The sequence below is a fragment of the Corvus cornix genome, chromosome 3, assembly GCF_000738735.6.
Source record: "Corvus cornix cornix isolate S_Up_H32 chromosome 3, ASM73873v5, whole genome shotgun sequence".
In the NCBI taxonomy this organism is placed as follows: Eukaryota; Metazoa; Chordata; class Aves; order Passeriformes; family Corvidae; genus Corvus; species Corvus cornix.
In genome coordinates this window covers 98,465,526-98,609,704 of record NC_047056.1, presented here as the reverse complement: position 1 = coordinate 98,609,704, position 144,179 = coordinate 98,465,526, and the positions used below count along the sequence as shown (strand labels likewise).

Genomic DNA, 144,179 nt, shown 5'->3' with positions numbered 1-144,179 from the left:
GAAAAAACCAGCTTGCCTAAGGAAATTACAAATTAAGTGTCAAAGTAAACGAAGAAAAAACCGGGAGAAGACAAAATTGTAAAATTCAAAAAAAGGACAGTACATCCCTGCTAAAAACAGTGTTTCATTAGGACTGGTGAGAGTTTTGGGGAACCTGAAGAGTGTCAATGACACAAAGATGACATATTATGTTAAATTAAAGACGTTAAAAAATTGCATTAAGCATAGAAGAAAAACAGCAATTTGAAAAAATACAGTCACCGAAACAAGACAGAGAGCAGGTACAGGAGCAGTTGCTTTTGAAAACTGAGATAATGCTGCCATTTTATCAGATTCTGAGAAATTCAGGCTAACTCCTATTCCCTTTCTCCTCCTGAGTGGAAAACCAGAAATCTGATAGGACAGGCATGAGAAAAGTGAGGTGGTATCAGAAATTTTACTTAGAATGCAAATGTATTTGAGAGAGGAGGAATTAGACTGAGGATGTGGTAACACTCTAAAGTTAAAAAAAAAACAAAACAGCAACTATTTCTGGAGTTAAAATTCCATTTTTTCCCCTGCTCCCTATGAATAACATTTAGCAATAGGTATTCTGGTCCTTTGGCCAACTTTATTCTGAGTACACTGATAGCTCTGCAGTAACCAAAGATTTTAAAATCTTTGTCAGACTTAAACAGAAGAAAATATACTAATTTTGATCATGAAAGAAAACATGACAGCAGGAAAAAAGCAGGAGAGTTTACTGCACCTTGTTCTGGAAAATCTATCATACCATGGGCATAACTCTGATTTGCTACAGAAAAATAGTCACACAGCAAGGTGGAAAATAAGCCTTGCTACTTTCCTACCCTTCATTTTGCAATCTCTCCACATCTTTCTCTATTATCACATCTCCAGCATTTAGAGGATGGATGAAAGACCTGTGAGGAATTTTTAGAAACTGAGATTTTAAGAACCTCTTAAAGTAGTCTGCTGAGTTTACTGGCTGAAATAATAATAGTCCTAATTTTATGCCACATTGCAGTAGTTTTCAGAAGATTTTCTTGAATAAGCCTGTTCAATTTTTTTTTTATATCAACAAATAAGTTACACCTGATTCACAGGTGGCTCTTCTTTGAAAGGGCTTTTCTTTTAAAGTATTTTATATGTTGACATAATATGAAAATATAATAGCAGTTGATTAACTATCAGTTTGCTCTGGGTAGAATTGAAATTAGTGTAAAATATCCCAGTACCATTAACCCCAATGGCTTAAGTCACACTCAGTTGCAGCTTTCCTTTAGATTTCTTTTCATGTCCCCTGCCAAAAACTATTGACCTTGTCTTGTTTAGTTTGAGTCTTAAAAGTGTGAACACAGGATTTTCAGAAGAACAAGCAGGGAGTTTTGGTGCTCCTCTGGAGGTACTGCTGGGGGGATGCTGCTGAGCTCAGTGGAGAAGTCAGTCCCAGAAATAAATGGGGCCCTGGTCAACCCATTGTACTTCAGCACAGAGGTTTAGTCCAGACTGTTGGTCTGGTCTTAACTTGTGGCTAAGAGGCAGCAATTGTGAGGGTCAGCACTGCAGAAATGCTGATTAGTAAAATGTGACTAAAAACCTCTTCAGAACATGAGCTGATGGGCTACCACGTTTTGATTCAAATTTGAGTTTCAGTTTTGAAATATTAAATCAGGGACTTACGTAGAAGCCCCCTTTCCCATAGAAAGCTTGGGATCACTTAAACAGCAACAGATGGCAGAAAGAGAGAACTTTGTAAGGAAATTGGAATAAACCAAGAGTTTACAGGCTATGGAAAAGAAGGTAATAAGGCCAGGTGATTTCTCCCTGCTAGAGGTGTCTCAGCAGCCAATGCTTCCTCCACCTGCCCTCAGCAGAGCTATGACCAGACTAGGATCCCAATGTACATGTTTTTATCTGGATCACAGTCTGGATTTTCAGGGTATGTGGTTTATAGCAGAATCCAGAGAGCCAGGAAGTGCGATTTCCTAGAAATCAAATGGAAGAATTACAGGAAGAGAGGGTGGGCTGAGAAGTATGAGGGAAAGCAAAAACTTCATAGATGTACTAGACATGGAGACTCCAAGAACAAAAAAGCTGAGGTCTGCAGAAGCCTCAGCAAAAGAAAAGGAACACATTTCTCCACAGGGAGAAAGTTGGCTGTGACCTACTATTGCTGGCAGATGGAGCTTCAGCCTCAGCTGGCAATCTATTAGGCTTTAAAAAAAAGTAGTAAACTGTCTTGGCAGTGAGAGGTAAACCAACTGCATTGCTGAAGGAAGAAAAACCACATGGTCTGAAGGCCTAGTGGTTCATGACCCCTGCTCTCAAAAGAAAACGAAAGGTGGCAGTGGTTGGTGAGTCACTTCTCTGGGTAACAGAGACATCTGTTTGTTGCTATGACCTAATGCTTATGGAGAGGCTTAGCCCAAACCAGAGCTATTGCACAAGTTTGCCAAGGCTCGTTCAGCCCTCTGACACCTCCTCCATGTGGCTCAGTCACTTCAGAGCTAATGCCACTGCTCTAGGAACAAGCAAGGGAAAACCATAAGGAACAGCAGGGATCCTGAAGTGATGGTGAGAAAATTGGAGCCTCAGCTGGTGTTCTTATCAATCCCACCAGAGAGGGTAAAAGCCCAAGCAAGGACAGACACATCCTGGAGATAAATATATGGCTGTACAGATGGTGAGGCTTAGAGTACTTGGGTTTCCTGAAGGGGGAGGCAGTATTCATAATAGGGTCGGTCATAAGAGGGATGAGAAGGAAATGACTGAATCGGTTGTAGATATGTGTAAAGTGTTTTGCCTTGTATGATGCAGGATGCACATGTTCACTCTGAGATCTGGAATCTGGAGGGAGACAGACCTGTTGAAATTCTCCAGGGTAATAACAAAAGAAGGACAGGACATCTTTGGAAAAGAAATAAAACAGGATGCAGAGAATGCAACCCGGGGTGTGTTTAAATTCATTATAGATTTTCATAGTTAGGTATCTAATTTAAACTAGTCATGTGGGCTCATATTGCAATCAGACCCTTTCACCTGTCCTAGACTGCTATTTTATGATGGGAAAAACTGCCTCTGAAGGAGTTTGTTTCTCTTCATGGACTCTGAAGGAAACCTAGATAACTAAGTGCCTAAGATAGCAAAAAATTCAGAATAAAATATTATCTCTTTCACAGATCTGAGTGGAAATCCAATCTGGTCTTGACTTGATTCTGATCAAAAAGAAAAACATGACTGAAAATAAGGAGGGGCAGGTAAATTAAGGGAGAATAAGCAGTGAAGTGGTAGAATTGACACATCTTGGAAATGGAGGAGGAGAGAACACTGGAAAAACAGGACAGTGGGCTTCAAGAAAAGAGATTTTCATAACTCAGTGAACTGAACAATAAGACCCATTAGGAAACACAACTATAGTAAAGAGTGAGAGAGTTGCAGTTGGCAGTTTCTTAAATAAGGCAAAGAAAGATGAATGGCAAAGTAAGTATAAGGAGGAGCGGCCATTGCCAGGCTTGGTATAACTTTTTTGTCAGCAGCATTGCAAACAGAACAGAAGTGAAATCTTTCACTCCCTCACAAGTTCCTTTCTCCCTCAACTCTTAATTTTCCCTTAGCTGTAATGAAAAATAATATTGCTTTTAAGTTCCACCTCAGATTCTCCTTGAAAGCAAATGAATGAACATAATAGAGAGATGCTTTAGCTACCTCTTCAGTATTTCACTCTCAAGAAATGAATATAAAATACAAACTGGCCAAATTCTTAATGACAAGCATGACAAATGACATAAATGTGAAGAGTCAATGCCAGAAAGAACGAACACAAGATAATTTCAATACAGTTGTCACAAAAAAAGGAGCAACATTAAAGCATTCTGCGGTTTTTTAAAGTAGTAAGATATACTCTTCTGCTTAATGGAAAGGCAAGGCTAATGACAGATGTTGCTGATGGATCTGAGAAGTTTCATGGGTTTCTGGCTTTAGTCTTCACCAACTGTGATTAGATAGCTAACACAATTAGCATCAATGTCAAAGGATATGAAGTCCACTGGCATAGAAAAAGAGCATCTTGGAGGCTATCTAAATAAGCTAACTGCTTTCAAATAATTTGATACTCTCTTAAAATTCTCCTCAGAGAAATCAGGGCACTGTCTGGGGCAATGCCAGAAAATGTAGTCTTTATTGAGGATGGCTGGGCTACAGAAGACAGAAGAGATAAAACACAGTGTAATGTGTATAAAAAGAAGAAAAGTAGTCCTCAGTCATTTACAAACCAGTGGAACTTCATTTCAGCTGTGTGATGACACTGGAATAAATATATATAAAGAAAAAGGCTATAAGTATTTGACACATAGACTAGTAAAGAAAAAGCACAAATCCATTGAAAGACCTTTGATGACAGAATAAAGGGGTACGTGGATAGGAAAGAAGGAATAACCAAGTATGACATAGTTGTGTTTCTTTAAGATTTGACTGTCTTCTATCCCAATTCTATAAGCAGGTTAGGAATATATGGTTAACAAAAATAAATGCAACATCAAGATGGGAAGATGCATAAAGATGGGATCTACAAGGTTTTGTTGTTGGTCTGGTAGTCTCCAGACTAACATTTAAATTATTTAGACATTAAAGAATATGGACAGGAGAACAGAAATAAGTTTTTGAATTCTGAGGTTGTACAATCTTGTAATTGTAAATATAGTAGACAGCAAGATTAGAAGTCAAAATGACTTTGATAAATTGAATGTATTCTTGATGTCAAGAACAACATTGAGATATTGAATAAATGCCATGCAATAAATGGGACACAATTCAACAAAGCTGTGTGCAAAACATGGCACTGTGAGAGAGAAACAAAAGTGAAGTACAAATACATCACTAAATCAACTGGCTACAGGTAAAGCTCTTGAGGCTACAGTGAATAACTCAGCACATAAACTGATGGTTCAAATAAAGTGTGACTTCAGCCAGAGGTCCATTCTAAATGTATTTCTGAAAAATAGGACACTTTTGGAGAAGGTCCAGAGGTCACTGACAACTCTGATCAAAAGTCTGAAGACCTAGAAGACCTAACAAGGAGCCTTGAACTCACTGTTTTGGGATTTCTGTTGGGGTTTTTTTAAGTGCAAATAGAAGTGAGGGAGAGACTTAAAAGCAATTTTCAACTACATCAAAGTTTACTGAAACAGAGGAAGAAGGTTTTGGCGTTCATTGTTTTGAATTTTTTTCATGCACACTGGAGACAGAACAATTACTGGGGATTTAAATTGCAACAGTAGAAACTTTTACAAAGTTTTCTCACTGTAAGGAGAAAGAAATTCCAGATTGTTTTGTCACAGATGATTACAGTATCCTCAAAGTTTGTTGACTAAGTTAGGCAAACAGGTATTATACACAGAAACAAGGAAGAGAGAGAAGGAGGAATTTCGCATTAGGTTTAGGCATTTTGGGCTACTTCTTTTAGGCTATTTCCTACATGCTTTCTTTGAATCCATAATCTTAGAGAATAAAAATTATTCAGAGCAATATTAACCTCTTTTTGGTGCTTCAATCCTGTTGTCAGTTGCTAGACATGTTATTCATTTTGACAAAGATAAATGTGGAGAGTATAATAGTCATGACACTGGGATTACAAACTGCTCTGGAAGGGTTGAAGATCTGTGATGGATACCACTGCTACTCCTTTGAGAAACTTCATCTCACTTGTGGATGAGACTCACTGTACAGCATAAAGTTATTCCAAAGGAACTGAGCCATCCATGGGCCTAAATTTAGGGAGTTATTTTTAGATATCCTTGGTTTAGACTACAAAGTATTTCAAAGGTTCAGAAGAAAAGTTGTTGCTGACAGATTCATATTCTGGAGTATGACACAAAATTAGTCCATTTGAGGGGTGAAAAAGACACAAACAGCCATTCCTTATCACTCAGGTAGAGAGAGCATTCTTTCATTTTCATTTAAATCAGTAGGATATGACTGAAAGTTTTACCCACAGGCACTTCTGCTTGAAATCTTTGACATCAGTCAAAAACCCTTTTAATCTTGGGGAATAAAAGTAGAGGGCTTTACTCAGCTTTAATAAAATTTAAAAGAAAGGAAAAAAGAGACACAACATGAAAATAATTCCTTTTGGCTCTAGGTTTAGTGAATTTTTATCATAAATTCTAATGAAAAACGTGTATGACAAGCACCTAAAATTGTTTATCTTCAGGTTAAAAAAGAAGACAAAAAGAATTTGTGTTGCTTTCTTCATTTAATAAAGGTTGATATCTTATTCTGTGTGAGAAGTAAATAAACACAGGTGGTCTCCTTTATAATTAAAAAAAACCAACTTGAATTTCCATTCTAATTATCGTGGAACTGTCTTATATCTCTCTGGTCTTTAATACATGTCTTAATCCTACAGTTTCATCCTTACAAAGGCCAACTTTAATTTTTCTTTTGCATGTATGATAAGAATTAGTATTTCATGATAACTGCATTGATTTTGCTTATGTTCCCTAAGAAAAAGATATTAAAAAAAAAAAGTAACAGAAAAAAACCACCAAGGAGACATTTTATTTTTATAGAGAATCTATCATTTTATAAAATTCTTTCTAGCACTAGCTGACCTCTTCCATTTGTATTTGTTTACTAGCTGAGGAGGAAAACTTAAATAAAAATAAGCCTTCAGCAGCCCTTTTAGGTAGTGGATAATTTTTTTGTAATTTCACATGAAACATGGGAGTGATAGGCCTTATAGGCCTACTTGTTGAATGCTTATTATCAATTCTACCTAAAGCAAATTTAACATTCAGGAACTAATGAAAAAGAAAATCTGATCAATCAAAGTCAGAGAAGTTTTTTTTAACATATATATTGCATTATATGCATTGGAAGTTTAAAGAAACTGATTTTAGAAAACTTTTCAGGGGACAAAGATTCTCATACATCTGTCCTATGAAAACACACAAGGCTTAGTCTAGGATAAGCTGGGAGATGATTGTGTTCATCCAGCTTTTACAATGTCATAAGAAAAATGGTCCCCACCATTGTTATTCATTGCAGTTGAGAATGTCTTGTTTTTTGAGAGTGGTGTAAGGCTAGGACTGAACACTGATTCATTTAAATGTTGTTTCTTCCTTTGGAAAGCTGAAAAACAGACCTAAGTTTTTCTTCTCTCTGGTAAGGATTTTGAGTGCAAATAATCAATGCCAGTAAAACCAAGGTAACAGAACTAGCTAAGCTGAAAATTGACTTTGAGGTTTTCTTACTCATGGGACCAGCATAATGGTAAAGACCACGGATTAGTCTGACTGAGTAAACTTCGTGCGGTTTGCAGTACAAAGGGATTGGAATTGAAAGGAAAAGGTGAGGATGATACAAACTTTATAATATATCTATTGGGTAAAACACTCTGTACAAAAAAAAAAAGATGAGTACTACTTGGGCACTTGAGTGTGGAATAACAGGGAAGTCAGTCCAGGCACTGGTGTCTCTCAGGCACTGAATGAGAAATGTCAGTGTTTCTAGAAGTTTGTTGAATGAATTTAGGGTAGGTTTCTTCCAGGTTTATAGTGTGACTGACCCAAAATTAAGATAAAATGCTGAGCAAATAAGAAATTCTGGGCACCTCCATCCACAGAATCGCATTCCCACAGAATCACAGAATTGTTGGCGTTCAAAGGCACCTCTGGAGTTCACCTAGTACAACTCCCTACTCAAAGCAGGGTCAGCTAAGAGCAGGTTTCCCAGGACTGTGTCCTTTCAGGTGTTAGGTATCACCAAGGCTAGAGATGCTACAACTTCTCAGAGCAATCTATTATGGTGTAAAACCAGCCTCCCATTAAAATACTTTTTCCTGATGTTTAAATACAATTATCAGTATTTCAATTTGTGACATCGTCTCTGGTATTTTCACTAGACACCACTGAGTAGAGTCTGTCTGTATCTTCTGCTCAGGTATTTATATACATTGACAAGATTCTCCCAAAGCTTTCTCTTCTCAAGGGTGAATCAACTTTTACTCATACATCAGATGCTTCACTTCCTGCGGAAGGTATACGCACAGCTTTTACCGGCTAGGCTCGTAGTTCAATGCCTCGGAAAGCCTCGGGCAGCCTAGCAAGGTAGCACAGGCAATCCAGCATTTCAGTGGCTCTAAAAGAAGCAAAATGGTAGCTGCAAATCTAATACCACCAGCAGAAGCAAAGAGGGAGAAATATAGCTCTTAGCTTGCCTAATTTCTGCAATTAGAAGCTTTCAAAAAGAAACAGAAGCACACAGATGTTTGCAGAAGGATTGCAAAGCCAAAGAGGGCGGGCCCCCTCGCGGGCCCTTTCTTTTATTCAGAGAAGGGGAAAGGGGAGGACTGGGGGTGGACCCGGGGTGAGCGGCCAATCAGACACTGCTAAAGAGTCTGAGTTACATTTGTTTTTGCCCGCGCTTGGAACAAAGGGGTTCAGAGCACATGGCAGAGGTGGAGGGGGAGGGGAAGGGGAAGCTCAGAACAGGCAGCAACAACTTCCTTTATCATCTTTGTGGTCCTTCCCTGGATTTGTTCCTGTATGTACATGTCTGTCTTGCTCTGGGTCCAGAGTGTACTTGTAGTCTAGATCTGAACCAAGCACTCCAGATATTCAGACCTGAATAGAGAGGAAGGGTCACTTCCCTTGACCTGCTGGCAATGCAGCCCCTGATTCAGGCCAGGACACTGTTGACTCTTGCTGTGAGGGCACATTGCTGGCTCATGGTCAGCTTGGTGTACAAGGGTATCCCCAGTGCTTCCTCTGCTTTCCAGCTGGGCTGGCCCCTAGTGTGTCCTGATGCAAGGGGTCACTCCTCCCCAGTGGCAGTACTTGGCATTTCCCTTTGTGGAACTTCATAAGATTCTTGCTGGACCATTTCTCGAGCTAGCTGAGGTCCCTCATTGCAAGGCAAGCACCTATTAGTGTATTAGCCCTAACCCTAAATCCTACTCCTCCCAATTTTGCAGCGACATGAATATAAGCTGACACCATGAATTTAAGCACAGCCTTGGTGGTTCTCCTTTACACAGAGACATACATACACAAATATACATATGATGCACTGGAATATATAGAACAAGTGTGTAGGCATTGGACTAGATGAGCATTGCTGCTTCTTTACATCTGAAGTATTCTATTACTCTGTGTATATAAAAGTGGGTATGTAAGGATGTGTATATATGTATACACATATATATACACTGAGGTATACTAGAAAAATTCATGGGGTATGAATAGATTTTAGGGAGATGAATGTCATTTAAAACATATTTTGGAATGTGTCACTCCCATCCCTAAGCCACAGACAATGGAGAGAAGTATGATGGTGGGCAGTGAGCCACACCAAATCGGATCACCAGAATATGCCAAGCACAGCACAGGGATGGCTCATACCAACACTCTCCTGGTTCTCTCAGTTCTTCAGAAGTGTGGAATTGTTGTACCTACATAATATAAAGGTTCATTGAAGCAAACACATGCTGTCTGTCACCCAGATGAACCAAATATATCTACCTTGGCACCAAATCATGGAAAAGATGGCATTAAAATGCCTCTCTGCCTCCACCCAGTGCAATGTGAAGGCAAAACTCCTTCTAAAAAACTCTCTGTGCTGCAAGAATTGTGCAAACTGTTATATTCAAAATTCAGAAGTTAGTTGCATTTTGATGAGCGTTTTAAATGACTGAATTAAATGGTGCCTAAAGGAGAGCTGACATTCTCAAATGTCCCTTAAAAGGACATTCCAACCAATGCCAAATCTAGAAAGAAAGCTGTATTTAATGTCTTTAACAAAAGGCTTCGGATGTCATAGCCACAGCAGGAAGTAAAACCTGGATTTAGAGAGATGCAAGCTGATGTTTAGATTGAAATAGATTTAGAGATGAGATTCAGGCAGAGTGGACAGAAAAGATGTAGATGGGTAGACACAGTGCAGAGATGGAGAGATGAAGAGATAGATACAGCAGATAGATTCTCATGAAATAGTCTTTCCGTGTTTGGTGTGCAGCTGCATAGCACCTGCCTGACATTTACAGCAGATAGCTTTTATTCATTTCATGGGATATTCATCAAAATGTGGTTGAGAGATGGAGAAAATTCCAAGTATGTGTCATCACTTTACTGGTTTGTGCAGCTGTTTCCTAAAGCACACAATGATGTTGTGTTGTTAAGGAAATACACTGTCACCCTGCTGAACAAATAAAGCATTTAGTTTATTGAGTAAGATTACAATAATGATGGGAGATAATAGACTAAAAATACTGTTTATTCAGTAAGAATGGACAAAAACTTTACTGTCCATGAAAGAATCACTTCATGTACAGAAAGTAAAAATTGTGTTATTTATTTAAACTACCTTTTTAATACTACTGGTGTAAAATATTCCTGACATAAGCTTTGATCAAGGATTAGAACCAGCAAACATCCTTAGTGGCAGAACTCATCAGACTAGAGCTCAACTACTGGAACCAGACAGGAGACTGTATCTATCATGTGTAACAGCAAATAATTATGCTGGGAAATACATAAGCCTAAGATAGATGAGAGGTGGGGAGTGGGGTGGGTGTTGTGTTTTTGTTGGGATACTGACTTAATAAATTTCTGATCATAACAAAGGCTCACGTTACCCTTTCCTGGGAATAAGCCTGTCTTGATTTTACAACTCTTTGTATCTGCTGCTTAATATTTCTCAAAAACTGATGCTTTCAGAAATATTTATTTACGATACTTTGGATAAGGATGGTATGTCAGCCAAATCATCCGAGCCATAGTTACACAGGACTAGGCTGTTAATTCTATGAGACTCTTTTACACAGGCAAATCTAGCCCAAAGTCATAGCATTTTCTTCCATCCTATTTCATTTCTTTTGTATTTGCAACTGTTGCAGAAGAAGAAAGAAGAAAGAAAAAGAAAAAAGAAAAAAGGAAAAAAGAAAAAAGAAAAAAGAAAAAAAAGGTGAAAAAGAAGAAAGGAAAAGAAAAAGAAAAAAAGAAAAAGAAAAAGAAAAAAAGAAAAAGAAAAAGAAAAAGAAAAAGAAGAAAAAGAAAAAGAGAAAAAGAAAAAGGAAAAAGAAGTAGGAAAAGGAAAAGGAAAAGAAGTAGGAAAAGGAAAAGAAAAAGAAGAAAAAGAAAAAGAAGAAGGAAAAGAAGAATAAAAAAAGAAAAATAAAAAGAAGAAAAAGAAAAAAAGAAAAAGAAAAAGAAAGAAAAAGAAAAAGAAAAAGAAAAAGAAAAAGAAAAAGAAAAAGAAAAAGAAAAAGAAAAAGAAAAAGAAAAAGAAAAAGAAAAAGAAAAAAGAAAAAGAAAAAAAAAAGGAAAATCTGTCATAGTGTTTCCTTTAAGAGAGGCAGATGGGACCAATTTTCTTGTTAGTTTCATTTGTAATAGGTTTTTCTTATGTTTCTTTTGTTTGAACCTATGTTTTGGGGCTCTTACTTATTTAAGCAAACTTTCATTAAAAAGTTCAGGGACAAGATACAAGTATTTTGTGTTTTGCATGCAAGACTGTGTGTTGCAAGGCCCCATTCATGTGCTTCACCTGCCTCATCTGGAAGCTGTCACCACCTTCCCACATATCTGCCCCTCTGGCATATTCCCCAGAGAACACCTTACCCCTCACTGCCCCACACCAGCTCAGCGGTGCTGCTGCAGAGCACACTGACAATCCCCATCCCTGGGCTGGGGAAAGCACTCCCATGAGGGCAATCTTGGAGTTTTTAGGTTTCCAATAAAGAAGTAAAAAGTCCACCCCGTGGCTGTGGCACAAACGCAAAAGCAACAGTTGATGGGCCCAGGATTACCCAGCAAACCAGTGTGAGCTGCCCTCGCATGGCCAAACGAGATATGCAAAGACAGGAAGGATATCAGGACTGTGCTCTGCTGGACCTGCCTGCTGAAGCAAAGGACTGGAATGGTGCTGGGAGCCAGGAGAGATAAAAGAGGAAGGCTTCTACAAATGAGAGAGAGTGCGGGAAATAGTGTTCAGTAGATTTATGAGTCTTTACTTCTTATTTCTTTATTGGAAATCTAAAAAAAAAAATTCTTCTGTGAACAAGTTGCTGCAGAAGGCTGGATGCTGAACTAGTGACGTAAGCCCTCAGGACAATCCCTGCAATCACAGCTCTAGTGACACGCGGTTCCTGAGCTGGTCCAGGCCATCTGTGGTGGCAGCTGAAGCAGGGAGTTGAGATGCACGGTTGTAATTTATGGAGAAAGCTTCAGAGCTCCCTGAGATCCCTCCCTGTTCTAGTGGCAACCCTAACCACTGCAACCGCAAGCTTTTCTGACTTGAGCACTCAGTAGCATCCTCTCAAGGAAAGGAAAGTGGATTCAATTCCTAATGCAAACTGTCTGCTGAAGCCTCCTGGAGTTAAGTAAGGAACTCACGAGTGTTGGAACATTTTAGGCTTTGTCCCTTAGAACAAAGTTGTTAAACTATGACCTCATGGTGCCTCTATCGTGGCCTAGATCCAAAGGCAGTTGAAGTCAACTCCTATTGACTTCAGCGGGCTTTGGAACAAGCCCTCTTCCACTTCAGCACAAGGCTATTTTTAATTAATCAAGACAGCCTCACTAGAATCCGTTTTGGCCTTTAAAAATGGAGTGTACTGTTGCCCTGGAACTGAAAGTCTCATCATGATGCTTGGCTATGATATCAGGATGGAAGGAGAGATAAAAGCCCTTTTCTTGCATCAAGCTGCTCCTGTTGGAGCAGCTCTTTTCTTGTTTCTTGTTGCTCAAATAGCAGTGCTATTGTTTGCATTTATTGGTCTCATCTTTTGGGATTTGGAAATCCCTTCCAGGGCAGGCAACCTGCACGCACACACACATTCCCCCAGACCCCCCACCCACACAGGCACACACCATTCATGTGCGCTCATTGCTGCCTATATTTCTGCAGACTTATTTTAACTTCATTGTCTACATTCACTGATTGTCTATTCAAAATATTTTTTTTATACCTATGTATAATCCAGGACAGATTTCCCGGAAGAATCTGCTATACTATATAGCTATATTGTACACAAGCACTTTTTCCATTTCTTAAACATGTAGCAGAACAACTTTCTTACTATTTTTTGTGTTCAAGGGAGTTTTTTTTATTTCCATTAGTTTTCACAATGTGTTGTCCTGCCTTAAATAATCAAACAATTTCATAGTAACATAAACAGGAGATACTGATTTAAAAAAAGGAAAAAAGAAAAAACCGAGAAATTTCATTTGTTGCTATGCTACTACAGAGCAGTTTTCTCCACAGTCTAAAACAGAAAACAAACTCAAACTGGATTTTTCAACCATATTTCTATCTGTTACAGGCAGTGATAGTTTATATTTCAGACTGTAATTAATGATAGATGTTGACTGTCATACGTCTAAAAGAAGAAAAGCCCATTTCATAAGTAAAACAGAAAACTGAAGAATAACCTCTGATTTGGTATTTCAAAATGTGAATAACTTCTTAGGTTATTATATTTTATAATATTTGTGTCATAAGAAATCAAAGAATCATAGAATATGCTGAGTTGGAAGGCACCCACAAGGATCACCAAGTCCAGCTCCTGTCCCTGCACAGCACTGTTCCCAAGAGTCACACCATGTGCCTGAGAGCATTGTCCAAATGCTTCTTGAGCACTGTCAGGCTGGTGCTGTGACCACTGTCATGGGGAGAATGTTCCAGTGCCCAGCCTCCCTCTGCATGAAGAATCTTTCCCTGATATGCCACCTAAACTTCCCCTGACTCAGCTTCACGACATTTTATTTTTCTAAATCAGAATGAGAACAATCTTCAACATGTTACAATTTCTTATTCAAAGTTAATTACAATTTTCAGCTGCCACTGAATTGTGAGAGGAGTAGAAGGTGAGAAGACCTGTTTTTCAAACCAAAAGGTCTTTATCTAGCTTGATATTAATAGAATTCATAAAAGGAAATATTACGAGCTTTCAGTGAGCTTTGTGGATACAAGTCACCACAGAAATGGAAACTGTTGTTATTTAAAAGAAAAATAGTGATTTCAGGTCCTGAGCCAAAATGAGCCAGGATATGGAAAGAGTCACATCCAAAGCCCTCTGGAGTTAACAATAAGTCTTTCCATTGCTTGCTGTGGAACTTTATTCAAATTGTGAATTTCTCATGGTGACATCTGTGCGTCCTTCATTGATGGATGTGGTGAAACAGTGCTGGTGACGATCACAGATAGATGCCATTGCTGCAAACTGACAATTTCCTGGCTTTGTGTAGCATTTCTTCAGTTTTTCATGCCATTCTTTGGATGTCATCATTCATCTGTTTCCCATGGCTCTTTTCTGTTTCCTACTTCATTTAATTCTCTCCCTTTTTTTTTTTTTTTCTTTCACAAGGTAAAGTTATATATAATCAGATGTAAAACATCATTCTGGAATATGACCAGCCACACTCTATACTTTCTGGTTTACTCTATAGAATTTGTTTCCCTGCTTTTTTTCTTCCCTACACTACCATACAATACAATACAATACAATACAGGTAAGAAGGGTGGAAATGAAGTACAGTATTGCATTTGTGACAACCTGAGGAATAACACCAGCACTCCTTTCCCATGGGACATGAAATTTCAACTCATGATTTCATGCCACTTCTCCCTATTTAAGTTCTGATGTCATCTTACATTAGAAAAATGCAGGGAAAATGAAAGTGCAGGTTTTTTCCTTGCTTTCCATTTCATAGGAAAACACATTGATATGATTTTGTTCCATTGCTTTGGGAGTAGGGGAGAGTTTAGGTTCAGCTGAGGTCTCCTAAACACGTGCAAAGTTGTGTGAGTCCAACCTGTGTAAGGCTTGCAATGAGTACTACTGAGCTGGACTACTGCTCCTCAGTGCATGCTCATAGCTAGCCCAAAGGGACTCAGAAAGTGCCTAATACACCCCTGGAAAATAGTACGCTGTCAATATGTGCGGATGCTATCTCCACTTTGATCTACACAAACTGGGAGCAGGAACAACTTGGTTTTGTGCATTGAGGATGTGTAGGTCTAGAAAGGGTCTCTAGATTCCACAAACACCGTGATATGGCAGGCTTTCAAAGATGACTTCAATCCAGTAAAACAATAAGAAAACAAAGAGAGTAGCGATTTAGTCTATTGACTTCCCAAATAAGTCTGACTTGGCAAACATCACTGCCTGCTATTTCTTTCCCCTCATAAAAAGCTTTCTTTAAGCACTGCAGCTGATACCTGAAAAGACAAGAAGTCTTGTATCCAAGCAGAGTAGTATGTCCTTCTATTTTAAATCTAGTCAGCATGGCAGAGCTAGTGTGCCAAACTGTCCCACTGTTTGGTTATTAAAAAGAAAATAATGTTATTGAATGTGTCTGCATCAGATCTTACCTTCTGGACAAGCAAACTTGGTTTGACATAGGCCTTTGAAACAAGGCTTTCCTTTACCATTGTTCTTTCCTAAATACCCTTTTCTCTGTCTGTTGTTTCTTGAGCTCTCTTCACTTCCAAACCTCTGTTGAAACTATTTCGAAGTCAGATATTTTCCCCTCTTACTGTCTTTTCTCAAAGCCTCTATAAAACAGAGCTCACTGAGCAGGGTGGTCTGTCCTTTCATTTTAGCTGCTGGAAAGGCAAGGAAAAGCCTCTTGCATTTGTTAAGCAAGACTTCTCCTTTGTTCACAAACAGCCACTAAATACTGATATGGATACCTACATCCTGGTAATCATGTAAAGCGGCAGCTGGGACAAACTCAGGCTGCCTTCTCCATGTGCTGTCTTGAGTATTTTCTTCAGGGAGTGAGATTTTAGTATCAGTCCTATCTTATAAAATACCTTAGTGGCCATAGTGACTTGCCCAAGTGTGTGAGCACAGGTCTGAACTTTCCTGAAAATTTGGAGTAGGTACTCCTTGAATCATTACAGATAACACAAGGTCTCATTGTGGATTTAAAATCATCGAACAGCAAATTTCAGAGGTGTTTTGTGAGGTCCCAATCCATCACCAAAACAACCTTCTTCCTATGAAATATTTGTCCAATCTCTTACTAAAACTTTTAGCACAGAGAAATCTGAAAATCTTCAGCCTGTTCTTGGGCTTCACAAACTCTTCCATTAGTAAACCTTTGTTTCACTTCATTGTCCTTTTCTGCGGGCTAAAGCCACTGTTTACCCATCCACTACAGATAGAACATGCTTCAACCATTCAAGATCTTGCTCTGAGGAAATAAAGCAGCTCAAGTTATTGCAGGATAGCCTGATATAGTGGGAAAAGGTGATAGGAAATGATAATAAGCCCCTGGCAGGCGAATTTTGTGATAATATTTGATTTAGCCATGTAAAGTACCTATTTTAAAATTACTCCATAACTATTGGTTCATAACTTGGAAGAGTTATAGCTGCCTTCCTGTACATGAAGAGGGCCCATGAGAGAGCTGCAGAGGGACTTTTTACAAGAGCATGTAGTGACAGGACAAGGGGGAATGGCTTCAAACTGAGAGCAGGTTTAGATTAGGCGTTAGCAAGAAATTCTTTACAGTGAGAGTGGTGAGGCACTGGAACAGGTTGCCCAGAGAAGCTGTGGATGCCCCATCCCTGAAAGTATTCCAGGCCAGGATGGCTGGGGTTCTGAGCAACCTGTATAGTGGATGGTGTGCTGCCTGTGGCAAGGGGGTTGGAACTGGATTATTTTAAGGTCCTTTCCAACCCAAACCACCCTATGACTCTACGATTCTGTAAGATTACCATTTAGATTTTCAGGGGCTGCATACCTGCAGATGAAAGTAATTGGCTGAGGGGTGACCAGTCTTCAGGTGGAAACTCAACACCTATCTGGATTTGAAATGAAATGCCAAAACAGAACAAGCTGAAGAAATGCCCTCTATTTTTCATACAGGCACGTATCTTCCCTGTGCAGCCAGGAGGTGGGGAGTACTCTCCAGACATCTCATTTGCTCAACTCACATTCTGGTGGGGGACGTTGCAGAACCTTTCTTAAATGCAACATATACTTCAGTAGCCTTATAGGCCACTAATTGTAGAATCCCCAAACCAAGTGACTAAAATATAAACTATTTTATTTTTCATTCTGATCCCCAGAACCTTGTCACTTTGACTTAGGGACTTAGAGCACCAAATAAAAGACTAAAAAAAAAAAAAGAATAGATATGTCATCCTAGGTCTTACTACTCCAGAAATAATATCATTGGTCATGGCCTTCAGATTTAGGAGATTATGCTTTTAAACAAAAGTGAATATAAAACACAAGCATGAGACTCGATTTCAGCCAAAATACATTAAGAGGTAAGACTTGCCAAAAATATGATAATGGCAACAGTAAGGGAATTTAGTTTGACCTGCATTTTTTGAACTTCTTTTTCATTATAAAATATTATTTTGGAATATCAAACTGCCCAGAAACACATAAATACTTGTGTTAAGCAAGTCTTAGAGAGTCACACCATACAAAGAATTATTATTTATCATTTTTCAATAAGAAAAGATCAAAGCATTCATCCTTCATTGGGATTTTTGAATGTAAGACACCCATCTATTTTTAAACTTACGAATTGCTCTAAAAACAAAGATCAGTCAGAAGGAATAAACCAGAGGGGACTATAGACAACATATAAATATTCAAAGTGAAGACATATGGCTTCTGGCACCAGTGTTCTGCAGTTATGCTGGAAGAGAGAAGAGAATGGAAAGAATGAATATTACCCAAAATTATATTGATTTAAAACATGAATGTCCCAATATGGATCTTCTTATATACGGGCTACACCTGGATATATGGAATTGTGAACTGCTATCTGGAAAAGGCACACCTGCAGACCTGGTGGATATGAACAACTATAAGCAGAAGGGTCACCAAGATGGCCCCATGTGTTTTGGGTGAGTTTAGGCAAGTGTCCCCCACAGAAAACTCAGATGACTATTTCTAATCACAGTTCAGAACAGGCATGAAAGCTTAACTATTTGCCACTTTTAATCAAATTCACTTCGAGTTTCCCATGTATGGCTGTATCAAGTTCACTGCTTTAATTTCTCTATTATCAGGTACTTCCCTCAGGAATTCAATTGCTGAAAGAGAGCACATGCAACACTCTGTTTGCATTTCCCCAAAAGATTTCTAGACTTTTTCACAGAAATAACACTTGAAAACAGCAAGTCTATCCTGTCAGCTCAGAAACAAAATGAGAACCAACCTCTGCAGCAGGCAGTCAGGAACATAACCCTCTAACCAGTTCCACAAAAACAAACATACAGAACGCCTCAGAAATAAATTTATCTCCGGAAGTTTAAGCAGCTAAAACTTATTCATCTCAGACTGCAATTTTACAGCAACTACAGTGATACTTCCAAGGGGCTGCTAAATGTACAAGTGTAAAAGTATCCCACAAGCTCCAGTGTTGGTTCTGGGGAAGAGAAGAACCTTCTGTCAGGCTTGCTTGGGCTATGGGAAACCAACCCCATGGTTCTTTAACATCAGTGGACTGAAAGAGAGAGCATTTAAACCCATCTCATTCTCCCTAGATACCAACCTAGAGACAAGACTAAAACTTGCATAACTTGTGAGATAAGCCTCCTCTGGAGGGAACTGCTTCTTTCTGTTGGATGTAACAGGAGGCTTTGCTGTCTAGCTCTCTAATTTGTAGACATCCAGTTTGGGTGAGATAAAAAAACATGAGAATCAGTGTGAGAAACTCAGTTCTGGGCTCCTCATTACAGCTCTGTGAAAGGAATGAATGAATAATTTTGCAGAATATAGTAATTAAGCCCACCAAATGTAAATGCTGGAAATTTGCATGTATGCATGTAAAAGAAAGAGTGAAAGATTTTGGAGAAATAAGGCTGCCTTGTAAATCCATTTCTTTTGGACACATTTTCACTGTTGTTATTTATATCCCAGTCCCCAGACTAAAGTGGGATGGAAACTTGCTGTGTTACTGAAAGGTTTTGTTGCATGTTTTGCCACCACTACTAGAGCCATCACTGCTGTTTGATGCAGATCCCTTTACTCTTTTTCAAAATCAGAAGTTTCTCCAGGATACTTAAAAGCAAGAGAAGATGCTGAATAATATAAAACAAGTGACTTCCGTGGTTACCTTTTGGGTTGATTTTTCGACTGGTCTTAGCATTTGCCTCCAACACTGAATACAACAAAATGTTCTTAGAAAGAAAGGATGGGAAATTCAGGGTCAAAAACTTTGCAAAGGTGGAATACAGGCATATTTCTTTGCAAGGATATCAGGTTCTATCAGCAAGGCGTGCATAGGCTGCCACCTAAAAAGTCTAGTCTTCTACAAAAGACAGCAGTTTCCAGCCCTGTGTCCTGAGGGGTTTGAACCTTTCAGCAGTGGCACATTGTTTGGCTGAGAATGGTGTCTCTGGTCCCCATCAACTTCCTACTAGGATGCTTAACCTCTAACTTGGGCAGGAAAAATACTGACTGGAAAAATACCCTTGAAAGGGTGCCAGTCCCTGATTTCAGTCCTTCTGCCAAGGTCAAATTCCTTTCAATTTCCAAACTCTTTTCATTTAGTATTATTCCCTGTGGTTGAGAAGAGTTTCCCATGGACACCTTTGGAACTATTTAATCATTCTTTATACTGATCTAAGTCTCATTAAATGTTAAGCCATAAGATGCTAAAATTACAGTATTACAAGGTTTGGCCCATGAACTTGCCCCATATGAAGATGAAAAGTGACTCTCTTCAGTGACCCTGGTTGAAGTGCTGAATGAAGGCAAGTCAGTTTGTGCTCAGCCAAGCGGGAATGCTGCAGCCATCAAGGGAAGTGTCCTGCCAGCAGTCCAGGCTTGAGCAGATTTGCATAGCAGAAGTAAAGTGACCCTGATATGCACTTTTCTGCACAGACAATTTATTAAACACAGTAGAAATAGTCTTTTACACAGGTATTCTATGAAACAAAGTATGTATGTTTTTCACATAAACGTTTTACACTTGCTTGGTTTGCATATGGTGTTTTTTCTCCTTTCACTTGTATTTGCCTGATGGGCTTATGCAATGGTTTTCTTTTGTTTTTAATTACACTACTGTGTGTTTCCTTTTTTTAATAAGTACAGCATCCTCTTGTACTCTACTGGACAATTCCCCCCTAATTCTTTACACTTTTGTCCTTGCCCCCACATGAATCTGCTTTGCCAAGTTTTCAGCTGACATAACATTGTTCATATCCAGGAAATTACTGAGCTCCTACTGTTTTACCGCTTCTGTTTAACCATGGATTAAACAGACAGCCTCTCTTCAGCTGCCTGCAAGGTCTCACTGGTACACATCAGGACTCTTGATTGCTGCCTGCTTGCCAGTCTATATGGAACAAAACCTGTGTCTCATTATCTCCATGCATAAAAGAAGCAGAGTAACGTAAAACAATATCCCAAAAAAATGGCAGTAGTAATTTGTGGAACTATCTGAAAACATGCTAGAAATCCTCCAGTATAATCTATAACCAGTGCTGGCTGCAGGCAGTACAGATTCAAAACACTGAAAGAGAGCCACAGTAAGAGAGCCACAAGGAAAGCATTATTTCTCAGAGTAATTGTGGACTAGTAAATCTGGTTATTTCCTTCTCTCCTACCTACTCTCCTTTAGCCTCACATATTTCTTCAGAAAGCTGATACTAAAGTGATATCACATACCAGAATATCTTCATCCTGCACCTTGGGGAAGTGTCTACACCCCCAAATATTTCTGTTGAACTGAGTAACTTTCTGTCTTCAAAAATATGGCTAGCAGAGTTCACCTCCTCGATGCTCCATATGTGGACCCAAGGAATCAGGAAAGGTGCTTGAACTCGTCTCTTATATCTGGCAAGTGGATCAATTCCCCAACACTCTGCATGGAGGACATCAAGATGCTGTTCAGTGCTTTTTGCTACTTTTCCCACATTCTTTCTCAGTTGTTGCAATGAGTTAGCTGTTGTTCTGACAGAAGTTAGTCACAATATTCACAGGTTATTTATGCAATACCACTGATCCCTGATGTCAAAGTCTGGGAGGGCATTAGCTTCTGGAATTGCCAATCACCAGCACATATTGTGCGATGACTCTAGAAATCGTGTTGAGACCCAGAGGTAAGTGAGTGTGGAGAAACTTAGGGTCAAAGTGCCTTCTAAGTAGCTCTCACTGCAAAGGCTTGAACAGCAGTGATGCTCACAAGCTGCAGGACTGCCTAGTGCCTGACTTCTGGGGGATTATCAGCCTAGATAAAGATCTCTTTCACTCTTCACTAAGTCAAAAACTAAATGCACAGTGATATCTGAATATAGGTTGTTGGGGTTTTTTCCCCCAGATAGATATAGATTTTCATGCCAATACAAAAAGCATTTCTCTTTCACATTTAAAGAAAAAAAAAAAAAAAAAGAGACTATTCAGTTTAGCCAATGGTAGGTTGTTTCTGGGTACCCTATACCTGGAACATGTAATTCCGACCGATTTGGCATAAAGGAACTAAGCTGCATGCAAAATATTTTGTACAAAGAATAAAATGCAACACCTTGTTGTATTTATTATTTATTCAAAAAATCCTACTTTTGAAGCTTGTGCTGTATCTTAGTTTTGGTTTGTTTTGGGATTTTTTTAAACATATTGGTTCTGATTGTCATAATGAATGAAAACTTGCACACATGGATGTTTATCGTTCAAAAGCTAAAAAGACGGACATAGATAATCCAGAACTTCCTTTTTCTTTATGATAATGCCTTTACACCTCCCATGATTTTCCAGAAGCTGCCTCATAAATGGGTCATTCACACATCACATGAGGACTATTTCTGCATTATGCAGAACAGAGGCTGAAGGAATCTGCTGCAGGGTATCTCAGTCTGCATTGCAGTCCTTCACAGGATGCACAGTGTGTCTGCAGGTGGAAGTGCAAAATAGACTTACTGGTACAGATTTGCAGGTTTGCCAGAGCTGGCAAACTGGAGCTGGTTTCTACGTGTAAGGATTCTATCTAATGGTTAAAAATTGAATGTAGTCCTCTCTATATAAAAACTATACAATATATGACTCTTTAGCAATGCAGAGAAGAGAAAAATGAAGAATTTAGTACTTTGACTTTGAATGAGGAAGTGAAACACCTGTTAGGCTGGAAAGTTTAACTGAATTTTTATTGAGTTCCCTTTGTGTACCACCAAGGTGTCTTTCAGGTTAAGGCATCACCATATCAAAGCATGTCCTGAGCATGTCTCAGATGAAACACATTCTGATACCTGATTAATAAGTCATAAATCAAATCTTTTTAAGGAAATTGTTAACAATTGTTAACAATAGTTGTTGAGCTGTTCCTGTTTAAAAGAGCATGCTTTGTTTTACTCAAGAGTTTACTAAAGTTTAACAAGATCTGTTTCCTTAATCACTTACTACTTCTTCCTGCTTTTCCCTTTGAATATTATTTTGTCTCATATCTCTGTATTAATTCAAAGTCATAATTTTCATTGGCAGCTTTCTACATATTCAAGTTATTGACCAGAAGATCTTTACCAGAGAAAGAAAAATCCTTGGTAGCAAAGAGCACCTCTGATACTGCTTTGTCAAAAAAAAATCAGGAGGCCAGGCTAAATCAAACATAACTAGAGGCCATCTTGCCTGGATTATAATTAATTTTGAATTCCTCCTGTTGCCATGACACCATGCATGAAAAGAAATAAGCCAGGCATTGTGCAGTACTCAAGAGCTCACTGAAATTTTGGGGTTTGCTTCTTATGTTTAAAATAGGAAGAAAACAGTGAAACAAAAGCCAGCAGTAACACGAGTGCAGTTTTCCTCTCTGTGGAGGGGGAGAGGGATACATGCCAGGTATCTTTTGAAATTTTGCTTGTTGAAGGAAGTAATAATGAATCAGAGATATTTGCCTAAATTTCCTGATTCTACTCCTGACAAATCAAGTAATTATCACCTTTTCTAATCTTTGCAGACTACCTTAATTTAATATTCCTAAGTGACTACCCCCTCCCAGCTGCTTCAGGGGCAGCAATTAGCCCAAGCACTGCACACAACCCACACACTCTTCACACAAACCTTATGTTGAGCCTTCAGTAGCTCTTCAGAGAAGCTCGGAGAGAATGAGTTCTTCAGGCAAAAAACCTATTGTACACAAAGAACATACAGGACACTCTAGAGAGGAATGAAATTTTTTCTGAACCTCCTGTTCTAACTGCTTTTATGGCTTTTAAAGAGATTATTACACCTTGTTGTTAACAGAAAAAGGTTTTCTTCTCCCTACCGACACGTTGAGTGCTCCTTGTATCCAGAAGCTTTGTTTGTAGTGCTTCACATGTGGTTGTTGAACACTCAGAAACATAAAGCTCTATAAAACTCTTCCACTGGGGCATTGTTAGTTGTTTTATTGGCAAATCCCACCTGATGCAGCCTCCTGAGCAAGACCAGTAACTGCTGCTTGAAGAAACACCGCAGCTGTCTCTGTGGGGCTGCTGCCCACGCATGTTTGGAGATGGTCATCTCTGAGCAGAGACAATCATGACCATTGCTAGGGAGTGCTCCATGGTGCTGTGAGCTGCATGAAAAGGGCAGGCAGGCAGCTCTCAGCTGCTTTGCTGACACTGGATAGCAGCTAGAGCTCCTCTGCAAGCTTCATATTCAAGTTGGGATAAAGAAAGTCATAGTCCATCCAGCCCAGAGCAGCGTTATAACCTTACTGAGCTGTGCTGACAGGCTGCACGTCTGAGGTTGCTGTCAAAGACTTTAAAGACTTTAAGTACTGAGTGTCCTGAAGGGTCATTAAGGTATCCTGTGATTTAAAACAGATGTTGCTGCAACCTCAAGCATTTCTCAGCTTCCTTTCCCTCACAGCCATAGCTTTTCCCTGCAGCTTCTGGCTAGACCCTGTGGCTCAGAAGGTGTTTTCTCAGGCTTAATGTTAAAAGCTGTGAAAGACAGATGGTTGCACCCGACAGAATTCTTTAGGTTTAAGGAGCCCTAGGATGTCTCTAGAAGGACAAAGGATGCTGCTTGGCTGTAGCTTTTCACATTCAGTTTATTTCCACAACACAGTGCCAGAGAAAATATCTGGGTAAATTCTCTCAGTCTTAGGGCAAAGGAGAAGCTGAGTCAGAGGGTCAGCTCTCACATAAGGCACTTGCATTTTAACCCAGTCACAACCTTCCTCTGCCTCCCTTACTAAGTCTTAGGTGTAAGGAAATGCTAGTAACTGACTGCAGAGCCTGCAATGCAGCACATCCTGAGATCACAAGCGAAAGGATAAAAATTGCTGGTAAGGATGATGGCACTGAGCACCAACGTACATTTTAGTCACAGCATAGATAGAGGTGACAGAGAGAAAGGTGCAATTTCTCAGAGCCTCTCCCTTCTGCTGCTCTGGATCTCTCTGCTTTCTGATTCCAGCTGTGGGAAACAGCAAGACAGCACTCCCCCGGCCCCCACTGATTTGCATCTTTCAAGGGCTATTCTTCAATACTCTGCACCTAGAAACACTACCCTGCTGCTGGGAAGCCAGGAAAAGCTGCAAGGAACACTGAAAGGCTGGAGGCGTCCTTCACTGAGAAGATTCTCAGTCTGCAGCCCCCTCATTGATATTGAAGGCTGGGATTTGCTGAACAAAATGCATGGATATGGTGGGAGTAAAGCACTAGTGGTCTGGTAAGATACACTGTCCTATCCTAATCCTCTAATTGCACCATTTCACATAAGAAAATTTCAAGGTTCTGAAAAGGAAAAACTGATTCAGCTCAAAAACATGCTCCAAGCACATTCCTAACAGGCTGAAATTGGCATGAACTAGAAGTTTCCTGGGAGTCCCTGGAATTTTGTCAGGGAGATGGTGGCAGCCAGGAATACACACTATATGTTTTTTTTTAAAAGTTAAAGTTTGTGTTAGTATTGGCAGGATCCTGAAACAAACCTCTAGGCCACAAAAAAAATGAGAAACCAACTTTTTGCTTTGCTCTACTCAGATGCACTTGGTGGCTAGGCAGGGGTAGGAAGACATGTGAACTTTGGAATGTATATAAATAGAGAGGTAAAGGCAGAAGGACTCACAGCAACCTCCCCTATTGCATCTTGCCTCCCCTGCCAAACATGTTGACTGTTGAAGTGATGATTGCAGTTATTGTTTGGACAGTTCCATTGTTTCTGCTGAACATCTGTATTAAGGAACACAGATACAACAGCAGGCGTGGGTAGGAAGGGAGAAAAGAGTAATTTGGCTGAGCTACAATATCCGTCCATTACAAAATATAGAGAAGATGCAGTGTTATTAGCCAAATCTTACTCTGTTTGTAACCAACTGATTCTTAGTGTTCCCCCTTCATCTCCCAGTGAAGTCATTGTTTTTTGAACTTGGCATTTTGAAAGAGACCTCTGCTACCCCTGCTTTGCACCTCTCATTTTACATTTGTAGGCTGGAACATCTCTATATCGACTTTTGAAAGTTCAAACACTTGGGCTTTTTCCCTGTCAGAAAAGGTTTATACATGCTCGGAGAACAGGAGCAATAATGCCTGCTAGTATCAGAGACTGGAACAGCCCCAGCAGAGTGTGCAGGCCCATCATAACATCGTTATTTTTAGCCCCGTCTTTACAATTAGCTCTGCGGAGGCTTTGAAACACAGACTTTACAAGCCCGAGGTAGAAATCCGGTTCCCAGGGATTTCTCCTGCAAGGCAGCCCACGCTGAGCCGAGGCGATCGGCGGCTGCTCCCTGCTGGTTCGCGGCAGCACCGCTCACTGCCCGGAACACCCTTCCCGGGGGCTTTGCTAAGGCAGCTGGGACAGTTTATCCCTATTCCAACTCAGGAATCCCTCCCTCGACCTGTACCCCTTGTAGCAGTTACATGAGGCTTCAGCCAAATGAGTCCACTAACAATTACTAAGGCATGAAAACAAAGAAACGCTGCACTCTGCTCATCTGCCGCGGCAATTTTAAACGCAATTTTGCACAAGCTCATGCATTTCTCTTGTGGCTAACCCCTGAAGTGACAGTGGCATTCTCAAAATACAGTAAGATCTCAAGATTTTGAAGCAGCCCAAGCATTTCTGCCACCCACCACATCATCATCTTGAGGGAGCAAAGAGAAAAAATGTGTGCTTGTTTGCAATTGTTCTCAATAACAACACACAGCAGTGAGATTACAGGAATGGCTGAGCCAACACCTTTTAGACTGATATGAGCAGCTCAGGCCTACAGAACTTGCTAAATTGCAGTTTCTACAAAATTATGCAACAGAATTTCTTCTTCCTGTAGTCGTATATGAGTACACAAACTAAAAGACACATTTGACATTTAGGGAGATGCTGTGCATAAAAATAAAGTACACATCAGCTAGACTCATATATAGATCCAGATTTTAGAATTTTGCACTGAGTTAGGACACTTACAGTTTACTCCCAGGGGCTCTCTTTATTGGGCTTACAGTGTTAATTTCATTTTCGGCTTTAAAAAAACAAACAAATAAAACAAGGAACACTGGAATATATTCACAGCACACACAACTTGACACTGTTCTCTCTGTCACATACCACAAAAGAACTGGAGTCTTTTAAGTGCATTTCCGTTGCTTGCATGTGTGAGTTGGTTTGTATGATTTACAGCATCTAAACATTTTGTATATGTGACTCATGTTAAGTTATAATCATCACACACAGAGTGATCTGGAAAAAGAGTAAGCTGGTTCTTATTTGCACCACTGAGTTCTGCGCTGGTATCTGAAAGCAGTCCTTGTGATAAGGCACTCTATAACTGCTGTCCTCAGTTTTAGCCATGTAAAAGTTACAAGGACAAGGACAGTTTAGACTTCTGTCCTCAAAGTATATGGGAAAAAAACACACCTGAGAAACATCTTGAGAGGCTAAAAGAGCTGATTTTTCTAGACAACAACCTTAGTAAAAGCAGCATAGAATGGGAAGGGAAATGTCCCAAAGACTCGGGAAATGTGTCTTTGCACTGACTAGCACTAGTTAAGGCCAGACACACAAATGTCAAGACACCTCATACTTAAGTGATGTCAGATACTAGGCTGAATCTTGGTTCCCAGAGCACAGAATCTGGGTAGCAAAGCTTTCTTGTACAAATAGCCATACCTGTCGTCTTCAAACTCAGCAAAAGTTTCATTGGTTTCAATACATCTTGCGTAAAGTAAGTCCTGGTACAGATGCAGTGCTGACAGGTCAAGTACCCACGGCACAAAATCTCTTATGAGGAACTTCCTAGCAGATCTTCAATTAAAAAAAAAGAAGAAAGGTGCTTTGTGGATGCACTGTGCTCACAAGTTGGTAGTGGCAATTTCTAGCACTACCCCCCATACATGTGTGTGTACACAATACTAATTCCATTAGTACCACTGTAACTAGCAGAATGCTAGAACTAGCACAAGGGTTTTGTGCTGTGCAATTCTATTGTCTCAATCTTTCAGTTCTTACAGGACAGTTACTGACATGATTTTGACCGGAACTGTTCCATCCAATGTCCAGGTAGCACTTCAGGAGTTACTCTGGGGCTGGGGTCCCTCCTAACAGAACTTACTACTATGGATGTGGTTCAGTTCTGGCAACTGAATGATCTTGGACACTGTTTACTAGAACATACGTGTGCTAGAAGTTTGTCACCTAAGAATTCAACTTAAATTTTCTTATTTTAGACAGTTGACTGTCACTCCACTCAATTTCTGCAGTGCTTGATTTTCTGATGACAGACTGTTGTGCAGAAGCCCAGCCACGCATCTGAAAGGCATGGCTTATAAAATCCTTCTATAGCGAGGGAAGCTGAACCTGGTAGATGAACAGAGGGACTGTCCAGGAGCTAAAGATCACTAAACTACACAGTTATTGCACATGACTGAGAAATAATCCTACTCTCCAAGAGAAAACTACACCACCAAACATACGCTACTTGGAAACAACCCAGTGTGGGAGTAGCAGAAGCAAGCAGAAAGATCACTTTGTTACCAACACCTGCTCCTAGAAGAGGTCAAAACTCCTTGTGGCTTTTAGAGACTATTTTCTGCCCAATTAATTGAACAAAATATCTAACTTGATCTTACCCTTACAGAGAAAAATCACTATGCTTCATGAAAATGAAAGAAGAAATGACTTAGTAGCAGCTATTATGTGGCCTTTTCTAAAGTTGTCAGGTATAAAGCACATGGATGCATATTATTTATGCACACTGTTTTCTTGAAGAAATTGTGCCTGTGCTTTTTTTATGGGTATAGACAAATTGTACCCTAACAAGTGAGAAATATACTGTGGGGATTAAAGGAGAGTCTCCACTCTCAACTGCAGTTTAGGCAAAATGCAAAGTGCTTGTTGATGGAGTCAAGAACGAGAAGTCATTACCACTGTTGGAGAGTTAAATACACTCACTTACTCAGGAGATTGGGCTTTGCCTTTAAGTTTCACTTCCACACCACCAGACTGAGGGGAGTACAAGCTGCTTGCAGCCACCTGCACCAGACCTAAACCCATGGTGCAAGAACACACACACACACACACACCTCAGAGTGATCCTTGGGGCAGCATGTTCACCTGGCTAGAGCATCCATCCCTGGACTGCAACAGGAGCTAGGCCAAGGACCCAGCTGTGCACCAAATTAGCACTAGAGATACCCAGATTCCCTCTTTTAGCTAAGCTGGGAGATGATGAGTCAGAAACCACAATTATGCCCAGAATTGTGGCAGGAGGTCTCCAGGCTGCAGGCTGTGCTTGCTCCAAAGGACTGAGAGGCAGAGAAGCACAGGGAAAAGTCACTATGAAGAATCACAGGAAACACATTCATTTAAAATATCTATTGAAATTACAAATTAAACTCTCCAATATGATTCAAAGTACAAAACACCACATTAAAAGGCATTCAACAGCTCCTTTATACATCACAGTGTTAGTGGCACAAAATGCACTTACATTTCAAATACATCAACAGAACTATTTTTACACTGGTCAAATACATTATTTATACATATGCATGACTCCTTCACGCTTATCCCTATACAATTTTAAAATACATCATAATGAAATGATCAAGAAAGGTTCAGTTATGTACCATGTACCTGTACCTAATGTTCCTGGAATTCTTATAACATATACACAAATCAAAGCAGTAATGAAGGCCACAGGGCTCTAAACACAAACAGCATGCCTTACTTAGTACAAGTGCATGAGCAATTAAGGGCTGATGCTGGCTTTTTTGATGTCCTTAATATCACTGTGATCAACAACTGTAATTTACTTGTTTCCCTCAGGCTTTTAGATTATGTACATGAAATGTACAAACTTTGGTTTTAAAAAAGCAAACCTGCACAAAGGTTTATGCATGCTGCACCTCACTATAATGATAATGGTCTGCATTAAAAATATTTATTCCTATACAGTAAAAGGCCTATAGATGAAATGCACACAGAACTTCATTTTAATCTTCCTGCCCACAACAATTTTTTAAAAAAAGAACTTCGTATTTTTCTGACCTATGGATATTTTATCCTGTCAGCTCCATAAATGAGAGCTTTTCACTAATTTTGATTGTTTTCTGCATGTCAGGAGCTCAGCTGTACACTGAAGTGTTGATCCAGTCAGCTGTTATTTGGGATTTTGCCTAATTTATGCACCAGAGTATCTGAGGAAAGATCATGCTTCTTAGTATGCGGGGGACAGTATCCTAAATTCTTGACATGCTAAGGTCAGTAGTAGGAGGCTTCAGGATGAATGCCAACATGAATACAACTGAAATATTAACATAAAACTACAGTAATCTTTTGTATATAATTGTTCATTTTGAAGAGCCTCAAAACCAATGAATTTGCCCCCACAGCCCTCCTGAAGTAAACACTGGTCCATTCACTTATAAGATGGTTAAACTGAGATAAAAGGTGGTAAGTGACTTGTCCAATGTCACAGGGAAAAACCCAACACTACCACCACTGAAGATGAAGTGGGCTGCGCTCCTGATCTCTCTCAGGACTGGCTTCAGCCCAGCTAATGGCAAGCCTAGGGAGATGCACAGCCTCTGGAGCTGGGACTCCACGCTCACTAGACACGACACCACATGACACCCCAGAAGAACATGCAGATGATGTACTGTTACAAACTCCATTAAACAGCATTTACAAACAGGCCTTTCAATTAAGAGCTGGACTTGATTCTTGTGGGTCCCTTCAACTCAGAATATTCTACGATTCTGTGTGAATATACACCCCCTAAATAATAGCATAAACATAAAAATGCAACAAAAATCATGCTGTGATACTTATTTTTCTGGTTCAAAAAAAGCCATAGCTGTTGTAACAGATTTTCATTTGAAAAGAAGAAGAAACAAACATTCCCTTTCCCATGGCAGGAGGTTTAAATGTCAGAGTTTAAAATGATGTATTTACAATTCAGTTTTAGGGTATTAAATGTCACAGTATCAACATAAGCTGTAACATAAAAGCACCCTGAATTTAATACATCACCACCAAAAGTTGCTACTTTGGAACCAAATCAGCATTAAAAATAGTAATAGTAGTAATAATAATATTAACAATAACAAAAACAAACAAAAAATCCCCGAGAATACAGATGGAATGACATTTAGCAAACCTGAAGAGACTAGGTAGGTATTTGGTAAATATATGTAGGCATATAGTCTATCCCAACAGCTGGGATGCGAAACAAGAGCTGTGTCGTTAAAATCACCAGTAGAAATTCAAGTACGTTGAGATCAGAGAAATACTGACACAGTTTTCTGATTATACATAATGTTACCTGTATCAATTATAAATTATCATTTTAAAATTTCTGTATTTGCAAAGAACTTATTTCTCTTTCCTTTTTCTTTTAAATCTGGAAATGCATTAATTTTGACATTGACTATTAACTGGCTGCACAGCACTTCGGAAAAGTCAAATTTTGCTGTATTTCCACATAAAACCTCTCAGAAAGTCACAGAGAAAATAAACCTCCTCATACCAGGACACTCAATACTGTTCACAGGCCACTGAACCTCTCCTGCTTACTATGATCCCAGTAGGAGAACTGGTCATCAGTCACAGCCACAATACAGCAAAATCCCTCAGTGCCCCCAGCTAGAAAATTAATAACCCATGAAGTCTTTACATCCTATTGTCCAGAGTTTTTTTCTCCAGTTAAACAGAATTACAGGGCCAAGGAGGAAAGGCCATAGTTCAAGCTTACCTGCAGGAAGCTGTCCTTTGCAGAAGGGTTTCCATTAATTCTGCACAATGAAGCTGTGACGCAGGACAACTCAGGTGTGTGGCTTGGGATCCCTCTGGGAGATGGACTGAGCTGATGCCAGAGCCAGAGGAACACAAGCACTTCCCTGCCTGCTCAAGTCAGCAGTGCTTGACACACCCCTGGGAGCTGGCAAACATGGATCAATTTATGGATATTCTTTAACAACTAAGCAATTTTTAGTAATAAAGATAGCTGAAATACTAAAAATACTCAGATAACAAAAGATATGAACTGTGCATTGCCATAAACAATCTGAAGATATCACAAGGAGTTCAGATTTGCTGGAAACCAGCTATCCTTTTTATTCACATTACAGAGGCTGAACTCATTAAAATCAAGCCAAGCAAGTGAAATGCAGATAATCTTCAGCTCCTAGAGCTAAAATCTCTGGTTATATACAGTTTGTATTTGGATAGCACTATACTTGGAAGATAAGGGAGAAGTTTTATAAAAAGAAATTGTCCCTTTTCAAAACTGTATCCTACAACATTTTTATTTAACAGACAGACAGTGTAAAACAAAAGATAACAAGGATTTTTTTTTATGGTTGAGGTATGAAAACATATTCCCAGCCTGTGACAGCAGCCAGATCCATTTGAGAATATTAAGATATTTTCAGTGGAAACTTATCTTGGCTTCAAGATATTCATCCATCTCAGTACACTGCCGACACAAAGAAATAAATGATGAAGAAAAAATGCAGTACAACTTCAGTCCAGAAGCCATTCAAAACAATGAATACACATTGTTTCAGGTGCTTCGTATTTCATGGCAAGAAGTTATTAGTCAAATTCTTGTAGCATTTAAAATCAGAGCAAAATGGTTTTCAACAAAATATTTTTAAAGAGAAACCTCAATGATGTAGTATGTTGAACAGCACGCTTTACTGCCCTGAAAACACAGCACTGAATTCTGCAAAACTATCAAGTGATTAGTTCTCAAATAAAAACTTATTTTGTCACAGTATTGTTATTAACATAATACACCACATATCATACAATATTAACTCTGGAAAATGGGCTAAGTAGTTTAAATGCAAAGTACAATTTCCACAAATATCCCAGGCATTTTCATATTAACTACAGGGATAACCATGACGTATTTTTGTATTTAAAAAGAAAGACTCATTGATAACCCAAGAGTCTGCTAAATTGTAATGTTAGTCCTGTATTTTTTAATAGTTGTCCTAAAGACAGAAGCAAGCTATCCTGAATTTCCAAAATATTTCAATAGCACAGCTATTTACACATTTGGTTTAAATAGGATTATATATATATATATATATATCTATCTCTATGTATCTATAAAAAGATTAAGATACCTGGATTAGAACTTACATAGCCCTGTAAGTGTACCAGAACCCTAAACAACAGCAAAAAATAACAATTCAGAAAAACACTAGTGGTCCAGGGGTAATCAATACCATCAATGCATTTTTAAAAGAAACTTGATTAAATAGCAGGTTTGTGTCACCATTCAACCTTTCAGCTTCATCAATTAATTTTAAAATGTAGCTTTTAACCAAACAAATTTCCTATAAGACTTTATAAAATTTGTGGAAGGCAGTAGGACCAACTTGTCCCTCTGATCCTCCCAAAATTTCAAGAAAGGCATAGGATGGCCTATATGCACCTTACTAATTTTGTTACACTTGGAAAAATAGGTACTAAAAAGGACATTGTGATGGCTTTAACAAAAACAGATGTGTAATAAAGTCAACACAAAGTTGACTATCTGATTTAAATAGTAGGCAACTTAAACATATGTTTAAAACACCAAATTTGGAAGCAAATAGATATGCAGAAGTTTGTATGCTTTTTCAGCTTGGCTTGCTGATGTCATTCAGTACAGTTTCCAGTTCACCAGCAAGGCAGCACCAACTTTTTGTACTGTATTTAGCAGTATCACCTCTTCATTTCAGATAGCTACTCAGGTCTGTGGTCTCCCTTTAGCACCTAACTTGCCTTCTATTACCCTCCTTGTCTATTATCAAATGATCTGTACAACGGTAGTAACAACAGTTCCTGGAATCAAGACTGTGTCAATGAAAAGCAGAATGGGGCACGTAAGGCTACAGCAATGTAAGTGCAAGAGGGAAACGTAACAGCAACAGTAAAATCAAAACATGTGATGAGTCCAATCTTCTCCCAGGCTAGGTAGGTAGAGGGTCATCATCTCCTTTATTACATTTGCACTTGCAGCACAGAACAAATGGTGTAGCAAGTAGAAGGAAAGGGGAGGCCACCAAAAGTAGAAGACCAAATCCTGCAAAAATGCCTACTACCTGTAAGAGAAAGGGATAGCATTGAGTCAGGGATAGCATTGCCTAGATTCTGTGTCTGCTGACACCATTGCATCATCTGTGTCCATCAAAGACTTCAGCAAATGCCACTGACCTTATCAGAGCCAGGACCCTCCCACAGGTATACTACAGTCAGCTCCTGTGACCAGTAAATGTGAGTGAAAGCAGAGTGTGAATGTTCGTGTTTTATGGCTCCAGTCAAACTGTGCCACACAACTGTTTTATCATACAAAGTGATGCAGAAGGCTATGTGCCTTTTTGAGTTTTCCTTTATCTCAAAAAAATACTGAAGCAAATCACTACTTTTTTTCTGGATCAAACCTAAATACTAAATATTGGAATCAAGGCTACAAGAAAGTTAAGACTTCCACTTTCAAATGCTCCCTTTTTTTCTGAGGAAAGCTTCAAGAAGAATTAGTCAAGGTGTTGGTGGTGTTCATAGAATCTGGGAATACTCCCACAAATGTCCCACCAGCATACCCACAACCTTGGGAATTTCAATCACAGATTACAAACACTAGGGGCTACAGGAGGACTTTGCATATGCAATGGCTTTTTGCAGTCAGACCTGAGCTCAGCCTGCTGCTTCAGGGAACAAGATCTAACTCTTTTCCATTGACATTTATTGATCACCTCCTTCCCAGCATGAGCAGAGGACCATAGATTTACCCATCCGGTCAATGTGACAAAGTAGTAATTTCTACAGAGCATGGATTTGGAAAATTATTTAAAAAACATTCAAGTTGAGCTTCATTGCCTGAGAAAGTTTCCCATTTGCCATAGGCAACTCTAAGAGTGATGCTGCAACAATATGCCCACAAATTATTTGAGAAAATAATTTAGATTTATTCATATGAGAGTGTCTCTGAATAATTTTGAATAATGAAGGCAAGAGTGGATTGCTAATGCAATAGCAAAACCTCACAGCAGAAGGTGAAACGAAATTAAGAGTGCATTACTCATTAAGGATTCTTCTAGTCAGGGCTAGATACGCCACTTCAATTAGCTGGCAAATATTAAATTAGCATGGGATGATGCAGTAGCACTTTTGCTGGCCACGGATAATTTGGTGTTGATGATCTTGCACATGGTCCGAGGTTGTGCTGCCGCGGAACTCCGGCGGTGGGAGCGCCGGGCAGCCGCGGGAGATGGCGCTGTGGGACAGCGCTCCCGGCGCACACGCACCCACCCTGATCAGCATGCCGGGCGCGGCTGCCCGGCCATGAGGAGCCCGAGCTGCCTTGCTCTAACGATTTTATTTCTTCCCAGCAACAATTTCTTTTTCAGCTTCAGAGGTGGGCACGTTTCATAACTCATTCTCTTTATTTTGGTGGTGCTGACAATCTGATGCAACTTCTACTAATCTTTACATTTATTTCCCAGAAACCAAAGTTCAATTCTCATCTTTAAAAAACATGAGCTGCATCTATTGCCATGCTGCTCTTTGCAGCCCAGGCTGAGTGCACTGGTCAGACAGAGCCAAGCTAGAACTTGGCAATTCAGTGCACCAGACTGACTACTCATAATTAATATAAAACATCTATTTACACCTTCCTTTCAGCCTCAATATGCCATCAAATAAATCATAAAGTTTCATTTTTTTTTGTTTTGCTAGTTTTGTTTTTTGATGTGGTTGGGGGGGGGAGGGAGGTGTTTATTTTTAAGTCAAACTGTGTGCTATTATTTATTTACTTTTTACTTGGTTCTTTTTCTTCTGAAGAAATTGCTGCCCTACTAGGCATCAAGCCATTTTCTCTGGCCAAAACAAGTATTTTTTTAAACCCACAAAAAACAAACCAAAGACTCACCTCAATTTGCTTTGGATAAATCTAAGAAGAAATTTAACAACTTAGTCAAAGTTAACATAAGGAAACAACTGCAGTGTCGATTTGGCTTCAGTGAGTTTAGCAGAATTGTATTTTGACTAGTAGTGAATTATCACCTTTCTCAACAATGACCAGATTATCAAACATGCCGTGTATCAAACAGATCTGCACAAACTGCAATGGCTTAGAGCATATTCCAAATACCAGATTAATCACCTCATACTACAGCTTTGTCAAGTAAACTTAATGTACTCACTTCCTGAGATACCACTGGCTAATCCAAGCAAAACCCAGTCCACAGCTCAGACACCCAGCGGTGTGGGTGGAAGGAGAGGGGTGAGATCCTTCTGTATTTCAGTTTAGCTGTTTATCCAGACTTGATGATTATTCTATAGACTTGGGGTTTTTGCTCACATGGAAAGACAACTGTACTTCAAGAAAAGTACCTCATCTGAAGCTAAGGTAGCTTTTTACAGGCACACAGTTAATTTAGGAAGAGATGACTCAGATATGCAGATGTCCCCGTATCTCTGAAGTGACTGTAAAGGCGGTAGATTGGACCAAGTCACACATGAGCATTTATACTGCATGCATCAAAGTGCTGCAGAGAGCTCTTTTATTACCAGCATTCCTGCTGAGTCTAGCAACACTGAATCTAGACTACAAGAGGTATTCCCACACTCTCTGCAATTGTCAGTTTGAATCTGTGTTTGAAACGACTGAAAAACCTTCAGGGTTACTTTCTATCCAGCCTACAGGAACGAGTCCGATGGAGTCCATAGCTAGTTAATGACTGTATTCAGGTTAATTCCTTTCCAGCTCTGGATCCAGAGCTAAAAATGCCTTCCAGGAAGAGCTTGCTTGAAAATAATACTGACGATGGCAACCTAATTCATCCTCCAAATTCAGTGAGAAGATATCTGGACTGGCACTGAACTTGCTCTGCAAATGTATCTTTTCTTCTCAGTGGTGTTTTGCCAAGGAGGCTCTTCTTCAGGAGAGCTAATTGTTCCACTCCAAGCTACTGCCCTCTTTTTATCTGCTATGAAAATCAGTAACCATTTGGCACAGAATTTTACCCTAAGGTGTTAAAATGAGGCGTTAAAATGACAGCAGCAGACCTGTAGAGAGAGCTTTCAAAGATCTGAGCTTTACCTGTGTCCTGTGCCAGATAACAGACGCCCTGGAGTGCCCCAGCTTGTTTCGACAAGGTCCTTTGTCATAATGTATAAGGAGAAAATCATCCTACAAAATATTGAATGAGAAGGTAGGCAATAAACAGAAGTTCTTCAAGTTACAAAATATTATATCCTGACAATTTAAACCCAGGAATCACACAGGAAGATAGAAGCAAGCAGATACAGCCACGTCCAACCTTTCCAAAGTGCTTTGTTTACAGTTAGGTGTCTTCACAAACACGTTTTTTTGGCGTGTGTTGTAGATTATAACAAATTCTTCTCCCAAAAGGTCTCAGGCTGCATATTTAAATGCTAGCATGAAGTTTAGCAAGAGAATCCAAGAAGATAAGCCAACCATTACATGTATTTTACACACATACAGAAGGAGCAAAGGAAAATCAGTACTTGTACTGCAGACTTCCCAAAGTTGGTTCCTTTACCTAGCTGAAGAACAGAAAGACAATACAGATTTTTCAGATATTATGTCCCTATCGGTCCTGTAAGCATCTCACAAACCAGCCAAGATTGCAGGCCTAGTTATAAGTGAACACTGCTTTTTTTATCTATGAGAGCATGTGAGAAGCCTGTGACTTCAGGATTGTTAGTAAAGTATTCAAATGGGACAACCACAGGATTTGAATAGTCGGAGTAGCTTTCAGGAACCTAATTTCCTTTGCTATTGTTAACAATGTTACAAAGTAAAACTGAAGACATGGAAACAGATGCTGTGTATTGTACATACTCTGATCTGTAGGCATGATAACAGGCTGATTATAAAAAAATATAAACATATGACAGCAGCAACTTATAGACCAATAAATTCCTGGTGTTGTGAGAACACTGCATTCTTTCTCCTATGTCAGATCTATTTCTTGTCCAACAGAATACAATGAATGGTAAACAAATCTGACTGCTAGTGACATACCACATATAGTTTTTTAAATTTCCTCAGACTAAAAGCATTGCTAGTCTCACACTGTAATGCCTTCAAGAAAGGCAACACTGAAAAGTCACTACTGGAAAAAAAAAGACACACCCCTCTCCATGTTAGGTGCCATGTAAAGATCATGAACAGATTCTTGTCATAAAATTTAACTATTTATTTACTGACTCAGACCAAATGCTAAGTTCATACAGGTCAGACAAGTAAAACAGAGGATACAAATCCTATCAAATTCCCAGCATCAGCTCTGGTCAGTTATGGCCAGAAGCTAGTGAGCTATTTATTTAATTGATTAAAGAGACAGCTGGATGGCAAAGCAATGAACTTTTAAGCTTCTGAGAGCCAGAGTGCATTGCATGTACTCACATCAAGAGATTCCAGACAGTACCAGCAAAAGGCATGTTTGCAATTCTTACACATCATTTGGGCACAGCCTTCATCTCGTTCAATGTAAACTTTACACTTTGGACAGCGTTTGATTGGAGCATCATCATCTTCCATTTTAAAAACTGAACTGTGGGAGAGAGTGAGAAATTAGTAAAATGTGTGGCCATGTCAGTTTAGAGAAGAATGTCTACTAAGAACTGTGCTACGAAGGCAAGCCTGCTTTTTTGTTTAAAAAAAGAGAAATTACTAGAGATTCAGGTATTCAAGTGAGTTTTATTATTCAGATATTTTGGCTACACACTACTTTTCAAACATATCTCTAGAAAAGGTATTTAATGACTACAGTGTCTACGTAAAAGTTAGGATATTTTCTTTACCATGTAAAAACCAGCTGGTTTTGTTATAGAGTGGTACTAATAGATATTGAACAGTTTTCTCCTGTAATGTATCAGATGAGCAGCAGCTAGCTCACACCTAAATGTTTTGTACATCTAGATTATTTTCCTTTTCTCCCCTTTCTTTCTCAGATGAAGAAACAATCCCATGATTGCACAAAAAACCCCAGACCACATTCCTTTGGACTAGGGCACCAGGGATAGATTACTCGTCTGTGCCTTCCTTGAGGATTCTCCCCAGGAGTTTCCTTCCAAATCAAGAACCCTAAGGTTTTGGTGCATGTCATTCTTTCATTTTCAGTTAAACTTTGTCAATAGGGTGCTAACAAGTCACTATTCATGAGTTAGGGTCAGCACTGACTCTTCTTGCACAAGTGTGCAGAACCACAGGTGTCCCCTCACATAATGGGCACAACACAGAGGAATGTTGAAACAGTGGAACAACTTTTATCTCCCTTGAGTAGCTTTCTACTGTGTGCAGGTTTTATGCTAACAACTAAAATGTACCTTAAATGACAATTCCTGCAGCTACTGCCAGTGTGAAATACAATAATGACTGATGGGGAATCAACAGTTTGCTGGAAAACAGGACTGATGATTGATTGATTGATTTGCCCAACAGCAGGATAAAAGGACACACACTAATTACTAACACTAGGGGCTACTGTACTAGAAAAAAATGCTTTGTATACATAAAATGTATATGAAACTCCAAATGCTGCTAAGAGGCACATTATGCTCCAGAATATGAAAAAACAAATTTTACTTTTACTTGGTGGAGTAAAAAAACGAAGCGTGAAATGAAAACTAAAAGCAACCAGAGCACTAAACAAAAATAGATTAAGTTTGTTACCTCGCCATGAAGTTTAGCAACCTTCAGTTCTTGTCAAGGACACACAAAAGCATGTGCAAAAGTTAGCGTATTTGATCAGGAACTCATCATGACAGCATCCTAGCTAGTCATCTGTTACAGCAAAGCGTCAAAGAAGATAAGTTATGAGTAACTAAGTCCAAGGATGGGCAGGGCTTTAATGATGCCTTGGAGTGCAATACAATCTTTGAAAAAGCCCAAACATGATGTGGAACACATGCACAATGGCCTTTCTTATTCAGTGGCTGCAGTTTGCCACCAGAGACCACTTGAAACAGAACCTAAGATCATAGGCCAAATGTGCAGCAGAGGGGATGATTGACAGGGTATCCTAAAAATCACTGTCTGGCATGATGTAATCAACTCTCACATTGTCCAGGAGAGCAGCAGTAACAAGATCATCTCTCAAGAGAAGCTGATGAGCTGCCTGGATGTCATATTTTTCCCACCAGGGCAAAAGGCCAAAGGCTTAAGCAGCTCCTTTGTGCTTTGCTGGGAACGGCGGCAAAGAGTAAGGCTGCCAAGAGCTATTCAGTTTTAGAATACAACATTTAAAGAACAGGAATGACTAAGTGAAGGAAACAGCTTTAGAACAAAACATCAGGAAAATGCTTCTTTACTATTCATAATCCGATTTGTTCAACGATTGAGTGTTTAGCTTCTAAATACTTGATTTTTTGCAGTATCTTACCTTGTTTCTCCTGGAAGAAAAGAGATTGGCATGTTCTCTTGACAGCCTTGACCTGGATGCCAATTAGATTTGCAAGCAGAGCAGAACTCAATGTCACACACTTTGCACTGCACCAGTTGAGGGTCCTGTGGGCTTGATTCCTGGAGCTGGCAAACTGCCTGGCAAGTAGAGGATGGACACCAAGTCCGGCATGGATCCAAAAGCACTTCTGCAAAGGGACATAAAAGAACCAAATTCAAAGGTGGATACAAGATCAGCCTTCCATAACAATGCATTCCAGCTGAGGTTGACTGGCACGGCATTTGAAGACACAAATTTTCAAAAGGAGCTTTTTAATTTATGCAACCTACTTTGACATAAATTTGGCCTGCTTTGCGAACAGGCACCAAACCAAAGTGAGTTTCACAAGTCTCAATTAATTGCCCACTTTCATTCACTGAACTAAACTTGTTCTGAGAATGAGATGTGTTTTTTTACAGTTGTACTTGAAGTTAAATACAGCGTATACTATGCCGTAAAACCCACCAGAAAGTGTTTTTACAATGCCTTGCCCAGAGGAACCTATTTCAAGTTGACTTCTACCCTAATGTAACCACATGATTAACAATAGCATAAGATACAGTTTCCTCCCTTTCTTGGAGGCTCCTTACACGTAAGTCATTTCATGTTTCAAAGACTACTGAAGGCAATAAATTACTGCAGTGGTTTCTAGGCTGGGTCCTGCCCTCAGTAAAACCTTACTGTAAGTTCTCTGTGGCCACACCATTCCACATCTCCATAGGCACACAGTCAGCTTATGTTCTTAACATGCTTGTATCATTACACACAGAACCACCCATTAATTCTGTACCAAATGCCATCCCAGGAGATAATGTTGGCTCTGTGAAAGAGGTCAGTATTCTTCTCCAGCCCCTACAGTACTAGTAGTCAACTTAAACAGCAAAGCTCAAAATAGAAGTCACTCCCTCCTTAGTTATTTAGGAATATAATACATAGCAATTTTCTTTCCTTAGTTTATTCCCAGAGTGCTGCAGTTCTGGGAATCATGCAGGCAAGAACAGAAGCAATTACTTTTTAGGTTTTAGGGTTTTTCTTTCTGATGACCAAGCAATTAACACACAATGCTACTTCAAGAACATATACAGAGATTCAGATTTATAGGATCACTCTGAAACAAACCCATTCTCACAGCCTTCAGTGGGTAGTGTTACACGTGTTACCTCTTTCAAACTGTAGCTTCTTATACCTTTGCATGATTTCTGATGCAACCATACACTCAATCTGTTCAAAGAAGGGAAAGAAGAAAAAAATTCTAGTTAGGAACAGTAATAATCTAAGTCCTTTTAAACAAAGAGAGACAGAGTATTTGACCTTTGAAGAATTAATTAAGATATATATTGTCAACAATGGAAGCTGTAACATAAAAAGCAAGACCTATTTAAACATCCTGTAAGGAAAATAAAACACCCTGTTTGCAGGAAAAGCATACCTCATTTTCTTGCAGATGACCTCTCTTTGGGCAGGCAGCATCTGGGCAGCTGATTGCTGTTTCTAGACCTTCTTTGATCAGAAGTTCCACATACTGTTTTAGGCACTGTAAGAGAGCCAAACACTGAGTTAACTATTCTGTGAAGGATAAATCACTCAGTATTTTAACAGCTTTAGTCTAAAAATCTGAAGAACTCAAACTTTGAAATCAAACAGGTACTACTGTGTCCCTTTTACAGCCATGAGCCACACTCATAGCTTTTGCTACAAGTAGAAAACAGGAAGTTCATTTCCCTATCAAATCATAGAATCATTTAGGTTGAAAAAGACCTCTAGGATCACTTAAACCAAAATTAACAAAATAACTCTTCATCAATTTAAAATATGCAGCAAATTAAAAAATAACAATGGGGAAAGCACAAATCGAACAGGAAGCAGAGGGGGCAAAAACAATAAAACACCTCCATGACACAATTAGATTAACCACACTCTGAAGATCATTGCCTAACTGGAAGCCACAACATAGCCTAGTAAGCAGTAATTCCCCATAGACAGACATCTGTCAAGCATACTAGAGCACAAAGGGAGTTGTGTATCTTGCCATCTGTTCCTGGAAAATAACTATTTCAACTTCATAGTTAAAGAAGTAACTTTTCCATACAAAGGAAAAATGTGAGAATTAGGACTCCCTGAAGAACTACAGTTTCCATGGGGACCAAATAATAAATATTGGTAATACTAATACTTTTCTCCCGTAGCAACCACAGCATTTTACCCAACTCATAACTGAAAATGTAGTCTCTAACACAGCAGTGCACCACGCGGCTGTCAACAAAACAGAGAAGAAAAGTGGGTATTTTTGACCAAGGGCAAATTAAGATCAAACCTTGTTATTCTTGAAGAGCAACAACCCCCCTCCACCTCCATCCTTCCTACATCAAGCTGAGAGCTAATGCATAGGCATCTATTGGGAAGGCAAGGGAGTGATGAAGAGACCCAGCTCTCTGCTGATACCATCCAACTTCTACCTGCCCAACGCTACACAGAAAGAGCAAACGAGGGTCTGCTTCCCAGTGGATGGGGCACCCTGTGATGTTTTCATTCTGCTTGTGAGCTCAGCTGGCATTAGCGAACTGCAGACAATTACAGAACGAGGTCCTTAACTCTCTCCTAGCAGATGTGTGAATAAAGAGTGAGGCTAGACCAACAGCAGAGAGAAATGAAACCAGCTCTGCATACAGCTGTGTGGGAGGCAAGAAGGATTACACACTCTGCAGCAAACTGGCAAAACAAGGATTTTAGTTACCATTTCCAGACATTTGAAAAAGGTATGCAGCTGCTGACTCACCACCAGCCTGGAAGGGAACGGGCTGCATTGACCTTGCCAAGGCTGGTATGCCTAACTTCAGGTCAGAGCACAAAACTGCTTCTCCCAAACTGCTTCTGCCTTCAGCCTGCGCAATCAAACAGCCCGTCAACAAGCACCTTCCAGCCTAACCCTCAGGCATGTGGCTTATAGCTGTTAAAAGTTCAGACTTCAAAACTCTTCTCTTTCTCTTCTGCCTCTTGATTTGTCTATTCAGCTCCTTTCAGACACCTCTATTAACAAATTATTCTAAATTTTACCTCTTGCAGCTTGATTGCAGCAAAGATGTTACTTCCTGCCCACACAATCTCTGTTGCTCTGGTCCACAGCATTTCTGGTGGCAACTTGCCACCACCTTGATAGCACAACAAATCATTTCTGTTAGAGCCCCCTTTCCCTGTGTCTACCATGCATTAGAGAAAGCAGGTCAATTTTTTGGGAAAGAAAAACAGAGATCAGATAACTGAGATTTATAAAACTTTTAATTGTGCAAAGAAATCCATGCATGACAGACTACATGTAATCTTTGTCTTCCTCAGCAGGGATTTAATGAGGCAACTGTTCACTTAGAAGATGTTTGACTTGCAGAAGGTTTCCAAGCCTTCATTTGGAGCTCTGCAGGGCGGGTGGTGGAACACTTCAAGAGAGTCAGTACTAGCAACCAACAGGCTGCGCTCTGCAAGACCCAGGCCCTAGGTTGCGTACCTTGGCAAGCTGTGATTTCAGCTGTAGTGAGGTCATTAGTACTCCTATAATGACACTGCTGGCTCTTCCCTTTCCTCTCCATTTGCGGATGCAAAGTGTGGATTAAAATGAAAATGCATACATTTTTAATGCCAGCACTTAGCACTTATAGAAAGTACTTTTCAAGCTGAATGAGCTTTGCTATCATTAATCATTAATGTGGCTAATTCTCCTCCTCAACCTGTTTAGGACTATTGCCAAAGCCTATTTGATTTGCTTCCCTTTCCTCTCATTTTCCAAGAAACAACACAGTTCATCCCTGTCATGAGCAGTGTCCATGGCCTTTCCCTTCCCTTGATGGGGCATTGGCCCCTGCCTTCTCAAAATCAGCACAACCAAGTGCATTTCTCATGCTTCACCTTCTGACAAATGCCTCAAGGCTACGGAATACTGCTGGAAAATAGGCAGAGGATAAAACACATATCAACTCAAGGCTCCCCTGAGAATTCTTGGGTGGAGAAAGAGTAACCCAAAGTGGTTGTGAGGGAATTTGATGCACAGGGTACCTGTGGCTTCTCTTGAGAGCGGACACAAAATGCGCAACTTGTATCAGACAGGCTACAGTACCAGAAATGCAGCAGAATGCAAGCAAAACAACAAAGTAGGATTAGATATTCAATCATATACTATGAAAAATTCATTGTAAAACAATTACAAAAATATGACAGATTTTTGCTAATTTTCTATGCAACTTGACCCAATGCTGGAAGAAGTTCATACTCCTTCCATTAAGGCAATAAAGTACTGTATAGCACAAACAAAAAATGTGGGAGTGCAAGTCACCCAAAACAAATTCAAAATGAACTGTATTATGTAACTTTTCTCAGAGAAAAACAGGAACCAAAATTAGATACCTAAGGGCTGAGATTGGAGTAAGGTCACTGATCCGTGTAAAACGAATATGCTGAGGAATGTATTTATTATTCCTCTAATGGACGTGTGTCAGAAGAGACCAGTTAGCTCCCCTGAGCACTACTCCTGTATGGTTCCCCGTGCATACATACTCCTTGTGCATCCCTGCTCTGTCCTCTTTCCATCACTGTTGTCCTTTCTGATGTGTGGATAACTTTTTCTGTCACATGGTAATCCATAAATCCTACTGGCCATTTGCTGTCCCCATGACAAAGTGCAGGAGCACATCCACTTTGAGGAGTTTTAGCCCAGATCCATTCCTCCACAAAGATCAACTGAGAGCCCAATTCAGCAGCAGTTTTACTATAAGCTGCCTATATAAATTGGGAACACTTTTTTTTTCTGTTGCCTCAGAGACAGATGACTAATAAAGGAATGATTTCCTTTCTGAAGCTGCCAAGCACAGTGTAGTATTTAAAGCTTCGCAAGATGTGTTGTACTTCTAACTTTTATACATCAAGGATTGTGCCACTCAGAAAGGTACATGTAGTGACCACTGATGTGCCATGGCTTTAGAGCTGCATATCTTTTTGTCTAACATTATAAAGATCAACGTACCTATATAGGAATCAAAATGCTTATTTTTTTCCTAATTTCAAAACCATAACACATAATCTTGCTTTGCTGCATTTAGCTCTAACAAATCTGCACAGGCCACAGCAAAGTTTATATATAAAGAATTAAAATTTTTTGCTTTCCCTTTTCTTTTAGAAGAATTTCAGGAACAATCACGCTTACTTCTGATGTTGGTGCTTTGATTTATTTCTCCTGACATCAAACCCCAAATAAACCCCACCATAATTCCAAAAAAGGAATCTCAACTTTCATTGTTTACATGGGAGGCAACACTAATCTACCATCTGCTTTGACAGAAAAAATGTGTTCATTTGGTGCCTGAGGTCATTTTAAAATACGAAATGCACATAATTAAAAACATTTCGATGGTTTGGGAAAGTTATAACCAATTTACTTTTAAGAACATGTTATTGCTGCTATTGCAGCAAACAAGGAATGGTTTTTCAAGATGTCACCTTTTATTTGAGAGTTAGGCAGACAAAAAGATTATCCTGCACTATTTTCTTAACAGCTGATAGGTGGAATTTGTCAAAATGGAGACTTCTGAGTATACTAATGCTGCAGATGCAAATGCCAAATCATATGGGAAATTTTAAATCAGTCCAGGGATTTGGAAAGGCCAAAAACACATGACAAGAGTCAAGTGTATCTTCACCATATCACTTGATTTATTTCTTAAAACTTCAAATATATTTTAGTGTGGGCACTAGGCCACAGTCATCAGATCCAAATGAATTGTGCACTACATGCAGAATCGTCACATGCTGGTACTGGAAAACAATTTTTAAAAAACCAAACACATGCACTGGTAAAACTGAAAGGGGAAAAAAATAAAAATAAGAAATCTACATTAATCAAGTTCTAAAAAAGAAAGGGAATTGGGTTTTTACAATGCATTTAGTAACAATAAATATTAAAAGTAGGCAAAGGCAGTTGCTATTGTGCACAAACATTAACCTTGGAAATAACCCTACACTTCAGGCAGACAGTCACTAAGAGTTTACATTGCATTTCAGAAACACAAGAAAGGGCTGACATGCTTTTTCAATGAGGGTGATTTTTTAAAGCTCAAGCTGAAAATGTTTTCAAATAGGATGATTATTAACATGTGGACTAAATTGCCAGTCTCAAATTCTGTATCATCTGCAAACCAGGGTTAGATGAACATCTAAAAATATACATGCGTAAATACACATACATATAATTACATAAACTTGCATTCAACCACATGAAGACTCAGGAAACACTGGATGGTATTTTGTGATCCACTTTACAAGTGACATCAGGGTAGATGCACGCAAAGATCCCTTTGGGCCCTACATTCTAGGAAAGAATATGAAGAATATGAAAGGATATTGAGTGAGAAGAATTTATTTTGCAGTGTCTTGTAGCTACAAATGTACAGTTTGGTCTATGGGTCGCTTTTATGCTAATAGGATACTAAGCTAAAGCTCAAAATTCATGTGATGGGGGTACAGAGATGACAAAAACTACTACTGCATCAACTACTTTTTCAAGTATTTTGTAGCATTTTTATGCTACGCATACAAGGAATTTTTCTTTACATTGCTTTGAAATGACTACAAAGAAGGTGATATCTTTTCCTTCCATAAGACAGTGCAATACCATGGTTATTATACTGCTCTGTGCTAATTCCCCTAAGCCAATTCTGCAGTCAGTCTGGTGAATAGGTATTTATACTGGTAGACACATTGCCTGTCAATCTTTTGGGTAATGTGATGTAATGTGCTATTTTAACTTCAAATTATAACACTACAGTGATGCAGTGTGCAATACTCACTGGGGCAAGGGGAGACAGTGTGTGTGAGAGTGAGTGAATTTCTTCCACAACAAAAAAACCTGAGTGTCTATGTCTCAGGCGAAGGCTAATACTCTTGGAATAATAGCTCCCATCCCTTTTGTCCAAATAGCAAATTCACTCTGGTAGAGAGCTTTTACCTGAATGTCATTTTGTAGAAATATTTTCCATTTAGAAAAACCTGAACAATTCCAAGAAGAAAAACTCCCCTAAAATAAGCAGCCTACGTCTCAGGTGCTCTCTGAAGAGGGAAGAATGATATAAGGCTAGGGTCTTTGCTACTCCTGAAAAAGAGATTCTTGTAGCCATATATAACTATCATATGCTACCTTTTTAAATATTTTGGTGATACTTCTAAAAGCAACAGGAATGCTCATCTGGTAACAGGACAAATCACAGAATCATAGCATGGCCTGGGTTGGGACAGACCTTAAACGTCTAGTTCCAACCCTTTTGCCATAGGCAGGGACACTTTCTACTAGCCCAGAGCTCAGAGCTCTATCCAAACTGGCCCTGAACACTTCCAGGGATGGGGCATTCACAACTTCTCTGGGTAACCTGTCCAGCACCTCGCCACCATCATCGTAAAGAATTCCATACTAGTATCTAATTCTACTCTTTTCCAGTGTGAAGCCATTCCCACTTGTCCAGTCACTACATGCCTTTATAAAAAGTCCCTCCAATTTTCTTGTATGGCCTCCTAGTTGGACTCCCTTTAGCAAACCCCATTATAAGGTTACCTGGCCCTGCCCTCCCTTTAATCCTGACCCACAAGCTCTTGGTCGGTTCCATATCCATCCTGAAGTACAGCTCCACACCCTCCAGCTGGTTACTGACATACAGGGTGACACCTCCATTTCTTCTGCCTGTCCTTCCTAAAGAGCCTGTACCCTTCCATTCCAACATTCCAGTCACAGGAGCCATATTATTTTAAACTTAGTTTTTCACAGAAAAAGAAAACTACTTTCTGAGAAATTTCCATGGTATACTTACAGCACACAAGAAAACAAGTGCGAGAAAAGAAAAAGAATGGGAAGTTCCTCAGAGAGCTTTTAAGCTTCTTTCGAATTTACTACGTGGCCTTTTTGTGTTTAGTTATAAACCTGCCTCAAATCTATAGCTGCTTAATAACAGGCTCAACCTGGAACAACTCTTGCATTGCTGCTCCAGTGTGCCCAATTCTCTACAGTAGATCTACAACCTAGCTTTTTAATATCACCCTAATCCTACTTAGTTGACAAGTGACTTACTGGAAAATACCTATGCACACTTAATCACAGAGATCTGTTTGAGGCATATGCGTGACTGTGGGAGGGATTTTTTTTCTTTACTAGATAAACTGTCAGCTATACTGACCAAATCCACAAGCACAAGCTATACTTAACGTCACAAACCACCTCGATTGGAGACAGATGTACATTAGAAGTGTTTACTTTGAACTTAAATAATTTCCACTTCTATAGACACTTTTTCACAAAAAATTACCAACTTGCAAAGAAATCCTCACTATTACAACTCAAATTTTTATAAACCCTAATTTATCATCTTAAGAATAAATCACAGGAAGAAAAAATCCACTTATCTTGACATGCAGTACTTCAAATCTGAAAGCAATAACAGAGAACTCTTACATGTTTAGCCTTTATATCCTTGGTTTTGTTACAGAGACAGAAATTCTGCAACACAAGCATTATCAACCCTTGACTCCAAGACAAGCATGTGCAAGGCACTCCAGAGCTCTGCTGCAGGGAAATATCCAGAGCCTCATGCTGTGAACAAGAACATACACACCGAGAGACTCTGGTCAGGACCAGAGATAGGTAACATCACAGCTGATACATGTTTTCCCCAAAGTGGCAAGCAACTTGGAAGACCTCTGAGAGGTTTCCTGCCTCTACCTTCCCGATACTTGGCCTCTTTTTAAAGACATTTTTTTGTTTGAAATTGCCAAGGGTAAATGCCTCTTTCTCCCATCATGCTGCCAATGATTAAAGACTCTGTCAGCTGTGCTGTAGCCCTTTCATAGACTATATTGACAATCTAAATGCCATCACATCATCTTGCCTGTGATGATGGCCAAACAGGATGATGGCTGGGAAAGATAAACACAACCCATGTGCTTCCATGTTTGAGGACAAACCATCCGAGCATTCTTTCCTGAGCTGTAAAAATTATTCTTGTCCAAGAGTCCCTGCTCTCCCAGCCCCTGGAAGAATCTTCGTATGGGGACTGACTGCATCTTGGCAGGAACACACTCACCCATTGCAAATGCTGCTGTGGTTAGTGCAATGAGGGTTGTTGATTCATCCTGTGGACAGCACAGCAGACATTGCTGCTTTGGTTCTACCTCTGTCTAAACTCCTTCTGACAGTAAACCCAAGTATCACAGCAGTCTCCGGTACACACTACTTAATCAATGCAAACAACAACCCGCAGACAAGATGTTCATATTAGGGATGAGGTACATCACCTCCTAATGCTCCACCATAAGACTGCCAGTTTGAGTACAGGGAACAGCACCATCAGGCCCATCAGTCAACAAATGATGGAAGTAAGGCAAGAAGAAATGCATGTACTATCAAGAATGCAGAAAGAGGAGGCCTGATGTTTACTTCAGCTTGAGAAATATCAGGACATGGCAAATATCCTTGGAGACACAGCAAGGCTGCAGAAACCACAAGCAGGACCAAGCAACCAGAACTAAATGCACTGGAAAAACAAGTGCCTTATTCCAGCTGAGTATCGAGTATCAAGAAAGAGAAGGCAACACAGACTTAGAGCTGCCTAGCCTTTGAAAGGTGGGCTAGTTTTTTTTATATACACACTTATTCATGGCTGTGTACTGTAAGATTTATAGAAGTTGAACAATTTTTCTTCAGAGAAATCAATCATATCAGTAGACAGCAGAAATTGGCCAAATAAGACAAGGATAATACCTTGTGATGTGGGCATATCTTCATCTTTGAGTAGGTATTCCAAGTGGATGTACATGTAAACTGTTTTCATTATGGATTTTTATCCCTCCATTACCTTGCATAAAATTTTTGTTCTCAGCTATTCAGGGCTGCAATTGGTAAAAACCCACTGAATAAACTTTAGGAAAATAAATTTATTTTCAAATGTCAACATACATGGGATGAAACAAATATTCAGAAGGCAAAAACACCACACAAAAAAACCAGTCTTTCTTTATATGTTTGAGAAAAGTTTATTCTATTTCCGAACAGAAATAGCAATTCTGAGTGGGAAGAAAATACACCTGCAGCAAACAAAGGGCCTTCCCTTTTCACATGCAAAACCCTATGCAAACAACAATGAACTAGTTTTCCCAACACCCTGATGAAGACAGATAACATTAACTTAATTTAGTGACAGCACACAGGAGAGGAAAGCTGAAGGCTCTGGATTAAGTTTAGTTTTTACCCAGGGTTCTGTGGTTCCTGCCTATTAAATCAGGGAGTTCTATCATCCCAGCACCTGCACGACAAGTGAGAACCCAGCCAGCCATGTGAACTGCTATGCAAACACACAGTGACCTCGAACCATGAAGCCTCTACTGACACATCACGTGTCAAGGTCAGTATCAGTTCTGTGCTACGGCTGGGGTGTGTGAGCTCAAGCAGCGAGCTCTAAGCTTTGCTGGTGGGAAACAGGGAAACACTACAGCTGCTAAGAAGGACCTTGAACTCTATAAAACCTCACAAGCCATTAGGGTTTCCCCCTCCCTCCTGTCTCCAAGCAAGTAGGGCATCTCCTTTGATAGAGGTGAGGAACAGCCTGGCATCAGCACGGTCCTGCCCTGCTCAGGTAAGCTTCTCTTGGCAAGCAGAAACAAACTGCACAGGATCAGGAAGGCAGCCAAGCCCACCTGTTTCCATCCACACTGCTCTTGGTGTCTGCCTTGCCTTGGGGGAAGGAGAGGCTGAGGAGGCACTCTGCCTCATATGGAGTGAGGGATAACACTAAGGAAATCACATTTTTTCCTGTCCTTCAACTCAGAGAAGCTCCATGTGCTTCCAGTCAAGCATGACAATAAGAAAAAAAAGGGATGCCTGATATCACTTATAGGCAGGGTAATATTTGCTTTACTGATCTTCAGCCTATAAGGAAGCACAAATAGGGGAATGATTAGAGTATAAACAGTCATGATTAGGCAAATTCAGTAATCCTGTTTAAAAACGGCTAGTGATAGCAGGAGTTTGTCACTATCCTGCTTGTCAAGCTACTTGAGATAGAATACAACAAACTTAGAGGGACACCTAAAGGTCCAGGTAAGATTAACCAGCTGGCTCAAGGGCTTAAGGTTAGAGCTTAGGGGCAAGATGAGTATGAGTATCTACTAAGCACTGTTAGTTTCAAACACCAAAGTTGATCCACATGTGTGTATCTGGCCAAAAAGAAAGCACAAACAAGCAGCAGAAGGCAGGTCTTAACATTAGTTTTGTCATTTTCTAACTGTAGGTGGCCCTCTCACATATCTGACTACAGTTTCTCCTTCTATCAGTAAGAAGGAAGACTACAGAGGAGTAATCAAAATTTTTCCATCAAAGACAAGTTTTCTGTCATGCTTCATATTTCTTCAAGACATTTGCTTGCTTGGACTACCTACTTGACAGATTTTAGTTTTAAATTTGAGAAAAGTAAGCAATGAATCCGCTGGTACCAGAATGATCAGTACTGCATAACATCTGAAGGGAACTGAACAACCTAATGTGAGGTCAAAAGGAGCTTAGCCTGTCTTGAGCAATAGTGGCATCACTGTACTTGCAACACATTGACACATCTGTGTGTTATATATATATATATATATAAATTATACAGTATTTATGTACACAGATGTACATGTAAATCCTGAACCAGAACAAATTCAAGCAACTAACTGCTTGACTTCCATGCAAGAATATCAACTGGAAAAAAGCTGTTGTAACTTCAACACACATACAATTGGTAACACATCAAAGGAACATTGTCTTTTAAGACACGTGAGAATTTCATCATAGATTACAAAATAATCAGAATTTCAGACAGGAATTGGATAAAATTGCTCCCTGCTTATGTCCCATGATCCCCTTAAAAAAACCAAGGCTAAGTAAGTAGTAAGTGAAAAAATTTAGTGCAGCAAATAATGCCAAAAAAAAAAAATGAAAAAAATGGTGTTCTCTGCTTTACTTTCCTTTTCCTTCTCTAAATGTAAAGCTTTCTGAAGAAAAAAATGCAAAATCAATTACTTCTTCTGAGGCAAGCAACTCCTAAGTGACTATCTAAAAATTTAAGATTACTAGCTATGTACTGTGTGCTATTTAAGTGGGGAAAAATAATTTAATGAAATTATATTTAGGCATTTTGGTCCAAAAATTACACAAGCACGCTTAGGATTGGTCCTATTGTTAACATGATTGTAAAAAGAGAGATACTGGTTTGTCCCTTGATACTACTCAGGAAAACAAACAAAAAGCTAACAGCAGGTATCTTGTTTTCCTCTCTGCTCTTTAGACTTTTGTTCCTCTGGTACCTCAAGCAATCCAAGAACAGATTTGCTTGAGGTACCAGAGAAAATACATTCTTATAACATTCCTAATGGATGAGATATACAAAACTTGAGCCCACAGCATTTCCTGGGCATTAATGATCATAATGATAAAAACAATAATGGAGTATTGTACTAACTGGCAAAATAATACTATGGGAAATTGTAGTGCCTATGCCTTATCAGCAGAGGAGTGGCAGTCTGCTCTATTTAATCCATGCACAGCTCTGCCAGAAAGCAAATGGAAACAGTGTCCCCATTCTATCTTTCTGAATAGCAATGCTGAACCACTGTACAAGTGTCAGGAAGAGACAATCCTTCATGGAATCTTTACTACAGCACTTCTATGATTATAAAGGGTGAAGACTTGCAGACAAAAATATGGGATTGAGAGACCAGTATATTGATCCAAATACTGCCAACATACCGGTAGTACTGCACTTGAAAGGTCTCTTTGTAATACATACTCATGTTGTTTCAGCTTGCTGTGATTTAGACAGAAGGGCTAGAGCTAGTGGTAAAAGCTGTAGCAAAAGTAGTATTCACATTTGTATGGACATCCCTTTTTCTTTTTTTGCTTATATTCCTGGAAAGGCGATCAGTTATGTCTGTTCATTTACAAAATGGAAGCCAGAACAGAATTACACAGTGGTCAAACAATAACAAAGCAGAGAAGAACTGGGTCTACTGTACATAACTCCATGCAAAATCTTGAGTCAAAAGGATACTCCTTTTTCTTGTTGATTTCAAACAACTTTAATTTGGCCATTTACAAAGCACAGTTCATATGCTGTGTCCCTGGTGTTTCTGGAAATTGTCGCTGGAGGAACACCAGTGGAGGATTCTGCGTACAGCTGTCACACTCTTCCTTAACAACTGTCAATAGGCGAAACAATCTTGCCAGACTCATGGGAGTATTTTCCTCAGCAATTTATCAACCTTCAGGCTGGCCAAAAGATAGAGATGATGGCCTTGGGTTTCAGATGAAGGCCTGGGCTGTAACAGGTTTACAGCTATTGCCTCTTGCATTTACTGGGATTGATTCTTAATACTGCCCTCACCAACATCAAAGAAAGTAAGGGTAGTATTTTCTGTTAATTCACAGGAAAGCTTGAAGATAGATAATTTTTTCAGGGCGCTCATATGTCACCGTAGTAAAGCTTCTAAGTGGCAAACAAGAGGCAGATGAACTACTACTAATTTCTTTAAACAGGATAAAGTTGAAAGAACTATTCAAGACAATCAAATACAAGTAGTAAAAGTGGCTGATGATTCCACCTGAAGACAGTTCAAAACACAAATTCCATGTCACCAGTCAGATTACTATGTCAGCTGCTAAGAACAGGTTATCGGTAAAGGTTACAGATCTGGTGTCTGTAACTGGTTGTATCTTTCAAAACAGCAGGAAGAGTCAGCAACCACATCCTACCAAGAAGCAGAAGATCAGGGACAGCAGTAAACATCAGAAGGAACAAAGCGAACATGAAAAAAAGTGTATTTGGTAACACAGTCTTTCTGCTGCCATGGAAATGTTACTGAAAACTGGCATTTAAATATTCTCTGCATTCAAGCAACAGGGAGAAACAACACTCAGCTGTAAGTACTAGAACACTAGAGAACAGTTTTCATGAAGTCTATTATTTTATATGCTTTTGCATGCTTGAGCAAACACTTTTTTCACAGTTGATCCACCTTGTTCCATTGGCTGCCTCCTATCTTCAATAACCACCAGGAAAAATAAAATCTGCTATTAAAAAATGGTAGTATTTCCATGAAGAAAAATAAAATAAACTAACTAAAATCCTTGATCTTAAATACTAAAAACACATACCCAGAAAACTTTGCTGGAAATGACTTTCAAATTAAAAAAAAAAGTCACCCAAACCCATGTCCAAGTCTGTAATACCATATCATAAACCCTTGGGAAATTGAAGTCTGAGCATCATGTATTCCAGAAGTTATAGTCTTACTGATAATACTCCAATTTTTCCTCTGCTGAACCATCATTACAAGGTTTTTGGTGTAAGTGCACCCATTGCAAAATTAAATGAACTAAAATTTTAATTTAAATTCAGTATTAGGGATGAAAACTTACTAGTAGTTTCCTCTGTTCCTAAATTAACAATATTCATTAACTGTGATGATGATGTTCTTTGTCAAATACTATACTTATGCTCCGCAGTGTCTTGTACTTAACTGACAAGATTCTTGTTATTCCAGGTAAGCATTTGTACAATACAGTAATGTGAACCTGTTATGTGACTAATTATGATATAGCGAAATTAGAATCTGTAATACATTAAATACTTTTCTAGTTACAAGCATGTGCATGGCTATGCTGAGTACTTTTAAAAGGCATTTAAAGAACAATGCAATCATCAGGCACTGTCAACATGGGATTATAAAAAGAAAGTCTGTTTAACTAGTTTCATAACCTTCTATGACAAGGTCACCCACCCTGAACTAAGAATTAGGCAGTGGATGTACATCCTCTGTATTTTAGTACAACTTTTGTTACTGACGCTCTCAGCATTCTTCTGCATGAGCTGTCCAGCTGTGAGATGAACTCTGAGTGAAAAACTGGGCTCCAAGGGTTGTAGCGAATGGGACTACATTTATCTGGCAACCAGCCACCAGCACTGTTCCTCAGAGCTCAGTTCTAATGTCAGTTGTGTTCAATACGTTTATCAACTGTTTGGACGCAAGAGATGAATGCACCATTAGCAAGTCTGATGATGATATGAAACTGGGAACTGCTGCTGATTCTTTTGAGGGACAAGATGCCTTGCAGAGGGATCTAGATGAATTGGAGCAGGGAAATGATTAAATCTAACAAGTTGAATTGCCAGATTCTGTACCTGGCATTGAGTAACACCAGGCACAAGTATGAATTAGGAGAGGAGTGCCTCGAGACCAGTCCAGCAGACAAGGATCTGGGCGTGTTGGGGTGATCCAGCCCCCTGCAGGGCTGGGGCAGCGAGATGCCAGTCAATCCCAGCCCCTCCCCTGGATGGAGTTTCCCGAAGAGGCAGACTCAGAGGGTGGGTTGAGGGGCGGCTCAGAAGCCTAAGCCACACCCCCTGGGCGGTGCCCAGGTCCAAGCCGCCTCCCCCGGTTCTGGAAAATTCCCGGTTACTCGGTTGTTCACTGGTTCTCTGTTATAGCTCCCGCCTCTCGGTTTCCTCCAGTGGTTCTTGTTAAATTGTATCCTCCCCCTGGCTTGTACCTCATTGGTTGTTTTCCCCTTTCACCGCGGTTTTCAAATTCCCTATAAAACTGAGGACAAGGCTCCGAGGAGCCATCCCATCACAATCCCATCATTCCCATCACATCGGATTCCAGCCTTCCGAGTTCGTTCGGGTTGCGAAACTTCTAACAATAAACCTGTTAGGAGCCACACCAGAACAGTCTCTCTCTTCCTTTGTCTCCAAGCTAAGGTGAGCTGATACAATCAGTTCCTGCTGTGTTTCCTCTGCCGAGAGGCCATCGAGCTAGCTCAGCCAGCAGCACCTTTCCTGATTCCGAAGCCACTTCAGCGACGCGTGGAGGTAACGCATCTGGACTGACTCTGACCTGGGGCACGCCAGAGTTGGTGCCTCGAGCACCAAACGCTGCGTTATGGGGGTGCTGGGTGACAGCAGGCTCCACATGAGTCAGCAGTGCCCCGGCAGTCAGGAGGGCAAAGCCCATCACAGGATCACCAAACACAGCATTGCCAGTTGGTCAAAAGAGGCGATTGTCCCACTGTTCAGAGTTGGTGCAGCCTCACCTTCAGCACTGGGTGGAGTTCTGGGCTTCACCATTTAAGATGTATGTGAAGGACCTCGGATACATCTCCAGCGGACAACAAAGCTGGCAGAAAGGCTGGAAGGGGTGTCCTGTGAGGAGCAGCTGAGAACCTTAGGTTTGTCTAGTTTGGAGAGAATGAGACTGAGGGGCAACCTCACTGCTCTCTAAAGCTTCTTGAGGAAGGAAAGTAGAAAGGGAGGTGCTGAGCTCTTCTCCTTAGTATCCATTGACAAGAGACATGGGAATGGTTCAAAGCTGCACCAGGGAAGATTCAGACTGGACATCAGGAAGCATGTCTTTACAGAGAGGGTGACCAAACACGAACAGGCTTCCTAGAGAGGTGGTTGCTGCACCAAGCCTGTCAGTATTTAAGAGGTATTTGGACAATGCCTTTAATACCATGCTTTAACTTTTGATGAGCCATGAAGTGCCCGGGACCAGGGACTTGGACCACAGATTGTTCAGTTGAAATGATCCCTTTCAATTGAAAGGTTCTATTCTCTTCTAAAATTAAAAAAAAAACCAAAACAAACAAAGACCCACCAAAATCCCAACAGAAAAAAACCCCACCTAAGCACCCAACAAAAACCCAACCAACCACAAAACCACCCCCAAATCCAAGCCACTGACAGATAAAAGGAAAAGTGTGAATAACCTTGGTAAGGAGATAACCATGCAGTATATTGAAGTGCTAAGTAATTTATTTTTTTTTTATTACAGGAAAATGAAGGTTTACTTGCCAGTATTTGTGTCATGTACACAACACCATTTCCACTGCAAGAGCAATACTTCAGGGTGAATCCTACCCAGAAGAAACAGTATTTATGCAGTTAAAACCGTCCTGTTTTTTACGTGTAATAAAGAACACAAACTCACCAGTGTACAGAAGATGCACTGGCATTGTGCTATTGTTGTCATCTGCTCCACGGGGTATTCACCAAGGCAGAGCTTACAGGACACTAACGGGTCAAGTACCAAGTCCCAGGTAGGCCTGTATCTTGCTGTAGTCATTGCAGAGCAGTCTGAAGAACAGCACAAAAAGCAAAGATACTCCATTATTTCCTTATATTGATACTCTGTACATTTCTGCCACTGGAAATCACATTGTCAGCTATTGCCTGTTGGGTTCGTTTTTTCCAATGACCTAACAAACAACCAGCAATAGTTAACTTCACAGTGCCAGCATATGCACTCCCTTTTATATCCCCTGCCTGATAGAACCTGCATACAGAAAGCAGAAGGAAAAAAACCTCACACCTAATACACTGAAGGTATGAGAGCAAGCAGGAATACACTTAGGTCACAGGCTTTTGTCGCACATTACAAATACAAAAGTCTCGTTTCCAATTCCTATGGTTTTCATCACTAGTTACAAGCTTTCTCTCACCAACATTAAAATTTACTCACGACATTCCTTAACCTCAGCTACCCAGACAAGACTCAAAAGGAGTTTCATAAGTCAGACATTTATTATGCCCTTTTCCACCATGATATTTCAACTCACAGAGCCAGATATTTTTGTTCCCAAGAGCATGACAGATCAATCAGTTTGCTGTTAATTTTAGCAAGAACAATAAATTTTGAGTACACTACAAGTTTTAGCCTGCATTTTCCTCCAACCCTTTCGATATGCTAAGAGCACAACTTTGTTGTGGCAACAACCAGCTGGTGCAAATAAGAGCACAAAGTGAACTATATGAAGAGGCTATAATAACCTACGTATCACCCTCAAGACAGTGATATGATAGGATCATGCAGAGCATCTTTATCCTAGGCTTCAGCGCCCAGATGGAGCATTGTCAACTGACTAAGCAGAAAGAAAACCTTGCACATAAGAAACATTCTCACAAAGAGGAAAGCTAATTTATGAATTTTACATGAAGAAAAACAAAACAAAAACCCACACTCCCCCGAAACATCTAGGGTAACTTATGGAGTACATCAAATCTTAACAACATTATTTACTAGTAATGTTTTATCACTGTGACACTGACCTTCCAAAGTGTAGAAAATTCACATCCCAAGCTGCTAAGAGGTTCACATTATCGTGCCTGCCTTCTTCCCAAAATTAGGTGTTTCCTTAACATTGTCACACCAGCAATTATGTCACTTGAATCATGATTACAGTTTTTTTCAGGTTTTGTTTTCTTTTTTTTTTTCTTCCTTTTCTTCCCCCCCACTTCCACCACCCGCCCTTGCAGGAACTGCTTATTTTTAAGTCATATCTGTGAACTTTGCAAGACTTCCAGAACTGCAACAAACTAATGTTTACTAGACTAGATTTAGGCAGATGTTCAAGAAAAACGTGCTTTTTGTCCCCCAAGAAATCACATGCAGACTTCACAAACATTTCTTTGAAGTACCAGTCTTTGATATTCAATTAATTGTGGGCATGACTCCACCATGGTCTCTAACACATTTCTGAAACAAAGTGAAGATTTTGTCAGCCCTCCCATTCAGTCCAACTCATTAGAAGATGCTTTTTATAAGGTACATAAGGGCCACCAAAAGACATTTTTCTAGTGTAGTCAACAGGGAGAAGAATGGGGGAGGGAAGAAAGGTTAAGCAACCCGATTTCCAGGGCTGCTCTAGATCACTTCCTCTGAAAGCCCACACACAAACTCCACACAGTTTCTAAGGAAACAGATGGAACAGCCCCACAGAACAGCACATGAATAACGGCTCCTCCTCACAAAATACAACTTGTGCTGTGCAGTCTTTTTGTAGACCTCAACAGGAAAGTCTGACATGGTGATATGAATGAAACCCCAGGACTTTTAAGGCTACTAGACTGCTTCTTTACTTCACCACTACTTTTTCATTACACACAAATTACAAGCAAAACCAATTTTCTTCTTCCAAACTTTGGTTTATCTGACACAGACAGATTCATGAGGTATTTGAGAAGTAGTGACCAAACACATCTGAACTGTCTGCTATTAGTTATTTGCTTGTCCTGCCTAGTTTATTGTGTATTTGATGCTTGTGGTAGCGAGTAGATGATACTAGGAAATGAACAATGAAGGACAGATTTGTGTTAAGAATGTACTTGCATACATCAGGCAGACCAAAATCATAGCAAATTTTGCAGTTAAGATGTAGAAACTGACAATTCAGACTAAAGCTTACCAAATATGTGACATGGCTCAATCCAGAAAAAAAAATTAAATATACATATATTCAGTGTGGGTCAATAAGTGACAACAAAGGGAAAATATCAAGCTTTCAGCCCCAAGGCTTTAGCCTTGTTTTCTAGGACATTCAACAGAGGCTTATTGGTATCACTGTGGTAATTCCACTTTGGCAGCACAACTATACTTCAATAACACCTCACTAGGAAATATTTCTCCTCTTTGTCTTCTGCAAAGCAAGAATGAATCCAAGTAAAATGCCTTCCAAGTTGGCTTTCAAGAGACCAGCAGAAATTAGCTGCCCCAAACAGCTGGCATGTAATCCATGCTGAATTCAGCCACGGTGATAACTGAGCAAAACCTGAATTCAGTCTCAAATAGTAGCAGAGCCATTCCTGCTCACCCCCCCTCCTTGCCAAACACCTTCTTTTAATAAAGAAATTTTGCATTTATTATGGGGCAAGGGGAGGACACGCAATGTCACTGGTGCCATTAAAGCAAAGACCAAGAAATTTGCCTAGAAAAACTTGTACAAAAAGCCTCCACACCCCACTGGATCATCTCTCCTGGGTACCCCTGTAAAGGAACAGAGAATGAAGCTTTTAAAAGCACACACTACATCTTGTTTCAAGATCATCCAGCACATTGCTGCAACTAAATAATAAGCCTCTATGTTTACATCACAACACTTAAAAAAGCTTTTTTTTTTTAAATAAAGCATAAAACTGAACAACAAATTCGTAAGAGAAAAGCTGAAAAACAAACACCTTCTGTCAAAACCAGATTAAAACTCCTACTGTTCCACAACTGTGGCCTCTTATGGCTTCAGACTGTATTCTCATTCTCTGTAGCGATTTGCAATGCTTCAGGGAGAATGCTAAGTAATTGCAAGAAAAACAAGGTAACTAAAAGGATTTCTAGAGGAACAAGATACTGAAAAACATCACTGTGTTGAATGACAACACCAGTTACACAGCCAGTAGAAAATTCTGCCCCATGGTTTGGCTATTTATTAGGAGGTCCTAAGAAATACAGCTAGTAAAGGTACAGAACTACAGTCCAATAGACCTTAGCACACTAAATATATAGTTCACTGGAGATTGTGTTACTTGCCAAACTCAGTCCAAACATCAAAACTGATAGCAGATACACCAAATCAGACTTAGAGGCACAGTAAATTAGAAGAGAAGTTAGTCATTAGTTCAGACTCCCAATTCTACTGCAGTTAAGGTCAGTCTCATTTACATATTTTTGCCATGGTCCATATCTGGTAACACTGAATTTGTGAGATCCATGGTAAGACAGCACACAATCTTCCGGGACAGTATCCCAAAGCAAGCTGGAAGTCAGAAGCATAGGATATAGCTTTAGTAAGAGTTTGTTCAGAGCAGTCTTGTCATAAATAATTAACAGCCTGACTAATGACTGTTTAATTCTACAATTACGTGCATATCCACACTGAAAGGGAACCTCTGCACAAAGAGAGACAAGAGACTGAAGTCTTCTTACTGTAATAACACATTAGTATATATGAATGCAACTCTTAGGCATTCCCGGAGATGCACATGGAGTGAGAAGGAAACTTTCATTATTTCTGAAGAACAATTAATGAATTAAGTGAACATGAACTGTATTTCTGAACAGTAATCCCTCAGTTTTCAGTCCACCTACACAGACTACATTTTCTAGTGAGAATAAGTGGCTGATGACCTCTGGTAAGTCAAGAATAGAACAATTCTTTCTTTTTAGGCCTCAAAGAGTTGCAGAGAACAGTGAAACAAAAAATACTGTGAAAACTCCTGTGAAAGCAGGAAATAATGCAACTTTCTTATATACAAGTCATTCAAGAAATCATAAAACAGTATGATTTTTCTTATTGCATGCTAGTCAGGTATTTAATGGCATTGTACAGTTAAACTGCAATTGCATCATCAACACTTAGGATACATGACTACCTATGTGAGAAGAGTGACTAGAAAATAGGGTTGAATAAAAAGTCACATGCAGCCACATTAGTCACACTAACTGGTGGGTCTTTTCCACCAAGTAAGACTCAAAATAGAGATTTCAGCAGAATCTCAATTTCAGCTTTAGGTCAGGGATGGGTTTAATTTCTAAACTGTCTGTCTCCTACCAGACAGACAGTTAATCAGGTACACTTAAGACATCTGCCTTAAGGAGTTAACTTAATCTGAATTTACTGACAGGATGAAAAGCAGCTCTTTTATAAATCAAAGGAAGGGACTTAAATGGGATTTAAAATTTGTTCTCAATCCTCTCGTTCCTCTTTGTCAAAATAACTCTAATTAAAATAACAGAGGCTACTAGATGAAATCAGACATCTGCTATAGTAGAGTTTTAGTACTGTGTATATATATTTATAGGTATAAAAAGTATATAATTCAGATAACATTTCCTCCTATATAAAGTCAAACACATCTGTCAGTACAACTGTATGTATTTATTTAATACATAGGAAGTATGTTTATATACTATATATTTATACAATTAATATTGATAAATATATAAAAATATAAATCTATACAAAAATCTACAGATTTTAACTTACATGGAAGAAGTCTACAGATGTCTGAAGTGGAGTCATCTGTAGAAGGGCTACTACACTGCATCTTGAAACTGGCCCTGTCTGCCACATCCTTTAAGTGAATATTTTTGACTTTGACCTAAACAGTTTTGAGCCTTCCTCTGCAGCCACATCTGTGCACACGATCCCACAGCTATGGGCCGCACCCTCACGCCAGCAGGGGCTAGCCCCATGATCCAGGTATGGCTAAGGGTATTCAGCAACAGTCCTGGAGCTTGCATTATTTGCTACCCCTCCATCAGAGCTGGAATGTGATGTCATTTTTCATTCTTCCTAGGCTTTTCCAGAGATCCTCAGACAGATCATAGGAAAGAAGCCTACATCACATAATTGACCACTTTGCAACTGTTTCATGTTGGTGTCACCAGTTTTTATTATGCAACTACACAAAAGATAAGGTAATTTTGATGTCACTTTATAAAACAAATTAATTATTACACTCCCCCATCAGGTGGATTTTACAATAACACAAACTGGCAGGCAGACTTACTATCTCTAACTTATCAATCACAGTTAGTTACTGGCATCTATCACTGCAGTAACTGTGTCTCCAAGTCTTAATCCTCACAGAACTGCTTGGGAGGTAAAGCAAATCACTCTCTGTGAGAGGTATCAGTCACACCAACACAAGACTGATTTACAAGGATGTTTAGAGATGACTAACTTCAGAGCTTTGATGCCTGCCTTCCTTAGGTTCTTAAATCCTGTCAACCTGTCAAATGCCTACCTAACTCTCCAGGCTTAACTCATAATCTGATCCACATTCAACTGCACAAGTCCAGCAGATACATATCACCCTGTGAATTCCAGACAACCCCAACCACTAAAGCCACATTCTTTCTTCCAGCAGTATAACAGAGTGCTGTTTATAGGCATAACTCTTTTCAACATGTAAGAAACTTCTGTTTATACAGAGTATAGTCCCTACACAGGCTAACCACTAATTTCAACCTCTCCAGGTTCTTATCTTCAAGCTATTCCAAACCCAGAAGAGATAAAAGACCATGTATAAGCTTAGAGCACTGTCAGCAACTTCAGTCTCCTGGACAACATAGCACAGGGGAAACAAGCTCTGAATTGAGGGACTTCAATCCATTCATAAATAACCACTATGTTTCTTTGCTTTACCTCCCTGACTGATAAAATCCTATGTTTTAAATATATATATAACATATATACACACACGTATCTACGTGTACATATAGATGTATAAATATATATATGTATAAAGATTACATTGATATATTCCAATGCCAAGAAAATAAAGAATGTCTTTTTTCACTGATAAAAGGTATCTGAACAGTAACATTGAGTGCAAAACAAAATAAATCTAGTGGACTGTTTCAGGGAAAAAACACTGTTAGGACATGTTAGAAGACGGAAAAAAAACCAAAACCACACCAATTTAATTGCTAAATACCTGGTTAAAATTTTTTCTTGTTTCTTTTCCAGAGAAAAGAGAGTATTATACAAGGCAACCATCCCTGCCAAAACCTTAGACAATGTGGTTTGATTACTGTACAGACCATGAAAGATTTTAAATATTAGAAAAGCAATGGACAGTTTCTAGACCTATGGATATGAGGATACTGCCTATCAAACACATGGGTGGGTAGAGAGGAAAATATGGAGACAAACACAGAAAACAAAAGATTGTTATAACCTCCTTCAGAAGAATACTACAAATAGACATGCCATAAGCTGTCCATGCAGAAGTACTCCAGAGAGCTGGATCCTTGCACATATTCCAAAAACACAGTCACTGAATGTGACAGAGCCAAAGACTTTCCTGACCTCGCATTTTCCTATGTTTGTCACTGGCACTGCTGCCACTGTGGCTTCTTGTAGCACTGCCAAACAGCAGCAACCTGAAATAAACTGGGTGAGGCTGTTATTCAGATCCTGTAGGCAAGGGTGAAAACATTTCAAAGAAAAAAAAAGAAAATCACTTAATTCGATCTGAAAGAAACTGCAGATGGGAAAGGCAAACAGGTAGAAGGGAAAGAACTGGAAGAGTCAAAGGTAAGAAAAAAGAAATTTAATAAATATAAAAATGGTGTAATAAGTAAGACAATAGAAAACATAGGAAAGATGGGAGAAATCTGGAGAAAATAGCCGAAACAGATCATCCTCCTGGCTCTTCCCAGAAGCTGCATATTTTGTTACACAAAGTAAAATAACAATTGAAGTGGAATCCCACTGCAACATGGCCCAAACATTCAATATTCCCAAAAGATGACACAAACAAAAGGACAGGTGTGTAAATACTAAAGAACATTGCTCAGAACTCATGCATCTAATCAATGTTTGCTATCCAAGAGATTATAAAAGCATTGGAGCAGCAGATGACAGGCAAAAGCTGGGAAATCCTTGCACTATGCCATTTCCCAGCATTGGAGTCCCAGATCCTCAGCACACCTCAGAGCACTCCCAGCAGTCAGAGGCACAAGGCCTAAGATAATTTGAAACAGCCAGGTCAAGATGATATGCATTTTAAAAGCATCCTCATCTCTGCTGGATGGGAAAACTCCATCCCACATAATATGGGAGAAAAGCCTGGACACTGTAGAACTGGTTTATCAACTGGATCTGAAACTGGAATGAGTGCATCACATTTTGGTCTACAAAGAACAAGCCTGCCCATCTCATTTTCTTGCTTTAAGAGTCATGAAACTATTAGATCCTTATTAAAACCCTTCGTATACTTTACCACAGTAAACCACAGTCTTTGAATACTGGGGCCAACACCAAGGCAACCATCTGTGAATTACCATGGCAATGACTAAACCCATACGAAGTGTGCGAGGCCACAGGTTAAATCACTAACAGTCAAAATGTTTATTTTAGAGAAGGGAAATCAGCTGCACACAGAAGGGGTCTTAAAGTGAGGCAAGGTGAAGTCAACCTAAAAGAGACTGATCTTACAGTCAGTTGTAACCTAAGCACAACTGCATAGACCCTCCAACACTATCTGGCACTTAGAAGTGACTTGAGACCAAATAGCATCCTAGCCTGTAAAGGCCACAGTAAAAAGAAGGGCACAGACAAGTCCACTGCTCTCTAGGGAAACATCTTATTTTATTATTTTCCAGACATTCCTAGACCACCCACTCAAAAACAACTATGTTTTCTGCTATGTCTTTTCTCCCCATCGCTTACATTTCCCCATGTTTTTATTTTCTCTTCCCCAACTCTTTTCCCCTCCACCCCTTTTCCTTGTTTCCTCCTATTCTTTTCCTCCTCTCTGCTTACAAGAATTGATGAATTAATGCACTCTGGGCTGTCTCCACAACAGCAATAAATCAGTAAGGAGCAGTTTGAAGCTCTGACATACCACAAGCTTTTTCCTTCTCCAGAGTTGACTCTCTCAGAAAAGTAAGAGCTATGTTTACACCAAGTCCAAATAACACCAAGTTTGAGCTCTTTAGCTTTCCTTCTTGGGGGGAAAGAGAAAAGCCTTAGAAGCTTAAATCTAGAAACCACATTTAAAACTATGCAAAGTTATTGCGAAACTGAAAATATGAGGAAGGGCAATGGAACCCTAATTCTTACCGAGACATTTGGACCACCTCTCAAAAGGAAATCAAAACTGTTCTTTTACTTGAAACTATGACAAAATGCATGCTCAGGGCATGCTGTATTTCCATTGTGCTTTGCAAGTCTCAGATGAGGAGCAGAGTACATGGGATTGAGAAGCCCACCACAAACCCTCTCAAGGTGTCACTTACATACTAACAGTGGAGCTCAGGTTTGAACAACAGCTCCTGTGTTAGTTGTAATACAACACATATCTAAGTACCAGCCCTTCCTATGCTAGATCTGAAATGCAAAGCAGATATGCTGCTGGCTGAAAGCAGCATTCAGATGGGGGTAAAGTCTGGTTAAGGCTATTAACTGTAGCTCTTTGTTCTTTTGTCTCAGTAACCACAAAATTCCAGGTAGATACTGGTAAGAGACAGCATCTTTCACAGCTCTCGGTGTGGACAAGTTCCCGGTCTCATTCCCCCAGAGATCAGAGTAAAGGTTTCCCTTGTTCAGTATTAAGAGGAAGAAGAACCAAGAGAGCACATATAATCAATATGATTAGAAAGAATCATTGCCAAAACACAGAAAAAGTGGAAGATTCTTCACAGAGTAAATCTTTATAGGTGTATTTTGTGTACTTATTACAATCATATGGAAAGTTACATTTACTTTTTCCAAAATTATGCCTAAAACCAGCTACACTAGCGAGAAGTCAGAGCTTCTCTCCCAAACCACCAGCTTCTATTATACCATTTCACCCTGTGAATTAGACGTCATGGCATACACATTCACCATGCTGGTGTGACACACCAGACTAAACATAAGGAAAAACTTAGGATGGGATTTAGACTGCCCAAGATAGTTACCCTACTGCTGGTGCCTACAGAACCAGATTTTCAGGTAACTGCCTACACTACTTATTCAGAGAGAGGAAGGAAAGTGATTCTAAAGATCTTCAGAGGAAGACAGTGTATCTAATACCAGGCACCTCAGCCAAAGGGAAAAACCCCATCCAAACAGGAAAAAAACCCCAAACCACCACGTTTCTGTAGAATTCTGTCTACTAATAATAAACCAAATGGCTTGAGCTGTGCAATGGGCTGAATTATGTGCCAGTACATTTTTTTCCCCCTCTCAAAAACTGAAAACACTGATACAGCCTCCTCAGTACATCCTGCAGACAGGATCTAGTCTCATCAACACTAGCTGCTACTCACTGTTTTTCTTACTAGTGGTACTAAATTTCAAAACAGATAAGAGAACAAAATATTTTTATCACTATTCATATCATCTGATGCTTTACATGACAAAAATTACAACTATCAGCTAAGACATTTTACAACAAATCTCTGGCCTGACAAACTCGATGACTCCGGATTCAAATCTCCCTTCTTGCACTGTTCAAATCTAATTGATTATTCCCCTGCATCATCCTGAAAGTTTTGTCTTTTTATCTCCTTTCCTATACTTAATACTGTCGTTCTGATTTCCTCCTGCTTGAAGCAGCCTGCTCTCTTCCCATCATACCATCTGTAGCACAATCCAGTTCTTCACTCTTACTGTCCTACTAGGCAACTGGCTTGGAACAAGTGTTCCTTTTCTCTCTGGGAAAGGGGCATCTTGCCTTTAAGCACAATGTTACAAAATTTAATTATAATTTGGTCTATGTTAGTATCTAGCCATGCTAGCTTGGTGAATAAAGTGATGTTTGTTTCCACATTTCATCTCGCACATCCAAAATTCCATGCTCCAACTATGTATCTCCATGTCCTGGTGAGACAGCCAGCACATGCCTGTGCACAATGTGTCACTCACATGGGCCAGGGAACGTAAAGACAGATCTTTAATACATAACAGTGCTTGGATTAGGGGCAGATGCTTAATTTGGTCTAGTTTCTCTCTAAGTGATGGTCTGGTCAAGTCATTTAGCACAGGCCTTGCAAGACCTTCAATAAACACAGTCAAGACAATTTCTTATGTCAGTGTGAACCACTAAGACTGCGTGCACCAAATAAAAGAGAATCTGATGATTAGAACATCAACTGAGTTAGAAGGAGCAACTGATTACCTCTTCTGTCCCAAACTTACTGCATAACTGAGCAGCTCACACAGCCTTAGTCAGACAGACACATCAGCTGGTACTGACTACAGCACATGGGCTGAGCAGAGGATGGTGGATGAGTAGTGTATTAGCTGCCTGAATACATGTTTTTCTTCACTTCTCCCTCTGCAGAGAATCTGCATTTAACAGTATTTTCAGAGGTATAATGTATTAGCCTCAACATCAGCCCCAGCTCTAATCCTTCACAGTAATATTACTGCTGCATAGTAATGCTTCATGCTTCATTGCTGTTTTTTCCTCCCTCCCCACCTTAAAACAACATTTGCAGTACAACATACATATACAACCCTTGTTCACTGCAGAAAGCAGCAGCACGTGGCAGCGACTGTGCCTAACGCCCCGGCAACACAGGCAGAGATACCAAAACCAAAGGCTGAAGCACTGAGGGCATGTAGAGACAACTGAAAGCATACCAGGGAAGAAACAAAGAGCACAGAATCACCCGTGATGGAAATGCTTCCTTCAGGGCTCCCCTTGTTTAGGCAGCAAATACAGTAAGTTACAGACCTTTTGATTTTGGGAACACATGCAGAGTGCTATTGGGATTTAATCTGTACCACTTTGTACACTTGAGCACAGCTCAAAAATGAGTATGTGTTGGTCTCTGGTTTATTACTCCTAATTTACATTTAGTTTCCTCCTTCTACTCATGAGTAATTGTAGTAAATTAAGATTAAAAATTAAATTTTAGTGCTTGAACTACAGTTTTCTTCCTCATTTACAACAAAATGTTAAGAACAAGCTACTGGTAGTTCTACAGTGGCAAATCACTTTCCCTGCCAACTAATTCATTTAGTAAGGACAAGAGGCAGAAGGCAGAAACTAATGCACAGTAAGTTCTACCTGAATATAGGAAGAACTTTACTGTGGAGGTAACTGCACAGGAACACATTTCCCAGAGAGGTTGTGGAGTCTCCCTCACTGGAGATATTCAAGAACTGTCTGGACACAATCCTGTGCAAAATGACCCTGCTTGAGCTGGGAGGTTGGACTGGATGATCTACTGTGGTCCCTTCCAACCTGACCCATTCTGTGATTCAGACCTTTGGGATTTTAAACTTTTACTATTAAGGGACTTGGCTTTTGATTTACACAAATAGAACAGATGTTAAAATTATTCAAGGAATATACCAACAGAATATGCTATCAAAAAAAAAAATTAAATAAAGCTTTTCTAACATGGTATCAACAAAATCAATTTGTATTGCAATAAAAATATAAACAGAAAAAGGATGCTGCCTTACACGCCACTGTATTGCTATAAAGAGGAAGCTGAAGGTACTTAAGTCAATCCCTTACACCGTCTACATACTCATGTAATTCATCCTGTTAAAGAGGGAACACCTCAGGTACAATGATATGCAGGCATTAATACCAAGTGTGACCAGGTACTTAACTCTGTTGTAGATTTGGTATGCAGTGAATGTGACAGCCGACTCAAGAGAGGAATTGCCTGCTACCATTTTGCATTGGCTCCTAACACTCCTAGACCATAATAACCCCTTCCCCCAATTAACACAGACATTGCAACTGGTGGTCAGTCCTGGTATTCAGAATACACCCCATACTGCACATTCACTGGAGCACTTTTGGGTTTTGTGTCAGTACAAACCATTGGGCATCCTGCTCAATCTGTAACTTTTACCTGCTCATGCACATGGGCAGAAAGGATGCTGAAACACAGCCCTCCCTGCACATCTTGTGGATCATAGTGCTGACCTGTTTACTAGCAGAAAGCATGCTGGGACCCGGGATAGAAAACACCTACTTACTCTTCAGTTTCACAGTGGAGAGATCTGGCTTGCTGCATAAAGCAGCTGAAATTTGCATAGACTTATTCTGGCAAGGAGAAAAACATTTTTAGGGCAGCTTAAGCTTGTGGTTATCATTCTAGAGGTTTATAAAGAAAAGCTTTAAAAACAAAAACAGTCAAACAAAGCTTTTTCAGTGATTTGTGATGGTTTTTAAAGGAAGTTAAAAATACCAGAATTAAGTAATTTTATTTCCTAAAGAAGGAAACAAAGCAGTGATACTTATATTTAAAGCACTGACATACACAATATATTCCCTAAGCAACTTCATAAAATTATCTTCTTCCACAGGTACATATGATCAGTCTATGTCCATTACCTAAAAGGTAACTAAAGCTTGTCCCACAAAAACAGGATCCAAGAAAAGGCTAATAGTTCTTTGAAAACATGGTTCTCCCTATGTAAAATATCTATGTCAAGTCTTTTACCTTGGACATCCAGTTATGTCTGAAAAACACCTTTTCAGGAGCTTGACATATACTCATATGGATACTCTGCACAGTCCCAGGTTATTAACAGAAACCAACTGCAAATTCCTCTGTGGGAAAAAGATTTCCCTTTTTCTTTTATATCTGATTAGTGCACACTGCAGTGGGCCACGGGTTACTGAAGTTTATATCAATACAAACAAGTTGTAAGACAATTCAACTAATATCAATAGCCTTGGTACTAAATTCTCTCCCTCAGAAAACAGATGACTAGCTGAATTTAGTGAGCAACCACTTTCCGCAGAGCCATTTGGGTGTCTACTTTGGGGAAGTATCCCTATACAGTATTTGTCTGAGCAGTTCTGGCTCCTGTAGCTTCCCTCCCTTTGTACGCAGCCCAATCAAGTCAAGTTAACATTGAAATAGCTAATAAAGAAAAAAACCTTTTTTCTTTAAAAAGTTATGACTAAAAGGCTGAATTAAAAACTGCTAAGCAAAGATACTCTACACTTCCCAGAGGTCAAGTGGAGAACATTTTAGATAGTAGGAAACTTTCCAAGTTCAACTTATGCTTTCCCAAACCAAACAAGACACAAACCACAGAAGCCTGCCCTCTTTCCAGCTGCTGGGAAGATCACAGATGAGGTTGTTCATTTATGGTCCCAACCAAGTAACGTGGTACACACGCCACCACCCACTTCTTCAAACATACCTCTCTATTTAAAGGGAATCCACTGTACTAAAAAATAATTCTTTATTTTAAGTTCTGTAGTTGTTACTTTTTCCTATTTACTTTAATGGTCACCATAGTGTTTTATGTTCAGGACATTGTGAAAATACTGCCAGAGGTCTGACATACCAGTTTAAAATAGACATTTGGAAAGGAATTGCTGCAGGGGTTCTAAACCAAACAACATGGATTACAACCCACTGTTTAAAATTAGGTTTTGTGGTTTGTTTTTAGATATTCCTAGTAACAAACTCAATCTGATTGCTCTTTCTTGGCTCAAGTTACCGCACCTAGCAATCTAGGAGGCCAATAATAGAAATTTCATTCAAAATATTGCTATTAACGTTCCAAAATAAAGAACTACGTGACTGAGCTGTGTCATAGGCCTTGAGGCATTCTCTAGATTTTGCTGGTGGTTTTTTTTTTTTGTTTGTTTTTGTTTTTGTTTTTTTTTTGGATCAATGGACAGTAAATGCTTGACTAGGAGTTAGAAGTTTGACATGCTTTTAGGATTAAATAGTTTCTCAATTTTAAACTACGCACGAAAGAAGAGCTTTCAGGAAGAAACTGAACCTGGAACATCTTTGAATTCCTATTGCACGTTTAATGACAAGACCCCAGCACCAAAGAACAACTGTTTAACCATCAAAGGTATCCCACATTTCTTTTCTGAAATCCTTGGGTAACCTATATTGTCTACTAATAGAGTGTTTTGTCCTAGTTAATTGGCAAAGGCAGCCCTTGAGTTTCTTTCCAGCAGGAAGCCAATTAAATAGATTCAAGAGCAAAGCAGTGCTGCTTTAAAAAGCAAACAAGAGGGAGGAGCACAGGAACTGGCTGCTGCTTCTCCAAAAGATTTGGAACAAGCCATTCCTTGAAAAACTGGAGACACAAAGCAGTGCATCTCCTTTACACTCTGGTGAGCACAGATGGGAGCAGGAGCATTGCAGCTTGAAGCAAGGTGCTTCTCTTGCAGCTTGAAGCAAGGTGGTCTTCAGAACTCACTTAGGTGGGAAAGGCTAGAGCAGAGCAGTGTAGGAAGACCCCATAATGCAAGAGAATATGGGAAATTCAGGTTTTATTTCAGCCACATCAGACTCTGTTCTGGATAGAGAATAGGGAGGATTTAGCATCAGCCATACTGGACCAGTTGTAAGCCAAGGCAGTGCTACATAAACTCTAAACCTGTGAAGCCTGATAGCTGAAGTCATGCAGTTGAGTTAATGGGGAGTTTGGGAATATGACTGACAAAACAACTAGGTCAGTTATTACCAGCACATTCATAATTTATCTGTACTTTAAAAGAACAAAAAACCCCAAACCCCACTAAAGAAGGCCCATGGGAGACAGTGGAAATGAAAAGGATAGACAGAAATCATCCAAACACTAGATTTAAAAACATAAAGCAAAAGCTGATCACATGGGGCTTCTAACCATGTGGTTGTTAGAAATTAATAAAAGTAACCAACCATTTGTAAAAATGGCTAATGAAGATTTAAAAAGTATAAAAAAAATAATTGCAACACTATAAAAGGAACCAATTATGGACACAGAAAAATAGCACTAGAGCAAGAATTCAGGGTGCTGGGCAGAGACCTCTTCACTCAGGTGTTGAACAACAATACAGGCTCTCACACTTGGGCACAACACTTCAATACTGAGCGACAAACTGAGCTTAACTTCTAACCACAGATCTGAATCACCTAAGCCGGCTTGAAGAGGATGCTACAATACCTGCTAGTGACCTGAAATAACCAGGAGGTCCAGGTTCTTGCAATGACAGCAATGGTCAGAGAGTTAGCAGATGGAAAAAGCAGACAAAGTGGTATGTAGTGCATAAGACAATATAATTATCCTGTGACACAGACAGTTTGTACTCTTTCCTGCCTTCCCTAATAATACTCAAAACGAAATGTTTTCTTCTGTGGAGACTGGTTTTGCTTTTTGGTTAAAGAAAGCAGCATTGAAAAGTGGCTGCTGGGCTTGGAACAGCAAGTTCTGAGGTCTGAGAGGGCTCCCAAGTACTTGGAGAAGTTCTTTCCATAGCTCCAGAGAAAACCAGCTTGCTCATGCAGCTCAGCTTGTGCCTGACAGGCCAGCCACCAACCAACTTCCTCGCCAGCCCTGAGCTCAAGGCTTTACAGAAATGGGAACCAGCATCTCAATTTATGACAGACATTAAAAGGACTGCTGAATAATATGGCAAGCTGTAAATCAGCTTTTCACCATGGCAGAAAAGGAAAAGGACTAACTGGACAGTTCCCCTCTCTGAGATCCAGACCTCTCAAGCAGCTTCTCTCCTATTGGCAGTTCTTATTCTGCAGTGTTACTTCAAGCCAACCTGCAAATTTTATAGAAAAGTGAAACTGGATTGAGACATGCAAAAAGCAAGCCACAAGAAACAGGAAGAGCTGAATTTGTACCTACTGTGGATGGGAGGAAGATTTAGTAATAGACATGACGGGAAACACAAAGAGCTATCGATCCCTGTAAGGATCAATATACTACCAGGAGAATGGAAAATTGATCAAAGAAATTTAGAGTCTCCACTGTAATGCCTGAATCTAGGGTCAAGAAAATTCTCAAGTACTGCTGTAATGGAGTTGTGTACATTGCATTCAAAAAAAAAAAAAAAGTGGAAGACCGCTTGTGCAAGCTTAGGAACTGACTGTTATGCAGCAACAAGACTCTTTTGCACAAGATATATGATTGCTGCAAGGTATGCAGCAGTTGCCTAACTCTTTTATAAAGGTCAAAATATACAACAGCAGACACATGTCTTGACTTGTGCCTCCTTCCCTGCTTCATACATTGCCAGTACATTCCAGCACACTTAATACTTTGTACATCTGGAGTAGTCAATGTCCTCTATACCCTCTCTCAAACGCTGAGCTGGAAAAAATGAACCATTCCCAACCCCACTAACTCTTGCAATCCCCTCTTAGAAAGGTGACCAATTTTACAGAACCTGGAACAAACCAGAAAAAGACGATTTCACACATACACAGAATCCATATGAAAAGTAAACGTTCACAGCTGGATTTAGTCCTACAAACTTCAAAAGAGGGGAGAAGTAACTCCTAATCAGGTTTTCGTACATGGTACAACACTAAAACGTCTCTATGTTAGAAGCTAATACTGATTAAAAAGAAAACTGCCTGCAACAGCAAAATGACAAAAATATATGAAAAGAAAACCCCTCCAACATTTGAAACAAAGCCTCAGAAATGCTATCTACAGCTATTTATTTCAACAGGATGCCAAGTTCTTCTGCAGCAACAGAGGGGCATTGAAAACTAAGAATTAAAAATCACAAAGGCTGAGAAGGCCATGTCTGGTCAGAACCACTTCCATGTTGCTCTGAACAAGCCACAAATCCAAACATACAAACAACCAGGTAAACAAGGAAATACAGATGGCTTTCAAATGAGCTAATTTACTTTTACAAATTTTGCTTACTGATAAATATTTCCCACTTTCAAACCTTTCTTTATTAGTCGGGAAGATTTTTTGTGAATAAAGCTAATAAAGACATTTAGTTTTTCATCCTATTTCATGAACTATAATTAAAAATAAATTTCACTTTGCGGCTGACAGCACAGAATGAGTTTGTCACCTCCACAATGCAATTCTTTCTTCATGTCACAGGCTGAAAAAACACTTCTTGACTTTTGTAGACAGATATTTACATCTTTATTAAATTTCATTTTACCTACTAGTTTCCTATGTTGGACTGAGCCAAGCTGTGCCTTTGGCTACTGCTATAAGACATAGCAATGATGATTATGATAATAAAAAATGCAAATTATTACTGTATCACTAGATCTTGATCACCCACTTGTCACTAAATTATGGTACAATGATTCAGTTCATATAGGTCTTAGCTGCATTAAGGTTACAGACAGCTACTTAGAAAACATCTTTTTCTGAAGCAAAGCCAAAATATTTTGATTGCTTCCTTTCACCATGAAATGAAACATTAGAACCATTTTAAGGTTACAAACAATGAGACACATGATCAACTCTAATAGAAAGTCCCACAATTGCAAGCCAACACTAGATCATTAGAGGAGAATTTTGCATTTTACTGGCAAACTCTGACTTTCCCCATCTGCTCCCTTCTCTCTCTACTAATGAGTAGGAGCAAGCTATGAAAGCATGTCTGAAGATGACAAGAGCACAAGCTTCTCTAGATGCTTAGCAAAAAAATCAATGAGCTGTCCCCCTATGTTCAGTATCACACTGACAGGAGTGGCAGGCCCTTGCCTGCCAGACGAGGAAAATCAGAGGGCAACACTCCTCTGCTTTGTATTAATCATCTGAGCTATGTATGGTATGTTCTTGTTCTTTACACAAATACCTCATGATCATCTGTGTGCCACAAATATTTTCTAATACAGATCTCTGCCAGGACATGCTCCATTTCAGTAATCCTTTAGAGCCATTTCAGTGAAATAGGGTTGGAGAGCAGCAGAAAGATTCAAGAACTCAAGGCACATTTCAACTATGTATGTTCACAAGATGCCAGAGCTGCTCTCACACTCATCGAAGGCCAGGAATGATTATAGAAGTTCACAGTTGTTTGACTTTTGCCAGAACATATCATACTCAACTTAGGTTTCCACTTGTTTGAGAAAATGAAAGAAAGACTGACCAGTTATGCATGCTTTTTCAAGACAACAGACACAGCTCCTGAGAGTACTTTACAAATGCTTTTTCCTTTGTGTTTCAGAAAATGAGATACAGTGCCTGGAGAGGTTTGAAGATCTTTAGAGGCACCTCAGCAGAAAACTAAACAAACAGCAAGGTGCAAACAGAACAAGCTGCACTTCTGGTAAGAACATGGTGGTGAATGTGGGAAGAAGCAGACCACTGTGCCTGAAGGCATGGGACTCTTCAGGAGAGGGATGGAGAGCTGAAGGAAGGGAGAGAGGCTGAGGGACCTTGGCTCATTTAGCCTCCCACATGGAGATCAAGAAGAGATACAGTCACTCCTGGAATATCCATGATGCAGGGTAAAGTACATCACCAAAGAGGAGAGGAACTGTTTCAAGAAATCATTGACCCCAAGGACAGACATGTATAAACTTGTCATTTTCCACTTCTTATAATTTTCTTCAAGTTTCTAAGTATCAGAAATAAATGTGTTTCTACTATAGCTTTCTAAAAGTAGGAAAAATGCTGATTACTTGTAAACTGAAAGTTTATAAAAGGAATTAACTATCTACAGCCCAAACTGTGATGGACACACACAAAAAAATTCTTTTTGATTCTTTGTATTTAAATTTAAATCAACTAGTTAAAGAAGAAAACAATAAAACTGTAGATTTATTTTTTTTAACCTCAACATGTTTTTTAAACAAGGGATATGACAGACAGCATCAGACATCTTGGTTTTAAAATAAATTTTATCTCTCTTCTTCCCCCTCCATTTAGATTTTCTGCTTATAAAAATATGTGACAATACAGACTTTTCCACTTAGTACTAAAAAATGGAGCAGGAAAAAAAAGCCTAGATGAAAAATATTTCAGCTAGCTATATAATTAAGAAGTACTTCTTTATATTAAGATATGTAACTCAGACAGAGCATACAGATTGTTACATTAAATCTTCAGTACTCAAATACAAGCCAATGAGGGTATGATTATGTTTCCACAAGAGGTTTTTCCTGTGATCAAAGAGTCAAGCAAGAACACCATTACACTTTGATAATTAAGCCAAGAACATGAGTTTCAAAAAGGAGGGGAAAAAAAAGTAGTCTGCCAGTGCATAAGTATATGACTTTTTAGTACTATTTCCAGAAGATGCATATGTACAAAAGTGGCAGTGCTTGGAAAAATGGAAAGCTACCAACAGCAAGTCACAAGCTCATGCAAATGAAAAATCTAGATCTGTCATTATTTCTGCATATAGCCACATATTAGAGCAAGCATAATGCAGAACTTGCAGCTCTAGCCATATTCACGGGATGACCTTTTCCAAACCACAGAGAAATAGATAGGTTTTAATTATTTAAACACAAGTTCTGCTGCCTTGTAAAAGATCCGAAGATAAGTATGTACTCTGTTTTTTGTTTGACTGAAGATACATTTACCAATTCTATCAATAATTAGCTATGGAGTACATATAGAACTGTAGCTATCTCAAAAAGGAAATTACTATTATCTCACTCCCTTACTTGGAGTATATGGGACATATGGAGGACATGGGATATGGAACTATTAAATCAAAAACCATATATGAAAGCAAAATAGGCTCTGCTACAGAGATAAAGATATATGTGTTTTATATGTGTGTATATATATACACACATATGTATGATATTTAGAGATTTAAATTTAAAAGCCTAGTGAGCCCATTTTAGGTAGTACCATAAAACTGTATTTTGAGGACTACTCTCAAACAAGTCTCTGTGACTTGGATTTTGCTAGGAAGCTAATTAGAACACAGATTTGGTTGTTTTCCTACATTTCTTTGGTAAATGAACCAATTTTTTTCATGCTAGAGATCCATAATTAAAAGCAAACTTTGACAAATTCCCTCCTCTATACTACCCCAGGCTATGTGGCTTCCACTTTTAGGGAACCACAAGAGCAATTCCAAAGACTGTAAAACCCATGTCTCAGGCATATTTTTCCCTTCCCACAGCTTCTGTTGGCATGAGTCCTATGAAAGTGTGGCTGCACTGAAAACTGCATCTGTCTGTGCCCTGGCCAAGTGTTGTCAAGACAGTCAAGGCAAACACCTACCACAACAATCTCTCCTTTGTCAGTCACAGGGATCCCATGAGAAAGCACCAACCAGTCTACGATTTCAGTAGTGTTAGACAAGCCTGAAAGAAGAAAAAATAAGGGTCACACTTTATTTCAATTGACTGTATAAAACAGAACTAAGAGCTCCATTTTGCCAAGGAGCTTTTAAAATTTGATAGCACGAACAGTCTTAGCAAAGACAGACAAAATTCACCTCCTAACCCTTCCTACTCTCTGCACTTACTGAATCAGTTTGTACTTATCAGCTTGGGAAGATTAATCTCATTACACAAGAGACTTTTACTATTATTAATTTTATTTTTAACAATGATTTTCCAAGCCTGAAAAAAAAATTACGTATTACTGTCATCTTGCATACCTGCAGCCCACATTATCCAGAGCTTCAGGAAAACATCACAAACTGTATCCAGATCTAGGTTCAGGGACTTCTTACATACAAAACCAGCAGTGAGCTACAACAGCTTTCTACACACTTAGCAAAGCCATTCTCGAGATTGTACTGGGCAAACATACATACAAAACAATGTACAAAGCCCACTATGCTGAGCAATAATCACTCTGTAGGCAGAACATTTTAAAAACTGTGATCAGATGGAAGCTATTGTGCAACAGGAAGGCTATCACACAGCTGCCATCAGAGACATGGTGGGATGGCCAGCACAACTGGAGTGCTGCAATGGATGGCTGTAATTCTTCAGACGGGAAAGGCAAGGAAGCAGAGGCAGTGGGGGTAGCCCCGTATATTAGGGAATGTTTTGACTACCTCGAGTTTGATGATGATGACAAGAGGGTTTATAGGTAAGAATCAGGGGAAAGCCAATAAAAGCAGCAGGAGTGATGTAATCCTAGCAGGAGTCTGTTACAGACTGTCCAACCAGGATGAAGAGGCAGATGAAATATGCTGTAAGTAGCTGGAAGAAGCATCATGATCAGTAGCCCTGTTCTTGTGGGGGAATTCAACTTCCAGATAACTGCTAGAAATACAATACAGCAGAGAGAAAACAGTCTAGTCCTGGACTGTCAGAAGAACTTCCTCAATCAGCTGGTGAATCAGTCAACCAGAAGAGGTGTTCCGCTAGACCTGTTTTTCACAAACCCAGGACTTCTGGGTGATATGATAGTTGGAGACTGTCCTGGGCATAGCAATCACAAAATGATGAAGTTTTTGATTCCTAAAGAAGTAAGGAAGGAAGCTAAAAGAAGGACAGTTTATGACCTTGGCAAATCAGGACTACAAGGATGTTGCGAGGTTATGCAGGGAGAAAATTAAAACAGCTGAAGCCAAACTAGAACTTCATCTGACTACTGCCATAAAAGACCATAAAAAAACTTCCATAAATACATCAACAAGAAAAGTTTCTATAAATACATCAGCAACAAGAAGGGCTAAGGAGTACCACCATCCTTTATTGGATGCAGGGGGGACAGCATAGTCACAAAGGTTGAGGAAAAAGCTGAGGTAATAATACTTTCTTTGCCTCAGTTTTCAACATTAGAGTAACTGTTCTCAGGGTTAAGCAGCACCCTGGGCTGGAAGACAGAGACAGGGAGCAGAACGAATAATGCAAGGCGAAGTTGTCAGTGACCGGCTACACCACTTTGATATTCACAAGACTGGGGCTGGATGGGACCTACTCAAGGGTACTGAGGGAGCTGGCAGACATACTCACCAAGCTACCTTCAATCGTTTACCAGCAGTCCTAGCTAACCAGGGAGGACACAGGAGACTGGAAATTACCAAAAGTGACACCCATCTAAGAAGGGGCAGAATGAGGATTTGGGGAACTACAGGCCTGTCAGCCTGGTATCAGTGCCAGGGAAGGTGACAGAGCAGATCATCCTGAGTGACATCACACAGCATGTACAGGACAACCAGGGGATCAGGCACAGCCAGCACTGCTTAGGAAAGGCAGTTTCTGCTTGATCAGCCCGACCTCCTTCTGTGACAAGGTGACAAGATTCCCCCATATGTGGCACTGGTGAAGCCACACCTCAAGAGCTGGGTGCAGTTTTGGGCCCCTCTTCTTCTTCTTCTTCTTTGGGCCCCTCACTTCAAGACACTGAGGTGCTGGAATGTGCCCAGAGAAGAACAACAGAGCTGCTGGAGGGTCTGGAGCACAAATCCTGTGAGGGAGCTGAAGGAGCTGGGGGTGGTTTAGCCTGGAGAAAACAAGGCTGTGAGGAGTGACCTTATCACTCTCTGCAACTACCCAAAAAGAGGTTGTAGCCAAGTGGGGATCAGCCTCTTCTCCCAGGTAAAAAATGATAGGAACAGAGGAGATGGCCTCAAGCTGCACCAGAGGAGGTTTAAGTTGGATATTAGCAAAAGCTTCTTCACTCAAAGGGTTGTCAGGCATTGCAATATGCTCTCCAGGGGAGTGGTGGAGTCGCCATCACTGAAGGTATTTCAAAGATCGTGTAGATGTGGCACTCAGGGACATGGTTTCGTGGTGGACTTGGCAGAGCTGGGTTAACAGACTTTATGATCTTAGAGATCTTTTTCAACTAAACAATTTTATGATTCTGTGAATTCAGAAAATAGCAATTGGCAGGAGCCCTACTTTCACTGCAAGCTATTTCCCATTTTTCTGATTTATCCAACAGTATTTTTTTCTCAGAGATAAACCATCAGCTGAGTTCCTTTCCAACAAATACTTATAAAACTTATATACTCAAACTGAGTATATAGATTTTTAACATAAAACCTGTCTTTTGTTACCAAATCTAAAAAAAAATGCAGCTTGGAATTAGTTTATAGCCAAACACACACAATTCTGACCTTCGTTATTCACCTCAACATGTTATTTAAAAATATTTGTAATTATTGAAGTATACCTTAACATTTCAAACTCCTAAAAATAAGCATTTCATTCCTGCAACATTCTCATCCTCCACTGATTTCCATTTAGAGGGAGATGCGATATTGGAAAAATATCTACTATACTTCTAGAAAAAACAAACAAACAGTAGTTACTGCTACTCAGGCAACCAATGCTCAAAAAAAGCTCAGAGATATATATATATATGTACTCTAAAATTCTAGGCTACTGATCAGTAATTCAGCCAACATGTGTCACCAAAACAAGGTTCCCCCCTCACTTCTCCCATATCTTCCTCACTTCAACCTTCCCCTCCTTCTTTAAAACAAATCTTGCTTGAAAACTAGGGAAACTGACAAAAATTATTATTGCCCTCTTCCTAAATTATCTTGACCTTTCAGGAGGAAAACCAAAATCTATTTTCATTATGGTGTATCTACTTGTAAAATCAGAAAACTGCTTCCTGGACATTGGGGTCAGAATGTCCATGGGATATATCAGATTGTTAACCTGAACACCACAAATTATTACACATTTCCCAAATACCTGGACAGCAATAAGTAACTTTTACATGGATTACAAATACTGCCTGGGCATACGACCTGCCTTGGGCTGGAAACCTCGAGAGATTCACTGCTTTCTCTAATGGCAGGAAGGGCAATTTACTGGTTTGAAGTAACAGATATAGCTGTTCACCTTTCCATTTAGCTCTTCAGACAGTGTTTCTAGTTATGCTTATCACTCTCTAAATGGGAAGAGGAAAATAAATTTAAAAAGGAAAGTAAAAGAAATTGAGTACAATACACTTTCTTGTCAAGGGAGCTAAGATGCTCAGTCTCTCCTACAGTCAGGGTATGGCTAGTGTTTAAGCTGCTTTCAAACTCATTTCCTAAAGCTCTACCACAGATGTTTTTCATTTCTTCTGCCAGCCCTCCTTCTTTTTAGCACACAACTTGTCCTGGGCCAGCACTCTCAGTCATTGCATCAGCTTCATCTGACTTATGCATCTCCTAATCTCTTTCTTCCTCTTAAAACCTTGCCCTTGCCAGCACCTCACTCAGCACTTCACTAACCTCTCTACCAGAGCTGCCTTCCTGGGGCCCTCTCCCACCTCTATCTTGCAAAGGTGAGAGAGTTCCTGAGGAAACAAACAGTTCTTTATCAGCAGCGTTTGTCACTCCTCCTGTTTGCTCCTGGGCAATCTCTTCGAACAACAAAGAAACAGTTTACCCTCTCTAAAGAACGACCTCACAGATTTACCTCCTACTCCAAGTCTCTCTCTCTCTCCTTATCCAAACTAGAAATTTCAACTCTTCTCTCTGACACTTCCTTGGAGTTATCCAGCTATTAGGTTAAGCTCTACACAGATATGGACAAACCTCTTATCTCCCCTCCCATACAAACTTTCCCAAGAGCCTCTTCTTGATTAGCCAGCATTCTGCCAGTCCCCCAGCCTGCAGACTGATCAAGAAGCTGTACGTCTAAATCCTGTAAGAAAGAACATGCATATAATGTACATAAAATGCAGTCTTTTTTCTGATCTCTTAGACAACTAAAATGGCTATCCTGGTACTCAAGATCTTCCTCCTTTTCTCAGGCTTCAACCAAGTAAATCCAACTTCAAGAACTTCTGAAAGGACATAAGCAATGGTCATCACGTGTGCATGCCGCTGGACTATTTTAACTCTTTTATTGCTATTTAATTCACATAACTCCCCCCCCCCAACTCTTTTCCCATGATTTTAATACCCTTCTCAGTCTGTTTTCTCTTGATCATTTTTACTAGTGTTTTGTCCCCCATTAGCAACAAAGCAATTTATCTCACAAAGATGACCTGACTAATCAATCCATTCAACATTTTTTAGACATTTGTCTTTGGATGAGATGAAGTCTGCATTAAAATTATCTGAACAGAAACCAGTAACTACTAATAAAAATGCAGGCAGAAAAAAAGCAGCTGCTCACACTCCACCTTTTCCATATTAAATCACTTCCAGGCATTTTTTCACCATTAATGATGATTGTGGGTCTTTCTATACCTTCTGAAGGTTTTCAAAAGACCTTTTAAAGATGTAAAAGCAAGGATCAGACACAGAATTTGAGTGTTATTGCCATTAATGCCATGCCAGGAGAAAAATGCTTATTTTATAAATCCCATCAGCCAATGATTTAATTAGCCCTCTCTTCTCTGCCTGTAACAGTGCACTGGTACCTTAAGAGTTCTGTATCCAGCTTGATCCCTACACTTTTGCAGAGTTGCTCTTTTCCATGATGCAGTCCCTCATGCTTCATGTCTGGAAAACTTTTCACCAAAAAACCTGAATTCAGCCACATCCTGTATACATACCTTTTGGTTTTACTCATCAAAAAGAAAGAAATCATTCTTTGTGGCTACTTACTTATTATTACAATCTGGTAATGACAGACTGGTAAACAGTGTAATTGGATGCCTTTTTTTTTAAGCTTCTGTCTTAGAAATGAAAATCTTAAATGGTGTCTTGTCTCAGCCCAGTCCTGGAACATCTTGATTCTCAGTTTATTTCCCACAGATATCTATCTACTTGTTTATATTTTACAGTCAGCTGCTGCTCCATTCACCTGGCAGGCTTTTGCTGATGTGCTGTAATGTTTTTCCCAACAAGAAAGCTGTATTGTACAGAGCCACAAGCTGACAGACAGAATTAGGAAACCTGTGTCAGTCTCAGCACAGGGCCAGTGGCAGATGTGGAAAGAAAGGCTGTGGGATCTACTCTCTATTTGTGTGACAGCCCATGGGTCATCTGTTTTTTGTGTCAGCCAAGAGTAGCCAGGAGGCACAAATGGCTGTTAACTCATCTCTCTCCACTTCATCCTGTCAGAGCTTATGATGCAGCTCACAGCCTGGCAGCCACAGGGCCCAAGGACAAACGCTAAAGGACACATAGGAAAGAGGATGAGGTTTGACAGGTTATAAGCACAAGAAGGAATTTCAGCTTTGGATTCTCACTTTACTTATAGTGGTGACAACTTGTGATTATGCAAAACATGTCCCCACCAACCTCCTTAGCTTTGTCAGGAGACAGCATTTCATACAGTCCTACACTGTCACCCCTACTCACAGGGGGAAGGGACATGGGATGAAAGATGAGATCCCACAGCAGCCAGGGGCACAACACACTGCTCTCAAAGGGAAATTCTGCTGTGCAAGGTATTTGACACAAACAAATTGAAGCCCTGTGCCAAGGAGACACAGAGCTACGTCCTGGAAACTTAAGCAAAATTTAAGTGTACAGCTTAGAGAAGAGAGAAGCACATATGAACTCCAGGTAAAGCTCTTTGCTGTGCAGTGCCAGCCTAAGTATGCTGTTGCTCAAGCCAGGAGAGGAAATTCCCATGGATTCTCTGAAGCAGAGTAGGCAGCTACCCACCTGCCACAGTCCTTCCCCTCCTTCCCTCTGGTTTACATATCCCAGACCATTTTCTCTTGGCAAGTGCTATTCAGGTTACCACAGCTGAACAACTGTTTGACTGGCTGGCTCCCAACAGTGAGGTGCTTTTCATCAGATCAGATGTGGGAAGCCCTTTAAAGACTTTTTAGAGAAAGCAGCTACATGATTTCATGAAGACAGAAAAGCTCAAAGCACACTGATAAAAGACATTTTAACAGATCCATTCATACTAATACAGGAGATACTGTGTCCTGAAAACAGGGAAATATAATACATTTCTAGCATGATAGGCCAGAAGATTTAATTGCTAGCTTTGCTTTGAACCTGACAACTATTACTACTCTACTAACTCTTGGATGCACTTCCAAAGAAGCTTTGTCATTTTAGATTTTTAAGAAGAGGTGGTTGGATTTAACTATCAGGTTTATTATAATATGTGCAATAGAAAAGCACACCAAATTAAGCCTTTGTGAGAAGACAATTCCCCACCACATACACACCTGCTCATTAAAAAGCTGGAATGGAAAATGTCTTCCCTGTATTTATTTTTCCCTCCAATGAAGAGCAAACAATGAAAACCTATGGTTAAAACAATGAAATCACCATTTCATATTCATTTTACTGGATGAGCTTTTCTAAGCCTTCCAGATGATCCCCAAATGCAGTAAAGTTGAATAAATATTGTATGGGGAGAGGTAGGCATATCACATCATTTAGAAAAATAATATAATTGTGTAGGAAAAAAAAAGCTTTTTCCAGATGGCTAGTCTAATTTCCTAGGGAAAAAAATATTAAAATAGTGTAACCACTATTGGGACCTGAGTGTAGTGTAAAAAATGTCTAAATTTTGCAACTTGTCTATCCATCCCTCATAACTGTATGAGAACATAAACCCATTTTTAATTCCTTCATTTACAAATATTTTTAAAGTTATTGTTCACTTACAAGTAGCAGAGAGAAATTAACTAAACAGGGGTCTAAGGTTCAGTCTGACCTAGAAATCAACACTTAACTTGACTTCATTTTGACAATCACAAATGGACCAAAAGTTGCCAGTCATCTCAGATACACTGAAACACACAAGGGATTTGACTGAAAGAAAGAAAAAAAAGGAAATACACTCTTCCATTTTGAAGACCTCAGATTCACATTCCTGCAATCCTGAAGCATTTACATTCCCTCTTGAAACTTGACCACCCAGAAGATGGACTGGGTGAAGAGAAACACACGGGGCAACTCCTCTCAGGCTACAAAGTGACCACACAACACACGAAGGGGCACAGATGTAAACTGCGGTACAACTGCATTTTGCACAGCCTAAGCCAGATGGACTGACTTGGCAATGGCTCCATCACTGCGACTGCCAGTGAGCTGCACAGCCAAAACAAAGGCACAACAGAAGGCAAGAAACTGATACAATGGCATTATCCCAAAGCATATGCTCCCTGTAACCCTGGAAGTTTTGGGGTAGTCTCCCTAAGCCTGTTGCATGCGAGCTGTACAGTGACTGTCAGTACTCTTCTATACATTGTTCTGTGTCAAACATTTCCCAAAGGCACTCTATCAGTTAAGAGAGGACTATGGTTCTTGGATGGAAAAGGGAATTAGACATGCAACTTATCTTCAGTTTTCTGCCTCAGGTTTCCCATGTAGTCTCAAAAACAAGTCAGTCAACCAACACGCCCCTCCTAACACACACAGGAGAACACAGGGACAGTGTGTGAAAAGAGGGAATCCAAATCAGAACTGTCATGAAGGAGAATACAGATCCACATACAGAGCACACAGCCCCTTCCCTGTGTAATCATTTATGACAAGGGAAGCAATGCTGCAATTCATAACACCACAGGCCCATTCAACCTGGCTGCCTTCATGGCTAACACCAGACAACCCTGAGAGGGTTCTGGAATAACTCACATCTTTCCCATCATACAGCACTGCTCATTCACTAACGGGCACATTAAGCCTTCACACATTCAGAGTTCATACAGTTTAAGATGTACCATCAAATGCCCAACATTTGTTTGTTTTGGGACAGACTGCCCCAAAGCCTCTCTTTGCATTTGCATGCTTTGCATATGTGGTACTTCTCCGGAACAGATGACATCTACAAAAGTATACTGCATTCAGATGAAAACAACTGTATTTGTATTATTCTTTTCTGAGGAGTTCATACCTCATTTTCTTTGACAGTTTCATTATATTCCTTAAATGTTAACATCAACAGAAAATATCAACATTCAAATACAGCAAAATATTTTTGGAAATAATTTATGCAAAGTATCCCTATTTCAAAATATCCTCATTTCCTGGTTTCCATGTACTGAATGGCTGCTGAGTAGGAAAAAGAATATGGAGGAGAACAATTTGGAAGAGGCTTTTTGTATTATTGTATCAAAAGTAACTTCTTTTACAGAAATATGAAAACAGTATATTCAGGAAAAAAAAGTTCTCTGTTAAACAAGGGTATCTTTCCTGATCCATGCAGACTTTCCATCACTGTAGGTACAGATAATAATTTTAAGTGTCAAGAGCCACCTCAATTAAAGAGAAAGTTAATTTGGCACTTAGACTCCCTAAGCAGATAATGATGCAATAACAGAAAGTACTGTTACAAAGCCCTCTTGAGCATTTAAAAAATGCATTAAAACATGATGTGCTTTATCTAATGCATACATTAAAAAATTAAGTGACTGTATAAAATATGAACACTTATAAAACAGGAACACAAGTTTTAAATTTTTTCTTATTTTCTTGTTACAGCATTTACTATTTTCAGGTAGTGGAATTCTACATATTTTCACTGAATGAAAAAAATCAAAGCCTGATGAATGCCTGGGAACAATCTCGTTGAGTAACTGCCGATTTTCTCCCACACGAGCACTGAAACGTTTGGACAGCAAACACAAAGACTTTAGCTAACATGAAGTACCTAAACTCAGGTCTACAGCTCCTACAAAGAGCATTTCCTGCACATTTCCAGGAAGACCTATTTGCTGATGGTCAGATACTAACCTTCTGTAGCCTTTCAGCAATTTACAAGAGCTCAGATACATACTGTCTGGAATTTAAGCCTGCTTGTTTTAAGTTTATTTGATTGTAAAGATTTTTTTTTTTTTTAGGAGAATGATTTCCTCTCTTTCCTGTAAAACTCTAGATACTGTGAATTCTTCATAAAGAATAGGGCTGGATAAGTCCCATGTTAAGGCAATCACATGAAAACTCCCTTGGTATTGAGAAAACACATGGATTTTCACATTAGTTGAGATGGTCTTGATAAGACATCCTTATGTGCACATACTGTTTTACTCCAGAACTCTCCAGGTTATAATTTTAGTAACACCCTGTCCAGCACAGCACAAAAACTGTTTTGTGGGGTTTTTTTTTTCCCCCTCTGAAAATAACACCATCTTTGCCCTCCCACAGTTCAAGATCAGAACTGGTTGATACCATAATGAAAATACACTGTTATTTCTATGAAAAGGATGGGTTCAGTCTCATGGGGTGAAAAATGAAGCTGCACAAGAAAAGATACTAAAGGGAAAGGGAAAAAGTAGAGATCCTCACCGACCCTGCTGCCCTTGCAGCAATCCCTCCTGAAGCTGTCACTAACAGCAGTGTTGCCTGCCAATAACATGGTACATCACTATTATTAGCACAACGAAGGGGCACAATAGTTTGATTCTTCCTTATATTGGGAGCTGTGGTGAATCATCCCATCCAAAAGCAACTATTCCTATTAATAAAAGCAACAAGGACATGCCTGTATTGGTCTTCAGACCAATACAGTAGAATCATGGAGGACAGGAAACAAAACCACAGAAACCCCCAAAAAACCCATACAAACCTTTCAGACAAGACAGAGCAAAACAGTAAACTTTCCAAAAAAGAGCAGACCCTGAAAACACATTTATCTGTAACTATAAGAAAGTTTCACAGCAGTAGTCTAAATCAAAAAGCAGGGAACACAGTCATAAACATTGTATTTCATTCAAATCTGTGAACTTCAGCTTTTTAAGGAGCTAATGGAAATGTGAAGTGACTGATGCAAATATTTAGCACTAAATGACAGTTTGCTAAAAAGACTATCACATTCTTTGGATTTATGAGTCGTATCTGAATTTGTCATTCCTTGATTTTTGACTAAATACGTAACATAAACTGAAGTTAGAACTACCTTGTTGCTCCCTCTGAAGTGAGACTTTATTTTTAAGACAATGACGACCTGGAACAAAAGAGAACAGAAGACAGAGAAGTGGCTTATCACACTCCTAGTGACTCTACAAATGCAAAAGGGCTAAGACAGTAAGACCACTAAGAACTATTATGTTTCACTTTCAATAAAAGTCAGTGGTAAAACATTTAAGAATGGATTTTCAGACATAAATCCATGCAAAGTAAATGGCCAATGCTGCTGCTCCAGTGGGACATCACATAATGGAAGAAAGGAGATAGGTGATGGCAGGTCATATATTCTGAACACCACCACAGCTGATGCCCAGTTTGCAGCAGTTTGATGAAGTCAAGCTGTTTGCTCCAGCAAGCAGCAGAGGTAAAAAACTACAGAGGAGAGAAGGACGAACTCACACTGCAGAGAATGGCTCTCTCAGAGCCACAAGGATCCAAAGTAAAGGACATAACCGCATAGAGCGGAGACAACAGCATGGAGAGGTGCCAGGGTCAGCAGCATTGCTTTGAGCAAGCTTCACACAGCACCAATTTTTCCAGCATAACCTTCCCCAAGGCCAAGACTGACATATCTCATGGTAAAGAGAAACAAACAAGCTTGCAGACTTTAGATAAACTTACGCCCTGCAGGTGAGTATGAACGGATGAACATCCATAAACTTAAAAACCTTCTGAGTGCTTACCATCAGAGCTACAGCTACACCCTTAGGAAGTGGTTGGCTTCAGCTCCCGTAGCAACTACAAGGCTCACCACCATCTTGTGCCTAACCTGTAGAGATTTCACTTCTCAGTGACTAACAGGAAGAGCTGACTACTCTGTTTTACCTGAGGCACAAAGCTTATGACCTCAGCTTGGTCTTTGGAGCAAGCCAGAGCCCAGCAGGCCTAAAGTCTGGTCCTCAGTGATCAGTGAGGCCAAACTTCAAGATGGAATAAGCATCAACAACCCATTGGAGCTGGCACGTGCATCCTGCAGCTGTGACTGTGGTTATCCTACTTCTCACAGCTTTCCAGCAACAGTTAGTGAGACCTAATGAATACTGTCACTACATCTTCCCTAGAAAGCTAGACTCACACAAACACAACTAAGAAACAGTAATTGACACAAGCATAACCTAGTGATTTTAAAGTAGAGAGAAATCACCAGCAAACCTTTCAAAAGATAAGATGTCAATAAATATCTCAAATACAAAGAAAAAAAACTGGAAAGCTTTAATAAAAGCTGTGGCTTGGTTGGGTTTGTTTTTTTTTTTTTTTAATTTAAATATGGTCTGCCTTTCCACAAATCTAACACACCTTATATACCTTCAACATGTATCTTTGGTCAGCACTTTTTCCACAAAAGTAAGGACAGTACGCATCAAAGGTAAAACTAATGCATAATTAATCTAAGAAAGTAAGTGTAGGTGTTTTCTCCTCTAGGTTCCAACTGCATGACAGGAAATACATTATTCATGAAGGAAGATGATGGTACAACATTAATCAAGTCAGCATGACAAGACAAACAAAGACCACAAGATGTATTCAACAGATACCAGTGTGCAAAAGTGATCAGCTAACTGAAAGGTTCACACAGAGTCTGTTTACAGAAAACACATACTGAGGAGAAATACAGAAATAAGATGGAACTGTTTGAATTTGCATCCTATTAAGTCTTGTTCCATTTGGGGAACAATCTTTATACAATACAACTACAAAAACAAGTTTCTGGGTGCCTAAAGAATTGTTATTACAAATCAAAATTGTTAAAAGAATTATTTTAAGTCTTGCCTTTTATTAAACTGGAATTCACATAAGCAGGACATATGAAGAACAACAATAAAATAAAATCTTTTATAAACCAATGAATCTTTCCTTTCATATCATGTACTTTTGCCATATTACAAGGCTACTTAGGGCTAAAGACTAAACACTTGCTCTTCTTCATATTCAAAACTATTGCAAAAATATTCAGAAATGAAGGAACAGTATAATTTGAAACTGTGTCAACAATGTAAGTTGATTTGTAAGCAACTGAGCCAGTAAAACTCAGTTTCCTAGGAATGTGTGTCAAAGTTGCAGGAAGAGTTCAAGCTCTCCTTCAGCAGGCATCTTTCCATCTGCTGAGGCTACCTACTGCCAGAAAAGGTGTAGATTTATTGGAAATAAGCTACCACCCTCTCACAAATGCAACTGGAATTGCTCAAAAGATTTAGAAACTAAGAGCAAGAATGAAAGTTACACATTCACAAGAGAGTTGCATGCAATCTCTGTTTTCTCAGAAAACCAGGCTAAAAATATACATACACTGACTGCAAATAGCTTGGTCTTGAACTTGCAGCGTCTGTCATAAGACTGCACTGGAGACATGAGCCTGACCACACAAGTCACAGAGCATTGCTCTCATTCTGTCTGGATGGATGTACTTCTTAATACGGGAATAGAGAGACGAAGGGAAAACTGTTTCCCTTAAGAAGGAAACCCAGACTTAACAAAAGAGGACAAACATTGTCTGAAGCACCAGGCCCAGAAAAATACAGTTGCTTTACAGAATGCAGCAAGACCCCTCCTATCACCAGAGGGAGGGTGCATTTGGGCAAGGAACAGACTCTGCCCACCCACATCACCACAGCCATCCTGTGCAGTCACTAAAGGGACGCAGCCCTGACTGAAAACATTGTGTAGGACAGAATGCAACCACTTCTGATGCTTCTGTCGGACCTACTCCCACCAGATGCTGTTTAGAGTAACGAAAGAGTAAAAAAAATATGTATTTATATACATACATTACATAAAATATTGTATAGAGCATATGTTTTATATACATACACATATAAAAGGAAATTAATATCTGTGAGATTATAAAATCCATACACAGATCCTCATCAGTGATAAAACATGAAGCAAATCAACAGTTAAACAGCAATGACAGAAGTAAGCATAGGAAGAAGCTGATCATGTACCAGATTATCAAGGACCAACATTGGATTTTTGTCTCAATATATTTTCCTAATTCATTTTCATATTCCTCATACTTCCTATTCCTGGCTAAGTGTAAGAGTCCTCTACAAGGACTAGATGTGTGCAACAGTATACGATTCTTATCCTACACATGATCTATTTATTAGAGATTGGAGTTGAGATGAGGGCTGGTCAGCTGAAACTGCCTCCAAGAACCATAGTGATAGCTTTTATAACTTGTAGTTCATACTGGAGTTTTATGGTTACAGGAAATAACCCAAATACTCCAGAAACAGAACATTCAGTAAAATTTCCAAGTGAAATTCAAGAATAAAGACTCCAAAACTATGAAATCTGGCAAAGCAGTGATCAGTACAAACAAAGCTGAACATTCGTACATCATGAAAAAAATTATGCCTGAACCTGGTAAGTTAGAATTTTATTTTCCAGACAGCCTGCAAGACCCATCTATACTCTGAAGTATTTCAGATGATCCATTGGAGATCATGAACAAGAAAAAGTTTATATTAAATAAGCTGTAATGTATTTCTTCAAACACAAATCATTTCTGTTCAATATAAACATGATGTAGCTGTATTAAACTGTCATAGTGATACCTGGAGGACAACAGCAAGGTGATTCAATGCAACAAGCTACCACCCACTTGCTATTCTTTGAATGAAAAGATGAAAATACTGCTGTAATAAGGAACTAACATAGTCATGCCAAGACTAGAACCCTCTGAAAAGATATTTTTTCCTCACAGTAACTAAAAGTTACCAGACATATTGATTCACTTTCTCTGTTCCTCATTTTCTTCAGCCTTTTTGAGAAAAGTCTGAACTTAGAGTGTTACCACTTTAAGTGGCACCATCAGCAAACAGTCAAGCTATTTGAAAATCCATTTTGTACGATCACTGTCAGCTCCAGAATTTGCTGACTGCATATGCAGAAAAACTGTAAGCATTTTTGATCCCAGCTGATTAAGAAGTACAAAAAAACATTCCTATCACTTTGCAGCACGCAGCCAGAGGAGAAAGTATATTTTCAACAGCTCCTCCCAGCCATCAGAAGTGAAAAACAGACATTATCATTATGATCATTTTGTTTGATCTCCTTCAAAAGGTCAGGGAAAGATGAATTTTATGAGCTTGTTTCTGCAAAGCAAAACAGAAAAGGATCCTGCCTTATAAAAAGAACAGCTGAGCACAGCCCCAGTTGGACACGGCAGAATCACTACACCACTCAAACCGAGTGGTGGGTTAGTTAATTGTTTTCCATTTCTTTTTTGTAATTCAAGATGTAAAAAGGAACACAGTGAAAAGCAAGTCTTCTAATGAAACCACAGACTACTAACTCAACTGCATAACTACTGATATTAATCCACAGGAAATATGGTGATAAGTATAACAGGTTCCAATTCCCCTGCTGCATCAGGTCTCTAGGAGAGAAAAGGTCTGTGCTCGCTGACCAGGCAGCAGGATGATCAGAGCCATTATTTTTCCCTGAATCAGCACTGGGAGGGCAAACAAGAGTTTTCTGCCAGCCTATGAGAGCATTCTTGTAAATACAGCAGATATACTGAAGCCATTCATACCCACTGCATGACACTGCAGCCAAAATTCATGTTTAAGACAGCAGCCTTGTCCTTTGGCTTAACTGAAAGAAGAGCTGTCAGAAGTTATAAAAAAACCCCACAAGAAATATGACAAATACTTGGGGAAAAAAAAAAACCAACCCACACTTAAAACCAAAAAAGTTAAGCAAACGTAGTATTTTTTCCCCTACAAATGATTGCCTTAAAATACTGAATTAGGCAAAACAACAGTCTCTAAGTGAAGGTAACTTACAATACTGTGCTTCAAGGGCAAAAATCTACAATAAGTGAATACAATAAACATATGATTTGATCTAGCAGCTCCTAGGATATGAATTATGGTGATTTAGAAATAAGGAAAAATCAACCTTCTGTTTTACATAAAGGATGGCTTATACAAAGTAGTTGTATCAAATTGAAACACCCATCATTGTAATATTATTTCAATCACAGATGGTTTTTCCCGCTCATAATACACAGATTGCACAAGTGGATAATGATAATGAGACATGATGGGAAAGGGGGGGAGTAAAGAAATAAAATTTCATCCCACGGGGCAAGGATGGTGGTGGGGAAAAAGCCTGTCTTTTTCAAGACACTCCTAAACAAAAGAACTATTTCTCCCTCCTACCACCACTCTTCTCACGTGATCTTGCTTTTCTTGGATATTTAACAAACTTCAAGTCACTTTGATACCTCACTGCCAGGAAAAAATAATCTAAGTTTTCCCACACTGTAAAGTCCCATTTAAGTATAAACTAAGCATTTTCATTAAAGGCACAAATCTCCCCCTCACCATACTATAACCCCACACACTCTTTTACCCACCCCGATCACCCCTTCACTAGCTTCTGATGCCTGCGAGAGAAGCATAAACAAGCAGACAACTAGCCACCAGAAGTTAAACTACTTATGTAATCTCTCCGGTAGCACTCTGCCCAAGAACATGTAACTTCAGTTCAGCCACTCCTGGGCCAGCGCTGATAAGATAATGTGAAATGAAGCAATCCATTTCACAATGTAAACAGTTGTTTGGCTACACGGAAAACAATATAAACAAATGCATCTATTTATAAATCATTATTTATACTTGTTGTAGAACAGGAATATTATGTTCCAGGGCAGAAGTGACAGTATTTCCAAGAACACAGCAAAAATTCAAACAGCTGGTATCTTCTTCCATCAGCCTTCCCTGCTGACAGTCCCTGTTCCAGTTCTATAGAAGTCATAAACCCATAATGCGGGGCCTGATCTGTTCAGGAACAAGATACCCTTGAGCCAGCGGGTGGGGGGGGGCAACCTCATTATCGTACCTATGGGTTCTTCCAACAGCTCAAAAAAGTCAACAGTAACATCTCTTCAGCTCAGGGAAGGAAAACGCGAGCCTTTTCCTACTCCTACCACGCCTGCAACCCAAACGAACCAATTTCTCCCCAAGCTGCACACTTCGCTTCTACCAAGAACACTGGCTGGGGATGGCACTTCACAGACCCCTATACTCGTTACTTCTCCCTCCCCGAAGAATGGCTACTGCACTCCAGGGCACTGGGCTCTTTCGAGGCGTTTTCGCTCATTTACGGAAACCCCAAGACAGAGCACACGCGGGGCTGAGGAGCCGCTGTCATTACGCCCCCGACGCGGCGCTCCGCCGGCGGCAGCGCTTCCAGCCGGCAGCCTGTGCCCTGCCGTGCCCTCCTCACAACCAGGCACCGCTCCCACACAGGGATAGGGATAACGCCGCCCCGGGGAACGCCCGGCACAGCCCTTTCCGTAAAGGGGTCGCGGGTCCCCCGCGCGCTCCGGCGCCGCCTCCCGTTGCCCCCACCGCCCCGCCGGGGTGAGCGACGAACTCCCACCGCCCCGGGCGCCTTACCGTGCCGCAGCAGCCCCTGCCAGCGCCGGGCGGCCCGCGGGCGGTGCGCGGCGCTGTCCCGCGCTATCCCGCGGAGCCACGGCAGGACGCCGCCGCCCCATCCATGATCTCACCTACCGCGGAGCCGGAGTGTGCGCGGCAGGCGCCGCTCCCGGTCTTTTCTCCGGCGGGGGAGGAGGAGGAGAGGGTGGGGGCGAGGGCGGGCGGGGGCGGGCGCGCCCGCGGCGGGCGGTCGCCATTAACGGCCGCGCTCGCGCCGCCGCCCACTTTGAAGCGGCCGCGCCGCGCCAGGCACAGCGGCGCCCCCTGGCGGCGGCGGGAGGCGCCTCCCGGCCCGCGGCCGCGGGGATCCCGGGGTTTCCCGCTTGGCAGCGCCGCCGGCCCGGGCGTGCCAAGCCGAGCTTGAGCCGAGCCGAGCCGCCGGTTTTACCGTGGGGTTTTTCATCTGCTTGAAGCAATAGCACCTCGGGTTGCCTGAGCGTGATAGCCCGGGCCTAGCAGGTCCGTCAGCGGCAGAGAGAACAACGGGGCTGGTTGTGCAGAGGAGGCGGGGGTTTGTCCTGCCTTCCAGGGAAGGAAGGAGGGGAGCGCACGGGAACCATGACGGGCACGGCTCTTCTGCGAGCGCTGTTCGAGCCTCCCTGTTGCTGGTGTCTGTACGGAGCAAGGGCCGGTGCTCCTGCGACAGGCAGGGAGGCACAGCAGGATGCACACCGAGCTGGCGTGCGAATGGGAGCTGTGTGGTGGGTTCATCCGGCACAGCTCAGCCCTGGCCCGGGCCGCTGCGGGGTGACACACAGCCCAGCAGCCACCCCGGGCTGACACACAGCCCAGCAGCCACCCCAGGGTGACACACAGCCCAGCAGCCACCCCGGGCTGACACACAGCCCAGCAGCCACCCCGGGGTGACACACAGCCCAGCAGCCACCCCAGGGTGACACACAGCCCAGCAGCCACCCCGCGCACGGGCACACAGCATCTCGCTGCGGCACTGCTGTTGGGCACCCTCAGACCACCCGCAATATGCGGGGGGGGGATGGCACGGGGTGGGGGGGCGTAAAAAGCTAAGCATCCTCTCACACACAGCCAAATACTGTGAAAAGCTCAATTCAGATTGTCTAGTACAAGAGTTTACACCGAGCCTGAAGATGGAAGATGAGCTTGAGAAGCTGCTTGTCTCCAGTCTTCTAAATAGACTGTCTTTTCTCTCTTATTTACCATAACAGAAGATAATCTTATTTTTGTCCCCGGATATTTATGGATAGCTGTGCCTTTCATATCAGCTGTCGTCTGAACAGCACAAGGTATTTGAACTGTCTTCTCTCAGCACAGCCCAGTCCACTCAGGCTTGTAACAAGTGCCTTTCATCACGAGGAGAATCACCACCATTGTTCTCCATTTCAGCCTAGATGCTGCCCTTGGCACCGTGCAAGCAGCTCCCCCCCCCCCTCCCCAAATACAGACTAAACGCATCCAGAATTACAGATCTCTTGTGAATGCAGCCACACACTCTGTGAGTATGGCTTATATTACAGGAAAAAAAAATACAGACAAACTTAGGAAAATAGAAACATTTATTGAAATGTGCAAGACACTCGTGAAATACTTAGCACTAATTATTTGACACTATTACTCCAAAATTCAGCATTTGTAACATTCAAATATATCAGCATCCTTCACACGGAAAAAGAGGGCATCCTAAAGTGCATCTTAAGTGACAATTTTACTCATTAGCCTAGGTATAGTCACAATTTTATCATTCTCTCAAACACTCATTGTCTACAAATTTTTTACTATACTAACTGTATGATGTTAGTAGAATGCAGCGTTAGTTCCTAATTCAGCTTGTTTAGCAAGTGCTTAGCTGCAATACTATGATATTACACACAAATATACAATTAAGCATATCTGTGTTTATAAGACTTAAATTTAATCCTGACTTTTCAGGATCACGGCATATCTGTAATCCCTAAACCTGGGAGTAACCCTGTTGAATTCAGTTTTATTTTTCTAGTCCCATACTGAAAGGTAGCCCCTACTACATAATGAAAGCCTAAAGTCCACTTTTGGTCCAATATGAACTGTGTTTATAATTTTTTTAAAATAAACTAGATTAATCAACTGTAGCCAAATTTTTGTTGTTTTACACAACAATAGATTTTGTGTATAAAAATGCCAATAGCTGTTCATTAACTTAAATAACTCTCAGTCAAACTGTGTAATGTCAGATTCTTCATTTCTGATTTACACAACTCGTATTTCCTTTGAAAAAGAGTATCACACAGAGCAGAAACTTTTTATTAATTATGTATGGTAGCAAGAGGTGATCTAAAATCCCTAATATTTTAAGAAGGTAAGAATGTAGAACCTTCTAACAAAAGCCATCTTAAATGTCTGTCCATTATTTACTGGATTTTGACATTTTTAGCTCCTTGTTTCTCCTGCAGCTTCCTCCATAGGCATAGAGGAAGCAAAAGAATAACCATTTACAGGGTAAAATGCAAAGCAAAGAATGTCAGGATTTCTGGATCTGAACAGGAGTTTGCATACCTCACATCTGAGTGCTGTGCTACAGCTGGCATTTTCTGCAGAAGCTGCAAGGTGGTAGATTTTTGGTACATTGATGCACTAAATCTTTGCCCATGCTGGGACTGAGCCAGCAGCAGAGGAAAATGCTTCTTTTCTATCAGTGTGGTGTAGGTACTGGGGAAGAGACTAGATTTAATATTTGGGCAGGGCAAGTCAAACCCCAGTTACATAAATTTGCACTGCCCATAGAGCCAGGCAGAATTCCAGCCAAGGTCAGTGAAACAGCTGCCAGAAGACTGTGGGGTTACTGTGTGTGGGCCACATTTTAAATGTCACTTTGTGTTAATACAAGAAAAAAAAAATACTCAAATGCCAGTGTCTAGGAAGTGTTGTGATTGCAAAATTCAAAATACAAAGGGACAAAAGAGCACCACTGAGTATACTTACAGTTAGGATAGTAAAAATAGAAACTGAAGGAATTATAAATGGAAACATTTTCACAGTGCATTCAGAGTAGCACTCTCCTTTACACAGAAGTAGCAGCTCCTATTTAAGCATTTTCCCCTTCAACTTTGAAGATCCATTAGGTGAATACAAAACATTTCTATCAAAAACCTCTTAAAAAATCAACTAACATTTCCAAAAAAAATGAAAGAAGGTGTCACTTTCTCTACGTGGTACATTTAATGCATGCTGGCTCCCAACTGCTGCAAATATTTAAATGTGTGAGACAGCCCAGACATTGAGTTCAGTGGACAGGACGAATGAGTAGTGCTGTCTCACTTCTGCTCTGTGCAGTGCTTATCCCCATGCCCTTCAGAGAGAGGGAGGATGGGACTAGTTAAATTTGAAAAACCTCAATTATAAAGCCATAACAATTGCCAGAAAACCAAGAATGAGGGCAGTATATTAGATTATTTTTCAGTTTTTGGGGATTTTTCTTATTTTTCTGTATTTTATATTGATGCTACCTGTTCTTAAAATCATAAGCAGCTCTCACAAAACCCAATTAGTTTCATTTAATGTCTGCAGCTTTGTAACCAGCAAGCTAATTAGTTACTGAGACAAGCAACTTTTAAAACAAGGTTGTTTGATATATGAACTTTGTTGTTTGTAATTCCATGGCTTAGCAAAAAAAAAAGCTAGTATGCAACAGAAGATGTATGTAGGTTGTTCTACATGGTATTAATTAGTTTGAGAAAGAATCTTCATCAGAACTGTATGCACACAGAGAGAATATAGTTAAAAATAATAAATCAATATTTACAAATGAAAGGAAAATGGAGCAATTAATTAATAAAATGAAAACAATGTTTCACTGTAAATATTTGTTAGAACCAAGGACATTGACAGTGTGAAATATGATGTTGTTTGTCATTAGGTAAAATGTACTTCTAGGTTTTAGGACGCACAAATACAATATTTTTTCATGACTAAAAATATGTTTTCACAGAAAATTACATCCCCCAACATTTTTGCAAATATCATGTGTATATAGAGGAGAGGGAGAAGATGATGTTACAGTTAAATCTTAAAGAATGAAAAGTGACATTTTTTTCACCTTGATTTCCTTTTAAATACATGGTTACTTAATGATTCCTAAATTCTTACCCTCTATTACCCCTGAAAAAGGCAGAGGGTGCTTCCAGAGGCCTGCCAGCTGGCCCTTGTGTGATCTACTGAGGAACTGCAATCCATCTTTCCCTGAGAAACAGGCAGAATGCATTCCCCTATAAGAATTTCGACTTCTCCATCATTACAGCTGTTTATAATGAATTAGAGATTGGGGTGTTTTTTGGTTTATTATCTGGCATGCACACTCATGTAGTGTTTTATAAACATTTCCTACATGACATTATGTTAACAGTTTGCATTTAAGTCCTTTGTGCAATGGACTAGAAAGTTTATTTCAGAGATCTGTTCATGTGAAAGCTCTGAAAGTACTTGGTCATGTTTAAGAAAATAATAAACAACATAACCTGCTTTTAAAAAACATGTAACATGTTCACATATAGAGTTATACTGAACATCAGTCTGTGTAAAATACCAAGTGTAGTTAAAAGCATTAGATACAAGTATACACTCACCTATAAATATACACCTATTTTTACAGAATGCACTGCCCTAACTCAGTATATTGAGTCACCAGTCCAGTTTCATGTCAGCTTTACTCCATACATACTTTCCCCCTCTTCTTAGGAACATCTTCTCATCAAATCCACTGAATTTTATAGCTGCTTCTACACCAACATCCAGGATAGATTTGGAAGGCTCTTTCCGTCCATTTCTACAGTTTAGAAAACGCATCTGGAACATCAATATACAAGATGATAAGATGTTGGAAAGTCAATTTCCACAAGCTTAATTTTTCTACAGACTTAAGCAAGTTGGACTGCAATTCCACAAAAGCCTTTGTAAGTGCATGAAGAGGTTCACTCTAGTCCTTAGAAGGCTCAAAAACGCATGGTTAAACATGTGACCTATCTTAGCAGGAACAAAACAATATCATAATTCATGAAGATTAAACGTTGGCTCTTCAGTTACGTGTAAACTAAGTAGGCACTTTGAAACTTAACTTTCAGGGCAAGTTCTGTATTTTTATATTACAGAAGAAAAAAAGCAAAGATGTCCTGCAAAAATAGACATCTACACTTTAACATTTGTGATGCAGTGATTATGCATGCAAGCTGATGGCAACTTCTCCTTAGGTCATACTATATTATAGTTCACAATATGTCTGATGGGAATAAATCACATCTGTTCCTTGTACTACATGGTAAAATTGTTTTATAGAATGCAGAGTAAATTTAACTGGTTATCACTGTTGTATACATACATATATTAGCATACAAATACCACGTATCAAAAAAGACTTACATATTCATCCAGAATGAGGTATGAATCCCTCATCTGTAATAGAACAAAAGGAAAAACTAAATTAATATACAAATCAAAATTCCATTATAGTGAAAAATGAGGGACAAAACAAACAACTATTCATTCAAAGTCTGATACAAATCTTTGAAACAGTTGCTGTATGACCACTGTTTCAGTGAGCTTGGATGAAATTTATAGAAATAAATTACAGAATTGCTAGAATAACTTTATGTATGAATAAATTAATAATTCTTGGAATATGACCTGTCCAGTTTCTAATTGAAATGTAGGTGTCCAACTGGATAAAGGTGTTTTAAATAATATCCAAGTTTTCTATTAACTTCTACACCAGAAGAACTTAAGAGTTTTGCATGCTGGAATGATTATGCCATTTTCCAAGCAAATGACATGACCATTTAAACTGGGGTATTTAATCATTACCCCACCAGACAAAGGTGTTCTCCCAGCTCAAAGGTAAAAAAGCTCTCAGGTCTGCACCAAGAAATAGGCCAACAGCTGAAATAAGACAGGTTTGCTTAGCTAAATGGGCATCTCCTAAGTAATCCTCCTTAAAATTCTCTGGGTAGCTGGAGCTTGCTGCTGTGTAGGACAGGAAATCTGATCAGTTTGGTGTCCCTCTTTCACACAGGTTTACCAGAAATCAGAAACAGTCTTCTGGAAGCAAACCTACCATGGGAAGCCTTTTTCGTAGGACTTCTTTTATGAAAAAATAAAAGTAGAAACAGTTCTGGGTTCTCATCTTTACCCCTTCTCTGATGAGTGCTCCCTCCCACCAAAAGCCTTGAACTGCACAGTCCCACTTTTATGTCTTACATAGCAAAGGCAACCCAGTCTGCTCACTTGAGCTCTCCATACATTAAGAAGTAAACTGTAAATGGAGTCTTAATCTGTGGAGAGGAAAAGGAACACAAGATGGAAGATTTAAGGCACTCCTGAACTTGATTCAACTTGCTATTTCCTCACTTAGCTCATAAACTTTCTGAACGATGAGTCTTCTTACTCTTCCCATCCCATGTTTAGGGTCTGTAGGCATTTACAAAATGGCCAGAGCTCCACCCTTAGGCACCAAAGTACTTTAGTGTGGCTAATGTAAGCTGGATGGCAGCTGATCAAGTTAACTGGTAGGCTCTGCAGGAGCACAAAGAGTCTTCTCCTGAATAAAGAGCCTAAGTGTGCAATCCAAAGGAGTTCAGACAGAAAATGTTAGAAATGTAAATTTATTGTGAGCGGGATTACCTAAAACCACTAAATATATTGCTGGCTGCCATGCTGTCTTACTTCATGTAGGTTGATGACACTGGCATAGTGTAACATCATAGTGAATTTCTGTCAGGAAACAATACTTAGAGTATAAATTGTGTTTATATTAACTTTGAACCTTTTCAGGATCTTGCGCCCAAGTCAGGAAGAGTACTCCCACTGGTGTCCACAGGACTGGAATCAAAGGGTTTTTACTGTTTTGCTAATAACTTTGTTGTCAATGAAAATCCTAAAAGAAAATTAAAACTCTTGGCTTCCACCATTACAAAACCAGTTGCTGATAAAGTTGTACTGCACCTCTTCTAAGCCACCTTTAATAGGAAAAATACTAATTGCCATGAAGGTTTCTTGTTCCTTTCAAATATTTTAACATTATTTAAAAACAAAGTTACAAAAGGACAGTTTAATTTTTACCTTCTGATTAGATTCAGGTACCAAACAGGAGACATCTTTGTGGCGATCCAGGAATCGATCAAAATCTTCATCACTAATAACAAATTTTTCTGCTTCTCTTAGAGCATCCTCACCACTGTTCTCTCCTTCGATAAGCAGGCACTGGAATACCTGAACACAGTAAACACCTGGTTAAGACTTTATGTTTTCGCTTGCCTTGAGGATAACAGTCTCAGTAGCAGTGTCTTTAATTTTTCTGTCAGTGGAGTCACACTGACACAATTTGTGATAACCGAATACTACACAAAGGGCATGGTGCAGATTTATTTTTTGTAAATTAACATTACAGAGTTTTAAATGTTATAAATGATGATTTTCCTTACCATCTGAGATTTCACTTACAGTGTGTTTTGGTGTTTGGTTTTTTTTTCTGAGTAATTCAGTGTGCATAAAAAATCACATGAAGCAAATATTGAGAAATTATTCCACAAGTTCTCCCATATTTATGTCACATAATCTCTACCCATTTTCAGAGTTATTTCTAGTAAAAAATCATGTGTGTACAGTAACCTCTAATGCTCTATAAGAGAAAATTAATATACACTTACATCTTGCTAACAATATATTGACTTTAATGTTCAGTAATTTTTCCTAATTTTCTCTACACCATAACATATTTTCACATGTTAAAGGCTTTCTGTATTAATTTTAATATAATAAAACAACCTAGATCTACACACACTGAAACAGTAATTTTCTGTACATAACAAAATCCAAAAAAGATTCTTGATCTACTGGGCTCCATTTAAGTGCAGAAAGAGAGAGAACCTATCTCAGCACTATGCAACATTGACAAGAAGGCTCCTAACACCAGCCTAAGCTGGAACTAAAGATAAGACTCGGGTAAAATAGAGGTTCAGACAACTCCAGGACTTCATTATTACTTTTCTTTGAAAGGAAATCTGTAGTAACACTACTTTCTTACCTTCCAGCGCACAGGGTTGAGTGCCTTGATCTGCTCATTCATATCTTCCTCAACATTAAATCTGTTGATGACTGAATTTATTTTAAAAGCAACAGCATACTCTCGGCACCACTGTCTCAGTTTATGCAGATTTTCTACATGGTTCTTCTTTCCTTGACGACGGCCAATTAAAATGTTGACATCCTCATCAAAACTATCACATGAAATTGCCAGAATATCTAAATATTCACCTGAAAACAAGTTTTAAAAATTGATTAATATCTAGTCCCTCAGCTAAAAGCTGTCAGGACTCTGCTCGCTTTCACTTCCTTATCATCTCTCATGAAACGCCATGTAAATACAGTTCTGTGGAGTCATCCCATCAACCACAAAAGCCACATCAACAGCAGCATCAAAACGTAGTTTGTGTGTGTGTGCGCGTGTGTGTGCGCGTGTGTGTGTGTGTGTCCCCAGCATTATGGAGACAGGCGGAACTATTGTTTTGTTACACCATTATACCAAAAATTTTTTGGTATAATGCCTATATTCACAACAGATAATCAACACTGTTTCACTGGTATTTACATTTGGTTTGCATTTACTATAAATGAACCACTAAGAAACCATCTCCCACTTGCTCCCAAGCCCATCTATGGGTGAGGCTGCCCCGTGGAGGCTCCCCAGCCCTGCCAGTGCAGCTGTGCCCACTGGTTCCTCCTTACCATACTTCTCGAACCACTGCTTTCTGATCAGGCTGCCATTGCTAACGATGCTGACACTTGGGAGCTCCAACTCCTGCTTGCAAAACTGGACCAGTTTGCCTACAAATTCGCCTCTGTCCTGAAGAAACGGTTCTCCTCCCGAGAAATTGATTTTCTCCATTCCTAGAGAAGGACCAAAGTAAGATGCTGTGAACTTCTGCTGCCCATCGCCTGCTCCTGCTCAACGCTATCAGTGTCCCACGGCAGAGGGACAGGGACATCCCCGGGATAACTTTTTCGATGGCACTTGGTCCTGCGGGGTCCTCCCTTCCCGGTTCCCTCCGGCCGCCCCTCCTCTGGACTCACCAGCCTCCTTGAGCATCGCCAGCCCTCGCTTGGCTTCCTCCAGGGGCAGCACGAAGGAGGTCTTGGCCGTATGGAAGCAGAAGCCGCACTTGTAGTTGCACTGCCGGGTGAAGTGGTAATTGACGCTGGTGGGTGTCGGGGCCGCATCCTCCCATTCCCGCTCCCGCTCCGGCCGGGGGGCCGAGTCCCGCCAGCCGGGCAGGGACAGCGACAGGGGCAGGGACAGGGAGCCAGGCTCCAGCACAGCGCGCCCAGGCGCCCCCGCAGCGCCGCCAGCACCGCCCGCCCGACGGACAGCAGCCGGCCCAGCACGGCCCAGTTGCATGGTTCGGCTCGGCTCGGACCCGATGGGATGCGCTGCCGTTCACTTGCACCCGCCTGGACACGATTCGACTGGACTTGGTTCGGCTGGTCTCGGCTCGGTTCAGTCCGACCCGGCTCGGCTCGGCTCGCAGGCTGCAGAGAGGTGCCCGGCGTTCCGCATTTAAATGCGCGGTGACCGCCTCCCCTCCGCGCCCGTCCCGCCCCGCCGTGCCGGACCGCGGGGAACCGCTCGGTTTCGTTTTCCGTTCTCGCAGAAACGAAACTTGGCACCGAGCCGCGATATTTTCCTTCTCCCTCCCCGCCCCACGTGTGACCCCCAGTGTCCCTACGCCCCAGAGCCGCTTCTCGTCCACGGCCACCGCGGAACCCGCCGACTGCCCGGGGCTGGGAGCAGGTTTGAGCACCTCTGGCTTTGAGCGGGTCTGGCATCCAGGACCCCTTTTGGTGTATGAGGTCCCAGTGACTTTGTCTCTTGTGGTTAAACTCATGAAGCATGGGGAAAACTGAGCTTGTATAACTGCACTGCACCCTTGTCAGGCAGTCAGGAGCTTCTGTAAGTTTAAACAATTTTGCATGGAAGACCAATCCAAGTTAGGAAGCCTGATGACTTCAAATACATGAAAAGAAAATAATTGCAGATTCTGTAATTCTTGGTCTCCAATAAAGCACCTCGAACAAAGCTACTGCACCAAGTTGAGCATATGGTTAGCCTTAACAACAGGAACAGTTGGCAGCCTGAGGTGAGACATTGGTGGCTGCCCACTCATGGTAACACCAGAAAAGACCAGGACCAAACTGCCAGTTTCCATATTCCTGAATTCCTTGGTAGCACAACAGGTATTGCTGGAGAAGGAGCCCCTCCATCATAACACCAGTTGCTGTCTTCAGTCCTCCAGTGCGTCCAGATGCACCAACAGGTTTGTCATGAATTTTCAGCCTCACTCTGTCTTCAGCCAGCCTGTCCTCACTCTTGTGTGAGCTTTTTAATGTTGCCGCTGCTGCCAAGGTGTTAAGATTTGAGTGGCACTCAAATCTTAACACCTTCCAACTGCGTGTTGTCAATGGCCTAAAATGGAGCTTGCCTCATTTTCATTGGCCAGTCAGAACTGCTGATGTAGCCAAGCAGTCTTTTCCTCACGTTGCCTTCTTTTTATCTCCTTTTTCTTTCCCCTTTGAAAAAAGGGGTGGAACTATTCTTCATCCTGTTTGCAAATTTTCATGGAAAACAAAACCTGATTGTGAATAAGAAATGTTAATTATGCCTGTCATTGGCTATCTTCAAATTCCTTTCATCCTTCCCTCACTTTCCTGGAGATGATCTACTGGCTGAATAATGTCTGGATCAGCAAAAACCAGTCTGAACAGTTTTTACTGTTTGAACAGTTTTTATTGTCATCTCTATCAGCTGTTTCTTGCTGGAGCAGGTTCATGCCAGTAGGGAAGGATGAGAGACTTCTTGCTGTGTCTGGCTCCAGTAGTGCCACCTCACAAAGTTATTGCTGCAGCATGATGGGAAACATCTCCCTTCTGAGGCTTTCCAAAATGGTCTCAGAGGTTGTCAGCAGAGATTACTCCAGCAGGAGTTAACCATGTGCCCTTCCAGTTCCTTGAGGTTTATGTAAGACACAAGCTTAAGGATAAAAGCAGGATATTCTAATAAATAAAGAGTTTGTTGATCACAAACTCGAAAATATAATTGGAAAGGGAGGTGGACAAGACAATGCAAATTTAAACTGAAATCTGACATTGAAGTTGTGAATTGGTAGGGTCAATGTTTCAAATAATTTGGAGAAGTCTGACATACCCTGTTTCCTCCTCACTCCATACATCCCTTCTGTTGCATGGTAAGAATCCTATTCCATTTCTTATCTTCTCTGTTCCCAGTTCAAATTCCTTTCTTTCCCCATTCATGTCTCTTGTTCATGTCAAGTTGAGCCAATGCAGGTGTAGAAACTACAACCTTTTTCTCTTCTTTGAGGTGGAAACCTTATTACTAGCCCTGAGCTTGTTGCCTAGTACCTCAGCTGGCTAGAAAAATTAAGTTCAAAATACTTAATCTCCAAAGTCAGTAAAGAATCCTTGATGGTTATCAATTTCTCTCAACACAAGACTTACATCCAATACCCAAACACTCCAAAAACATGTCATAAAAATATTGCTCAATGAATCAGAAAACTAAAACATTAGCATGTTTGGACTGTTTTTTCTTTGAAATCACAGATCTCTGTTTCAAGGAACAAAACATGCAGGGAACTTTGCACCCAAGCGTACCCAAAACTTTGTAATTCTATCAGTGCTTTCTTAGAAAATGGAAATTAAAGTTATTTTTATTTTTTGCCTCAACTAATTATGTTTTCAGATGACACTCTCTGCATTACTAAAGAGCCTCACAAAGTAAACCCAGACCAGGATGTGCCCCCTGCATATGTACAAGTCCCAGCAGCATCAAGAAAGACATTCACATTTGACATCCCAAACTGTCTTAGCTCACAGGCTCTATGGTGAGACCTACAAGAAAACACAAGTGTGCATTTTTATGCACAGGCTTTGAATCTACACGAAATATTGCAAGCAAGAACTGTAATGAATTTTTCTGTCCCGATGCCTTCTGGAAGAGTCTCAGAAAAGCATAAATGTTCTTTGAAAATTGTAGGAAGTATGATTCCTTCCTCTAGCTTCCTATAGAAATCATCTTACAGTGGCCTGATGGAGTCCCAGTAGTAAAAATGTTTCAGTTCTCCAAATCTGCATCTAAAAACCCTTTAAAGATTAATAGAATTTTCCAAAAATGATTGAATAATGTTATTAATGGTGCACTAGATAATAAATAAGTACACAACTAGCATGGAAGAATCCAAATGGATAAACATACATAATACTCTTGTGCTTAGTTGCTAGGAAAGCAAAACTTTTAAAACAACTATCTAATATTTATCTAATTAATGTAATTTTATATTTTAAATAAATATATTGCTTTTTCCTGTGTGGCTGTTTGGCAGTTTCAGTCAAACAGTTTCTTACTAGGGAAACCAAAGTACTGATACAAACCAGTAATATAAAAAAGGTTAAAGGAGGAGTCATATCACGTCACCTGGGAGGACTAGAAATGGTTCAAGGACAACCAGGCAAGTCATTCAATGGCAGATGTAATTTTTAGCATTTGATAAATGTATTACTTCTTGCTCTAGTCTCAGCTGGAAATTATTTCTTTCTCATTGCATCTGCAGCACTATAAATGGGATTCTGTCAAGGACCTTGTACTTAGAGTGACTCATCTCTCCTTTGGATGCAGAAATCCGATGGGAAATTACCAAACAGAAAGCTAAAACTCACATGCAATTAAGTTATGAAAGACATATGAAACACACAATATAAATATAGATACAGATTAGGCACATTTGAAAGAAGTCCACCACGGGCCCTTAGTAGTGTACATGTGATTTCCCATTCAGAAAGAATTTTAAAAGATGGTTTCTATGATCTAGAACAAGATTAGAGAATTGTGGAATGATAGAATACCAGGTTGGGAGGGACTGAAAGGATCTGATGATCCTTTCTTGACAAAAGTATGTTGCAAGAAGGATCCTTCTGTGTCCTTTCCACAGCCTTCCCCAAACATCTGGCAGTGGCCACTGTCATGGGCAGAAGAGGAATCTCTCCTGGCCTGACACTATACTGACATCGGTGTTCTTATGGTCTTATCTCCAAACCTTTTTCTTTACTGGAGGGCCCTTTAGTGATATTCTTGAAAGTTTATTCTCCATTAAAAGTGCAGTTTTATTTGCATGTATTCCATGTATCTATAAATTTTATGTGCCTTCAACTTAAGTTTTTCCTGCCTGTGTGTGACACAGCTGTTTACAGGACTGTACACTTAGATATATTTTTAAGTTACAGGCTAATCAATTTTCAGTTGGTTTTTTTTTTCTCTTTTTCTACCTTGTGTGGATCAGAATTTTTTGAATATTCATATGGCCTTTTGTTGTCTCTGTATCTCTTCCCTATAGCTCTGCGTAAGCACAGTGGACACTCAAAAATGTGAAAATGCTCCTGAGCAGTGTTTTGTACGTAATTAGCATATTTGTTCTTCAACACTGCTTCATATTATACAGAGGACAAAACTATAAAGGTCCTTGTAAAGAGGCTGAAAAATGCTTACTATAAGTTACTTTCAAAACTGAGTCATACTCCCCCACTGATTTTAAATACAACAAAACATCTTGGGCATAAAAGACAACTCTTTTTTCCTATATTTTTACTTGATTCCTGAAAGACAGTACTTTTAAGTAATTAGGCAGGAGAACAGGCATCACATGCCTATTATGAATGATCTCCTAAGCCTATTATAAATGAAGGAATCACCACCAGCTTCGCTCAGGAATGGTTGTAACAAGGTTATATCAAGGCAGTGAGACGGGAATAGGGAAAACGAAAGTAAGCGCTTTCCATTTGTTCAGAGAGTGGAAAGGCTACACTAGCAAAAGCAAACAAACAATAAAAACCAATCAACAACAAAAACCAACCAGAAGAGAAAGAAGCCAAGAGGTCAGTGAGGGAAATGAGGTCAATGAGGGAAATGACCAGCTTTACAAGTGAAATGAAATGAAACTTGGCTTCAAGTCAGCTGGACCTCAAGCAAACAAATGACTAGAAAAGTGGCAGATAAGTTTCAGTATGGATAAAGGTGAGGCAGTGCAGATCTGAAAGAATCATTGAAACCTTGTGTACCTGATGCTGAACTCAGCAGTGGCACTTGTGCTGATGACGGAGATCTTAATCACTATTGCTACTCCCCTGAAATCAATGGCTCTGTGGGAGGCAGCAGAGAAAAAAGTCAACTTAAAGCTTAGTATCACTCAGAAACAAGGTAGATTGCACTACTCTGCCAGTCTGTGAAACTTTGGTAAGTGTAACCAAATTCCAACTAGTGGTCCAGTTCAGGTCTCCACATCTTGGCAGGACCTTATGGAGTTAAACAAGTTATCCTTGTTTCTAAATGATCAAGGAGATGAAGCAGCTGCCTTGCAAGGGATGGAGGCTGTCATTTCTGGCATGAAAAGCTGAAGGGGAAATCTGAGTGACGTTTTAAAAAATCCTGTAGGTAATAAATAAACTGAATGTTGAACTGTTATTCACCAAAATCAGTAATATTGTTAGAAGGGTCACTTGCTGAAGTAAGTAGGATGTGAGTTTAAAACTTATAAAAGAAAAGTTTTTATGCAACAGTTGCATTTCTGCAATTGGAGACCACAGGGGTTTGTGGAGGTAGATTCCATCACAGAGTCAAAAAGACATTTAGGTAACTCCATAAGCAAGGGTCTACAACAGGTGCTGAAAGGGAAAGATGAAGATGTACTGTTTAACCTTCCTAATTTGGTGAATGTGGATGCTGGAGGAGCACAGGGACTAGGAGAAGGGACCACAGATAAGCCAGGCATATGTACAGCATGTCATTCTGACAGACAAAATATTGGCTGAGAAGAGCCCCTACTCTTCATCAGTGCATATTATTATGGTCTTAAAACTATCTATTGGCTTCCTGTATAATGAACTGTGTTTTACCCTGTGTCTTCTGGTATCCATACCCAATGCCATAGCCATATGTTTGAGTGATGTGGAATGGTGCTGGAGTTCTCAGGTATGAAACAGCCTTAAAAAAACCCAAATGAATTTTGATACATGATGCTGAGACTGTATTGCAGAGCTTCCAAGGCTACATTTCCAGTTCCACCCAGCCTTTCACCAGCTTCTTCGGGATGGGCAGTTTCCAACTAGTACAGATGATTTGCAACTGTTACTGCCTATGAGCTGCTCCCTGCTCCTTGCAGTTACAGCAAAAGGTATTTGTGCATGTCTTTGAAATGACCAGAGGAAGACAAGTTTCCAAGGAATTTCTTGTAGAGTATAATAGATTGTAGAGTATATTTGTTCAGAAAATGCATCAGAAGTTTAACTTTAGATATCTCTAAGTGGCAGTTTTTCAACTATTGAAAAAGAGGAAAAGTTTTCTACAGAGATGCAGGTTGTCCAGCATTTTAAGCTACATCTTCTGAAAACTCAAAAACTACATTTTGGGCAGTGTTACTCATAACAGCTGTCATGAGACTCAGTGCTATTGCTGTTTTCAGTGCTTCTGGTTCCTGCCTCTGAGCTGATGAAAGCTGAAATTGGCCACTGCAAAGTTATGAAAACAGGCTTGTTAATGTCCGGTTTGCTCCCAAAATTGTGTCTGTTGGTCTTGTTATCAAGGCACTGAGTGGCCAAATAATGGGGTCAAGTTACTGATATGCCTGACAGCCCAGTGGTGCTTGGGCACTGCTACTCAACAAAACACTTTAGTTTATTTACAGCTTATTTGCAATTTTGGGCCAGTCTCAAGCAGCGGAGCATATTTGCACTTCTGGGGTTTTTTTGTTTCTCTTTTTTTCTTTTTCTTTTTTTTAATTTTTTTTTTCTTTTTTTAGGAGATAGCCAGGATTCAGCCACGAGAGCCCGTGGGAATATGACCCTTTCTTGCTGGCGGGCGGGACCTTACATCCCATGATTGCTGGCGCCCATCCGCGCACAGAGGCATTCCCCGCGGGACCGAGTCCGTTCATCCCGGTGCCACTCACGCAGGGCGGGGAAGGCAGAAGGGCGTTCCGAGGAGCTGCCCCTTGCTCCGGGCTGGTCCCCGAAGACCGGCGCTTTCCCGGACGGCCGGGCCAGTTTCGTTTCCCGCTGGCTCCTCCTCCGCCTCCGCCCGCCTTTCTCCGCCCTGCTCCCGGCTCCCGGCTCCCTGCTCCCAGCTCCCGGTTCCCTGCCCCGGGCTCCGGGCTCCCGGCTCCCTGCTCCCGGCTCCCGGTTCCCGGCTCCCGGTTCCCTGCCCCGGGCTCCCGGCTCCCGGCTCTCTGCTCCCGGCTCCCTGCTCCCGGCTCCCGGCTCCCGGCTCCCGGTTCCCTGCCCCCTGCCCCGGGCTCCCGGCTCCCGGCTCTCTGCTCCCTGCTCCCGGCTCCCGGCTCCCTGCTCCCGGCTCCCGGCTCCCGGTTCCCTGCCCCCTGCCCCGGGCTCCCGGCTCCCGGCTCTCTGCTCCCGGCTCCCGGCTCCCGGCTCTCTGCTCCCGGCTCCCGGCTCCCTGCTCCCGGCTCCCGGCTCTCTGCTCCCGGCTCCCGGCTCCCGGCTCCCTGCTCCCGGCTCCCGGCTCCGGGCCCGGAGATGCTGCGGCGCTGCGCCCCGGGGTCACCGGGCCCCCGGCCCGTGGTCCGCGCTCTGCCGCCCTCCGCCAGCGCCCTCCGCCAGCGCCTGCGCCAGGTCAGCACCGCGGCCGCGGGGCCGACGTTCGGCTCTTCAGCGCCGTGCGACGGGCGGGTGCCAAGGGGACGAGGGGTAATCGTTTCAAACGAAGGGAGGGCAGATTCTGAGCAGATGTAAGGAAGAAGTTTTTAACGGTGAGGGTGGCGAAACACTGGCGCAGGTTGCCCAGAGAGGTGATGGATGTCCCATCTCTTGAAACATTCCAGGTCAGATTGGACAGGGCTCTGAGAGACCTGATCTAGTTTAGGATGTCCCAGTGCACTGCGTGGGGGGTTGGACTGGATGGTCTTTAAAGGTCCCTTCCGACCCAGGACATTCTATGATTCCATGATCTCTCCTTGCAGTGTGCGGGACGGATCCCAGAGGCTGAAGCAGTACTCGACCTGCTGGAGAAATGTCCGGAGCACCAAAAAAAAGGAGGTTTTCCCGTCATAGTTTTTGAGGGGCTGGATGCCACAGGTAAGAGCAATGTATGGTTGAAGAACTACAGATGAGAAATTGTTGAAAAGAGCAACTGCTATGGTTTTTGTTCAGGAATAAGGCTTAAAAATAAAATAATAATAAAAAAAACAGCCTGGATTCCTGTGACAGAAAAGGAGTTAGTAATTATAAATGCCAATCTCTCTTCCTTACTTGTAAAAGATTAGTGTATGTTAATTTACATTCAGTGGTTTGATTCCTTACCTATGTAAATGAAAGACTACAGAGTGGAGTACTGAAAGTTAAATTTCTTGTGCAGATGATGAAACATACTTTTACTGGAGAGTTTTCAAATAAATGAACTAAAATAGTGGTAGTCTGGGAAACTGACAGCAGTTTGTCTCAGGGAGAAATATTACTTGCCTCTGAATAGCTTTGCTTTCTGACTTGTCAGTTAAAGAGAATTGAAAATCTCCATAAAAAGAAAGAACTGGATGACCAGCATGACAACATTAACATAAATTGCAACCTAGAAAAATATTATAAATGAATATATAGGGTAATTGCCATGACTATACAGAGAAATTGCCGTGCAGTTAATGCATTTAAGGGAGTGAAGGCTAAGAGTTGGTGAAAGGAAGTACTGGAAGGCCCAGAGAGCAGGAAGGGGAGGAATTCCTGCAACCAGACTCAGAATCAGTTTCCGCTGGAAACCTTATGACAAGATACTCAGGTTACATATTCAGATGTCAGAACCTGTGCTCCACATGAACAGACAGGAGCATTTTTCAGTTTTTAAAACTCAGTTGTATCTGGTAAATAATATAACAAATCTTTCCTTCTGTAAATGTAGGCAAAACCACGGTGACCCAGGCTGTTAAGGACACCCTGAATGGTGTTCTGCTGCGGTCCCCACCAGCCTGCATCAGCCAGTGGAGGACGGTATTTGATGATGAGCCAACACTCGTTAAAAGAGCATTTTATGCTGCGGGCAACTACATTCTGGCTTCAGAGATAGCAAAAGCATCCACTCAGGCACCTGTGATCGTAGACAGGTTTGTGTACTTAAGAAGCCCTCTTATATCAGTGCCATCACACAGTTGTTCAGTGTTACAAGCAGTCAGTGATTGTGTTTCTTCAGGGGTTTTGTTTTGGGTTTTTTTGTAGCTTGTATTGGGGTTTTTTGGAAGCACTCTGCAGAGAGTCAGATAAACATTATGTCTTCTAAAGAGTAACACTTATGATAACATAAAAATAGGGAACTTCCTAAAGCTAGTCCTAACTAGCTTTAGGACACAAGAAAGTTCTTACATCTTCAGTTAGGAATAGTGGAGGCACAGATTGTGCATCCTGAGCTAAAACTGTTTTGTGACAAACCAGAGGAAACTGTGGGCTGCTGGTCATGGCTGTCTCTAAGACGTGTCTGAGATATGGGTGGATTGGAATGACTGAGTTTTAGGTAGACTCACTCTTTGTGAATGTAAAGCCAGAAATATGCTTCCCACTTTTTTGGGTTTGTTTGCGTTATTTCTGGTTTTCACTAACTGTGTAGGCAGCTTACAATATTACTTTTAATAAAAAGTCTAGATGCACTTTGAACCCTCTGGCTTATTTCAGTAGGTGTACTGTAACCTCCTGCTGCAATACACACACACACACACACACAGAGTTGTTTGCATGTGAGTGCTATTTTCAACCAGCCTCAAATCCACTGAAATCTATCAAACACAGTGCCTTGTAGTGGTGAAATGTTAAAGAAAGTGAAATTAGTAGCATTAGTAATGTCTGTGTTCATTCACATGTTTGTGAAGACTGCATGTTCTCTACCAAATCTGTTTCTTGAAGTAGGATAGGAACCACAAAAAAGGGGACTCAGAGTAAAGTATTTTGAGATATAGTGAATCTCTTCTTTGACCTGTCTCAATATATGAGGAGACTTTCTTTTGACAGGAGTATCTGGAACAGTCTTTGCATAATGTTTTAATTAACAGTTCACATTAGCTCTGAATAGTGCACCGAGCAATATCATTGTTAAGAAATAATGGAGAGCACAGAACTGTTACTTGGTTTTCTCTTCAAAGCCATGGTGTCACCTATCTCATTGTTAATGACTTGTTGTTATAGTGGCAACTGTCTCCTACATTACTGAAGAATTAGTGTCCTCTTTAAAATTTCTCTCCCTCCATTTGGAGTTTTCCTGACAGATATTGGCACAGCACAGCTGCCTACACAATTGCTACTGAAACAAGTGGAGAAGTCCAGGATCTTCCACCAGTTCAAGATGAAGTGTATCAGTGGCCTGAAGATCTGCTTAAACCTGATCTTGTTCTTCTCCTGACTGTTGACCCTGACGAACGAGTCCGGAGACTTCAGCATCGGGGGCTGCAGAAAACAAAGGAGGAAGCTGAGTTGGAAGCTAACAATTTGTTTCGCCAAAGGTACCCTTTAATGGGGAATACGAGGCTGGAGGCAATCTTGGCTCCTGTAGGACCAATAACAAACGTGCCTCTCACATTATTGGGATAAGAATTTCCTTTGTATAAGCTTTTGGTTTGGGTTTTTTTTTGGAAAGGATTCATGGCTGACAGGGAGAGTAAATTCTGTCACGTCTAATTGAAACTGTTTGAAAGATGCAGATGTAGAATTTAATTGTCCTGTAAAGAAGCTTTGAGTTCAAATACTTCTATTTTGCTTTGCTGCTTTTATTTGAGCACCTTTCTTAGTGAGGTCATGAAGGAGAGAGACCTAAAAGTTCCAGGACTGGGAGGCAAGAAGTTGAAACACACAGCTTCCCCAGGAAATTCTGGAATTGAGCTCCAGATTAAGAGAATAAAATTTAAATGTCCTCTTGTAGATTTCCTTAGTTATGCAAAGTGTCTCAGGTACCAGTATAGTCAATACATTCAGTGGAGCCTTCAAAGTGATTCACCTCACCACTCATTTGGAGCTCAGTGATCTAAACTTCAGTATCTAAAGCCTTTTGATATGAGCGTGACAGATGTGATGCAGAACCTGTGGAGACTTTCTGGGCTAGGAACTGGAAGCTAAATGAGATAGTCCAGAGCATCTCAAGCAGTACTAGGTGCATTAACTTAAGCAACTGAATGTCACCCTAGGTATCCTACTTTAGAGGGTGCTGAATTTCTGTCTAGGCTCTGCCAATGTATTGATTAGATCGTCTTTGTTTAAGGTGGAAACATAAATACCCAGTGTTTGTGTAGATACCTCAGCAGAGACACCTGAATATTGGTTTCCATATCTACAAGCAAGGCTGAAATCTACCTCTAGGGTTTTAAATTTCTGGTGATGATATACCTTAAAAATAGTCGCTGGCAACAGCCAACATGGCTTTACAAAGGGGAGATTTTGCCTGACAAATTCAACATTGGTGGATAGGGCAGAGCAACTGACAAAGCCTACCTGGACTTCTGCAAAGTGTTTGGCAATGTCCCACATGACATCCTCATCTTCAAATTGGAGAGACGTGGATTTGATTGATGGATGAAGAACTTCAGTGGATGAAGAACTGGCTGGATGGCAGCACACAAAGAGTTGTGGTCAATGGCTTATTGTCCACATGGGAAACAGCGACAAGTGGTGTCCCCTGGGGTCGCTATTGGGGCTGATACTATTCAGCATCTTTTTGGTGACATGGACAGTGGAAGCAAGTGCACCCTCAGCAGATTTGCTGACAGCACCAAGCTGTGTGGTGCAGTGGACATGCTGGAGGGAAGGGATGCCATCCAGAGGAACCTGGACAGGCTTGAGAGGTGGACCTGTGCAAACCTCATGAAGTTCAACAAAGGGAAGGACAGTGTCCTACATCTGGGTCGTGGCAATCCCAAGCACATCTACAGGTTGGACGGAGAAGTGATTGAGAGCACCCTGCAGAGAAAGATTTGGGGGTTGATGCACCATCAAAAGCCAGCAGGTTGAAGGAGGGGATTCTCCTCCTATACATTGCTCCTGTGAGGCCCCACCTGGAGTGCTGAGTCCAGTTTTGGTGTCCCCAACATAGGAAGGACATGGAACTGTTGGAGCAAGTTCAGAGGAGGGTCACAAAGTTGATAAGAGAACTGGAGCACCTCCTCTATGAAGACTGAGAAAGTTGGGACTGTTTAGCCTGGAGAAGAGAAGGTTGAGTGGACACCCCATAGCAATCTTCCAGTATCTGAAGGGGCCTACAGGGAAGCCAGAGAGGGACTCTTCACCCGGAACTGTAGAGATAGAACAAGGAGTAATTGATACAGATGGAAAGAGGGCAAATTTAAGTTAGCTATTAGGAAGAAATTTTTAACTGTGAGGGTTGTGAGATACTGAAACAGGTTGCCCAGAGATGCTGTGGATGTCCCAACTCTAGCAGTGTTTATAGTCAGGTTGCATAAGGCCTTGAGCAACCTGGTCTGGTGGGAGGTGTCCCTGCCCATGGTAGGGGGGTTGGGACTAGATGGTCTTTAGAGTCAATTCCATAGAAACATTCTATGATTCTATGATTCTGTGATTGCCTAATTTTGACAGAAACTCTGTGGACACAGAGCTCATATAGAGGGACCTGCAGAGGGATGAGTTAGCTAGGGGACACACTGACATTTAAGAAGCTTTTATGTTTTAATTCTGTTACTTATTCTTGTCAGAAAGCCCTTAGTTATTTCCACCTGTTAATTATGTCAATCTAAATATGAGAACATCCAAAATCTTCATTGATTTGTCTTGTGACTTCCATCCTGAATGGCATTATGGGAACATAGAAAATAATATTCACATCCTCATTCACACCCTCAAAGGCTAAATGTGAGAGAGCTCTGCATTACGCTTATAGCCTAAGTGAGGAGGTTTTCATCCTGTATTTCATCCTTTTATTTATCCAGTTAGTTGATCAGAGGAAGAGGTTGAATGATATGTCAACTCTGTAATCCAGTGAGTCAAAGCTGAGATCAGTCAATGAGCACACCTACACAATGCAATGCCAAATAGTTCAGAGATACCTTAGCAGAAACTGAAAAAATTAATTCAGGTGCTAGGAGCAGACTGTCCACTCTACTGCTATACCAGACTGTATACAGTGATAAGCCTTTATGCCATGCCATGTTAAAGTGGCTGGAGCTTTGGGAATCAATTTCAAGGAAACTATATGCTTTGAGATTTACATTGTAATAGTTACTAATGGTTTATTGCTCTTTGCAGTAGATTTCATTCTTAGCTTCATATTAGATTTTCTATCCTCTGTCTCTGCAGTGCAAGCACTGTCTTCTGAGACTGATGACTAATGCCATTTCATATGCCTGCCTTTTGAAGTTTAATTTCTCTTGTTTTGTTTTAAATAGAGTTGAAGAGTCATACAGAAGGATGGTGAATCCTGCATGCCAAGAGGTTGATGCCAGCCCCTCCAAAGAAGAGGTTCTCAAGACAGTGCTACAACTAATTAAGAAACACTGTGTTTTTTGAAAGCAACTTTTGTGTAGTAGCACTTAAAAGATACTTTTTATTGCCCCACTGGTTTTGGTACCTGGAAATGCACAGTGATGCATTTTGCCTCACAGAAATACTGAATACTATTTTATTCTTTCACCAGTAATCTGTGCAGGTTATCTGTTTTGTGGTTGCTACTGTACTTTTCTGTATAAGGCAAAATGCTACTCACATCATTCAGCATTGTTAGTAAAGAAACAAACATACTACTGTCATGTACGAAGTACCTCAGAGTGCTCTCTGACACCAGGACATTTTGAGATGCTATCATGATGCATCTTCATCACCAGGAGAACCTGTTCCTGAATCTATTGTGTACCAAAATTTGCTGGACTGCATCAGGAGCATTAGATGCCCAAGGAGATGCTGAAATATCATCAGCACTAAAACAATAAAATGACATTTCATTGTAATTCAATGTCATAACATTTAGGAACGGAAAATCCAGTGGCCCAGTGCTGTTTTTTTGGAATAGAGGATGAGCAGCTGTTGCTGTGATGGGCATCTTGGAAAAAAACATGTTGTAAATGAGTGCCAGTAAACACCAAGGGCTCTAAGTAATAAAGTCCAAGCTTGTTTATATATGCAACTGAAATATCAATTATTTTCAGAGGGAAACCAGACAATGCCAGCAAATGAGAAACAGAGACCTGAGGGGAACCTGAATTAAAAACTTATAAATGATCACTAAAATATTTTTTACAAAAATTTTTCTCTGTCCTATTAATATTTTTAATGTGAACTAGTGTTCTTTTGAGAGAATGAGAAATGAAAAACTGCAGAAATTCTGAGCAATGGCAATGATTGTACCTTTTCACTTTTCTTTCTTGAGTGGGTGTTTGCACAGGTTGAATGTGGAAGCAGGCTACATCAAGACTTCAGGTCTGCAAAGGCTTATTTTTTACATACATTAGTTTCACTATTAACTCCCAAGTATAAAGCTAAACTTATGGATAAGACTTTGTGAGGTCAGAAATTAAGCTGCAGTTTCAGAAAAAAAAACCAAACTAAAATGTAAATTTGACTTAAAGCACTTTTATTTACTTTCCTGTTTTAAGCAAGTGCAATTATCAATGAATCTATCTTCTAAATAAAAATATACTCAGTACTGTAATTCCTATATCCAGTCTGTATATACACGGTGATAGAAAGAAAAACTTCTAAAATACATTTTATTCATACACTGTTTAATGGTTTTGAGTATGTTATTAATATATTATATAATTTATACATTCTATAAATTTATAAATCCTAGAAATAGATGCTGTTGTGTTTTGTATATTATTTGTATTTCAGCAGCCTTTGGATTTGCCACACATGCAGACTGAAAATGCACACTTGTAGATGCTCCAATTATTTTAGAAATTATAAAGCATTCATGTATTCAGTCCTGGATAGAGGAAATTCTCATCCAGAAGACACCACTGCATAGGAATGATCAGGGTGCAAATATGTGCCTGTCCTAAACATTGTGTAGGTAAAAGATAACCGGGCCTGAGAAACTCCACTGGCCTTTTCTCCTTACGCAAATGTTGTAATGTATTTGAACCCTGTTAGTGTGCCCCAGCCAAACCATCTTCAGTTATTCTTGTCAGAGCCCTCAGGAATTCATCGAGGTTACTGAAATACAAACTGCACTAAACTGGGAAAGAAGAAGCTGAGAAGCAGAATACCAAGACAGCAAGAAATAGAGAAGGACTGTGCCGCACTGGACTAGAACCAGTGACATTTTCTGAAAAGTGCGTGCAGAGCGTGTGGACAAGGTAGCGGGACCAATCAAGTAGTGTGTGAGCACGTGTACAGTGGTTGCAAAATGCATAAGTAGAGTGTAATGTAAACAATAAATGGCTTCTGTGAAATCATATTGATTCGTTGTTCAGCAGTCCTGAGTCCCGCACGCAAACTTGCACATGAAGCCAGACTTTCTGGGTTTTGATGCTGAGTTCTTACAAGTGTAGCTTTGTATTCGAAATGGTGCTGATAATATATATACCTGCATAAATTGACATCAGACATTGTTAATTACACACGTGCAGAATATATTCATAGTCTAAGTTTTTCTATAACCCAAAGCTACTGATGCAGACTAGGAGAACAACAGAGAACGGTAGACAAAACCAACATTCCCTTTCTCACATCTTTGTTAGAATTAAAGGTCTGCAAGAAGCTGTGTGCCATGTGCAGGATATTAATGTGCGGAATCACTCCCATGCTTCCCATTTCTGTGGCATTTCTGCCAGATTTTTGTCTACAGTGTCTAAAAGGACTGCACTTTTACATTCAGAACAAATCACAGAATCACAGAAAGTCTTAGGTTAGAAGGGACCTTAAGGATCATCTAGTTCCAAACCCCCTGCTGTGGGCTGGGATACCATCCACTAGATCAGGTTTCTCAGGGGCCCATTCAATCTGGACTTGAACACTTCCAGGGATCAGGCACCCACAACTTCTCTAGGCAACCTGTTCCAGTGCCTCAACACCCTCACAGTAAAGAATTTCTTCTTAATATCTAATCTAAATCTCCCCTTTTTTAGTTTAAAACTATTTCCCCTTGTCCTGTCACTATCTTCCCTCTTCTTTACAAGACTCTTTTAGGTATTGGAAAGCTGCTTTAAAGTCTCCCCAAAGCATTCACTTCTCCAGTCTGAACAGCCCCAACTCTCTTAGCCTGCCTTTGTAGGAGAGGTGCTTCAGCCCTCTGATCACATTTGTGACTTCCTCTGGACCCACAGAGATGTTCAAATGTTTGTCAAAGGTTTGTCAATGCCTCCTAGTACACAGGCAGGTCTGGGAGAGGAGCAGCAGGAATGCACAAATGGCCATCCCATACCCAGCAAGAGCATCACCTGGGTTAGAAACTCACAGAAACTTTTCCTGGACAGTCTGATGGCCACAAGAGGTCAGAATTTTTGTTCAAGTGTTTGAAAGGCTCGTAATCTCCAAGTATTTCCATGCAGATTCAGAAATTTAGGCTGTTCCTTGGCAGGTAAATGTGCTTTTCTTCTGCTTTGGATAGTCTTTGTTGTGTAAGACTGGCAGGTTAAGCCATGGCACAGTGCTGGCCCGTGGCCAGCAGCCTCTGCCAAGCAGTCCTGAGTGTGGTCAGCCCAGGGAGCATCCCTGCTTATCTGCAGCCAGCCCATGCTGGATGCCAGGAGTTTGCTGGTACAGACAAGGACTGCTCTCTGTCAGTCACCCTCAGGACAGGAAACATGCCAAAGCCTGTTTCTTTTATTACTATCCCAGCAAAATTAGTAATTTGATAATTTATTGATTTACTAGCTTTAGGACGTGGTCCTGCAAAGACTCTGATGCTACAGTCCCCAGAGCATCTGGGGCATTAGGCCAATAAGTTACACAAATAGAAACTGAATCTCAAGCTTTGCAATTATTCTGTTAAAGCCAGTGAATTCAGCCCTTGCTGAACAATAAATGCAATTCGTAAAATTCATCTGTTTCTTGAAGGACAAAGCAATACTTTTGTTGCTGTCAGATTAAGCTTTGTATACTTTTTAGTTTATTAAAAAAAGAGTTTTAAATGAGGGAATTTTACAATAAATGCTATTTTTATTATTTTGTTTATTCTATATCATGTATTTTATTTCATAGAACACATCATAGTATTTCAAGCATTTTCTTTCTCCTCTTTAATCTCTTTTGCTTCAATTTTTTTTGGTCTAGAGGGGAATAGATGCTAAAATAAAATGGTATTCAGTTGTCTAAACATAGACATCCACAGCAGTTAGTCTCCCTAAGGTATCTGAGATGTTTGCGTGGGGCTGCCAGATATGACACGAGACATTTGGTTGAGCTGTTGATCTGCAGAGTGGCAGCTGGAGGCCTGCAGGGATACCATATGGTGCCTAAAATGGCACCATTCACCCATTTAAGCAGTGAGAGGCTTAGAAAGCAGCAGTGCAGCCTCTTTGGGTTGTGTCTACATTAGCAGGTGGCCTGGAACAAGTAGGGACAATCTGTAGCACAGAGGAGCTGGCACAGGGGACCCAGTGTGTGCCCTCTGTGTATTTCAGAGATTTATTTTAGACCAGCTCTAATCTGGTCACATTGACTGACCTCATGTTAGCAGCTGTAGTGCAGTAAGTGTGCTCCTACACCAGATCGTTTTTGTTTGGCTTTTGTCTGGATGGAGTCCAGTTGATAGATGCCAGGACTGTACCAGCACATGAAGCAAAGCATGATAAGGATGGGTGGTCAGGAGGAACACTGCCACAGCACTGCTGATCCAAGCTGAAGTGCTAATGTGGATGCATTGTGTAGAAGAGAGGTAGAAGCAACACAGATCTCTTGAAAAGGTTTCCTTGGAGTTAAAATGGACTTTGGGGCCAGGTCCATGTTCCTGGGCTACCTGGCAGATATAACCTCAGGACAGGTGCAAAGAGTGGATTTTGTGCATGCTTGACCCCATCCTGTCATAGCATGAGGTGTAGCCATGGGGCTCACCCAGTGTATCAGTAGTGAGTGCTGCTGTCAGTCTGGGAGGTGAGGGCACTACTTGCAAGCAAATACCAAACTCCTGCAGTGAAATGTAAGGCAGGTGTTCAGCCATTCTTCTCCCAAAAATAAAAGTTTTCAAGACAATTTCCCCAAAGTCAGATGCTAGGAGGCAACATGCAGGCTCTTTCAGAAGATGTGAAATATTTATCTCCACAACAGCTACAGTTTCAAACTCATGATTTTTATCATTATTTTCTGTATAGTTATGAAGAAATTTTATATAAAAACTGATATCTTATCAAGTAGGAGTTCACTAGTGCCTGGAACTAGCACATGGCAGCTAGAGAGGCCAGTTCTTCACTAGGTTTTCTTCACTGTGCTGTATCTTGTGTCTTTTCCCCATAACATTACCAGCTTTCAGAAATTTGTTTAAAACTGTGCATGCTGCCTCTGCTATCAATTCCTGCCTTTTCAGAGGCAGGAGAGTCTGGACACTCAATGGGACTTTGTTAAAAGGAAAAATGTCTCTCTCCAAGTTCAGGATAAACAAAGCCCCCAAGGAGTTTTTATTTTCCTTTTTTCTTTTTCCTGCTTTTTTAGTCCCAGTTACCCTATTTTATTAATTCAAATAGTTGAAGAAACTTTTGAGTTGTTGCTTCAGGGGGCTTCACTGACTTTGATCTTCTAAATGGAAAGCTTTGTTCAATAAAATTAAATCAGCTCTTTCGTAAAGACAAAGATCATCACCCCCTGGCTTAACTTAACTAAACAGATGCAGAGTTTATGTAAATATGCAGTCAGTGCAATAGGAAAAAAAGCTAGAATACCTTTCCATTAGTGTAAAAATGCATTTTGTATTACCAGCTGGCCAGTCATGACCTTTTATTCAGCCATAAAGACAGTGCATGTCATGTACTCCAAAGCAGGGGAAATATGATGAAAAATGCTATGTCTGCAACCTCATTGCTTATGAAAATACCCAGACAGAAAAGCTGCATTTTAAGCATGTGGCAAGTACAGAACGAATTCCAGTAGGGTAATTTACTTTTTCTGCTTCTCTCCCCCTCCCTGGGGACAGCTACACTAGTGAAAGCTTAGTGCAGGCTGCAGAATTGCTTGGGCATTCAGTTTTATTTTGTGCAGGATGTTGTAACCAAATAGGAACAGCTTCCCATGAGAAGAAAGAAGACACAACTTTTGCAGATGTTCAAGACCACATCCCACAGCTGTAAGTCTCCTGAGCCAGTGCTGAGGCTTTTGCTGGTGATACAAACACCACACCCCGAGTACTGTGCTCAGTTTTGGGCACCTCACTACCAGAAAGTCATTGAGGTGCCAGAGTGTCTCCAAAGAACAGCAACAAAGCTGGTGAAAGGTCCAGACCACAAATCCTATGAGGAGTGGCTGAGGGAGCTGGGGGTGTTTAGCCTGGAGAAAAGGAGGCTCGATGGAGATCTTATCACTATCTACAAGTACCTGAGAGGAGGCTGTGGTGAGGTATTACAGCTGGTGTGGGGTCAGCGGCTCTGACCCAGGAAGAGGTGACCGGCCCAGGGAGATGGTCCCGAAAGGAATCGCCTTCCCGAGGTCCGGTGTCTTCCCTCAGCTGCTGGCAGAGGAGCCCTTGCAGAGGCTGTCAGCTCTTTAGAGATATCAGCTCGTGGTTTCAGCTCAGCTCTGCAGGGCAGCCTTCAGGCCAAGCCAGACCAGAGAGAGAGACGAGAGGCTCGTGTGGCTGGTTCCACACGAAGGCAGCTTTATTGTTGGTTCCCTCCGGCAAAGGGGAAAGCTTTTATAGGGATACAGGGGATGGGTGAAGGCCAATGGGTTACAAAGGATCTGCATAGGGTCTCCTAAAGGATTGTGGGTCTGTCTTTTTTCGCCATGACCAAAGAAGTGGTTGCTTTTTCAGGGAGTCCTGCTGGGCGATTGCAAAATCTCTTATCTCAGCAGAGATCCCTCCAGGGCAGGGGCTGGGGATACCCCACAGTGAGGTGGGGTTTAGTCTTTTCTCCCAAATAATAAAGCAATAGGACAAGAGAAAATGGCTTCAAGTCGTGCCAGGAAAGGTTTAGATTTGATATTAGAAAAAATTTCTTAATGGAAAGATTTGTCCAGCATTGGAATAGGCTGCTCAGGGAAGTGGTGGCCATCCCCGGAGGTATTAAAAAAATTTGTAGATGTGGCACTTGGGGACACAATTTGGGGGTGGACTTGGCAGTGCTGGGTTAACGGTTGGATTCGATGATCTTGAAGGTCTTTTCCAACCTAAATGATCCTATGATTCTGTGATTCTTTGACCATTTCCATGTAGGTCTTCCTTGACTCTGGTGTTGGTCAGACTTGGAAGAGGTTGGAGCGATAATGATGCACCAGGCTAAGGAGTCTCATCTGCTGATGGAAACAGATTTCATAGTATTGACACACAGACAATATTGTGCTGCTGTCTGTGAAGTTTGGTCTGTATCCAGCTGCATCAGTTCCTTGTTCCCAGACAGCAAAGTATTGGGGCGAATACTCCAGTTCATGACTGCAGCTACCAGAATCTTGCCTTTCCCTCCTGCATTCCAAAGTGGTGGCAGCCTAAGCTTCTTATCTTGTCTCTCCAAAAAAGAAATCCTCAAACATCTTAAGACTATTTATTGTTTTCTTCCAAAATGGGATGCAATGCTTCTGTGTCAAGTCGGCAAAAACTAATATTTTAATTTGAAAAATTCATTCACTCTACAACAATATTTTCCTAGAGCTGATTACCTAAGTGTCAAATGAGCTGTATAGACTTTCCTTGGTAATGTAGTTTGTACATAATTTTTGTGCACTATGTATGTGTATTGCCCAAACACTATGGGTTTTGCTCTGCTTTTCCAATTTTCTTATGAGATTTGTTTGGTAAATGGAATATGGGCTATTTTAGTAAAGGGGAAGTACTTAAAATTAGCTTTTATTTAGCAGTTTGCAGCTTCTGAACTGCTGTTAGGTTTAACTGTGATATTTAAGATCAGAAGCCTTGAATTGGGTGTGACTCTGCTTCCCTGTGGCAGCGCAGCTCCTCAGCTCCAAGCAGCATTCCCATATGACTCTGGTAACACAGCAAAGAGTTCAGCTCTGGAGTTCATCTCCTTTACAGCTACAGCTGCCTTCTTGGAGGATGCATCATCTGTGCAACAACTGCTCTCAAGGTACTGTGAAAAGCCTGTCCTTTTTTCTGTGTGGGAGTTTCACTGAGCAGGCAGATTGGAAATGATCTAACGTGGGCTCTTCATAGGAAATTAGGACTTTGTTGTCTGCAGCTGCAATTCAAAGGATGCACCTATATGTAGCTTTGCCAGCAATCCCCCAAACTAGATTGACTTTCACAAAGTGTTTGACCTTAGGAAGAAATTTCTTGGTTTTTACAAAGGTTTTCCTATAAATCTAATTCAGCTGGGAGAAAGCATGTTGTTATGTAAGTCTCCAGTAGCACTGGATCTACAGGGTGGATTTTCAGGAAAATTTCACAGTTATCAGAAGAGACAGGTGTTGTTACCCTGATTTTTTCAGGGCAAAACAAAAGAGCAGCTGTGGAACTGTCCTGGAGAATGGAGCAGAATGGTCTGCAGCCAGTTGTACACACAAATTCACCAGCCTGACCACAGAACCCTGGGGCACTGCCCATGCCTTAGAAATACAATCAAACAAGATTGCAGGAGGCTGCAGAAAGCCCCTTGAGGAGGACAAAGGCAAACAGGAAAAGTCTTCCAACAGAAACAAAACAACCTGGGACCTGCTCCAAGTTTGCATCCCACCAGGCAGAGGGGAGATCTGAGTTACAGGGGAGCCATCAAGGGCTGTGCTCAGCCCAAGCCATTATAAAGAATGAGACAGGAAAAAGAATGAGACAGGAAAAGTGAGTAGTATTCTAACAAAAGGCAGGCTCAAAGGAACATACATTTCTCTCCTGAAAGGCCATGCCACACAAAGTGCAGTAAATATCCCATACAAAATCAGTAATGGGAAAAAATGAAAAAATTGCAACAGTAGAGGCATTTTTGTTTCAAAAACACATAATTTATGATAGAATCACACTGATGCAAAACTGAAAGGATACAAAGATGCAAGAAGGCTGAACTGGATGCACACCATCCTGAACTGTGCACGTGTACCTGTGTGTGGGTATGTGTGCACACACACGTGCTGTGGGAAGGCATAGGGAATTACATCTGTCTCTAATACATGACTTTGTTATATGATGGGTATTTTGTTTCAAGTGTCTCCTGCCTGGAAGTTTAATGTAGATCCCTAAGAAATGGCAACTGTAGGTCAGTGGATCCCAGATGTTTCCCTGGGCTGCCTCCCCCTGTATAGCTCACCAGGGGGGAGAAATGATTCATGCATAACCTGATCCGTGCAAGGGACACTCCAGTGAGTGCAATGATCTGCATACACAGTTTTGGCTCTCTAGCCCTCAGTGCCATCTAGCACACTTCTAAAACCACTGCATATCTTCTCAGAAAGCACTGTGATCTGTTAGTGAAGCATGACTGCTTTCACATATATAAGACGAGGCTTGTGATTTCCTAATCTTTTCCCCACAGGGTTACAAGAGCAAAACCTCTCTTATTCCCAAAGCAATTTTAGCCTGACTCTTACCAGAGAAAAGAGACAAGAGATTGAACCTTTGAAGGCAGAGTAAGGACCTGACCTGTGGTTATGTCTTCTTGGAGTGTATTGTGTCAATCTGTTGTGTACAGGAGAAACATTTCTGTCCCTGTTCCTTCAAGGTAGGTGGGCAAGCCCTGGACAGGCTTTTCACTGGAAGGGTAGCACCAAAGTAAGGTTGTGCTCCTGGGCAGATGTGAGTGGTGCACCTGATGGTGAGGAGGATCTAACATGGGCCTTCTTCTCAGTCTTTCCACTTCACTATTTTTGGAGACTTTTAAGCTATGCATAATTTCTGCAATGAGTTCCTTGATCAAAGTCTACACTCTGCATTTAAAGTGCAGATACCTATTCAGATTTCTCACTTCATCTTTGGAGGACAGCAAAAAAAATGCTGTGTTGATTAGCTTTTAGAGAACATCAGCAATAGGGATGGGAGATGCATTGTAGACAAAACTAAAACTCTTAAACCAAAATTACGGCCCGAGAAACTGTTCAAGAATGTTCTGAAGCTCAACTTCTCTCATATCTCTCCCTGCCTTCACTCAAGACTATAAATGCTGAAGCAGTAAGAAAACCTGCTTACAGAGGGGTCTGTATCAATAAAAACACAGCAGGCTTGAAAGCTTTGCAGGAGGCTTGTTCTCACCATTGTTTCACCTCTCTATTTGAAGATTTGTTTTTGTTTTGTTCTCTTCCTCACAGCTGTACTTACTGAGAGAGACACGAATATAGTTTAGATGGTGTTGATTCATATCATGCAGGAAAAATTGAAGAAGTGAGTGATTTTAGCATTTCCCATTGCCAGGTAAAGGAGCAGAAAATAGCTGCAGAATTGGAGGTACTGGCACAAGAAGGGGTGAGGAGATGACCAGTGGGAAGGAGGAGTAGAAAGATTTCTGTAATCAAGCTCTTGTTCTCATTCTCACTCTGCAGAGAAACAGCTTTTGAGTAAATAGCAAACCTTGCTTTACTTTGGTTTACAGTATTGAAAATAAGCAGGAACATACTAGCTAGCACACTGCAGGAGAAAACAAATCATGTCCTTTGCTTCCAGCCATGACAGTGGTACAGCCAGTTGTGATAGGGAAAGCCTGTAATCCAGTTTCAGTAAATCAAGCACAGCTGGGGCATCAGCAAGTCTGTGGTTTGCTTTTGTCCCCTGGGACTGGGGTTGTGTTAATGTTGCATGCACAGCCTGTGGAGCTGGGGTAAGTCACAGAAGTCTGGATCTGGGTCTGAGCTCCTTCAGAGGTCACAGCTGCTTTGGCTGGGGATTTTGGGTTAGGCTCATTACAGATTATCACTCTGAGCTCTGGTATTCTTTCTCAGTGTGGAGTTAACAGGATCCACATGGTGGATTTGGAATCTAATATTCAGATTTGGAGAGCCCTGGGCACTAAGCCCCGATCTTTGATAGGAACTGTGCACATGCTGAGACTTGGGCTAGCAGGTCCTGCATGTTGGTCAGCAGTGAGAAAGTGTCTCGCTCTGTTTCAGACACTGGAAAGGGTTCAGAGCCTCAGGATATACTCATTTTCAAATGCCTCAATAAGAAAAATTAAATATATGAAGCAACAGAGCTGTATGGGAAATACTTAAAAGAATGTCAAAGGACTTCCCCTCCTCATAATCTGTTCTATAGCATAAAAGGGCATGGAAAGAACAGCTTTTCTTTTAGACAAATAACTTATTTCTTTTGTCAAACCTTGTCCTTTGTAAGGGCTGTCTGCCCATCACAGACAGAAGCAGAGAGATCTCAGATTGCAGGCTTTTTCCATCACTGGCTGTCTGCCTGCATGCCTGACCTATGCATGCCCGACCTATTGATGTCCATGTTGCTCTGTGCAGAGACTTGCACAGAAAGGAACACTGCCTCTTGACATAAGGATCCTCTGTTTTGACCTCTGGGAAAAGATATTTTAGAGTGTATTTTGCCTGAGGCAGGCTCGGTACTATGAAATCCTCTCCTTGCAGGATCATGGGGCCCAAAGGGAGATACAGGGAGCTGGGTTCTGCTCCACAACGTCTGTGAGGAGGTGGGAGGGAGGGCAGAGCCGCAGCAACACACAGGAGGTGACTGGGTTTTGGCAGCACCCTCAGAGATCTACAGAGCCTGAGGCTTTATCTGCAGGGTGGCCAACATCTGACAAAACAATCTGCTGGAAGGCTTGTGGAGGGAACCTTGCAGATTTTCCTGATGCTTGCCCAGATTTCCCCACACAGGGAGCAGATCTGGCACGAGCTATGTGAGCAGTTTGATTTCCAAATGCACCGTGCCATAAATTCCATCAAACAAGGAAACACTGCAGATCAGATGGTGGGCTGCAACCCACCCATCTCACTCCATTCGAGTGCCTAAACCAGTTAGGATGCCAGTTCCTTTTCTTTAAATTTCTTTTCTTTTACTCCTTCTTTAATCCCATGTATGAAGCACGCTTGTGCATAAAGGGAAATCTGCAGCACATTAGAGGAAATCTGTCTCTTCTGAAGTGTTTGTTTGCAGCTCTGGAAGGAATCTTTTAGAGCCACCAGAGGGAGTGAGAGTACTGAATAAGGCAGTTTGGGATTCAAGCTTTAGAGTGACAGAAACACAGAAATCATAAAGAGCTAGAAGGAGAGGAGGCGTGGCTCAGAATGTACGTGGTTGCATTTAGATGTAGAAACCCCAAAGAAATTCTAAAGCCCATTTTGATGCATGTGCTAGGTGTTGGTTTTTGTTTTTGTTTTTGTTTTTGTTTTGTTTTTGTTTTTTGGGGGTTTTTTTTGTTTGTTTTTTGGTGGGGTTTTTTTTGGGTTCTTTGTTTTTTGATTTTTTTTCTAATTCTTGATTTCTTTTTACAATCCACCAGGCTAAACTGCATAAGCTGCTAAATGGCGTAAAGCTGTAGCTATTACAAGTACATTATACCATCCCTCTAATAGAAAGGCAAAAGTGGAATATTAAATAAAGTGATTAATATGACCCTCAGTTGCACAGAATTTAAACACAATACTCTACAACAGCACTGCTGAAGCAAGGTTTGCTTTTTCTGTCATTTCTCTCGTGTGGCTATGTGCAAATCACCCAAACTCAGATCCTCATTGATAATAAGGAAACCTAACACTCTGAAAACCAGCAGAACTCAAGTACCTAAATAATACTGTAGTCCTAGTTCCCCTATGCTCCATTTGCTCTATGTGTCTGAGCTGCAGCTTCTTTCCCTCACAGAGAAACAGACCATGCTCAGGGCACTAAAGAGTGTAAGATTATATGTTTCAGGGACCTGGGGCTCAAGGGCTTTGATTGTTACAACTAGCATAAAATAAGTGGGATTTTTAACAACATTTTTTGTTCAAGGACATCCTGGGCTGGTTTTCCATGCAGCCATGCAGAAGGCATGCTGCTAAGGCTACGAGCCAGGCACTCTGATTAAAAAGTCAAGATCTCCAGAACTCTGCAGCATAGCACACACACCATCAGTCTGTCTTGCTGTTACAGACGTGTCCTTTGTGTCTCTCAAGTTTTATCAGTTTCTGTTATTGTCCTGGGTTCATTCAGGATGCAATACATAAGGGTGTGTCACGTTTTTCCATCACAGATCTTATTTTTCAACGAGTTATAAAATTTCATTCTTGGTTGCAATCTGACATATGTAGTTGAGAACCTGCTGCTTTTAAAGCATGCCTTGAAGCATTCTTTGAATCAAATTGGGCTACTAAGAAAAAGGGGACTGCACGCCATAGAACATTGGTTCTAAAGTTGGAATTCATCCCCATCCTTCTCCTGATACCACATAATGGTAGGAGTAATATGAATTACTGGTGTTAAATATTATAGCATCATTTAGGTTGGAAAAGACATCTAAGACAATTGAGTCCAACCTTTAATCTAAAACACACTAGACTGTGTCCCAAAGGGTCACATCTACACATCTTTTAAATACCTCCAGGGGTGGTGACTCAACCACTTCCATGACATGTTCCAATGCTGGAAAAACCCCTTCCTGTGAAGAAATTTTTCCTAATATCCAATATAAACCTTTCCTGGCACAACTTGAAGCCATTTCCTCTTGTCTATCACTTGTTAACTGGCGGAAAAGGCCAACACCCTCCTGGCTACAACCTCCTTTCAGGTAGTTATAGAGAGCAATAAGGTCACCCCTGAACCTCCTTTTACTCCAGGCTAAACACCCCCTGCTTCCTCAGCTGTGCCTCATATGACTTAACTCTCCACACCCTTCACCAGCTCTGTTGCCCTTCCCTGGACTCATTCCAGCCCTTCAGTATCTTTCTTGTAGTGAGGAGCCCAGAGCTGAACACAGGACTCGAGGTGCAGTCTCATCAGTGCTGAGTACACGGGGAAAATCACTGCCCTGGTCCTGCTGGCCATTCTATTGCTGATACAGGCCAGGATGCCATTGGCCTTCTTGGCTACCTGGGCACACACTGGCTCATGTTCAGCTGGTTCTCAGCCCCCCCATATCCTTTTCCACCAGGCAGCTTTCCAGCCGCTCTGCCCCAAGCCTGTAGCACTTCCTGCAGTTGTTGTTATCCAAGGGCAGGACTCAGCACTTGGTCTTACTGAATCTCATACCACTGGCCTTGGGCCCAACATCACCATACAGCCTTTCTAATCTCTGGGAGATCAACACTGCTGCACAACTATGGCAGTACAAGTGGCTCCAGCCACTCTGTCTCCTGACAAAAACTCAAACAACCAGCTGTGGTGGTCAGCAACCCAAGTTTAGCATGTAACTTTCAATCATGGTGAGAACCCATGAGTCCCTTGTTCTGTCTTTTGCATGTTTTCTCCCAACTGGTTAATGTTTTCCCTTCCCTGTTTTTTGTATGAAGTTATGTATATTCATTTCCCTTCTTTAATATCTATCAGTTCTAGAAAGTTCTTTGTTCCTCGACGCCCCATTGGATCCTTCCCTCAGTCCCTCCTATGTGTTAGTTCCCTTGCTGTCAATCCCACCTGCTTGTCTCTATCCCATTGGCTGAGATCCCTTTCCCCACCTATTCTGTACCCAGTATGAGATTCCCTGGACCCTCCCACCAACTGGCTTCTTCGTCCCTGTCTTTTCACGGGAATAAACCTGCATGGAACACATAAGGAGAGGCCCCTCTCTTTACTTCTTTCCCTTCACCTGCGTGCCTGCTGAACAGCGACAGAAAGATACAGCCCCTTCAGGGTGAGGAGCTCTACCCCTTTTCATTGTGTGACGGGCATTGAGTGCCACCTTCCAGAGGGGTTTCAGCGTTGACCTCTGGGCTTCTTTGTGTCGGCACACGAGGGGTAAAACCCCCTTCTGCCAGCTCACTGCTGCTGCAAAACCCCTCACACAACTTGGTGTCATTTGCAAATGGACTGAGTGTGCCCTCAATCCCTGTGCCAGGTCATTGACAAAGCTATTGAACAGGACTGTCCCCAAAAGTGAGCCCTGGGGAACATCACTAGTGACTAGCTACCAGCTGGATGTTACTCCATTCACCACCACTCTCTGGGCCTGGCCATCCAGCCAGTTCTTTTTCATTGTGGACATAACATATTAGCTCCATAGTCAAGGCTGTATTGAATTTTGATTTTAAAGCAAGGGAAAGATTTACTGTTGAAAAAATAGCTGTAGTGCCTTAAAAGTTACAGGTATTGTGTAAGTCCATGCCTTTTCTAAACTTTATAAATAGTGTTCTTTATGGTGAATTGTCCCGGTTTGAGACAAATTTGGAGGAAGGTCCAAATTTGAACGTTCTCTGATAGAAGGCAGGTTACAGCCAGCCCTCCCCCACCAGGTTCGGGAAAAAAGAATTTTTCCTCAGAGGAAGGTAAAAGGAAAAAACCCATTTATTTAACAGACACAATGCACAATGGGAAAAGAATAATAATGCTAAATAATAAAACCTCTCGCTGTGGAGAGAAACCTGGGAAGATTTTAGAGTCCTTTCTGTGGGTGTGGCTTCTCTCCTCCTCTTCAGAGCTGGGTTTTTGGTGTAGGCCCCTCCGGGCCAGAGATACACTGTCTCCCAGGTATGTTCTGGTGCTGCCGAACAGTTCCAGAAGAGAAGAAGAAGAAACGGAAGTCCCAGGGAAACAAATGAGTTTAACTCTCCGTCTCTCTCTTCTGACAAAAGGAGCCAAGAGCTGGGAAAAGCAGGAAGGTGCTTGCCTCCGCTCTGCAGCAGCAGTAGCAGCTATCTCTGTGTCCTTGGAGCACAAACTGCTTTGAAAAGTTTATCTGGCTTTTTTTTTTTTTTCACCTTCTCTCGCACCCAGTTTTAAAGACACAGAAAGGCACAGGAATCACATCTAGGCATAGAGCGGTGATAGGGGATATACATCATAAAGTCACTCCAAGACATGAATGTTGTTTGAAATGTCTTCTTTTAAGACACCATTTTTAGTTTTTCATAACTTTGCTAGTTTTTCTGAGTTGAAATATCCCCTGCATCATGCTTGCCCCAGAGTTAATGCTGTTTGGAAAAGTGTTAGCAAAATATTCAGGAGAAACATTTCAAAACCAGCACACTGACTTCCCAGCATGGCACGTAGGAAAAGACAAGCTGTGTCACCCATTTTAGAAAGTTTCAGCCACCATTTGGTTAAAGGACTCTCATCTCCATGGTTTGCACTGCAGCAGAAACCTGGGTTATGAACCACTCCTGACTACGTGTCAGAAACATGAGGGCAGCACTCACAAAGAAACCCAACCCAAAGCCTACCAGCATCTGGGCAAGTCATAAGCCTCTGCACTGCAGTGGCAAGCTGTTAAAGAAACCTGATGCTCCTGCTGGTGAGCATGGTCTGACAGGGCTGGGCAGAGCTCTCCCTGCAGCCTCATCACCCACATCCAGCACTGGGCATCATGCACGATGGCACAGGGCTGCTTCCACCAGCTCTCCCAGCTCACTGGGAAAAAGAAGAGCTCTGTTATATCAGCTGAAGGATCAAAAAGTTTGGGGATAACCCAAAAGCAAGGAGCTATGCACTTGAATATGCACAACAGAGGACCACTCTCTGTATGCGGCCAAAGGGCAGATGGCACTGTTTGAGGCTCCTGTGCTGGTGAATGAGACAGGATTCACCAGATCCAGTCGGACAAAACATTTTCTTCTCTATCCCCACTTCACCCACTACAAGAGGTGGATGGGATTCAGGAAATGGCTCAAGACAGGGCTTTAGCAATGCTTCGTTAAAAAGGACCTTCATCTTACCATAAAAATGGAAAGCAGCGAAGGGCTTGCAGCCACAGGAAGGTTGGATGGGTCACTGAAGTAGTGTGTCCTCTGACTGTGAAGCCCTTTGCCATCTCAGTGGGGGGGTAACAATTTCCTCACCAGCCCCTCTGAGATAATAGTCTTACAGCATATCCAGTGTGGGACTGATTTTTTCAAGTATCTATCAAATTCAAAGAAATCTGCCTAGACAACACACAGCCCCCAGAGCTGTCCCCTGAGGAGCCACCTCCTTCCTGCAACACACACGCCTTGTCCCCTGCCAGTCCATCCTTCTCCTTGTACAGGCTGATGGGCCAAGGCTGGGGCAGGTCCAGTCGAGCACCAATGCTCTTGCAAGGTCAGGTCACCCTGTGTCCCTGAGCAAGTGGCCCAGATGTGCGTGTTCCTCACTGCAGTGCCTGTCAGGGGATACCTGGCTGGCAGCAATGCTGAGCTTTCAGGGAGAGTCTGAGTCAGTGGGAATTACACACAGGGTAAATAAAACACTCTACCATAAATAAAGCACCTTTTAACAGCATGGTTTGAAAAATCTGGGGCTTGGCATTTAAAATCAGGGTTTAACAAATGAGGAGGAGGTCTTGATGTGCGTTTTGCATCATCCATACCAAAGAAGGGGAAGAACTATTGATGTCATAAGGATGCTATGAGGACAAATCCATTTGGGAAGCATTTACATACTATTGTGATGGACCTATAGACAAATTTGTCACAAAAATGACTAATTTGTTTCCCATGACTGAAGCTTTCTTCAGGAATATTCCACTGAATTTTTATTCTCAGGACAAAACAAACATACACGGTTTTTGCAACAAGCTGCAAAAAAAAAAAAAAGTTTTTTTTTGTTAAAAACATCAACTTTGCTCTAGACAGGATTTTTTTTCCTCAGAATTAATAAAAAATACTTTTTTCCTTCAATTCTGGTAGAAACAATTTGAAACGTTAAAAGCTTTGTTTTTGAAAACAAACAAACAAACAAAAAAACCACCAAAACAACCAGCTAAATAATTCTCTAGGAGATCTATTATTTTGAGAAAAATCTAGGAGCTCGTTTTGTCAATGGCTACCTTCAGATGACTACAGTGGGACTAGAAGTTTGTTCTTTGATCTTGCAAGTGCATGCCTGTCATCAAAGTGTGTGAAGTCCTTAGTCGCAGCATTTCTGCTTTCAGATTTGCATAAATCCAGGTAAGAGCATAGCATTACAGCTCAGTGTCAGAGATTAACAAGGTACTGTGTTTAAGCAAAGTATGATTATTGCTGACCAAAGTGGATAAAGGAATACATCTGAATAAATCAAAGGAGTACATATAATAGTGATAAAAAATAAGACATAATTCTGACAGTTTCTGAGGAGTGAGGAGCTATGATTCTGCTTTAGATGAAAATGAGGATTAAGTCGAGTAAATTAAAATGGTAGGGATGACAAGAGAATCAGATCCAGGTTTTTTCAGACAGGCTAGAAACAGCTTGTAGCAGGTTTCATTTCAGTCAGCGCTTCAAAATGGTGCAACAAATTTCAGTTAATTCTTACATTAAAAAAAACGTGAATCTAAGCAGCAAGAATGAAAACAGTTTAGAGTGTACAGTAATTTGGACAGGGTGATTTTCTTCAGTTATCTTGCTGTGGCATATATTGCTGTTTTATTGAAAAGAATACACATGGTTTGAAATCATTGTGTTTCCCATTGAAGACAGATCAGACAGAATTCCTTATAAAAATATTTCATATATTTTCTGAGCGCTTTACTGCTGCCAGAATCGGCAAGGGTGCATTATCTAGAGTGCAATCAAATGTCACGCTAGAAAAGCACTAAAGCCTTTTTAATTAAAAACGTCATAAAGGATTAAGTAAAATTATATCCGCTGGTTACTGTAACCTTCTCAGAGGGGCACTCGTGTGTGTGTGCTGGTGCCTGTGCGAGCAGGGCTGCAGGGGTGTGCTGGCTGCAGGAGAAAATGCGCGAGGCAGTGTCTGCAAGGTCCATCTGGACGTGCAGCTGTGCCCAGGCTCCGGCCGCACTCAGCCCTGCCACGCTGCCCGGCTTCCCAGGCTGGCATGCACTGCTCCCACCCACCTGAAGTTGCTGCCTCTATTCCCACCTCTGATCAGGAAAGGAAAGCATTTCCACCTATAGCTTTCTGCTGCTTTTCCTTTCTGCCACAAATTTTCCTTCACTACCCTCTTTTTTAAGCTCCCTTCATCGAAACTTTTGCCCCCTTAAACCTTCCTTTCCCGTTTTACACTTCCTCCCCCAGCCCCAACGCAGACTGTGCCACCACTCTGAAACCAACAGTAATACTGAATTTTGCCTTGAAAAACTTAAATTATAAATATTCCCCTGCAATATTCAGAATTCCCTCTTTACATGTACTTGACCATTTTATTAACCAGCAACACCATGCAACTTCCAAAAGTAACCATTGGTATGTTAATGCTGACAATTCAGGCATAATATAATGACGAAGATTTATTCTTTCAGGGCCAAACTGTGGGTTTTCTGTGAAACCCATTCAAAGGCCTGGATAATGTTCCAATGCCCCAGCAGCAGACTACAAGGCAAGCTCAGTCACTCACAGTATAATTTTTTAAGGAGTGTCTGAGTCCTATTGTTCCCTTGTATGGCTCTGGAAGTTGCGCCGCAATTTAGCCCCAAGGAAGTTAATGTATTTTGAGAAACAAATTGCTGGAGTAGCCTGTCTTTTGTTACAAATTCTTTGAAACGCATATTAGATGTGTCAGTACACAACTAATCACACAGAGACTGGTACTCTTTGCTGTGTGTGTATTCTGGATAGAAAAAGTGCACCCTGTCATCTTTCTGCTATTGCACTTAATTGTATAACCTTTTGCTTTTCTCAGTTTAATAAAATCTTGGCCAGGCTGACTTAATCCATGTGACTCACCAGCATGTTCCCTCAATGCGTTCTCATCTGCATTATATGAGACAGTGTAGCAGATTTAAATTAAAATAGCAAAAAAGGTCTTTTCCCAACTGTACATTTTCCACTGCTCCATCACAAAAACGCTGATGGCCAAAATGAGTGAATTGGGCAAATTTCACCTATTACTGTGAGACAAATACTGTTTTTTAAGCAGTAGTATCTTCCCTTCTAAACCTGTTCTTATTTTGCCATCAAAGTAATTTTTAATCATTTTGATTTGCTAAGGTGAGAATATAATGGACATAAAAACTACTTGGCACTTATGTTCATCACCTATTATAGGCCTGTTTATTTGCAATTCATGAATTTAAAATTATGAACTCCTTGTACTAAATGCTTGCAATGAAGCTTTTGCTTCATTTTTTCTTGTCTATTGAAGGTAAACACAAGATGCCATAATGCTTGGGTTCAATGCATAAATTGGCAACATTTTAATAGCCCTTCCAGGGTAAGACGACACTAAGAGTTTTATTCAAACTAGGAAAATTGTTTGTGCTTTCATAAGCAGGAGATTCAGAAGCATTTCTCTGGGGCAAACTCTGCACAGGAAGATTTGTGAATTCTGAGCTGATCCAGCCTAGCTTGCAGAGAATGGGCACAGCTGTTGGAGAAACTGAGGCAGAGACTTCATCTGGGTGTTGCAGTCATTTTAAGATCTGTCTATAGCTTGTACAGTTCAAACAGTTAGAGTTTAGGAACTTTTGCAAAGCCCCAGAGTAAAAGGTTGAAAATATCAAATACTGTTTTTTGGAGTGGCAAATGGTGTCTCAGCCAGAGGAGGAGCCTCGACAGTTTCTTGAGTCATCTGCTCTCCTCCTGGAAAGAGAAGTATTTTGTATTAGTCCATTAAACATTCTCAGGACTGTGCTAAGAATTTAACAGCAGCTCAGCATGCAGGTGTGGCCCAGACGTGTACCCTATTCTGGAGTAGCAGTCTCTGCTTTCCCGAGAGGTAAATTAAAAATTTCTGTATTCATCATTTTGGGACACAAAGCATCTGCTGGTCAAACTAAGAATGTGCTTTGGATTATCCCAAGTAATCTAAATTACCTAACTTAAAATCCAGATTTATAAATCTCACATCACCATCAAGTCTTTCAGTTAATGAAAGGACCTTTGAATTTTGTAGGAAATGGATCAAAATTAGAATTAAAAGCTGCAAAATTTTTCTGTACATGATTAGTTAAAACATATATGTAATCTCTGTTATCAGAGATGTCTGAGCACTTCTTAGTCACTGCAGCATTGAGAGCCAAGCCCATTGCACAGACTGGAAGCAAATGTCTTGTGTGGATTCAGTTTTCTCATTTAAGAATTATTTTAAGAAATTAACAATATTTGAAGTCTTAACTATCTTAATACATGAAGATAATTTTTTATTTCTGCTCCAGTGAGATTACTGCCCATATTGCACTCTTTCATTACAGTAAGCCATCACAGAATCATAAATAAAACAACAAATCTTCAGCATATGGAAAACACTTTTCACTTTGAAATGACTGAAACAAGTTCAGAGTTACAGGTAGTTGCCCTTCCAAAGACAAAGACCATCCTCAGGCTGCTCTGGCTGAAGCATGAAAAAAAGGCAGCATCAACATGTCTGGGCCTCCACAGGCTGATAGACTTCCTCACTTGCCAGCTGTCTCCCTGGAAATCTCCTGACAGCTGGTGAAGTTCGTGTGCTGGATGTAGTCTAGACTTTGCCTGAGCATCTGAACCACTTCCAAAACAGTTTACCTAGACCTTGAGTTTCTGCCAACAGCAGCCAATCCAATGCAGACACCTACCTTGGCACAGTCTTTGTACATTTTTTTCATGTCTTCTCTCGTGAAAGATTGGCTTTTGTAGTACAAAGGCTTTTGAGAGCCTGCATCAGCAGAACCCAGTAGTAGTAAATACAAGTGTGACATTTCATACCTGCTGTTGAAATGGAGGCAAAAACATATGACGAAGGGACTGTCTAATATATGGGAACATGTTAGGTGCACTATAGTGATAAATTGCTTCCCTGTTATGCCTAGGAGACAGAAGTGATGCACATGCAGCATACTGGCATACTGTCACTTCTGTTCCCAATGTAGTAGGAATCTCTGAAGCTAACAACTCTTCTTATTTGGTTATGCCAGTGCTGGTCAATATTAAAATGACAAAAAGAAATAATGTCCTTGCTCTCCATTATCAGTGATTTATTTAGACAGGGTCTTATTTCATTTTATGACAGTTTCTCTTTGTACCAGCTTAAAACTTTGTAATCATGGGTAATTCAGAATGAATTTCTAGACATTACACATAGTGAAAATACATTATCTGATTAGAAACTGGTACTGCAGGGAGCCTGCAGGCAAATGCAATGATCGTTCTGTAAGTATGTGTAAATTTGAGGTTTGCTTATGCTGAAAGAGTAAAACACCCCTTCCATCTTACATCAAGAAGGTATGAACACTGAAGGTTACCAGGTGGGTAAGACTGTGGTTGACTGCTCTAACTTCACACCCTCAGTCACAGTGTAGGATTGGATTGGTCTTTAATGTGAGACTCAGAATATACTGTACCATCATTATCTTCCTGCTGTGTCATTAGAGAATATTAGTAATATTCTTTTTTATATGATAATTCAGGACAGAGCACGGATGAATTTCTGTATAAGTAATTATATGTTTAGAAGCTGCCTTTCAGTGATTAGACTATAAGCAGTATTGCTGTCTGTACTTAATCAATTCCACAGATACTGTCTGATTGTGGAACAAATTCCAGCAATGCTCAGAGTAAAAAACAATGTCACTGCCTCCCGGCTCAGTGCTGACTCATCAACCAAGTGTTATCACTCCTGTACTATTACTCACCTTTGAGCTTCACAACACTGATCAAAAAAAGCTTTGGTTCTTCATATACTTTCTGAATGAAATAATGCTTTTTTTTCATCTTCCCTCTCCCACATTCCAGTGCAATATCAACCAGGCAGAAATATTTAGCATATTTCCAGCACTAGGCTGTAATTTTAATTTTTGTGCTGCATGCATATCTCTAGACAGGTGTTTTGAAATGTAAATACAAACCAGTGTAGTGTGGGAATCGGTATACAAACTGCTGCAGAAGACTCTAGCGAGATGAGAAGCACAACATCTATCTGTGTAATAGGACAGCAGGCTTGTGTAATGAGCAGAAACCACTCATTTAAAGTCTTTACTGCAGCTCCCTGACTAAAATATAAAACACATTCTGAGGAGGCAGGAGGTGGAATAGCAGAGCTGGAGCTTAATGTGGAGGGTAGTGCACGGCAGCTCAGTGAACCCCCTTGGTGATGTACAGAGGAAGGGTGTGACAGACTCTTCAGCAAGGCAGGAGCCAGCACAAAGCACCGGGCAGTGTCTGCTCTAACAGCTGTGATGCCGAGCAGCCAAAAGGCTCTGGAAGTGTCTTAAACGTGTGTGCTCTGAGCAGGTTTCTAAGCAAGTTATCCATTTCCAGCATTATGTGCCTGTGGTTAAAGGGATTAGACAGTGGTAATCCAGTTCTGGAGGAGATTAACTTTCAAAAATAAGAGAAAGCTTCTGCGGTGGACACATTTTTGGCTCTGCTAGCTTGGGTGGAGAGTTAGGCTGGGTGGGGGAGGGACAAGGATGAATAACCTCCACTCTCTGTTTATCTCCCCACTAGAAGCCTCTACACAACTGTCAAAAAAAGCTTTTATTGTCAGCATATTTTTGGGCCACTTAGATGACAAAGTGCAGAAACCAGTTAGGCAACCTTCTATAGGAGGTGAAGCCCTGTGCAAACAGAGCTCCAGGCACAAAACTGCACCTTAGGTAATGAAAATTTGCACCATTGTCTGGCTGCAGTCCTAGAATTAGTGATATATTTGTACTTAAAGCTTGATCATGACTTCACATCAGATGGGTTTATGCAATGGGATCCCACTGCCATCAGTTATGCTATTTTAATTGATATTGATGCAAGCAAGGTGAAAAGCAGGGAGGTACCATGTAAAAACATAATGTAAACCACACATTTGATTCTCTGTACATTGTTATATCTTTTAGCAATTGTATCTTGAAAACTACATTGAGCTAGCTACATGAGCTCTTTGTCTTCCCATTAAACCAATATTTCAAATGGCTCTTACTTTCAGAAGCTCCTTTTCAGTGGTTCAGCCTTTCCAGGCAGAACCAGTGCTGATGCTAATGACATCAGCATTGATGTCTATCCCACAGACCATAGCAGGTCTCTAATTCCATCAAGAGAAAGACTTGGGGAGTTGGCTAATGTCACCAGAAAACCTCAATGGAATTACAGCTGCAATTGTGGGGATCTGGAATATTTCACTTGCTGCAGGATGAGAATGAAGTGCTATCACTCAGCTGCCTCTGCTGTTATCTAAAGCATGGTCTTATTGAACTGTTCTGAGCAGTGTGGAGAGATGAGGAGAGATCTGTTACCCCTCAGAGTCAGTGGATGTGTCTCCTCAGGTTTTGTAAGCCCAAGAGAATTAGGGGACCTCCACCCACCAGCCTGCAGCCTGGGCAAGGCATAGTTTGGTTGTGAAGGTCTGGCTTCCAACAATTGCAGGGAGTCATGGTTAAAGGAACTTTTCATTGGGAACAGGAGGTTAAATTCACTACATTGTCTCAGATGTTGGGTTTAACCCTTTATATGCCCATATGTGTGTAATGTATATACTGCCAATATTTTTTCAAGATTTTTTGCAGCTGAGGTTGCTCTTTGTCTGTTTCAGCCTCTCACTTGCAGTGAATGAACTTTTTCTCTTCCCCTCTCACAGTAGGAATTTTCTGTGCACTACTGCTCAGATAGCTAAAGACTTTACTGTCCTTCTTCTACTTCTTTCACCTTGGAAGCTAAAAAACTTATTTCAGATAAAACCAGAACATATGTGTGTATATGTACTCTGCCATGTGAAAGCTGCAGCTATACACACCTGTGCAAGCCCTGCCAAAGACATAAAGAAACAAAAAACCCAAGCCCAGTAACAGCAACAGAAAAAACCCCAAACAAAACAGTATGTTAAATAAAAAAGGCATCAGTGTTATATAGTTCCATTAAAATCCGAACAAAAAGACATATGGGCTGCATCTGTAGATGTGACCCCATCCTCCCCCCAGGAACACACAGCTTTCTCTTCCTGCTCTAGGCAGAGGTCAATGATCATGCTCTGCTTACGATTTCTGAAGGTCACCTTCATATAAAACCTTCCTTCTTCCTCCAGATTCTCAAAACACATTGCCCAAAATTTTCTTAGCAATGCTACCTTTTGAGGAGCATTATAATTCCTCCTCTGGCCTCCTCCTACCCCCCAGCACCCAGTTCCATTCAGACTGCCAGAGATCTTATCATGCTTGCTTTCCCCTTCTTTCGTTGTAGGCTCTGTCAGAAACTACTCTTGAAGCTGAGTTATGCTCCCAGGCTCCCTAAAATATCACAGATTTCCAGCACAAACTGAAGCCTAATAACACTAATGAACAGAGAGCTTTTATCTTGCTTTTTTGCCAAGTTCAAGTACTATTGCTTAAACCTTCATAATTACCCCATCATTTTATCTGTGATTGCTTAGCGTGATGATTTCATGAGCTTTGCTGGAGAAGAGGTAATCTAGCCAAGGAACATTTTCAGGCTATCTGGCAGCCTTTCTTTTCAAAAGATGTATTGTTCCTATTGGAATTTACTATTTCATCCAATTCGTCTTGACGCTTTGCTGCTTGCGTGATGAGCTCTTAAGGAAAAAGATGGTTTAGTCTTTGTCCTCTTTATCTCTACCCTCATCTTGTTTGTTGTTGGCCTTGAAAGCAGAGCAATGGCTATCTATATGCCAAAAGAAAAGACAACTGACTTCCTTCTGGGTTTATCTGGCCTGCCTCAAGCTAATTTAAAGAAGTAGCCCTGGCAGGCCATATAAATGAGGATGTAAATGGTCATAACCTGTCTAGGGAGACTTTTAAATGCACCTAGCAGGTTTGAAAGCACATATCTAATTGTGTCTAAATCACTTATGTTCTTTTATAAAATTCCTTATCTCCAGTGCTCTCCTGCAGTAAAATAATGAGTCTGCATGGACAAAAGGAGGGAGAGGGGTCTTGGACTCTGAGACTGTTCAATTTCTTTTAAAGATATTGTTCAAGAGAAAGGAAAATTAAGCCTTGAAAAGAATAGTATCTCACAAAAAAAAATATCTTTAGTCATAAAGATGGCCTCTTCTAGGGTGTACTTTAGTTTTTATTTTTCCCTGGCAGAATCTTTTTCTTGCAGACAAAGCATAAATCTTAAGTTTAATATATCTTTTCCAAAGTGATCATGTGCACTTCTTTAACAAAATATATGGAAAGCATTATATTCCCATGAGAAACTGCATCATTTCCCATCTGGAAAACTCTTGCAGCTAAACTTGAGAAGATAGAACTGTTTTCCCAAGCTATTTTCTTTTAAAACATCTCATGCCAACCTAAAATGGAAATTTTGAATTTTATGACAGACTGAATCTTTTATTTTTAATTATTTCCCTCAGTTTGGAAACATCAGAACACTTATTGCATTTTATTTTGAGAATGTCAGAGAGTTTCAGTTCAGTAATATTAGAGGATTTCATTTAGACCATGGCAAATCAGAGTATAAAATATTAAATACTGTAGATATGTTATATAGAGGATAATATTAATATTTAATCTTTAGGTCAGAGGCAAATGCATGAAAACAATAAAGCCAAATCAATTTATTTTAATACCAGCAAAGATCTTTATGTTATTTAAATGAAAGAAAACTCTATTTGTAATTTTTACTTTCTTTTATTGAGAGTGAAAGTTTCAACTTTGCCAAAAATGCCATCTTTACTCTTGAATATTATCTTCAGTCATGTCTCTCTGTCTCAAAAAGGAAATTGTAGAGCTGGTAGTGGCACAGAGAAGGTCAAAGAAGCTCAAAGATGTGGAGTGGCTGTTGTGATCAAATACAGGTCTGGCTGCTGGAAAGGGGGATGAGGGGAGATCTGGCATTGTGGTGGCCTGGAAAAAGTGTATCAGAATAGATTATTCATTTCCTCCTCCAGTGTAAGAACAAGAAAGGCTGGTGGTGGAGTCAAAGTAGGCAAGAGAATATGTTTCCCTGCAAAAGCACACATAACCCTGCATGTGGAAGGATCAAACATTTACTGAGCAACTGGACAAACTATATGTCAGGCTCAGGGCATGGAGGTGCTGCCTCTGGTTTGGGAAGCTCATGGACTGTGAATGCCAGAAGCCAAGGGAGGGTAGCCAAGTGTCTCCTTATCTGGCCCGCCTTTGGCTGTCTGGTGTTCTTAAAGGGATTCCCAGAGTCAGATTCTAAAAACATGTGTGGAAATGGCCTTGGCCACAGCAGTTGCTTGTTCTGCATTGTCCAAAAGGCAGGGTCCTCATGAGTCCAGATCCTTACCCAGCACTGAGGCTGCAGAGAGCAGTTCTGTTACAAGAAATATTCCTTAAAGGTGTGATGCAGAGGGCAAGCTGGTCATGCCGGCTCATTTTCGGGCTGTTATCACTCAAGCAATGAGGCAAGCTTGGGATACAGGCTTTGGACAGCCTGGAGGGAAGGGCAGAGTGTGTTTAGCCAAGTAACCACTGGATGACACTGTTGTTCCACACAGCTACAGCCAAAAGACTTCATCTGGCAGTGGAAATGTGCCTTGTAAAAGAGAAGTGCAGATGTGGGGTTTTAAGTGTTTAGTGTATTCTCTGTCTTAGTGCAAGGGGCAAATTCATTGCATTTGCCTTTGTGTATGTCCTCACAATTAAATGTTGGCTTTCATTCCTTGGTGTTTAGTTTAAACAGCCTGATTCAATCTGCATTTAGCCACTACTGCCTGGGTTCTCCAGATTCATAGCAATGAAGAAAATAGTAACCTCATATGTCACACAGGGCAGCTTTACTTACAACATCACTAAGAAGATTAAAAATAAATTGAAGCATATGTCACTTCAAAGGGGGCAAGAAAAGGACATCTGCATTATTTGATGCATTAATGAGAAAGTTCTGCCGAGCCTTGATTTGAACTCTATGGGAAATGATGTGATTGGTAAGCTTACAAGTTAAATGTATTTCAAATGAAATTGTTTCTGAAATTCATATTTAAACTAGGTTAAGGGATGCTTGCATTTTAAACTTTGCCTTCTGATATCTTGTTCATAAATTGAGCTTTACCCTTTTAACTTGAGGAGTTTACAATAAAAAAAAAATCAAAGCAATTTAGCTACAAATGTCTAAGGCTGCATTTCAGTAGAATAAGCAAGAACAGCTCTCCTGCCTGAGGCAAATCTTATCATCCATGACCATCTGT

General features: G+C 40.7%; 3 protein-coding genes across 3 annotated transcripts; 1 reads left to right on the top strand and 2 right to left on the bottom strand.

Moving 5' to 3' along the window:
* Positions 1–28,750: 28,750 nt before the first annotated feature.
* On the bottom strand, positions 28,751–94,134 carry RNF144A (ring finger protein 144A). The gene is made up of 9 exons (XM_039568670.1): positions 93,992–94,134; positions 77,123–77,205; positions 56,896–57,041; positions 41,288–41,392; positions 41,019–41,079; positions 39,799–40,006; positions 37,821–37,968; positions 36,489–36,578; positions 28,751–33,489 (listed from the first exon to the last, which is right to left on the bottom strand). The coding sequence occupies exons 3-9, from the start codon at positions 57,028–57,030 to the stop codon at positions 33,358–33,360; spliced, it is 879 nt and encodes a 292-aa protein (XP_039424604.1). The 5' UTR covers positions 57,031–57,041; positions 77,123–77,205; positions 93,992–94,134; the 3' UTR covers positions 28,751–33,357.
* A 1,413-nt stretch (positions 94,135–95,547) lies between these two features.
* Positions 95,548–103,855, bottom strand: RSAD2 (radical S-adenosyl methionine domain containing 2). Its single transcript, XM_010393342.4, is given in 7 exon segments — positions 95,548–98,827; positions 99,398–99,430; positions 101,093–101,242; positions 102,057–102,286; positions 102,758–102,919; positions 103,103–103,328; positions 103,331–103,855. Coding segments are annotated over 7 exon segments (1,491 nt in total). The 3' UTR covers positions 95,548–98,662.
* A 6,111-nt stretch (positions 103,856–109,966) lies between these two features.
* On the top strand, positions 109,967–118,472 carry CMPK2 (cytidine/uridine monophosphate kinase 2). The gene is made up of 5 exons (XM_039568611.1): positions 109,967–110,716; positions 111,064–111,178; positions 111,993–112,194; positions 113,344–113,577; positions 116,464–118,472. Exons 1-5 carry the CDS (start codon positions 109,967–109,969, stop codon positions 116,582–116,584), a joined length of 1,422 nt encoding a protein of 473 aa, XP_039424545.1. The 3' UTR covers positions 116,585–118,472.
* Positions 118,473–144,179: the final 25,707 nt, after the last annotated feature.

Coding starts and splice junctions, on each gene's coding strand:
- RNF144A (XM_039568670.1), bottom strand. CDS start 57,030: ATGACTACAGCAAGATACAGGCCTACCTGGGACTTGGTACTTGACCCG. Junction 41,080..41,287: donor GTCATCTGCAAGAAAATGAG/GTATGCTTTTCC, acceptor TTCTTTGAACAG/ATTGAGTGTATGGTTGCATC. Junction 40,007..41,018: donor GAAGCTACAGTTTGAAAGAG/GTAACACGTGTA, acceptor GTCCCTTTGCAG/AAGTGCTTTTGGATCCATGC.
- CMPK2 (XM_039568611.1), top strand. CDS start 109,967: ATGATTGCTGGCGCCCATCCGCGCACAGAGGCATTCCCCGCGGGACCG. Junction 110,717..111,063: donor TCCGCCAGCGCCTGCGCCAG/GTCAGCACCGCG, acceptor CTCTCCTTGCAG/TGTGCGGGACGGATCCCAGA. Junction 112,195..113,343: donor GCACCTGTGATCGTAGACAG/GTTTGTGTACTT, acceptor TTTTCCTGACAG/ATATTGGCACAGCACAGCTG.